This window comes from Rhopalosiphum maidis, chromosome 3 (genome assembly GCF_003676215.2).
Source record: "Rhopalosiphum maidis isolate BTI-1 chromosome 3, ASM367621v3, whole genome shotgun sequence".
Taxonomy (NCBI): Eukaryota; Metazoa; Arthropoda; class Insecta; order Hemiptera; family Aphididae; genus Rhopalosiphum; species Rhopalosiphum maidis.
In genome coordinates this window covers 14,384,173-14,528,351 of record NC_040879.1, presented here as the reverse complement: position 1 = coordinate 14,528,351, position 144,179 = coordinate 14,384,173, and the positions used below count along the sequence as shown (strand labels likewise).

The 144,179-nt window shown below is 27.6% G+C and overlaps 6 protein-coding genes and 1 long non-coding RNA gene across 13 annotated transcripts; 4 read left to right on the top strand and 3 right to left on the bottom strand.

Annotated features, from left to right (window-relative positions):
• The first annotated feature begins 50,291 nt into the window (after positions 1–50,291).
• On the top strand, positions 50,292–59,869 carry LOC113559862 (lon protease homolog, mitochondrial-like). 2 transcript variants are annotated; one of them, XM_026965639.1, is made up of 4 exons: positions 50,292–50,793; positions 51,441–51,634; positions 55,059–56,093; positions 58,704–59,869. In XM_026965639.1, exon 3 carries the CDS (start codon positions 55,071–55,073, stop codon positions 56,076–56,078), a length of 1,008 nt encoding a protein of 335 aa, XP_026821440.1. In that variant the 5' UTR covers positions 50,292–50,793; positions 51,441–51,634; positions 55,059–55,070; the 3' UTR covers positions 56,079–56,093; positions 58,704–59,869. The 2 variants fall into 2 exon arrangements, with proteins under 2 accessions (XP_026821440.1, XP_026821439.1); XM_026965638.1 differs by lacking the exon at positions 51,441–51,634 and having other exon boundaries at positions 50,294–50,793.
• Positions 59,870–70,203: 10,334 nt separating this feature from the next.
• LOC113559713 lies at positions 70,204–77,572 on the bottom strand. Its single transcript, XM_026965457.1, has 8 exons — positions 77,183–77,572; positions 74,300–75,630; positions 73,967–74,221; positions 72,964–73,089; positions 72,694–72,904; positions 72,369–72,586; positions 71,350–71,583; positions 70,204–70,865 (listed from the first exon to the last, which is right to left on the bottom strand). Exons 1-8 carry the CDS (start codon positions 77,259–77,261, stop codon positions 70,551–70,553), a joined length of 2,769 nt encoding a protein of 922 aa, XP_026821258.1. The 5' UTR covers positions 77,262–77,572; the 3' UTR covers positions 70,204–70,550.
• A 3,349-nt stretch (positions 77,573–80,921) lies between these two features.
• Positions 80,922–84,210, top strand: LOC113560245 (peroxiredoxin 1). The gene is made up of 4 exons (XM_026966012.1): positions 80,922–81,093; positions 83,233–83,367; positions 83,440–83,810; positions 83,873–84,210. Exons 2-4 carry the CDS (start codon positions 83,237–83,239, stop codon positions 83,950–83,952), a joined length of 582 nt encoding a protein of 193 aa, XP_026821813.1. The 5' UTR covers positions 80,922–81,093; positions 83,233–83,236; the 3' UTR covers positions 83,953–84,210.
• A 1,409-nt stretch (positions 84,211–85,619) lies between these two features.
• LOC113559804 (protein arginine N-methyltransferase 5-like) lies at positions 85,620–90,377 on the top strand. The gene is made up of 2 exons (XM_026965564.1): positions 85,620–85,890; positions 88,441–90,377. The coding sequence occupies exon 2, from the start codon at positions 88,485–88,487 to the stop codon at positions 90,267–90,269; it is 1,785 nt and encodes a 594-aa protein (XP_026821365.1). The 5' UTR covers positions 85,620–85,890; positions 88,441–88,484; the 3' UTR covers positions 90,270–90,377.
• Positions 90,378–91,632: 1,255 nt separating this feature from the next.
• On the bottom strand, positions 91,633–93,968 carry LOC113560117. Its single transcript, XR_003406081.1, has 3 exons — positions 93,725–93,968; positions 91,754–91,823; positions 91,633–91,686 (listed from the first exon to the last, which is right to left on the bottom strand). It is a non-coding gene; the product is annotated as an uncharacterized LOC113560117 (long non-coding RNA).
• A 6,830-nt stretch (positions 93,969–100,798) lies between these two features.
• On the top strand, positions 100,799–107,450 carry LOC113559893 (TATA box-binding protein-like protein 1). The gene is made up of 5 exons (XM_026965676.1): positions 100,799–101,007; positions 104,039–104,308; positions 104,403–104,656; positions 106,971–107,065; positions 107,158–107,450. The coding sequence occupies exons 2-5, from the start codon at positions 104,045–104,047 to the stop codon at positions 107,430–107,432; spliced, it is 888 nt and encodes a 295-aa protein (XP_026821477.1). The 5' UTR covers positions 100,799–101,007; positions 104,039–104,044; the 3' UTR covers positions 107,433–107,450.
• Positions 107,451–114,985: 7,535 nt separating this feature from the next.
• On the bottom strand, positions 114,986–141,514 carry LOC113559758 (one cut domain family member 2-like). Of its 6 annotated transcripts, none has more exons than XM_026965504.1 (6): positions 139,099–141,514; positions 134,908–134,943; positions 121,628–121,699; positions 119,422–119,445; positions 117,390–117,508; positions 114,986–116,998 (listed from the first exon to the last, which is right to left on the bottom strand). In XM_026965504.1, exons 1-6 carry the CDS (start codon positions 141,128–141,130, stop codon positions 116,771–116,773), a joined length of 2,511 nt encoding a protein of 836 aa, XP_026821305.1. In that variant the 5' UTR covers positions 141,131–141,514; the 3' UTR covers positions 114,986–116,770. The 6 variants fall into 6 exon arrangements, with proteins under 6 accessions (XP_026821305.1, XP_026821306.1, XP_026821309.1 ...); XM_026965505.1 differs by having other exon boundaries at positions 139,108–141,512; XM_026965508.1 differs by lacking the exon at positions 134,908–134,943 and having other exon boundaries at positions 139,108–141,514.
• Positions 141,515–144,179: the final 2,665 nt, after the last annotated feature.

Here is a 144,179-nt window from a genome sequence, read left to right as displayed (position 1 = left end):
TTTAGTTGGTCGTTTTTAAACACCTCGACTTGCGTTGTCTTTATAAAAAGTACCCAATATCAGAAAATTTTTACGATATCGCACAAATTTAGACAACTATTACTATCACACTTTCTATTTGTATCCTTAAACAAAAAAAGTAAAAAAAAATATATTTGTTTTTGCACATTGAGTGAAATGTTTGGTACCTTTTTTTAATAAATTGTAGGAAATTTCGTAAATATACAATTTCAAAATATTTCCTTTGGAATCTCGTTTTCTACAACTTTTAAGAACTTATTTTAATTCACCATCGCAAATTATTTCGTTTTTAATTTTAGTATACTTTGTTCATTAAGTACCTAACAAATCACATGATTTAAAAAACACACACACACACATCTCTTCATAGTGTTTAATCCACATGACTCACAAACACTGACTGACAAACTATAATTGCGAAGTAATAAAGTATAATACAATTTGTTATGAATAGTGTAACTGAATATTATATGCTTTAATAGATAACTATAATTTACAGATGGCATATTGTTGTACGAGTACCTATCAATTAATATATATGATAAGTATATTATTATATATATACAGTAGAAATCGTGTATTATGATATTCCAGGAAAAAAGGTCACAATAAACAAAATTAAAAAAAGAATTATCAGTAAACAACATTTTTATTACATTTTAATATTCATTAGATAAATATTGGAAAAACCATGTATTTTGATTTCTACTTTTTCAAAGTTTATTTTAGAATTTTTATTATTTAATGGCCATAATAGATGCGATTTGTCACTGGTTATTTATATTGAAAATTATTGTTTTCATTAACCGCCGTCCATAATAATGTGACCAGAGGTCATTATAAATATTGTCTAAATTCACGTAATTATATATCCGTATCCGAGTTATAAGAACGTCATTACAACCGATATAAAACAGGGTTTTGCCGGGACCTTTCATTTTGGGCCATTAAACCTGGTATATCACTTCAACCGATGTCATTATAAATTATTTCTACTGTACATACATACATATATATATAAATATATATATATATATATATTACTGTTTACCGTGTGATCGAATCCCGTTATATTTCCGACGATAAAACGCTGAAAACGGCGGCGGCAAGTAGCGCGCGGAGTTCGCGTCGGTGTTTTTGAGCTTGCGCGTGGTTCCGTACAACTTTAGTATATCACATGCTGTGTAATACACGCTGCAGACAGGCCTTTGAATACTACGGACTGGCTACGAAACTTTTACAAAAATTTGATTTCAACTCTTCCGTCGTCTTCGCAAGTCGTGGTCTTCCTGCGGTATTGATGTGTAATTTATTATAATTATAATATTTTCGTTTAATAATACAATTACTACAGCAGGTAACGACAACGGTTAACTTGAACGCCTCCGCCGGAGATCCGGACGGTGTGTGTGTGTGACGCGTGTGTGCGCTTGTCTCGCGTATATCGCACTAGCTATGATATTATAATAACTGTCTGCTGCGCCGCTGTCTATCCGAGTGCGGCTACGGTGCAGGCCGGCGACGGCGCGGGTCTAAAAATAAACCATCACATCTCATCTATACAGGGAGAGAGAGCAGACGGTGCCGCGCGTGTACTAACGGTGGTGATGACGGGTGAGGAGGGATAAAAAAAAAATGAAAAGAGAGAGAGAAAGAAGAAGAAGAGAGAGAGAGAGAGAGTGATAAAGAGACGGAAAGAGAGAGGCGCGAGTAGTGTTTTTTACCTACTTTATAGATAGAATAAATACGTGCACAGGGGACGACATTGTAATACGCGGTGAGTGTATTATTACTATTACATACGTTGTCGCGGACGAGAAGCCGCGATGGTCTGAGGCGGGGAGTCGGATCTCTGCTACAGCGTCGTCAGAAGCTGCTAGCTATATGTATATATATAACACGCGGTGGTGGTCCAGCCCGATATGCTTTAGCGCTCGTCGTCTACCGCGATTCTGGTATATCTCTTTAAACCGTATACGTATATTGTACAGATAGTAGATACCTATGTATCTATATATGCATAATAAATCTATTATATCGCGCGCACTATTTGACTCGACAATCACGGCAAAATAATATTTTAATTCGATATAATATATATATATATATATATATGTGTGTGTGTGTGTGTATTATAAACCAAGTAGGAAATTGGTCATTCTGAGAAATGCCCGGGCAATGCTCTAGATATGTGTGCCAAGTAAGAACATATTATCAGTATTTCCACATGGAGCATGTATATATTAGAGCACCATCTTTATATATATATATTATATTGAAAAATAATTTAAAACCATCATACACAAAAATAATAGTGTAATATTAAATTATTATTAAAATACATTTATTAATCGCAAATATAATTTATTTATAGATACGACTACTTAAATAATTAAATATTAAAAGTTAAACTAAACAACTGAACTAATACTTATTTATTTATTTATTACAATATATTTTTTAACATCATAAAACTGAGTTACATGATTATACATTTTTTATTACACTTAAACAGCGGGTGCCTGTTGTGCAAGAACATAATATTTTGTCTTAAATGTACAATTTGAAGTTGTACCCTTACCTGTTCTTGCTAAGCAATTTTAAAACATCGTCCGCATAAGTTTAGAAAGAAAAACAGAATACTGTAATCTTATTTCGAGTATACGAGTAGTATTGTGCTAATAATCAATATCCAATTTGATGTACCAATTTCATAATTATATTATCATCAAAATATGGCATACTTGCGATTACAGACTACAGTTATATGAAATAACAACAAACAGTAAAAACTAACAAACCATATCCAATGTCCATGAGACGTAGTAATCCGATCCGGAGAACCATCGAAGCACGTGTTATAGAACATTTAACAATATAAAAGGCTATTGCATTTTAGATAATTGTTTACAAACAAAACATTTCTACTATCAGATAGATACACATACACTTAATATTACTAATACACAGCTTATCCAATTTGCGTTAGAAATTGACAATTGTACATACTGCATAGGTAGCGATGTATATTGAGCAATTTTAATCGACTTTTTGTTCATGATGTGTGGTACAAACTACAAAGGTTAAAAAATGTATGCAGTATGAACATTGTACACATCACCTGTTCTATTAAAATAAACTAATAATACAATTCGTGAAGGTAAATGTCACTGTTAATGTACGTACAGTAAATTAGTATGTATAATTAAAAAATATATAAAAGTGTGGTTAGTCGAAAAGATCAAATCACACTTATGACTTACGACTTATGAGCAAATGTATTTTTGTTGAACAACTGCAGTAATTGCACGCAGTTTAATAATAAAAAAAGTTTATATTCGAAAATAGGAATTGCTCAAAAACCATTATCGTACATATTTTCATTTATAAAATGTAGAAGTTTAATATATTTATGTACGTATAATTAAGTCACATTCACTTTTAACGATTTGTAAATTATTTAACGACATAATATAACATAACATTATATAGTGATGGACGAAATGTTTTGAAATATTTTACATGTTCTAGTCTAAACAAGAAATAATACGTATTTTTATTTTTTATCATGATGCATCGTATGAAAAAATTATCGACAAATAGATATCGTCGTCGATAATCGTACCAAATACCTAATATTTTACGTTTATTTCTAAATTAGTTAAGTTGTTTATAAAACATAGCAGTAGTTTAATAAAACAGCATTTATCGTCACATATGTAACTGTGCACCAAAATGTTTAGAAGTTTTATGAAATGATTGAACCTAACTTAGACTCTTTGAATCTAAGTGTAATTTGAAGATTCCATTTTCTGAATTCGAATGTGATTTTAATACTTTGGTTTTAGGTAAGAAGTTCTGCTTTAAATAATGTGAATATAAGTTAATTTACTAATATATAATATTAAAGGTGGGTGACAATACATAATTGGATCTGGCGAACGCAAATTTGTCATAATGCACGCATGAATCAGCCAAAGAAGACGAACGGTACGCGGTGCGCTGACATCCTCGAGAGTAAAAATAATAAGTTTCATTTGTGTACAAATTAATGTCTTAATCGATAAGAACAACCACTAATATTCGTGAAAATATTCAGTTTGATAAAAATATAAATTTAACGTGTAAAAAAAAATAATGTTGACTTTAATATTTTACTTTTGATCTTTATACATAAAAAATAAAAATACAAGTACATATGGATACGATGCTATTTCTATATCTCGTCCGGGCTGTGTTCGATCTAAAATGGTACCCCGGCAAATCCGTCTAATCGACATGCAAATGACGACCAACGAAGGCAAATTCTAAAATTATTGATTATTCGCTGTCATCAAACAGATCGAAAATTTATTTTTCACATTGAATTGGTATATTGAGAACTTAAAATTTAGTCGTACAAATTCATACTAATATTACGTACTAAAATTTTTTTTAAACCAAAATTACTTTTTAGGGAAAAGGTTATATATATACAATACTGAAGAAGAAAGATAATTTTTTTTTAATTCAATGTGGTTTTGAAAAGAGAAAAATTTACATTATCATTTATCATTGATAAGTTTAAAATTTGTTTTCATCGTAACGATTTGACCTCGGATTTTACAAATCATCAGAAAAAATAGAGTAAATAAATTTCCTTTTTTAAATATTATATACCTAGCTATTATTAAGTTATATTATTGTAGTATTTCTAGCTATATGATGCCTATTATATTCTTTATGCTCTAGAACTTATCTATAGACTACAATTACAATCATGAGCCAAAAAAATTACCAGATTTAAATTATAAAAAAACGCAGGTAATATGCCAAGAAAGTAGAAAAAAAATAATTTTTTTCAATTTTTAATATTAATAGATTAGAAACCAGTTTTTCCGTGTTATACTAAAATATCTTTTCTAACCCTCAAGTCAAATAAAAAATAACTAATTATATGTAAATGCTAATTATAATGTAAAAATTAACTCGTTGACACTATTAGTAAAAATGTCTTGAAAATATATATTTTTAATTAAGATAACTATAATAATTGCATGAAAAAAAATAACTTGAAATTTAATACTGTTATTTTTTTTATAGTCCATTAATGGTCACTCATGAGTGACACACAAGTCATACGATAGTGTTCAGTTGAACAGGAACTATCATATGCGACTGTACTAAAGTTTAAAAATATCTCAGTCCTAAAATCGTAATAATAACATAAGCCATAAGCGAACGAAGAATATTAATCTTTGCCGGGTATACCTGTTATGAATGTGTACACCTCCGATAGGTATATTACGAGCATATAATAATGTAGGAACCAAATGCGTAGACCTTAATGTTAATCGACTATGTTTTAAACGCTAAAATAATGTATATTATGGGCATACACGATGCAAGAATACAAAACAGCGGCTTTTCGTATTATTATTATTATTATTATTATTAATATTATTGCGATGACGAGGCGACGATGATAAATGAAAATCGACGACGTTCGACCGATGACGGGCGCACGCGTATAAAATGACTGTCGTGTATATAGTAATATTACAATATTGTAATATTTAATTGTAAATCATTATTATAAATGAAAAGTCGAGGGACGTCAGTTCCGACCACGGCCGCTGGCGTTGTGTATATGTAATATACTATAATATAGTATTTACGCGTGTATTATAAACTAACTACTCAGCTCTGTGAAATTTTGTTATCCTTTTTTTAAGCATGCGCATTAAAATAATTTGTTTTTAATTATTATTTAAAAATTAAAAATTAAAAGACAATTTTACAGTGTTTCGTCGTTATTAGCGGGCAGGTATAATACATGTATCAGAATAAGTTTTACTTTAAAAAGTAACTCGAGTCAATTAAAACTAATTTTACCGGGTTGACTGAATAATAACATTTCATTTACTTGCAAAAATTATTATTATTTCATTATTTTAAACACGAAAACTGAAATATAAAACACTAACAATCAAGTATATTATAGTCTTAATTATTAAAACATTTAAAATTGTATCTACTACCTACCTATTTATATTTAATTTTAACTTATAACATTTTAAATTATTTTTAGTTTTTGGAAATAAAATATTACTTGTTTGCGTAAATTATGTTTAATTTTGTATGTATAAAATAGAAATACATTTTGTAATACATGGTTCACTTTTTATAATCTATCGAATTTTTATTACTTTGATTTGGTCATTGTGCACAATACAATATTATATCGTAGCGTATTGTCGGGCGTATCTAAATATAATATAATATGTCATTCATCATTGTCTGTTGAATGTAGACTGTATGAGATTATATCAATAGATTCCTTAAGACTCTGTAGATGTTTATAGCTTATTTTGTTAAGAGGACGTTATACCCGCATGTGTTGTCTCTGTCTTACTAATGTAAATCATAGCAAATTTGCGTTCATCAAAACACGTTTTGTGATGCTAGCTTTAATATTAGAGTTATGAGTTATGAATATTTTAAAGTTGTAATATTCTAAATAGGTAGTTATAATTATTTTAAAATGATAATATCAATAAAAACAGATGCCATTTTCTAGATAATATTCTAACCTTTAAATTTGATTATAGGTAAATTTACTCTAATATTAAAGCTGATATCACAAAATGTGTTCTGCTGAACGTAATTTATCATGATCTACATTAGTAAGACAGAGACAACACATGCGGGTATAACGTCTTCTTAACCCCTATAGATTGTTAACGGGTGGCTAATTCATGAATTTAGTTTTGGCTCACGAAGAATTTTTTTTGTTTATTTAATTGGTTGCACATTATAAATGTTATTAGAAATATGACATAATACAATTATTACAAATATTGAAATATATTTAAAAAATAATATATCTTAAAATTAAACAATTATAGACATTACATTTACAATGATTACATTTGTAATTTTAATTGTGTACATATTTTTTACACGTTGAGGTTGATGATATTCATTGAAACATTAGATTTATGTTAGAATTTGTATAAATCTGTCTCCAGTTTTTTGTGTTTACGTCAAAAATGTGTCCAGAATTAAGAAATAGAAAATCATAAAATAACCACTGTAATTATGGCTGTGTTATAAATTTAACTAAAGCAAAATGGAAAACAATAGAAAGATAGATTTATAACTCGAGCACAGTATAGCTAGTATTATGTATAAAATATTATATTAAGTACTGTTAATTATTTCTATTATTAAAATTAATACATTTTATACATTTTAGCCAACTCTCGGCGATGATAAACAATATCACAGTGCTGACGACGTGCTGCATCTCGTTATAATAGCATTTTATTAATAGTTAATACTATAATGGATGATTACTGTGTGTGTGTGTTCGTTAATTAATATGTACACACGTGTGCATTATCGTCGTAGTTGAATTAAAGTATTATAATCATTATTCATTACTATTATCTATATTGTAATACCGGTTGATGATGAAATGGAAAACACAACAATTTTTCAAAACAATCACCCGTCGTTTGATTATGTGAATATATAAATGAAAAAATTCACACGACACACACACATATAAAACTAGCGCAAACACGATTTCGCGCGAGACTGTGTATTATAAAAATATCCAGAGGACTTTAATATACATAATAGGACGGCGCTGGCATGGTGACTGCGGCATAGTATTGTAGTCATTACTGGCCTCCGGCGTGTTTGCGGATAGTGTGCGACGAGTGTATGGCCGTATGGATTATACGTATACCTACCCAAGATATTATAATATAAATTATAATGAAATAATGTAGCAACGACAACGTCGACAACAATGTAAAACGAAACAAGCATACAACTACGAAACGCCCGTATATAATGTATAATACAGTCTTACAAGTATTAGGTAGGTACATAGGATATGGATAATGGATGAAAAATTATTAATTGATACAATATTTTTGAACCTATATATTATACAGTATCCTAGTCACAATCGCGGATTTATATAGGCAGTGGCGTATTTACGGGGGGGGGGGTCGCTCCTCCAGGGATTGATGCTTTAGCAATTAATAAGAACAGAAAACTTGATTCATTTTATAATTTGACTATATTTATAAATGTATAGTTTATGCATATAATTATATAATTTAATCAACTTATTCCCCCCCCAAAAAAAAAAAATATTAAGTTGTAAATACGTATATAAAACATCCGAGTGACAAATTTCACAATAACGGCCCTCCCACCAATACTGCAATTATTGCAAATTACACTGTTTAATATAATATTATTACAGCGATACCCGATTGAGCGTGATCCATTTCTTTTAACAACCCGTTTGAGCACAGAAAAAGATAATCATTTCATGCAACGTTGTCAATATTTTGGCGGTTCAGTCATCACTCATCAGCCAAGTATAACAATAACGCGTCTAACGATGAAAACTCGATTGATTATACCATTAGTCATTAGATATTATAGGTACTCACAAATATAATTTGTTATCTACACGTACGAGTAAATTTTATTTTTGTGGATTTTGTTTAAAACTAATTATACACCGTACAATGTCAAATCGGATTGTCTCGTTGTTATCCTAGAGTGACTTAAACTCAACTACCAGTCGTTGCACTGTACTTATCAATTACTCAACGATTCTGACATTGTTATTCAAATGTAATATAGCAAATTGTATAAAATTTCAAAATCAGCAATTAAAAACTGTGGTCACATTATTTATTTTTCATACAGCGTAATAAACTATTAATAGATATTCTTAACATTATAATTTTAGTAGAAATATAAATAACAACATAGTACCTAAGCATAGAATAAATCAATAAAATAAACGCTTTCGATTTCCTAGCTTTAAAAGCTATGAAATAATATTAATGAGTAAGCCTATTATATTATTTAAAACGGATTTGTACAACAAAAGGAAAATCGAACGACCAGTGAATACCGAATAAAATCAGAATAATCTGGCACGAGAGAGATGCAAAACGTTTCACAAAATGGTCAAAATGTCATAAAAAAATTATTATTATTATTATTTATATAGTTGCCCATTATTTCTATACACCACCACTGCACAGTCATACTCACTACATACATATATCGTATTATATTATTATGGTTGTTTTAGTGATATTGTAGTAATTAGTACACGATACATACCTACGACCATTTTTATATGTATACTATAATATAATATATAATACAGTGCGTATAACGGTACGAGCAGTTCAAACATAATACCTACGTGCCTATATTTTGCTTGCGTAACGAAATAATGACCCATCGCACGCTTGAACGCAGGATGCGCCAGCCACACACCAACACACACGCGCGCACATACGGCACATCCACATACGCACACGAACACGCGCGCGAGTACATGACGAGGTACACGCCATTGGTATATACGCCGCAGCGGGTGCGTATGTACGACTAGAGTTCTCAGATTTTATTCATTATTCGCGCCAGGTCGGCTACGATAATATTGTATGCTCTCGTGTAAACATATACAATATATAATATAATAATATCATCGTTATAAATACACTATTAATGTGCAGTGGCCGGGATGGGCGTATACCGGCCGACGACAGAGCCGAGTCGCGCCAACCGGATATAATAATAATATACGATCCAAACCATAACGTAAATAGTATGTTATATAGGCACACATGTCATATATATATATAATGCGAATTTGCGTTGTGTGCAGCAGATATGTGCATCGGTATAAATTAATTCGTTGAAGTACACGCCACGTTTCTATAAACAAAGTTCACTACGAGAAAAAATGTTTGGCTCCGTATAATGAAAATTCTAAAAAAAAAATTTTAGCGAAAATTTAACTCTTTTCACTCTTTATAATTTATATAGGTACGATTTTATTGTTATACATACCACTTTAACAATTTTCCTAATATCTGGTATGTAATATAGTGATTATATGATTATCATTAATCATATTATAATAATATATGTTGTTATTAATTAAAAGATAGTTATGAACGTATAATTAATATTATAAATTCTATAGTATTTATAATCAATGGCATAACCTATATCACTATGCAATATATGACAATATCACACAATTAATGTATACATTAATACTTAATACTAATAAGAGGCGATTGGAATTATGAAATAACTTTGAAACTAATAAATAATAATCATTTAATTTATTTATTTGTTTCGTAATAATTAAATTTAGTTTTCTAAATATAATAATTTTTGTACACATCTATAATAATGTGTGCACGAAGGTACAGTATTTACACAAAATGAGAACTTAGAAAGAGAGTATACGCTGTAGGAATACATCGAAAGCATAAAGATTTTATAAGAATACACAAATATCTGTTGTAATCGAGAAAACTGCAATATAAGATAAAAATAAGGTACGCCTTATTTTTAATATGAACACTTGAACACTTTTAAGCCCTAATGACAAATACACATATACATATTTACTATATACAGTATATTAATATATGTATTGTACTTAATATGTCTATAATATAATAAATATTGGCGCAAATATAGGGGGAAAAGGTCTTGACATGTGGGGGATTTAGACTAGACCCTTTACGTTTTTGACAAGTCACCCCAGTTCAAAAGTTGGTAGTAAGTACTAATCAAATAGCATTTTTATAAATTAAATCCAATTACAAATATATTGAAAAAAATAATTATTTTTGTGATACGACATTAAATTTCTGATAAATAATATAAATATAGATAATAAAAAAGGATTATTGTGTTTTATCTCGTAATTGACAATTTGTTTAGAAAATCTGTTACAATTAAATGTTGAATGTCTTTTTCAAACCTGATAAATAATAGATTATAAACGGATAATGATTTAGACTTTCTCACACCCGTGAACTAGATATACCTACACATCTTAATTCATGCCCAAGCCTCTCGACGATCATTAATAACTGAATAATGCGTTAAAAAAAAGACGAATTTTATTAAAACAAAAATATTTATTTAAATTTAATAATTTATATTTTTATATCAATAACTAAAATCATGGAATAATGAGTATGGGGAATATGGCGCTATCTCCACAGATTTCTCGCTAATATAATGAACTTGAGTTCTTCCCAACAATTTGGGATATTTGCGCTCATGAATAGGTGTACAGTATTAAGTATATAATTTTAGTACAGTCATTTTAAATTTTCAACACTTCTCTTTAATATTCTCGTAAAATTATGTGCGGTGCAAAAGCAAAACTATAGATTATAAATAACAAATGACAAAATCTCGCTATACGTATCTGCAATAGCAAAAAAAAAAAATATCTTGTACAAATGACATATTTAATATATTTTCATCATTTTCGTTTAAAGCCGTAAAGACTTTATTTTAGCAGAGCTACCTCACCTAGATTATCACTGAAACAATATTTTCGTGGGGATATTCCCCTCTATAGTTACGACTATAACGGCGCAGTGGACAATGACGCCGAATGAAATTGAAACAGTTCAAATAATTTGATTGTCCCGCCCACTCTTTTCCAATTTACCACCTCATTAATACTAGTTTTTTCTAAGCATAATTATAAATAAATATACACTTATATACCATTTTAAGTATAAATAATTAATGACATTCTTGTGTTGAATACAATTATAGTTAAAATACTAAGTACTCTGCAATGCTCTAATATTTACCCACTCACCTATCCAATTTTTAAGACATTTTAATTGAACTACTTATAAAGTGCGTGTTCAACGCCACTGGTATTAGGTGAAAGTTCATAGACCGAACGACATTATAGAGATACCTAAATGTTTAAGTCTACAATATTTATTTTATACAAACTGTCATAATGTACCTTACAATCGAATTTCCGATATTCTCGTACATATTATAGTAAATTATAAAATGCTATTGATTATAGTAAATCAGAAAATTTCAAGGACATTCACAAAGATGACAGACGCTTTCGGTCATACTTATAGAACTTTTAGAAACATTGCATTTTTGATATAATCGTACGTATTTTTTTGTGTTGTCTGTTGTTGCGAATAACTAAAAACACAATTTATACCACGTAATGATAAGTGTACACCGATAATGTATAGTAATATATTATAGTAATACTGTATAGTAAAATATAGTAATTATTATATTATATATTATTTTCGATAACACTGCATATTATTATACAATACACAAAAGAATGTGTATTAATTTTAATAATTTTAACAGATAGCGGAAAAATGTTCATGAAACTATAACTGTTTACAATAACAGCTGTATCCAGCGTCTCAATAATTGTGTATAATATACGAAAACAAATAACAATTCACAGCTGCGTCGTCAAAACTCGTTTGTATTTCTTATCTGTAGGCGTGCTGATACAGGGTCAAAGACTCACCCAAGGTGGATCAATCCGCCTTGGACTCGCCAACCTTTTATCTATTTATCGTGAAATTATTCAAATTTAGGTTTTTTTTTAATGTATAAGTACGTATCGTCAAAATTGAAATTCAAACGAGTAGTATAGGAGTTATTATATTATATTTAAAAATAATAGTCCAGAAATCATAGCAAAATATATCTAGAAAATGTAGGAGGTTTATAGAATCTATGATATCAAAATTAAAATTTATAATTACTATTTTATAATTTGTAAAAATGATGATTAAGTTCATGAATGTAATTACTACATTGTAATATATAGGTAATATACATTAGGTACATTGCACATTTGTACAAACAATATATTCTACACCTTATATCATACCTATCATGGACTTTAATTCTTGATATATAGGTAGCTAATTTAGTTATCTCGGAAACTTTACTCGTTAAAATGTTGACTTTCTTATTTAAATTAGAATTTTCAAATAAATAATTTACTCAACAGTTCACTAGTTCACAGTAACAAAAAGTGGTTATGACTTCTCATTTAAAAATATAAAATTTGTATACACTTATTATTAGGTTTATAATCGACATTTGACAAAACATAATAATGTTATATATTATATTATTATAGTATAATAGTTATTATACTTTTATAATTACAATTATTGTTATTACCTATGCTCTATTTGGCCCTGTACGTCACTGTACATAATATGAACTATTTAGCACATTAGTACTTAATACCTATTTAATCTTAAATTAGGAAACGATAAAATCAGAAAAAAATATGCAATATCTCTACATTCATAATGGTCTAGATTAGAACACTATAGAAAACTAAAAAATATTTTCCAGCACATATTATTACTATTATATTCTATTTATTAAAAATCGTCACTTATATCAATTTAATCTGAGATGTCTAATTTAATCCACTACAGAACAGTTATTAATACCTAATATCTTCAAAAATAAATGTTTAAAACTGCGAATCTGAAGATTTTTTTATAAAAATACTCATATGAGGTAAACAAATTGTGTTTATAAATATAACAAAGGGATGTGTTTAGAAATTTTTATTGAGAGCAGCACTGCGATACTTTTTACTTATTTTAATAATATAATATATTTTAATTTGACTATTATTATTATAATTAATTATAACCCTAAATATTATAAAATATATATACCTAACATGATAAGTACTGATTACAAATGTCCGCAGCATTTTTTGTACTTGCAGATTTTTTTACCAGTGTCGTATTTTTCATAGACCATCGCAGTATAGTAACAATTCTGTAGATATACGTATATTATGTACCTACACAAAACATGATTTATATATTATATTATTAAACGTTCCCGATTGCGCACCTACAATTATAATTATATCAAATAAGTAACGGCTTTTGTCCAGTTTGGATTATGGGATCGTGTGCACCAGACTTGATTCTATCTTTGGTCGATAATAATTATTTTTGTTTATACACTAATACACTACACAATATATATCTGTTATATATTATAACCACGCGGCACGCAGCAAACTAGCAGTGGCGACAGTATAGAAGGCTTTATAATTAATTCTTGGTGACGGGCCCTAGTGCAGTACTGCAGTGCAAAATGGACGTATGCGAAACGTATCGTATAACATACACCACACGGAGTGTGAAAAACTTCAATTTCAGTTATTTCAGACATTACATAACATAATATAATGATGGTTTTATTTGATCTCTTTTTCCTGTTTCACAGGGGATGTTGCAGAAAACTGTATATACATACTTTAGAGCGGAATCGATTCAAAGACCCTAATATTAGTATACAACAATAATTGGAATGGTGCTGAGTCGGCGCTCGGACTGGGAGATTTTCATTGGCGCAAGGACGGCAGTTGCTGATTGAACAAATCGTAAAAATATAATCAAAAATATACGAAGTGTGGTCTAACGATCCTTCGTACAGGAGTCCCTATGGGGCTGTGAGACATGTGATATAATGGTACTGAAACATTTATTTGCCGTCCAATATTACGTAAGTGCGTGCAGGCAACTGTGTTTATTAAATTTGGCGATAGGGTGAGAAAAATAAAATTTAAATTCCAAATATGGAAAATATCTAGAGTGTATATTCTATATCAATACGTATATGTATATGTAGGCTGCGTGAACCATGTGTACCTATGATTTAATTTTATCTCCTCTACTCAGGATAAAAATCATGTTAGACATGCAATTTATCGAAAACCATTTTTTATTCTCGGACTTAGATGTCAATAATAAATAATAATAATAATAATAATAAATATGTTAATCAACATAATTTAAACCACATTATAAAATATATTCAGTAGCCATGGCAATACTGACTTCGATGTGTGACCCAGGAATATGTGAACTTATTCATTTATTACATAATTAATTAGGATCAAATTAAAATAGAATCTAAAAAATATTTGAATATTTATAGCAAGCTTTTACGGAACATAAAAATATAGAAATAATTAGGAATATAGCAATTAAAAATATAATTTTTCAAATTAAGGTGATTTTAATTTAATATAAAAAAATTACTCAGTTTTTTTTATTTATAAATAAAATCCAGTTGTTCTATTTTAACGGTTTTTATTTTTTTTTTTATCGTAAAATCTATTGCTAAATAAGCTCATTATAAAAAAGGATTTTTTTTTTAATTAAGAGAAGTTATGCAAGTTAGTCTCTTGAACTTAAGTAACCGGGTTGCTGCCATATATTTTTAGTATTTCCAAAGCTGAAAATGTTGATGGCTAATACAGTAGTTTATAATTTAGAACAGTGGCAACTGACCATATTAATATATTAATACGTGTTAATAAATCGATAATAAATAGAATGTTTTTGTTAATCTATATCCGGTAATAAGTTAATGTTTGCGCTTATTACTTATTTACTATAGTTATGTTAGTTGTGTAGTTATACATTAACATAACAATATATTTTGAACGGTTCGAGGTAGTGTACCTAACAACGAAAAATAATGCGTAATGTAATACAATACGAATGTACATTTCACCAAATAGAATAGGCATTGCCGCCGTAGCGAAACATCTTTACCGTCCCTTATAATACGGATGGGGTTTTATCTATAAAGTACCTATTACCTACATAATAAATATACACGCACAGATATATATATATATGCCGTGTAATGTATGTAATAAAATAAAATCGTTCTACGTGGTGCTGGTGTGGATACACTAATAAACAGTACAAACTATATAGACAGCACCTCAGGTACTTTTACGCAATAACATAATATTATATTATTCAAACGGAGTTGTATAACAGCAAGTACCTATAATGACTATCGGCAAATTTTTTTTTATGTATACTTAATATTATACGTATAGGATTATTGTATAAGTGCGTGCATGTGTGTGTGTGTGTGTGTGTGTTATTGATGTGTAGCCGCCGACGTGGAGCTACATATCGATGACGACTAACTGGACTGGTTTCGTCTCAAACGACCACGAAATTCGCTTTTACACGATGTTCTGATTTCTAGGACCTACCACACGTTTTTATAACCTTATTACTTTGCATATTATAATATGTGACGTATACCTATACTATGTAATATAAATACACTCACGCGAAGGCAAATCTAAACACGTTATAATCATATAGTCTGCCGAAAACCTGTTGTAGTGAAAATTCACTAGTTCCGTGATTTCTGTACGCATCATATACATACTACCTACTCTTATATATTATAAAAATAATATATAATAAGATAAAAGTGTCATGATCATCGCATAGTAAGAACATCTGCAGCGATAAATCGTATTTGATATTACTCACTTTAACGCTTATGTAATAAGTGCGTGTGATATGAACCTAAATAGATAAGGTCCAGCAAAAGCATCCGATGATAACTAAATTTTGAAAATAAATTCTGAATAAGATGATTATAAGATAACGACATCTTTTAAAAACAATGATAATCGTAATGTTCGAGGAACGTCCGAACGTTAGTGAGTAGAGCCTAGTTTACTCAAAACACTGTTAGTGAAGGACGCGTTTGAATCTTGATACATTGATTTACGATTATACATTTATTTTATTTGGAATATCTTGTACTTGCTATGCAATATACTATGATTCTTTTGAAAATTACATATTACATAAGTATTCAGAAAAATGAAACCATGAAGTAGGTGGGTACCACTTATCTACAGAGCTAAATATTATTTAATCCTAGAACACTTGCCATGTGTCAATTCGACGAACATTAATAGTTGTATTTTGATTGTTATTAGCATACTTACACTGCGCTCTTCTAACTCCCGTCTATCTCTCATAAATATCGTAAGGTATTCCTGATTCCTCGAGATTCAAGTCACCTATTCTATACGAAATTCGTCGATTTATCGAATGCAACAATGGTAAAGAATAAACGAATATAGCCAACAAAAATACTAATAACTATATTTAGTAATTTTATTATGTTAATATTCTATTATTATAGATGTATATTTTAGTTTATTTTAAGAAATATGGTTAAAACTCACTGGGAATAACATAGTTCATATTATTAATATATCCGTCGATTTGTCGAATGATAAGCAATACAGATATACGTTCTAGAGTTAATCCTCACGTTATGTTATTCTGTCGAGTTCACCGTTGTTAATCATAGAATGTTATAGCAACCTCCTAAATGTAGCGTCTGTAGACACTGTAATCGCACTCACATATAGATACGTATAGTGTATAAATTAAATCACTTACCCCTTATATTATATACCGGAGACGACGGTCAGGTATCGCGGCCGAATGCAACAGAGTTAATTACTTGCACCGCAGCGAACGTTTAGATCGAGCACGACACCGACATCACTAACGAACGTCCGAATGCGCGGATAGATATAAAATATTAGTGAAAAACAATAACGATTATATCATATTATTATACTACGGTCGTACATCATGAATCACAAGCCGTTCCGAACGATACGAATAAACCTGTACGACTGACGGCCGGCCGGCTCGCGTATAGGTAATGGTAGGTAAGTAAGTAGGTAGGTTGGTAGGTACCTATATTGTGTATATAATATATAAGTAGGTGGTACGACGTAATGATATTCGACTGGCTCGGCGGCGGTGGTATTATAGAATCATCTCGGCGGCTGACAATTATTATTATCATCATCACCATCGTCGTAATAATAATCGTATAATCATCATCATCGTCGTGATATCGCATTGACGGCTGCGGTGTCGAAATCGTCGGGTAGTATATTTGGGCAAAAAAAAAAATACCAAACAATAAAACAACAAATTATTTTCGGCTGAAACCGTTGCGGCTGGCGATCGGGACGCATCAACACATATAAGACACTATTATTGTAACACGACGGATTTTAGGTATTTTGTGCATCGTTATTCGCACATAGACGTATAGACGTATACAAATAACACGGTCGTGTAAAATTGTACATTTTCCGATTTTCTTGCACTCGTGTCGGTATGCACACACACACTTGGAGCTACAGACAAATGCGATCTCGTTGATAACCATCGTGCCGTTAATATAATATAAATTATAATCGTTATTATGCTATATTGTATGCGTCGTGTGTGTGTGTGCAAGTCTACTTGTGTATTTTAACAGATTTTTTTACGACGACATTCGAGTGCGTTGATAAAAAAAAGAAAAGAAAATGTTTGAATAGTAGTACCTAAGACACGACATAATATTATATTGTTGTTAGCACGTTCGCATAAACTCGAAAGCCAAAACAGACAAAATAATAATATTATAGTATATTGCTGTAAATACAATAAAGCATACAATGCGTATAGTCTTGCGTAGGTATATATTATTATTATTTATTATATAGGTACCGTGTCGTGTACTCACGAGGACCGCACCGCCACCTCTACTAACTGCCACAGCCACATCAACAACGATTGGCAGACGTCATCGTTATTTCGTTGATGATTATAAATTTGATTATACAACTATAATATAGACAAAATTGTATAAGTAATTCGTATATATTATATACAAGGTGATTCGTCAAGTATACTCACCCCTCACCCCTTCTTTTTCTCCAATAATGAAGTTATTCAAAATCTGATTCTCGGAATTTTGAAATAATATATAATTTATCCCTCACGACCATATTTTTAAATTTTTAAGATTTAGTTATACTACCTAAGAAATATCATATGATGATACAAATTTATATTTTTCAAATGATACTATATAAAAGAGTTTTTTAGTGGATATTTTTTTTTTAAATTTTGAAGTATCAAAATTGAAATCCCAACAAGTAGTTTTGAGTTACTTAACTTTATAAAGATATCTGTAGATCAGGGGTCTTCTACCTTTTTATATGCTGCGGGCCACATAATGTTTTCTAAAAGTTTCGCGGGCCGCTCCATATTAAAAACATTGTATTTTATACAAAAATTTAGTTTTTACTATTATAACATTTATGATTAAATTTATTTATACTTAAAAATGTGATCGCGGGCCGCAAATAAAGACAAGACGGGCCGCGGGTTGAAGACCCCTGCTGTAGATCTATAATGATGAATTTGAAAGATATGGGAGGTATGGTGATAAAAAAAAATTAAGTAATTAATATTAAAATCTATAAATTTGTAAAAATAGTCTAAGTATAATAAATACTAGATGCAATATTACGTAATATATTTTAATTACTATTCTATGTTTTTAAGAACTGTTATTATACTTATTATACTAACATTTTAACTACTGAGAAATTACTTGTTTGAAATATTAGATGTCTAAATTCAAATTAAGAAAAAAATTATCCAATTAAAGAGGGGAGGATTCTTATTTAAAAACAGAAGTTTGTTTGTCACAACTCACAGAACACTCCTGCCCCCCTCCCAATCAATGGAATAAAGAAAATTTTTATAGTCATTTTTTTATATTTATAGTATTTTTACAGATATCTATACATAGACATGATTTGAAAAACTAAATGAATACCTATACAATAGTCCGATAGTAGGTGTTGTAACTTAATTCATATAATATATCTTACCCATCCACTAATTTATAATTAATTTACTGAAAATATGAATAATGTACACCCCTTAAAAAATGTCTGGACCCGCCGCTGAATACGAGCATCTACGTCGTCAATGGTGTACTCTGTGCGCTTTATACAACATAGTATATTGATAATTATTGCAGACTATATTAACGGCAGGGCAGGGACTCGTTGGTAAAGTGTATTGTATAATAATACAGTGAAACTTCCATACAACGAAGTCGAATAAGCAACAAAAAATAATTTGTAATATGGAGGAATTCGTTGAATAGAATTACATATTCATTAACAATGAAGATCATAGTTCTTAAAAATATTTCTTTAAACAGAAAATTTCGTAAAATGGATGTTTGTTATATGGAAGTTTCACTGTATAGGATATTATTGTGTAGCATATTTTATACACAGACGGCTATGTTTATAACGTTGAGTTCGAGTAGAGCCGTAGAGGTACTATACTTGATGGAATAATGACAATATAATGTATTATAGTTAATATAGCTACAATACGTAGTAGATATATAATACATTATAATGTATAAATAAAGTGAATTTGGTCACTGCTACCGAGCAACAAAAACGGATATTGTTTTTTTTTTTTAAATGTAATTTTTAAAATATACAAAGCACCTTTCTTGTCTGAAACAATGAACAAAACATACCGTCCAATCACGGCGTATAAAGTCGGTTATAATAATATTATGTACATCGTATATGTACCTATATGATACACGGTGTACCGTGTACCTACAATCTACATATACCTATATTTCAACACTATAGGTTTATTATATTATTGATTTACATAACCAAATAAGAAAGATCGTCTATAATATAATAATTATTATTACAAAATATCTGCTCGCAGTGCATTCGCGATACTGTACGACGTGCTATTCATTAAATAATGTGATCTGAAGGTAATATTGGTGTTTACAAATCATTAACTATTGCAGTATACGAAATTCAAATATATTTCCCCTCCTTAGTTTTTTTCGCAAAACCAAAAAAAATTCTTCTAAATATTTGTCTTTTTAGACTTGACATCATAGTGTGAACTAAATTCACTCCGAATCTTGACTGTTTTTACTTTTTAGCGTGGGATTGGGGTAGAGCTGAGTTAAGACTATTAGGTCATACATTCGCTATTCGCACAAAATAACTGATAAAAATAAATTATATTAAATTTGAAAATTTGTAAAATGTTTATAGGTAACCATTACCTAAATTCATTAGTTGTATTTATTTTTGATTGGCTTAATCCTAAACCATTGTACATGAAAAACGCAATGTAAAAATATAGAATAGTTGATGCAACACTAATTTATTATATTATAGTAACAATAACTACATTAATATAAAGAAAAAAAAATTTAATTTAAAAATCTTATTGTATAAATTTAGTTTTAATTTTCGTGCCAAAATTGTCTTGGGATGTTTGCCTATTTTCCTAGTCTTTAATTTTGCCTTGGGTGTGAAAACTACAAACAGGTAAGGTTTAGGTTCTCGTCTTTTCTTTGGCAGAACAAACATTATCATGTGTTCACTCATCGCGAACAAAATAAACGGATTTCAAACCCAATTTCACAAAACTTTGATGGCAAGAATGACAGGATGCTGCTCATCGTACTGTTGATAGGCTGCTTGAAATGTTGGGAAATCTTTTTAAGTGGGTTTAGGTGCCTATACATATCTTATATATTTCGATTTACTGCTCGCAGACTGTCGGTGGTATGGATAGATACGCGCGACGGCGATGACTGTACATAAACTCGATCGCACGGATGGCATACGACCATTACGATTTACGACACACTATCTGCTTCATTTATTGCAACGCGCAACGTATATAATAGGTATATAACAAAGCATACAACAATATATAATGCATTATTGTAACACGAACGATGACAACAGTATATATTGTTATTGTTATTTTAATTTATTATGTCGCGTAAAATATACCGATAAACTGCTGCGTGTAGAACTATAGATAATAATTATTAATTAGAGTTCGGGGCTTCTTGAATTTGTATTTTTTTTTTGCGATAATCATAGATTATTCTATATGAAGTAGTTTTGTAAAATGGTGAAGTTGAGTAGGTACAACATTTAACTGTATAATATATTCGTTAAATTTAAAAAAAGTGCACATTTGAAAATTTGTTAGCATATTAGTGCATTTTTTAAATTTTATAATTTGTATAAATATTTAATATTATCAATCAATATTGTACTTAGATAAAATTTTGGAAAATATATGTCACACTTCTCTCTTCAATTGTTGGTATTTACCAACTGATAAATTAACTCTCATCGTATTGACTACACGATAATATTGTATAGTTTGACGAAATATTTATAAAGTCCGTAAAAGAATGGTGCTACCATTACCAAAAAATAAAAATAATGGAAGAATTATATAAAAGGACAAAAAGCTATAAGCAATTTGGATTTGAAAACTGATCTCAATGAACAATTTTTATCAATCAATGATTGAAACTGTCTTAATAATATTTTTACCTGATACAGATTTAAAAGTTATTTGCCAATCTGAGATTATATAGCTATATATAGGTACATAAATGGAACTTCTGAATATTGTCCCAAATTATTTACGGAATTGTTTTTTTTTGCATAGTTTACGCGATGATCAATATACAACACTTTTGTTTGCATTACTTCTAGACAAAAACTTCAACCTACGTCAATTTTTTTTCAAAATATCATAAAACTGTGTAATTCTTGTGAACTTTGTCTAAAACCAAATTTATTTATATCTGATTTTGAAAATTAAATTCATGTAGCATTGAAATAGTGTGGGGAGACACTAAAATATTCGGTTGTAGATTGTGTCGAACTCAATCATGGTATAGAAAAATTCAGGAATTTGGCCTATCCGCGAATATCAAAATAATAAAACAGAGAGAACAAGTGGCTAAACCACTAAACCATACGTTTGGCCGTTTGGGTTGCCATTTCTATCTTCAAATGAAGTTATAATGACTGTTTTATTGAAGATTTTATGTCATCAATTTCTATGACATAAAATTTCAAAAACATACAGATTATTTAATTGACACATCATAATATATAAATGAAGAGGCTAAATTTCCGTCAATAATTTGGGCGGAAAATATGGTATCATTAGATCTCACTACAAAATTAGTACAAATGCTTGCGAATCATATAATTATTATAATTCACTATTCAATTCTGAGTTCTATCGCCCACACCCTACTACTATTTACCACTTTTTGGACGTCCTGAAAGGATTTTTCAAATAGAAACATTGATTAAAATTAAAAGTATACATTTCAAAAACAGAAGTCTACTTTAAAAAAAAATTGGTTGGAAAATTTTCAATTAATATATGAAGGCTACAGACAAAAGAAAATTGATAGAAAAAGCTTACTTTTATCTTCAAGTTACAAATATAAAAAAAGGCGAGTAATTAGGTATTAAACCTATAAGTATTATAGGTATTTTTAAAAATTTATTTGTTTTAGATACGTACATAAAACATAGATATCATATGAAAAATAATTTATTGAACAATATACATAAGTACCTCAGTTGAAAATTGATACAACCAAACATATTCGTTAAACGTCACTGTCGATAAAATCGTATACGTATTTATGTATGTTGTATAAGATCTAAAAGTAATTTAAATAATATAATTGTTATTTGTTACGCAATATATAGGTATTAATAAAAAAGTATTATAAGTAAGTACCTACTATTTTTGTGCGTCACTTAAAATATGATGCTATGTATAATATCTACAAACAGATTAAGCTCATAAAAAGTATACAACTTCAATAACAAATAACAATTCCTAGTCTATGAATAATGTTTATTATGACTAATGATTAATGAGGTTAGATTATCACTTAACAGTATATACAATGTAACAAATAATATATAAATATATAGGTATGTTATATATTATATACCTATGCGAAATCGCAACCGTTCAATTATATAGTGACGCTCGTCAGATTTGGTTTTTGGACTTTACGGCACTTTATACTATTTTGAAATTATATCATTAAAGTTTTCAACATATTATTATAATTATTAGTTCATTTTTTCAAGCATCCAAATGAAATAATATTAAAATGCATATGCTATGAGCCTATAATAATATACAAAATATTGTTAACCACGAGTTTATTATAAAATGATTTATAGATAATTATTTATTATTACAAACCTGAATTAAAAATTTTTTTTATATTATTATTATTATTATTTACATTACTTTTAACCATTACCTATCAAATAAATCTGGAACTTATTATATATTATAAATTATAATAATACTTATAGTAACTTATCTATCTATGTTTGTATTTTTTAAATTTTATTTACCTATCAACACTGTTTTTCGTTTCTTTCTACATGTCTAATTATCGCAATACTTAGATCTAGTTTTACTATAATTATAAATATTATTATTACTATATAATTTGCAATAGTCATTAATGGTGATGTGTTTTTTGTGAAATAATAATGTACAATATATTAAACTATAATATTTATAATAATATGCATAATATGCGTAATTATATAGCCATGAGCTTTAACGGTTGTTAATAATTTGATTTTAATTTAGATACCTATACGAGCTACGTTTGTATACTGAAGAACTATAAATGTATTTTTGCGTGGAGGTACTGTTTTAATAAAGCAATTAATTACTTGCCCAACCTAATACTTCTCGTTGTTTAGACATTATAATTACAAATCGTAAAAACCAATCTCCCACATGGCACATATACACATTATAAACACGAAGAGCAACCCTACAATAATCAACGCGATGAATCCCTCACAATTTAAACACAAACACGGCCTGGTTATTTACCACCGCAAAAAAATTCTTAACAATTTGTCAAAACGAAAGAAGCACATCCAGAGGAATAACATTTTCAAAACCCTCGGAATAAAATTTAAAAAAAATAAGATGAAATACTATGTAAATAACAAATAAAAATAAATAGTATGTCTACCACAAACCGGCCTACATAGTAATAATATTACATAGCTAAGAATTAGAAAATTATCTTTAGTGAGTGTCAATTTAAATGTTTTTTTTGGCTAACGACCGATTTTTTAAAGCCTTTATTCATAATAATAATAAAAAATAAACTGTACAAGATATTCTAATTTTTTCATAGTTTTAGATCCAAAATATTTTCTATGTTTACGAAATGTCAATATGCCTAATAGATATAATAAATATTAAATTATATTATTAATTTGAGTAGAAATATTCAAAAATGTAACTATTACTTTTATACAACTTTCACAAATAGCTTTTACTTTGTTTAAATCAATTATGATTAAAACACATAATTAATAATTTCAAAAAAACATTTAATTATTATTTTTTTAATGGCCAAAAAGTACTTTGATTGTGGTTATTATAATTATTCATTAATATTTATTTGGCCATCTCGCCCATCTCTATTTGAAAGTGAAACCAAATAATATGCGAATAGTGAATAGTAAATACCACACACTCCCGTAGTTAACGTCAATAGTTTATGTATTGTATCACACAATCAAAATCATTTATATAATAATTAATAATTAGTACGAAGTTATGAGTAATGAATGTTCTGTTATACCTACGGTATATTTCCCTTTGGACAGTTATTCATATATATACACATATTTATATGGTCTATGATATGCCGATATTTTCTGTAGCACTTTAAAAATCAGCAAACAGATAAATTAACGGAGACATTTTTTTTAAATTAACTAGTAAATTAAATTGGTTTAATAAATGGTTTAATGTGTTAAGAATTTAAGATACAAAATTTTACTAACAAAAAATGTTAGTCGACACAAATTTCATTGTAGAGTGAAGACATTCAAACTCTAATAATATTATGATTACGATACAAATATATTAATATAGATTTTACTTTATAACGATTAGGTAGATATCGTTAATCGATGCCACCAACGCATAATTATTCTTTGTAATTAAACATTGAACTATTGGTAACAAGGACGAAGCTTAAAAACGTGGTAAACAACTCAATTTACATAGGAATTTTTAATAGCAAAAACACTAACACCAACATTTAACTGGTACATTGACTGGCTGCTATTGAGGATGAGAATATATTATATTATATGAGTTATGTTGTTGTAATAAAAAAAATGATTCTATTGATATTACAAAACTGTTTATATCATCTTTGGCTCTTTATTAACTGAGAAGGTATAATATAATGATATTTTATGTTGATATTTTCTTTTTTAATAACATCTTTATTGCCAATATTATTTAGTTATTATTTATTTTTTTTTGATAATCTTTTGTATTGGTTTTTAGAAACCTGTATTATTTAATGTTTTGAATGACAGACGTTGATTTTTCAATTTTATGTACTTGGTTTATATAACCCGTGTAATGTATATAATGTGTATTCTTAGACTGAATCATCTTGCATGATTATTTCTGATCTCGAGTTGGTATTCGTTTTTATAAAAGTGTTTCTATATAAAATAGAAATGCTAATAAAATACATTATACATAGATAATAAACTTCTATATTAACTAAACATTTTTTTTAAAATACAAAATATTTTAGAAAATTTTTAGCTTTATATCTTAAAATAAATAACAATTATTTTTTCGAAAATTGTTTCCACTCCAAATGTAATTATTTTGGTATAACACTTCACGGATGTATAACACCGTTACAACTATAAACATAAATAGTTAACAATGAATGCTTACTAATCATAAATTACATTCATGAGTTATGTCAAGTTTAATAATTGTGGTTCTACTGCAGCAACTCGCACACTAAAAACTCCGAATAACTATAATACCGTAAAATTTTGTAAAAGAATTTATATAATATAATTAGGATTTTGTAGTAATGTTTTGAATATTTAGTTAAGATTGTGTAATAATAAAATAAATCAGCTATAACTTATTATTTGAACTATCTTTTGTAAAGCTCCCTATAGTTAAATTATAATTCAAAGGGTTCTGAAAACCCTCACTTAAATTACTCATGTATTGATGTATTACAGGTTCCTAAAGTCCGTTCCACTGGATTCCCTTTCCCGTTACATTTATTATATATATATTAATAAATAATAAAAATGTGGCCTGTAGAAGTAACAAGAAACTAGTTAAACCTGTGGGCTAGATTTAGAGATATAAGGGACTCAACTCATAAATCAATCATGCCCTCTGAAAGGTCATCTTATTAATGAAGATTGGGAATTATTAGCTTCCTTAAAAATGATAAAATTTGTCATGTCCTATAGTTAAACAATCTGACAAATAATAATACCATTTACCATTTTTCGAGTATACGTATCAAAACCTTAACAAATTTGAGGCTTTTTATAAATAATTGTAAGATAAAATTGAAATTAATTATCTGGTTAAAATTAAAAATAAACATCAATCAATAAATTAGGTACTTATTTTCATTTTATTCAGTCATAACTTTGAGAAAACATCAAGTGATGTTCAATGTACAGGATTTTTTAAGTTACAAGAATGAAATTCGAGATATCAATGTTTTAAGTTCTCTAGACTTGACTGTAATTATTTATTGGTACAAATTCAAAGCCGTAGGTACTAGCGTTTTCTTTACTATAATTATTAATTTATTTGGTAATCGGTAACTGTTACTACTTATTATATTATGCTTAATTACTGCATGCGTGCAATAAATTCTCAGGCTATATTATATAGTGTCTGCGTGTGTATAATATGCCAACTATATTATTGTAAAACATAAAAAAAAGTTTATTGTAGATTTATTTATACGGGTGTACGCTGTATGCTTGTCTATATTTATACAATTATTACCTCCCGAGGTTATACAAAATGATAGATCATATTATATGAATATTGTATAGTTAAATATGTACAAACAGAGTTACCTCCCGTGTACAATTGTAAATACGATGAGTCAATAGTCTCGTGAAACAATAAGGCAGGGGTTCGTAAAAATGTATTTTTATTAAATATTATATAATATATATGTATATTGTATATACTATATACTTACATAAAAAATGAGGTTTTAAATAAATAATTTGAAATCTAATATTAATTAAAAAGCTAATTTTTGTACATTATACAATTATACGGTAGAATTAAAAAAAATAACAATAACGATTTTTGATCATAATAATTAAACAAATTTTTATTTAAGTCAGAAATAAAAAAAACAAAATAACATAAGATTTTAAACTAAACTTATATTTTAATATGCTATCCAAAAATTGACAGGTGATGACCATATAATTTATTTATGATTATATTTTAAATAATAATTAATGGTATCATACAAAGTACAGATTACATATATTAATTTATTAATCAATAATATTACCATACAATAATATTATAATTATATAATTATCTTGATAATAAGTGACTAAGTAATAAGTATAATGTAAACATAGAAGTTCATCTAAAGGCTACAAATGTAGTGGTATTATTACGTATATCATATTATATGCGTTGGTCAGTACAAACTTTTATTTTTCGCATTTTTCGTGTATGTTGTTGTTGAAATTTTTACTATTTACTAGTTACCATCCACTTTTTAAATATAACTACAAATAGGGTGTATATGTTACAAGTATATTGTATATATAACATATATTATCAATATTATCATACTATGTATTGTATATATTTATTTATGTTCCTTACTAATATAACGTTACTTGTTAGATATAATATATAAACTGTAATTGGAATTTATTCCGAAAATAAAGAAATTATCATTATTATCAATGTGAATTGTGTAGTTTTGGCTAACTATTTGAACTCTAACTATAGTGGCTCAATATAATAATATATTGTCAATGGATACAAGCAAATGTTTTAAAAATTGTTTTAAATACTAAATAAATTAGTACTTACCATTATTATTAAATACGTACAAGTTATTTAGATTTTTTTTTTTTATTTAAAAAATAAATAAAAGTGAAAATAGTTTTTACGACTTAAATGTCAATACGGGCTGGCGATAAAAAACACATATTTTTTTCTATTAAACTTAAAATTATAAAATGTGTTGAATTACATTTTTTTGAAATATTTAGTTAAAATAAAAAATATAGATTAAATAATAGGTTCTGGGCCCTAATAACTAACTTAATTTTTAACTTTATTTAAAATAAATAATATTATTTTCTCATATTAATCTCTAAATTATTTATAATTATTATTATTATTTATACTTATAGGCTATAAGTATGATGAAGAATGAATTATAATTTATATGCAAATTGATAGCTTGCAAATTGGATTTACGTTACATTCATTTTTACCCGATACAAGCAAACAGCACAGAATCATTGTATTACTTTAATAGATAAATTTACATTTTATTTTTAAGTTACTTAATCCCCTTAATTATCAATTTGTAATTGTAAAAATAATACGTGAGCCGTGCAACGAAATGACTGTGCAACTCAAAATGCTAGGTAGTGATAATAGTAGTTTGAGTTGTGTGTTGTTATAGTTTGTAACTATAGGTACAATGGAATGCATTTATTTATTAAATAATTAATTTGTATTTTTGTATGCAGTTTAGATGTGTACATAATTATAATAACTTATATTGCAAAAATTGTATTTTAATTTAATTTTCATGCGGATCATTCTTGTTATTGTTTGTCGTTTGTCTATATTATATTAATTCTCAAATTAACAATATGTTATATTTTATGGTAACGGTTATAAAATAAGTTCGTAATTTAAAATATTATTAGGTATTATACAAGATGATTCTTTTATCAAACAACACTCATTATTTCAAAAAGTATTAATGTTTTTAAAAATAATTTTTTACATAGTTTCAAATGGTTATTATATTTTTAAATATTTTTTATCCTTATAATTTTTTAAGTTTTTTACTTTTTTGAATTACCACATAGATTTTTAATTTCATATTCAAAGCAGAATAATTTTTTGAGTATTTTGATACAAAAAAATCGAATTTAGGGTGAGTAGTTTATGAGTTATACTTATTTGAAGTTTAGACAAGCGGAGTAGTGTACAAACATTTTGCGGAGTAACCTCGTACCACTCCACTCCGCGCAACTAAACTTTAAATACGTATAACTCATAAACTACTCGCCCTAAATTCGATTTTAATGTATAAAAATACTCAAAAAATTATTCTGCTTTGTAATATGAAATTAAAAATCTATGTGGTCATTCAAAAAAGTAAAAAACTTAAAAAATTATAAGGATAAAAAATATTTAAAAATATAATTTTTTAATAAAAACGTTGTTTTTTTTAACAATTTGAAACTATGTAAAAAATATTTTCAAAAACATTAATACTTTTTGAAATAATGAATGTTGTTTGATAGATGAATCACTCTGTATATATATTTGAAATCTAGATAAATAACTGGTTAGGTACTTAAGATCATTAACTTATAAGTTAAACTTACCTAGTAGTCTTCATAAATCGTCGCAAAAAAGACTTTATAATACCCAAATTGGCCAAATTACATAATTTACAATAGATATTTAACATAAATTAAGCACAAATACACAATATTCCAATTAAAAAATTTAGATATGAGATAACTTAACTTATACATAATACATAATACTATAAATATCCTCATAAAAAATTATACGATATAATATTATAATAATATGTATTTTGTTAGAGTATAGGCCCGGTTGAAAAATCCGGTCTATGTAAAAAATATCAATATGTACATAATAATTCTTATATTTATATATAACTAGACAAATAATAGTAGCACTCTACACCTACCTAGACACCTAGTACCTACATATATATTGTTAAAATATATTTGAGTATACGACATTTAGGTGTTAATTACCTATATGATCTATGTGATACTAATCGATTAGTTATTTTCATATTATGAATTGTAGCTTTCGTCAGTTAGTTTATCAATCTGGAATTCTATAGGTTTGTCAATATTTTCAATAATCAATAGATACAACAATACAATACATAACATTTATTAACGGATGATAACTCAATAACTGTAATCTGTAATAATAAAGAAATTATAATTTTTGAGCTCATAAGTTTAAACTAAGCTACTAATGTTTTATGACTATTTGTCAAAAGCAATAGTGAAGTATCAGTGAGTTAACTAAGGAGTTAGGGTGTTAAATATAGTTTTACGTTATTTTTTTTAATTTATATTTCTTGCCTAAAATATTTACTTAATATTTTTTAATATTAAGTACCTTAAGGATTTTTTTTTTGATTTTTTTTCGTTTATACGCCGATTATTGCACAAAATTATTTATAGGTATATCATTACATAACAGATAAAACAACCAAATTCTATAAAAACCTAAAATTGTATTATTGTTTTGGATTTTTAAAGAAGTAATAAATTATCACATTTATACTTATACTTATAACATTATTAAGTGGAACTCGATTTATCTACAAAGTGCAAGTAGAATTTTATCATTATACATTACAAGTACCTACTTCACAAGTCTACCATTAATCATTATACATGATTATTTAATGAAGATTATTAATATTATAAAATAAACGACAAAAGTATTATAAGAGCACCTATTATTAAATTAAATATGGCGCCGAATTTCGATGCATTTTTGTCTTTTATTCAGAACCCATTTGCTTTTTTAGATCTATATTTTATCTATAAATTTATCATTCATTTGTTGACATAATAATTACCAAGTATCAAATAAATTATTATTATTACGAGTATATTACTTATTTACTTATAATAAAATAGCTAATGCATATTGCAAAAACAATTGTTTGACGAGAGAACTAAACCAACTTTGAGTGATTGAGTATTACGCCGAAGGTTATAAAGAATAAATCATTTTTAAAACACGTCTCCAATTCTCCATAGATGGAAATTTGATTAAATTTTAGGGTGGGTTTAAATCTATCTTTACAAAATAAGCCACGTGCAACTATGCAATCATCAGCTTCGCGGTGGTATCAATAAGTTGAATATGCACATTGCATAACTCATATAAAATAGGCTTCTGGTGCATTTTGACGAGGTTATAATATGCAGTAGCCTGCACAGATATTATAAAATATTGTGCGAGTACGATGCGAACCGCATCAAACGTAGACTCATCATAGATGGATCTAAGAATACAAATAGAGGAAAAGGTACTTAAACTATTAAGTATTGAAGCCTGCGAGAGTAAATACTGTTATTAAAAACTAAAGAATTGCGCATTTTTTTTTATTAATCAACTATAATAAATACTAAAATCAGAAATGTATCTTTGAAATAGTAAAATAGTATCCGAGAAACAGACTTTAGTAAGTAACCCTCTTATTGTATCCACCATCGGAGCCGAAACGACAAAAAAATCATCGGACTGTGAAACTAAAACGTGCAATCACATTAAACTTATACACCTATACATCATAATATAATATGGATCGACACGATAATATGCACTATGCACATTTCCGATTTCGAAAAAATATATGATTACCGCCATGTCATCCAAGACAATACAATACGAGTACTATAATATATGGGTGCGGTAGGTATTATATTCGTGTCTCGTATAATATTATAATAATATTATAATGTGCATACATGTGATGTACCTATAACCCCGTCAACCTAGCCCGGCTGCACCATTAGAAATATTACCGATATTTTCTCGTATATCCGGTGCGTGCAATTTATTATTATAATATTATGTGAATCTGAATAGCACGGCACATAATATAATAGGAATAGATTCGTGTTGACCGTATTTTCTGTAATAGCCTTCTCTGGTGCAGCTATAGGTAAATGACTATTACTATATATAATATTAAACGATATATTTTATAGTAAAACTTGCAATTTAACCCAGGTTAAAATTAATCTATTTGTCTATCGTTTCCCGTTTTGCTTCAGTTAAATTGTATTATAATATGTTATAGGTACATACCACTAGTCATTACTTCTTAATTCCGGAAATATTTTTTATACAAACAAAAACAAACTGGAAACAGATTCAACGGATGCTTAAAATTCAACATAAATCCAATATCTTTAAGATCGGTGTTTGTCTTCATATGTTTACGTAAAAAATACGTCCAGAATTCAAAAAGCAAATTATAAGATTAATCATTGTATTTCTGTTAATAATTATTTTATTTTAATAGGATTTGTTTTTTTGAAATAAATTTGTAACAAAATGTATCTACATGCCATATTTCTACCAATTATAATAGTAATAGTAATCTATAACCAATGCAATTTTAGTGAGCTAAAACTAAATTCATGTTTGAGCAGATACCCTAAAGTAACGTATACAGAGGTTGAAAAATAAACTATATAAACGCGCTCTTCATTTCAAGGAACCTATATAGATTTTATTGAAAATTGTCCAGTGATTTTTGAATCTGTTATAAAGAAGACAAACACAGATGCGTTCATATATTATATAATAACAAACAATATTACATAATATGTATTTAGTATTTCATAAAGTATAAGTAACGTTAATTATAATACATATACCCAGATATCCTGATATCCTTTACAAGACATAGATAATGAATCACGGGTGTCTACTAAGTGAGCTCGGGATAGGCACAAATATGGTGTGGAGTGTATTTTATTTATATTGATTTAAGTTTTATACAATTGTACAATTATTATTTGGATTAATATTGGCGTAGCCGGTAAAAAATTTACTTAAATATAGTTCACAACTACTAAATCTCTCGTTAAATTAATTTTTTATTTACATACATCTAATGAAAACGTTTAATAGCGTTTTAGTTTTTTAAATGTATATGTATAATCAATTAGGTATGTATATATAACTACATCTATGCAACTATATAAATTATAGGGTTCTAGTTCACTTTGTGCGGTCGAGCATCAAAAGTGCGAAACACGGACATTTTGTATGGTCGGGTAAAAAGGTACATGCAGAACGCGGACACTTTGTATACAATTATATACAAAAAATTTATACATATATATATATATATATTATATACAATTTTATTCAAATTGTTATTAAGTTTAAATATTATTTGGTAAAATCTAAGTATTTTATACATTCTTCGAGTTTTTGGACATTTTTGCGGGCAATACAATTAGACGAATGTGGCAATAAGCTACATAAAAAGCAAAAATCTAATTCTGATGAAAATAATAAGCTATTAACTTTAGTCTTTATGTAACCAGCACCAACACAAAGAATTAATTTTGAATTTTTAAATTCCATATATTATGTATTTCGGTTTTGACATAATTTCTCGTTTTTGACATATAAATATTTTGTACACATTTTTAATTGATTTAAACTGATTATTTTGACTTATAGAAATATACTATATTTTAAAACGTTTTTAATAAATTTACTTTTTTTTACATTTTAATAATTTACATTATACACACATAACACTTAGCCACGTATATTAGTATATTACTATGTACATTAATATGTACTTTATGTATAAAATAATACAAAGTGTCCGCGTTATGCAGTTTAAACAATAGACAGTACAAAGTGACCGCTTATCAGATTATAGATATACCAATATAATATAACTGGAACCCAAAGCAAATAATATAATATAGGTACGTACTTTGAACCGATAATTGACTAACGCTGAACTATCTCATATATCTGAAATTTGTTGTGACGTATAAACACTAAATAATAATATGCTCATATTATTTATGTATCGTTTACAATAGCAATTGGAGTGTTACGATTTTTCTGTTCCCGTCAATAACGTGTATCCGGCCGAAATCGTAAAATAATTAACACACTACGACTATAATACGTATATAATATATTAGACATTAGTGCTGCACAACTATACTTAATCGATTATAATATTATTATATACTATGTAGACATTCCATAACGTAATAATGCTCATCGTGTGTATATTACATAGGTAAATGGGTACCTGTAGATATAGGCTGTTGTTAAAATATTGTCGGATTTGGTTCGAAAAACATCGAAACACAAACAATGTGGAGGTTGGTTTGATAATCACGTTCGTTTCAAGTTTCAAATATTATAATGGTATATCGTTATACATACAACATACAGACAGCATATCCGCATTACGCCATTACACATTATACGCGGTGAAAAATGCTCGAATTTAATTGTGTGTGCCGACCTCCATCGAAACTCTATTACTCATTAGTTATTACATATTAAATGGTTATATTAACGACTCAAACATAATCGCTGCCAATACGTATACGGCGCACTGTGTATTAAAATATTTTATCACACGTATTAACGCGTATATATAATAAATACTGATGATCTGATCCATGAAAATTCTCACAACACAAAGGTTATCCTATTGACTGCGGTCAAATGCTATGTATGGTTTTTATAAAATATATTGATAATCATAATATAACACATTGTAACGTACAATTCCTGAAAAATTATTATAAATGTATTATTCAAATAATAGTGCGTGTGCTCAAAGTACTAAACGGAAGTAGATATAAGTGTATATGCATATGTATGATGTTGAAGACATCGATTAATAAATAATAATTAATAATTATCAATAGTGATTTATCATATATATATTTATATTTCTAAATAAATAAATGTTTCACCACACCCTAATAAATACAACAATATAAATAATATTAATACTAATAAATCATAAATATAATTACAAACATATTAATCGAAAAAAATTGAACTTCTACTTTGGCTTATGTGGCTGTTACCAATATAAATAAAACTATAAATAAATAGTATACCTACACATCAGTTAACACATTAATATTGAAAAGTAACTTAAAATAATAGAAAACATACAATAATTATTTACAGATAGATATTTACCTCTTCTTTATTATTATTTTTAATAATTATATATTTGTAATATATAATTATGTAAAATAATTTACAATCAATTTGTAATTTATACACTATAGTCACTAGGAAAATGTGTTGTAAAAAAATAACAAGACGTGGTTGTATAAAAGGGAGCATTTAGTGTGCAATTTAATGGATACTTCAAAGCCACGTACTCAAGGTATGTTTTTAAATAAATACAAACTGCTTACATATTAATATAAATCATCAATTGAGATTAAATAAAATATTTTTCAATTTATTATTTGATAATGAATAATATTTTATACTTAGGCATGGATCCAGGGGAGGGGCTAAGAGGCTTTAGTTCCTACTCTGGAAATTGCTTATAATATAAGCAGCTCTACGCCTTAAAATCTATGAATTTAAAATATAAATCAAAATATTAATATTATAATCAAATCTTATCTATAATGTACTAAAATTATATAATTGTACTTTTTTTTGAAAAAATGTAGTTCACTTTCCAGTATTTCAGAATTCTAAAACCACGCCAGAATATATTTGAGAGCAAATGCGATTGGTTAAAATAATGTGAACTGTAGTTCCATCATATTTACAGTCACTGTCTTTGATATTCTTTGAGACATCCACAGCTGTATGTTTATAAAATATAATAAATTGACTAGAAAATTTATATATTACATAAAACAAATTTATTCGACTGATTAAGTTAATTTTGACGATGAAACATCATCACTATAGGTTCATATATAAAGCGTACGAAACGTATTCGGAGGTTCAATTTTTAGATACTTTTTCTGACCTTAAAAACAATTTACTTTGTTAACATTTCCTTATGTTAATTATACCCATTCAATTAAAATAATTATTTTATATCCAAAACTGAAGATTAATATGTAAGAATAAATTAAAAATGATTACTTTTTGTGAATATAATAATCGAAAATATTTAAGAAAAAATGCTTACGATTTACAAATTATATTTACTATATTATACTCGTATTTTTTTATTTTTTAAATCAATTTAAAATTTATATTATTATTTTGTGAATAATTTACTTTGAATATTTGTGAAAATATCTAATAGCGTTGTTAAAAACCAACTATATATTAGGTGTATTATAAAAGTCTACTACTACTATTATACAGCTATTATTTTAATAAATATTTTAAAACACTGTAATTAATAATATTAAGTATGATTTTTAGTGGTTTGTATATTCAATGAAAAATACCTAAATAATACATACCTAATAAAATATCAATTTAATACATTATACATTATCCATTATTAATATCAAAACAATTAAAAAGTAGTATTGAGGATACGATTTATTTTACATTATTAAATTTACCTACATTATTTTAATGGCTATTAATTATTATACATTATTAATGGCCACTTATTTTTATTATTTTTATTTATTGAATGATCATTGTTATGTGTAAGTGCCATAATGTATGAAATATGTAATTACTTTTAAGTCATAATAACTATACCTAATAAGGTTAAATATAATAACTAGGTATTACTTTTGAATTTTGAATAGCAATCGTATGGCTTTTATGATTTAATATAATATGTAGGAACCCAATATTATATTGCTATGTGCTTGTATTTATAATGTTTTAAATAACTATGTAACTCATGAATATTGTAAATTTTTAAACATTAAATTGAAAATTATATTATAGCGCGTAAATTGCAACCTAACGATACTTTAACCATAGGCGCAACTAAACCTCTAAAACGTGGGGTGCTATAACTGTTGGTAATTTATCAATTGATGGTATTTCACTAAAACAATTATAGTTGGGTATAAAAAACAGGGAGTACTAAATTTGAAGTCGGGGGGGGATCTAAAGACTTTTTTGCGCCCCCCTAACTGTGCCACTAATTTTAGCCACTACACGAATTTTGTCCAACTTAAAAACACTTTTTTCCCATTTTATATGGATTATTTTTTTTTTTCTTAACTATTTTAAAATGTTTATCTTGGTTAGTTCATTCATCTTCTTTTAATAAAAAAATATGTTAATTGCGTAAATTATTTGGCAGTTTAGGAGTGGTAGATGACCCGGTGAATATTATTACGGATAAGGTTAAATCATAAGTTGTCATTGTTGAAATGTCTTTTGATAAAACGGTTACGCAAACAATACGACTAACTACAATATAATCTGTTATTAAGTTTCGATATTGAATTGGAATTGGTAAATAACCAAAGTATTATTTATAAAAATATAATTTACTGTACGAACGCAATGAATTTGTGTACCAGTGTACCAGCTTATCAGGTTTTTATTTTGGGACGCAATAAGTATTACGCAAACAAAAAAAATGTCGTTGTGAAAAAACATAGCAAACAGATACCTTTATTCGACTCAGTACGTAACTCGTGTGAATATTTTGGTTTTATGTGTTATACTGTTATGTCAATATACGAAAAATCGATTAATTTTACATGTTTTACAATAGATACCTGTATAAATATATTTGTTGATACATATAGGTAGTAAGTACGACGCACGAGTTTTCATTGGATTATATTCTATTTCAATATTAATAATACTTGATAAGTTGTAATACGATATCATGCATACCAGTTGAATACTTAATAAGTACAATTTATTTTGAACGTTCACAAACAATAAAATATGTTATTATCCAGTTGCGTACCAAATGTACCAATATACGTAAATAATATAATATCGTTATGGTCACCGTGAACGCTATTTTTATCGTTTATCTTTTGTCGAAATCTTTATCATTGTTACCTAATAATTTATTATTTTTACGTTTGTTCATTATTTATTAGTTAATCTCAGATATATACATATATTAAATAGGTACCTGGTTATCATAGTTAATTTAAACGTTTTTTGAGCTAATGACAACGCGTACTGCCGAATGCCGACCCTCATGCACCTAAAATAGGGTAGTTTGTAGACATAATACTATGTACTAAACACGATTCCTTATCAAATATAGTTAGATGAAAAATCAATAATGTCTGACTTAGTTAATAGCTAATAGCCATATTTAAACTTGAATTAGTTTTCAAATATGTCGCCATAATAATATATAAATACTTACCTATATATAGGCTTAGTAATAAATGCAACTAACGAGATTCGTTCATCGCGATGGTGAATATGCGATATATTATTATGTGATGTGAACTTATTTTTGCAAAATCGATATAGTAATATTTACATTCGATTATGTTCCTTCGAACTTAAAAGTATTCACTATGCACGTATTTCTTAAACCATTGCAGGAACGGTAACCCTTGAAATATTAAGCACAAAACTCCAAAATAGCTAAATTGTATGCTAAGTAGTGAGTACTGAATTATCAACACAATTCAATTACATCAGTAGTCATAATTTTAGAATAAAAGCCTTGATTTATAGTCTCCGTGCTCCGTCTGACCGTCTATCAACTCTATCACATACACACATAATGTAGGAATTTTAGTGTACCATTTTCAGTGTATTGATCGATAAGGATTCTAAAAAGTGATTTATATTTTTTTCTCAATTATTATTTAGAAGTTTACTGGATATTTTTACTAATGACACCATAAAGTAATAACTAGATTCACTTTCCATCAAGAAATTATAAATTAAAGATTCAAGTATTTTTACTGCTTCAAAAGGTGACAGACACAAAAATAAATAAATCTAAAAAATAAGATTTATAATTGTAAGATCAATACATTTCATTACATTTAAAATTTTAAATTGGCTTTATAAAATGTTTTTATCAGATTTTTTGGAATACAGGAGGTAAAAATAAATAAAAAAACATTGGCTATCTCAATCAGACTACGAAAATTTCGAAATTATTTTCATAATCCTTATCACATACTCACATCATTCATAGATTGGTATACGTTGAAATCAAAATACTTCTATTTTTTTTATACTGTGCGTGCTATAATTAGCTTTATGATTTAGTTCAATGGAATAATAATGAATTTTTTTTATTTATCTTTCCTTTTAAATACAGCATAATCAAAAATTGAAAACCAGTGTCAAAATCTATCAGTTACATTCGAAATAGTCTTATTATTATTGTTGCTTCAGGTTTTTCATCATTAATCACAAAGATATATAACTTTGAAATTTGGACGGTTTTAAAATGTAATCCTGCTCTCCAGTCGTCGACTGGATCCGGCTACAATAATAGGGACGTATCATACATATCTACAACTATAAATACCACCTATATAATGAAAAAAACCCGTGTGAAAGCCTATAATATTATTTGTAAGCCTCGCTTAACCACCAGAAAAATAAAATTATTTCAGATTTAGTAAGTAGGTAGGTATAACGTGGAAATGAGTCATTATTAATAAGCCTTTGTTCATTTTAAATAGTTTTTTGTTCGTATATACATTAGTTTCAAGTTTAAAATACATTATTAATCCATTTATTACTCGTCTCGTAAAATCGCGTTTAACAACTATTATAATCAACGCAGTCGTATATACAATATAGGTACCTACGTATAATATTAAATTTCTTCTTAACTTGTTACGCACATTACGCTCAAAACTGCAATTATAATTATTCATTATCGTACAATACGTACGATAATGTTGATAGCATGTTTCCAATTATACCGAATAACTGGAAACATAGTAATATCTATTCAACTATTCAAGTTCTAAACCAATTTGAATTATGGTGAATTATTTACGGTGTGAAAATGACAATAAAATGCATCTTATCACTGTAAATTATGTGTTTATAATGGAAGCACAAATTTTTGAATTTTTTTATTACTGTAATGTTGAAGAAACTTTCGATTTATTAATTTATTTGTTGTTTAGTCAATTTTTCTTGAAGCTCCTTGCAATGTAATTTAAATACCATACATAATACACCAATAGTTATTTGTTTGTATAGTCTCGTAGTATTTTCATTTATACCAATAGTTTTTTTATTGCATGTAAATTTACCTGTATTACAAGAATTCTATAACTATGAAATTCAATTTCAAACAAATGTTTCTGCATACCAAGTATACAGGTGGTTATTGTTTGGGTTTATATTGTTGAAAATTATTGCTGTTTGGAAGTTGGAACAATTTAATAAACAAAAATATATAAGTTACTTGTGGACGAAAAAAAATAGAAATAATAATCTAAAATCTGAATAAATTATTAACAAAATATATTGAAGTTTAGAGTTAATTTGATAACTAAGTACAAAAAAATAATTACCTGCAAACGAAATTAGTACCTAGTTACTACTTTACTATTTCGTAATAATTACATTAAAAACACGGGTATACGGTAGTAAATAATAATGTACATACTATAAATTATAAATCTGAGATATTAATGAAAATTACAAAAGAGAAGAGTTATATAAATAGATGTATATTTATGATATATTTTTTAAATAATTTATAAAAACATTTTTTTTTTTTTATTAGTTAATTTATTGGTAGATTAAACCAATATAAAAATATAAAATATATATATATATATAATATAAAAATTCAGATTTATCGATTAAGAATTTTTTAATAGTTAATAAAATAATAATTATTAAATAATGATTTTAGGATACTCTAACCAAATAAAGTACGTAATCAACCAAGTAGAAGGTGTAGAATTACCATTTTTTAACAGCTGTAGCCTATAATAGAGTATGATTGCAACATGTCATATATTTAAATTATATTATTTACATATTCAAAAATTACAACCATATCTGCCTATAAGTTATAACTCTGTTTACTCATTATACCCGTATTAATGTATCGTGTTTATCGTTTATAACTAGAAGATGAGACAAAGTAAAATAACTTTATGTTTACACACATTTTCATCAAATTAATATTATTAAATTCTAAGACCCTAGCCCGAAAAACATATTTAATTTATTAATGGGTCAAAAACTAAACTTATCAATAATAATTTAGGTACCTATTACCTATACATTATACATATATTTTACATCCATAGTTGTACAGTAAGTAAACATTTTATTAATTATTAGCCACTATTACCTACTCGGGCTACTCGTATACTTGAATACTTGATACTCGGTAATATATTATAATTTATATTTATTGAAAATATGAGTTTTTCCACCAATAAAGTATTAAAGCCATTCACACAATTGTATTATCAAAAAAAAAAAAAATGGTTTTATATTTTATATTTTGTCAAAAGAATAGGTATTATATAATAACTACTAACTAGGTATATTAATTAAATACAATTTCAATTGTAATATATTATAAATATAAAATGAGTGTGGTCAATTATTTTTAAACATTTAGAATTGAATATAAACTTTAAAATCATAATATTTCACAATACATATCTATTAATATATACTAGATACTTCCATTTTCAATTAGTAATAAGTCAAAATGTACCATCTTTTGTACATACAATATTATCATCACATGCCAATCACCATTCTTAAAATTAATTGCCTTTGACAATTTACTTAACCAGGTTAATTACCTATTATATTAATATTATCGATTACCATGATGTACGATGGTTATCGATTCGGAAATCTTTTGAAAATACACTTCGAGTTTTTAAACATTTAAACTATTATTTTTTAAATAGATAGATAGTACTATCTTAATTCATGCTCTTAGTCATACACTCATGACTCATACCAAAAAGATCAAAATCTGTAAAATTATTTGATAAGTACTATAATAAATTTAACTTTTTGTTTCAAGTCATATTGATTGATTTTTCTCCACAGTTCACAGTTAGTTGTGTATTGTGTTTTGTACATACAAAATGAAAAACAACTGTATTTAAAATACATAGTACTTATTACAACAACTATATTATGATGGAAGAAATACCTATTCAATTTTAATTTTAATAATTTAATATAAGTTTTTCTTCTTTCTTCTCAATTTTTTAGGTGGGGCACGTGCTCGTGTGCCCTTTAGCACGAGCCGCCATTGTAATATACTGTATAGTAATCTTAAATGATTATTAACCGTCACCGTAGTTTGTTAACTGAAGTCGATCACTGTTGTTTTTGAAACATAAAAATACTATACATTTAAGCAATATTTATATATTTTTGTGCTTTTATCCCACTATTGAATTATAAAAGCGCAAACAGTGACCGCAATTTAGTAAGTAACCTTTTAATTGGTTGACCGCAACTAGTACGTAATTTTTGATTTTAACCGCAACTAGTAACACCGATATAGATACACATTCACACATTTTGGAACTTGTACTTTGTACTTTAATAATGTTTGTATAGTAGACGATTTAAATCTTTATATTTTTATATACAAAACAAATATAGAATTTTTTTGTAACACACACGCCAAATCAATAATAAAGTAAAATGTCAATGTTTTGTTTTTTTTTATACTGCAGGCTGCTAATATTTAATTTACATCCACATCATAATATTATCATTGATATGAAATTTAACAACACTTAATAATATGTAAATATATTAGGTATATATCTTCTAAGCTTCATAGGTAAATTTATAATTATCGGTGAATAATAAAAATTAATAATAATCTACACAAACACTTTTTTGAGGGGATATGTTTTTCAATAGTTTTCATAAGCGTACAAAAAAATACAATGAAAAGTAGAACAGTCAAAAATATTAAGATAATTTATTAATAATATCAGTATTGACAATACCTAATCTCAAACTTAAGCATTGACTAATTTTCCTAATTTTTATATTCCGCTTCTAATGAAATTAAAACCTAAACACTGTATAATTAAATTTGAGTTCATAATCGCTCTAAAAACTTTTTTCATTTATTATTTTATCTCAACTTTATTTTTCAAAATATTTTTATTGATTTTACTATCCCTTCAACACTAAAGAACGTATGATGTCTCTGTAAAATTTTTAGTAATGTAATTACTAATTTGTTGAACGATCAATTTAAAGTACTACTACTACAAGAAAAAATGGTAGCTGAAAAAAGACAATACCTAGAACGAATAGAACCAAACGAGCCAATATTCAGATAATATAGTCTTACTTAGGTACCGCAATACCGCTTTACAGTGTATAATAAATGTCATTTATTATTTTAACATTGGTTGAACTTTTCAAGTATGGTAACATACTGAAGTCTGAAATACCAAAATTTTATAAATATTGATTGCTATTATTAAAACCGAATGTATACAATCTTGTAATTTTCTATTGTTGGCGGGAAAAGATACAAATCTTAGTAATTAGGCTTTTACGTTTACTCGCTGTATGACATATTATATTATTATACTACGAAGTGCCTACCTAAAACCTACCTACATACTATTACACCTAAAGTGGTTTATTAATGGCTCTACTTATATATTAACACTAGTACCTACATGACCATGTACATTTCTGCAGTAATTAAAATCGTTTAAATAATTAATTTATATTAAATGGTAATAGAATATAAGGTACCTATATTATTCAACTATTATTTATTCGTAAATCGATGTATTTTAGTATTTAAAATATATTTTATATCCCTTAACATTATCGTTTTGGTATAATTATATTGTAACTTCTTTTCTAACAATATATTTTAATAATTTCAACCTATAGATTTTAATTTGTAAGCTCATAATATAATATGTAATTTTATGTATAATAGTACAATTGATTAATTTTTTTTAACTAAACTATTCTATAACGATTAATATTAATATAATAAATATATAGGCGTCTTATTCGTATATATTAATTAATACACGTACGTTTACCAATAATCACTGTATGTCCGTGTCCATCATAATTGTTAATATATTGCTATATAGAGACCTATAGTTATCTTAAATTTATAGTATTATTGGATACTTCGGGTAATGTTTTTTTAACAACTATACTTAAATGACTAAATATTGAAAAATTGTAATTCATTACGTAGCTACCATTTTTTTTTTTTGATAGATACAGTGCTTGGTAAATGGCTCAATGGCTGTATGTGAAATATGGACTTGTTGTTCAGCTCTATTATTGTTGAGAAATGAGAATATTGCTGTTCCATGGAATACATATGTAATTTGTAACTTTATAAGTATACTTAACATAACATAAACGCAATTTATAGGTTTAAATTGTTTAAAACCATATCATTTTCGATTATGTCTGAGTAAAAAATTTGTTAAAAATGTATAATACTTATTATTTACAGACTACAGAAATAATGTATCATATATTAATTAAAATTATGTACGAGACATTCATATAGTAGGTATCATCAAAAGTTCGTTTAATTCACAAATAAAAAATATTTAAAATAAATTGAAGTTTTAATATAATTGGTACTAATTTAATATAGACTCGTAGATATTTTTTTTAATAAAAATTAATCCAGATCACAAAATAAAAATATACTTGAACACAAGAAACAATATTTTGAAAAAAAAAAGAAAAAGAAAACAGATTTATAGACAAAGTTTGGTGTTTGTGACATACGACTTTTGGTGCCTTAGTCATCGCTGTATATTATATACATTATATACTGTAGAGTGTAGGCGATGCCCCTGCTGTGTTTACACATTGTCTATACAGAAACATAGAAGATATATGTATATCTAGAATTGGCGAATAAGTCTCCCTTTTTGGATTTTTATAATATTGACCCTTCGATGCATCATAGTGTATTATATTAAATTTAGGTAGGTACTGTATGTAATATAACGCCGTAAACGTGTGTTCGTATATATACTATATGCGCACGTGGCCATTTCCCGGCTGAATGTACCTTTTGTGTATATATTGTATGTTTAATATGTGTTCAAATATATGAAATATATTACAATTTAATACTATATTTTAATTATTAATTATTAGCGTGGTTAAATATTTGAAAAACGCCACGATTATATTATATTATTTTTATTTAGATTTAAGCAATATTGCTCATGATTATTTAATGACTTAATGTAAACTAATAACCATTATAATTTATCAATCCAGTATTTTTTTTTCTTAGTGAATATAATAGTATAACTCATAAGTTGTTCATTTTTTTTCTCAATATTTATTATCATTATATTTACGAAATAAATAATCATTTTTAATTTCCGATAACATTTTAATCTTTATAAAATAATTTATTATGTTAATGGAACTACTATAATATATAATATAATAGTATATACTATAAGACATTAGTCTATATTCTATAACTACTAATTACTATAGGCATATGAATATATGATGTATAAACTGCAGAAAATTGCTTCAAGAGACTAAAGTAAAAAAAAGTAGACATCTAAAAATTAAATCTTGTTATTGCGTTTTATACGAATCTGTATTTTATTGAGAAATAAAACTGATTCAATCAATTAGTTTATGAGAAAGGATAGAGTTTAAGTACCTACCAATATTATAGAATACCTAGCTATAAAAGGAATATCACACTATTCACACTATTCACACTATTTATAGATAGCAATCAATAGCGTGGTGAGGTCTATATAATATAGACAGTGTAATAAACATTGCTTACAATTTCAGTTGTAAAACGTTATGGGTATATTTTTAAATGGCATTATCAAGTTCTAATAATGTAAAATTATATAATATTATTACATTTTGTTGATGGTATTAATGTATTATACTATTATTTTTATATATTATTGACTATTGTTAATTGTTATTTGTAAGTTGTAAGTAAACTAAAAATAACATCCTTAGTTTCAGACTCTTTGCCTGTCAGAAAATAATAAGCCGAGAATACTCGGTAAAATTTCATCCGAACCTCGAGTAAACGTTCATGTCAACAATGAATTTTTTATAAATATGAGAAATATGATGTGTGTGTAAGCTATTCCAATACCTTTTCATTTTTTGTATGTTAGTCAGTGGTGTAGCCAGGTTTCTTCTTTGAGAGGGGGGCTGATCAATTTTTGTAAATAGACTTTGAGATATTTGTTGCGATTTTCATAGACCATTAAAAATTAAAATAATATGATACAACTGTTATTGGTCAGTGGTCACCCTCACTCATTGACTTCCAAGTTCAAACTGTTATTAATCAATAGTTGATATTCTTTATTCAATGATCATAATTAATTATTCAAATAATTGTGTATAATATTTGTATTTTTTTTATGATGAATGATGTTCGTGATAAAGGTGTTAATTTTACCATTTGTGAATGTAGCAAACAAGAAAGAACAATATTATAAATGGCTTTTACACACAAATGCATAATGTTGTGCCACAGAGGTAGGTATAATTTTTATTATAGTGATTACGTCACTGAATACTGATAGCAATAATATATTTATGTGGAATGATATAAAGTGTAGGGTACTTAAGAAATATTACTGTTAAAATAAAATAATATTGAACTGTAAAAATTTTTTAAATGCATTTATTTAAAAAAGGAAAACATTGGTATTTATTTTTTATGATTAGGCTTTTTTTGTTGAAAGACCGTACTACACTACTACAGTACTACATAAGCATTTTTAACGAATTATCATCACTATGTGTATTTAAAAATATTAATCGTTTAAAGACTTGTATTCACATATAAACAATTGAGACTTACATTTGGGTAACCTCTTTCTAAAGGCTAAGAAACTATTAATTGATCAACATACCATATGGACATGTCAGTAATCTGGTTGTTTAACTACCCAAAAATGTATCTAAAAAAAATCACGACTTTATCTCATATTATAATATTATTATATTGTGACATTGTGGTACAAATGTATTGGTTCGAACCGTAGTTATCTGTTAATATCAATATAAATCAAATTCAACAGTAATATTATTATAATTTATATAAGTATATTCGTTTATAGAAACAGCTGTAAGTAATATTATGTTAATACTTAATATAATATTTATATGTATACCACCATGTAGGTACACCACTACCACCAGTACTTTATATAATATATACTCGTAAATTTTTAAGAAAATTAGAAATTTTATAAATTACAGACAATGTTGCTAACAGTTAATATTGTATTAGAAACATTTCAATAAGTTTCTTGTTTAATTACCTTTATTTTCACTTATATAAGTGTAACTTAAGTTCAAATTATACGGCCAAACCAGAAAATTTACTTCAACAAAAACCACAAAATAATCTAATCAATAAAGTTTTAGTACTTTACGTCTATATAGTAGGTTTATACTACTTTTTATAGATCACGGACACTAATTTTGTTTCTACAAAAACATCGTAAATTCTAAGCACGTAAAAGCTCTCATAAACGTATTTAATTTGAATTGAAAATAAAATATTGGTGAAAAAGGTAGAAGGCTGCAATTTTTAAAGTTTAATAAAATGGAAAGACACGGAATTTTATAGTTTGTTACCAAAAATATAATAAATTAAGAATTAAGTTTAAGACCAATAGGAATATTGTGCACGCGTGAAGAATATCTTAAGACATTATTATTTTATTTTAATTGATACCCGATGACCAAAAATATGCATTAATTTTATATTATAGTTTACTATGAAATAAACAGCATATAAAAAAGTCTAGGTTGGAATGACAAAAAAATATTATAATGCTCGTAATAGTAAACGTATCCACACGTAGATACATTTTTCGTTATGAATCTTATAATAGTTTTTCTTTATTATTATACTAAAAACAAGATAACACATTTTATCATTATAAATTCCCGATAACTTTTCTTGTAAAATCGGTATTTCACAGTACTGTTCTTTTTGGCGGATAAAATAATTTGATTTCATTATAGGTATTTATAACTATTATTTTTCCAGTGCAAAACTGTTTATCTATATTATTTCACAAGTATACGCAATGATCATTAATCAATAATGTACGTTGGTACTGAAATAGTTTGGAGGACCACTTGTACATTTGTAGTCTAGTTACCTACTTTGAATTTTTATATAATTATTTATTATTTAAATTTTTCTTAAATATCTGTAGTGAAAAACTCAAGCAAAAAGTGCTTTTAGTTGTAATTATTAAAATATTTATAACTTATAAGTATACAGTTCATTCAAAATTGACCCAATCTCATTATTTCACTACCTACAAGGAAAAAAACATAATATATTCAAATATACTTAGTTCAATACATGATGATAGAATAATAGGTCATAGGTTGTTCCACGAGTTACTTAAAATATTTTTGTCGTTATTCAATTCACGGTTCACGGGTAAAAAGAAATAAGTCAATTTTGGTTATTTTTTTTCTTTGCCATGTAATTTTTAGAAAATAATCTTTTACATAGTTTTATTACCAAAACATAAACGATAGATTATATTAATTATTTTCTTCCTAAATCAGCTATGAACTGTAAAAAATCAAAAATCTATTATGTCAAATCTCAATACATAAATGAGACGCCTTTTTAGTTTCCTGAAATGTAGTGATTTTTACGCGCCTACTTACTTTACACTCGCACAGTGAACAATTATTTAAATAATTTATATTATATATATGATATTATAATTTATAACATAAAAAAAATTAATATTATTTAATACATTTCCTACAAGTATTAAGCAATACCAAATTAGAATTACAAAAACAATAGATCGAGAGATTTTTGGCTTGCCGTATGATGTTGATTGTAGGTACCTACTATCTAGGCAATAATATATGAATATACATTTATACCAACTAACGGGGGCAGCTAGCTATGGAGGTATATCGGAATTCGGAAAAGGTAAAATATTCCCAATACAAAATTGTTTAATATTTAATAATTTATAATTATACCCAATGTTCATGAAATTACATTTTTATCTCAGAGTTGTCTGTATAATGCAATAATTTAAAATGCGACAGGACGTTAGTTGTACCTATAATACGTACGTAATATGTATAAGGCATAAAATGTTTAAGTTGGAAATATAAAATATTGTATTGTATGCTAGAAAAATATTTTTACAGAAAAACGGAGTAAACATTATTATAAAAATAAAATAATTTATTATAGTTGGGGTGTTCTTAAAATAAAATAAAAATAGTACTCTGTTTCGTGCACTGTTACCATAAGTAAAAGTAATTTCAGAAACTCAAGTCGCACTACGAGCACGGCGTGAACTTAATAAACAGAAGGCGCTCTTGACTTTTAGTTTTGTGTCTCGAATCGTCGTAACTCGTGTTACAACAGGTTTGGAGTTTCTGACAAGTCATAAATTATAATAATATTCATTGTGCGAACAGCAGTTGATAAAGGTAAATAGGGCATAGGTACTCGGCATTCGACTTATAAGTCATAATATAGTTTATAGTATCTATTACCGGCGATACTTGGCGTGGTGGTTATGATGAATTAAACCCAATTAGGTAGGTACACTCACCGTGAAAATCGTAACATAAAAATGACAATCGTACGACCGTGTGCACGTTATAATAGTCATTATAAACGATACGATTACATTTACTGCAACAACTATCAGCTACAACAAATTACGGTATACGGTGCAATGTCCAAAATATATAATAATGCACAATCGCACAAGCAATAAACATGGCTGATATTGATTAGAAAGTACAAAACACGCGTATCTACGTGATATAATTATTATACATATATATGTTTAATCTTGATTCTTGAGTACAAGTCCAAAGTCGATAGTCGGACACGAACGAAAAAAAGACTCGGCTAGAGAATATCAGATAAGGTGGAGGAAAAGTTTCCGCGGGAAAGTTGGATGCACTGAGCGAGCCGGCCGGCCGGCCTGGTCACCGACGCCAAACAGACGCGCAGGCGGCGGCGTTGTAGAAAACCGTAGAAAATAAAACCGTCGCCGTCGAGTCGGAGAACCGTTCGGTGCGTGTACACTTCACCCCGTCGCCCCACCCGGGTACCGTCTGACTGGTGCGTGTGCGTGCGTGCTAGACCGCGTTAATGGTTGCGCGCGCGTGTGCCTGCTCGTGTATGGCGCGTACGTCGTACGCGTGCGCGACCGCGTTCGAGAGCGGCGCGCGCACTCTTGTATGTGCGTGCGTGTGTGTGTGTGACTGCGTGAGCCGTGTGCGTTCTGTTCAGTGTTTTACTATCAATCCCAAGCGGTTCTTCGCACCATTCGTACAAGCTTCGGTCGGTAGTGTTTGTAGCAGCAGTCCATTTAGTGTTAATCGCTAGTCGACTAGTTCAATCGTCTTTTCGGCGATCGTCAACCGCATTGCCATTTATTTTGCCCTCCAGTCATCGCCGTTTGAACGTTTAGCCATCGTCGCTTGCTATTCGCCGGGCTCGCAATATCAACCGTATCGCACGTGTTGTACGCGACCAAATCGTCGTCGTCCTTCCCCCCCCACTGTGCAGCAATAGTAGTAGTAGGAAGTAACCGTAGTAGTAGCGTTGTCACAGCTAAGCGGACACGATTACCGCCGAAACGGTCAACCGCGGACGAGAAAGAGTCCCGCCGACAAGTTGTATTTGTACACATACACATCCAGAATTCACCGCCGACGCAGTCGTTATTCATAAAAATAATATCGTCTACTGACTTACTGCGTAAGTATGTTTTTAGATTATTTCTAAACGATTTTCATACGTAGAAATTCTTTGGGTACGGTCTTACTGTGATCATAACCGGACGGTGCGGGGGGTGACGCCGCCGCCGCCGCAGTAGTAGTAGTCGTTGTCGTACAAACGGCGTCGTCCAGTCGAAAATCGATTCAGCGGACGCCGCGTCCGGTACAATGGTAATATGGCATTTCTTCTCGCTTCCCAGTAGGTGATGGCCTGAAACATGTTGTATACGTAATGTTGTTATTATTTTTGTTGTTGTTTGCGTGCGAAGAGGGGTGGAGTGGTGGTGCGCGCGCATTGTTGTACTCGTACGACTCGTGTCTCTGTTGACAGGTGGTGGCGAGGTGAGTGGTTTTCGAAAAATGGTTTGACTCTGTGATTGTGTAGTGCCCACGCATATGGCCATAGACATGGGTACTAGTTTCTGTTAAAAACTTAAAAAATTATGATTGTTGCATAAACGATCATCATAACTCTATGATTTTATGTTTTGCCGCTTTTGTTGGTAGATTATTATTTTATTGTTTACCATTATATTTGCATAAGTATTTAGTAAATAATTTGAGTTATTTTGTACTCTCATATTTGATATATTGAATGAAAACTGTTTTTTTTTTGTGAAATTTAAGTTGGGTTTACAGCTACATCGTCGGTCGTGCTGTTTCGAAAAGTTAAGATCTGCTCAACTGGAAATATCCTGGTAAATCATGGTTAGTCACTTTTACCACAATTGCAATGGTCTATCAGAATAAAAAGCACACGACATGACAGAAGACGTACCTATAAACCCGGCTAACTCCTATACTTACTGTTCATTATCTAGGTATATATGGTTTTTTAGTTTTAAGAACGCTGTTTTGTATTTGTATCAACCGTTACTTATTTCAATTTTTTTTTTATCATTTTACTTAAACAATTTTAGTTAAGTTATTTATTTCTGAAAATGTCTTCAGTTTGCCAGAAATAATATACAATATATTTATCATTTAAGTTGAATATTATTTTTATTAATTTAAATCATCTATTTAGTATTTCAAAATTTGAACCTTCTACAGTATTATCAATTACTTATTTAATAAAATATCTTTGATACTTATTTTAATAGATTTTAGAAACTTGATTGCTTTTAGTATTTTAATTCACCTAGTTAAAAGTATGTATGTATGTCAGGTGATAATAAAAACAATTGACTTACTGTGATAGGTTATGTAAGATTTAACCTAATTATACCAAACAATATTAATATTTGTACTCGAGCTTTTACTACAATTATTTATGAACTAGGTAGGTATTTAGAAAATACTTATTTAAAATATTTAAAAAATTATTTTACTCTTAAAACACTTTTTAAAAGTTATTTCAATAGATAATACCAATATTAAATTGTTTGTATTATAATTTATTAAAAATAACTAGGTATAATCTTAAAACTAAATTTTATACAAATAAATATGCATTAATATTATTCTGGTAAAAATCTATTAATACTAAAAAGATTAAATTAGTGAAATCAATAACTCAGCTGAACAGATAAGTTAAGCCAGGTGTTTTAATGTTATGCTTGGTTTTTTTTTTTATTATTATTAATCCGTGGCAACAAAGGCCATTGGATGGTTTTTTTATTTATTTGTAGGTTGGAGAAACGGTAGGTTGAAACACGTTTAATGCTTGGTTTTAACACGTTTTAACCTGTTTTTATCATTTCAGAAAATGCATCAAATGATAAATTGTTTTAAATCTGTGTTAATTTAAAGCTGAGTATGTCCACCATTTATTAGAATAAATTGTATTACCTTATACAACTAAAATTAATATAATTAGTTGTAAGGATTCTAAAGCAATCTGTTTTTTCTTTAAAAGATATCTCTTCAAAATGCTATCATTAATTGACAATTACATTTAATTTATTAACAGTTTCAAGCCAAAAGGATGTAAGCAACAGTTTTTTCAAGATAAATATTTTTTATATTATTTTGTAAGCACCATTCTGGTGAATTGATTTAAGATTAATCGTGTCAAAAATATTAACTGTTTGATCTTATATCAATTTTAAAAGTTAGTGACATAGACAACATCAATTAGCAAGTATGCATTTTATATGAGATTTTTAAGCGTCATTATTTTTTTTATGTGATTGGATTGCTGTTTATATTGTTTTATATTTATTGCACTTTTTTTTTTTTTGCTGGTTACAATAAAATTGTTGATAATAAAATATATGTATTAACCTATTACAATTTTTCACATTAAATATTAACATCCTAGTTCCTATAGTTTCTGATCAATGCTCATACATATTTGCACAACAAGCAAACCTAACCCTGATTATCCATCGTTCTCTCATCTTTCAACTTCTATTATACGCCACCCACTGTCATAAAGATATCGTAAATTATAAATAGAATATTGCACACCCTTATTATGGGTACACATCTACTTATAAAAAAATAAAAAACTTATTTATGAAAAAAAGCTTGGGATTCATATAAATAAATACATTTTTTCAAATTATTTTAATCTATTATATAATACACTAATATGTATAATATTAAAATTAATATGGTTATAATAATTATAAATATAAAAATTAATTTTTCTCTTATTTGTCACTCTCTTGGTCCCATTTAAGATGTTTAATCAAGGTTTTACTGTACTTAATGAATATTAAGTTTTAGTCGCCTAGATTACATTTTCGTACTATATTATATTATGTTGTTTAAGCTTACTATTACAAATATATATTCATTTTATAGCAGTTTCCTCGTATAATTATCTTATATTTAAACAAAATTACAAGTAAGTTTTGTTTAATTGCATAAGTGACCAATATTGTTTTTCTTTAATTGGTTATCATTATTCTTATATATATGATTTATTTTGGTAAGTAAAGTTTAAAAGCCATATTACATTTTATTTACTGAATGTGAATTAATAAAATAACAATTTAATATTGATAATCATTGAATTACATTTTTTTCTCAAGAACTTCGTTTTTGGTTTTAACATTAGCGTTTTGGTTTTGATCTATTTATATAATTACTTGAACTAAGCTAAGATCTTGGCTAAGATTTATGTAGCTTATAATAGGTATTAAGAAATTCTAGTTCATGAAAAGAGTTAATTCCCGGATAGTAAGAAGTATTAGTCTTATATATAACAATAATTGGGATCTAGGTAATTTCTTGATTTAATCATTACTTTCTTTGAGTGTATGAAAAAACTATAAATTAAAATAGTAATATTGGCATGTAATCATTTTTATTAAATTTATTATAATTGGGTATTTTTTTTGTAATATGTAAAAAAAAATCTGAAATTTGAAATGTTTAGGTTAGGTACTTATTCATTATTCAAGTAAGTAGTACTATATTTAATTAATAAAGATATTATTTTCCTACATGAATTACACTTTAAGTAACAGAAATTTGAATTTATTATAATAAATAATGATAAAATTAATTTTTATTGAAACATTTTTATAATTTATCTACTAGGAATTATTATTAATATTGTCTAATATTGTTGTATCTACCTAATATTACATGGGTTAGTAAGTAATAAATAAGGTGTTTAGGACACAGCATTCATAATAAGTAAACTACAATACATACAATGTTTATTTTTATTTTTGCCTAAAAATAGTGTAGTTGATCAATGATATATTTTTTAATTAGGTATAGTAAATGCTTTGTTACGTTTATTTCTTCATTGTTATTCAATTTCATTAAGTGTTTTTTTTATAAATACTTTAATGGAGTTAATTAATTGAGTGTTTCCCAACCTTTTTGTAATGGAAACCCTGCAAATTAACTGTTTTTATGGGTATGCAACCCCTAGTAATGCCTAGGTTTGTTTCACATATTACTATTAAAATAGCTGCATTAGCTTACAAACACTGCGAGTCTCGACCCATCAGAAATATCTCGCGACCATATGTAGGGAAACACTGAATTAATCTATGTTAATTATTATTTTTAATTATGCTACTTAGATATTAATACTGTAATAATGGATTATCAATAGATATATTTAGACAAAATTCCAACAATAAAAATAATATTAATAATTATTTGTTTGGAAATTATTTTATTTGTTGAGTTATACAAAATATACTATGTATGAACTATTCAATATACATTTTTTACTATATATAAAATATTCACATACTTAATTTATGTATCTGTTTAAAAATAATTTGATATTTTATGGTCACCTAATTTTTTTTAATTATTCATATATTTTTATAGATACCATACAAAATGGATCAAGAAGGCAATAATGGTAGAAGAAGAAGCTCAAGGTTGGCTGCAAGAGGCATAATGACTACACCAAAAACAGAAATTACTGTAAAAAAGACTTTAAAGAGTTCTGAAAAACCTAAACGATCAAAACGTAAAACTACTGAAGAAACAATTGAATTGCCTGAAGCTAAAAAAACTAAAACTGAAGATAAGATATCTTCTGATAAGGTTGATAATCCAGGAGAAAATGAAACTAACAATGTTGATAATGTCGAAAATGATATTTCTGGTATTTCACCAATGGATGTTGAAAATAATGTCTCTGGTATTTCACCAATGGATGCTGATATTGTTGAAACCAATATGATACCATCATCTGATGAGAAAAAAGATTTACCAACAATTGAGGAGAAGACTGATGTATCGCTTGAAGATTCTAAAGATCAAAAAGTTGTTGAAAAACTTCCAGTTACTAACGATGAAAAAGAAAAGGATAAAACGTCAGTGGAAATTGAAGATAAAAAATCTGAAATTACAGAAGAAGTTATTAAAATAAAAGATCCTGAAATAACTGAAAAACCGGAGAATGATGTATCTCAAGATGAGCCTAAACAAGAACCAGTAGCTTTGGAAAATAGCAATGGTAAAAACAATGAAAAAAAAACAGTTGAGTCGGTGGAAGACATTGTAAATAACGATATTGGACTTTGTGTAGCAACTAAAGATATTGTAACACCAAATGGTGATACTGATGAACAAGTCAAGTCTACAAATGGTGATCAATCAATCACAGAAAAAGAGGCCTTAGAACCTATCAAAGTTCTCCTTGATGATACTAACCATGTTGAAACAGATTTAAAAGCTGTAACTACTACAACTGCCATCACCACCAACAATGATGTACCAATTGTTGAACAAGTTGAAAAGGAGCTAGATAAAGCTGCCGACAATGTAGTTGATAATATAAGTGTATCAGCTGATGACAATGCACCAAATGTGGACCAGTTATCAACAGTTGTGTCCTAATTTTTGCCATTATTTGTAAGTATTGATTAAAAAATAATGATCTCCGACATAATTAATTCTTATAGGTACCTATATTATTATTTATCATTTGTTATTGTATACAAATGAAAGAAATAAAAGATATATATTACTATCTCAAAAAAAAAAAAAAAAAATTTGTATCATTGATTTATATTAATCAGATAAGCAATGCTATAGTAATTAAAGTTGACTGAATAGGTACTATTAGTTGATTTTTCTATCATTGGTATGTGTGATATTATGAACGTCCGCATTGGTAAATGGTGAATGTCTTAGTATACCTTATAAATTGGTAAATGTTAAAAATTAAAATAATATAAACATTTACTAGTGGGTGTTGACATTCACAACATGGTTTTGGTAAAAGTATGTATTAGCACATATTATTATGGCACTATAGTTGAATATATAATATAAAATAGAAATAACATATGTTAAATTAAATTAACAAACTATTATTATTATTTAAATTATGATTATTTTACTAAACAAAAAATTATTTTTAAGGAAGCATAACATGGAAGTGATCCAGATATAATAAGAGTAGTTGGGTAAGGTAGTTAAACATTTTATCAAAATTGACAACTTGTACAATACCTTATACTGCATAGGTACTAGTTAGTATAAGGTACTGTGTTATTATTGTAACTTTTGTAACTTCCGTTATCCCCAAATTAGATTAAATAATAGATATCAGCATTACCAACATTCACCATTATCTTTTTATTAATGTCGACATTCACTAGTGAATATTTACTAACAGTAAAAATTTAATCAATATACCAACATTCACAATAACTTATGTACATAGATATAAAAAAGCAAGTAAAACTTCTTTTATATTGACATTGGCCATTTGTTGTCGTAATACAAAAAATGTTTTGTTAAAATTTTATAATTTTGTTTTCAAATTTTTTAGTGTTGTAAGGAAAATAGGGTTGTAAAGTAGTGAGTACCATTCTGCTGTATAGCTAGGTGTTGTATGGGTTATTAGATATGTTAATTAATTAAATTTGAATTATTTATTACTGTTTTAGTAATTTATTTTAATATTGGTATAACGGTAGATTAATAAAATTGTTATGTCATTATGTATTGCAAAAATTCAAAATATATGTGTAAGTTTTTATTATCGTGAATAATGTTTTTAAATTATAACAACAACATAATTAACATCATCAAAATATGTAATTTGGTCAACATTTTACCTTCAAATGTCCATTAAAAATTATCAAGTTTATATATTTTATTTTAATTTTTTCTTCTTATTATTAAAAGTATATAGAACATTTTTACTTTTAACCATCTAAAGTTTAAAGTATCAAGTAGATTTACTTTCCTGTCGGAAAATATATCGAAGTTGAAAATTTAAGCTTTGTTACTGCTTCTTAAGGTTACAACACACACACACACATATACAGTAATAAATACCTTTTAAAATAAAAAAAGAAAGTAGATAAATGCTCTGCTATACAGTATATATTAAGCAATCCTTACTATTGACTATTAAGAAATAAGTCACTGTAATATATTTTATTAATTTGAAGTTTAAATCTAAGCATTTTTACTACCTCAAAAAGTGATAACAAACAGAAAAAATCTTATATGAGTGTGTTTACAAAATTGAAAATAATTATAAAAATTATCACTTAAACACTTTTTACATGACCCAGTACTACCATGTTATTTTTGTACATCACTTATTATTATTTAAAATTCCTTAATTATATACTAGTTTTTCTAAACAAAACAAATTGCAAGATATGTCATTTTACACTGTTATTTGTTGTCAGTCTATTATATATCATTCATATACTGTAATGTTTTCACTAATTATAAATTTATAATAGTAATAAAACTATTTTGTAAATAAAACTTCAATTTTCTATTTATAATATTATATCATTAATCACGTTATATAAAATAAAATTGTATTTTTATAAAAATAATTTGTTCATATTAATGATCATGTCCCTTGACAATCCCAATATTCCTTCACCGTTGCTTATCTGTTAAATATATAATCAATCAATCATAAAGAGTACCTATCTATCAAGTTTTTATTTTATGTTGTACTCTATAACAAGTTCATGATATTTTAAATATGTATTTTGATTTGGCATCATAATATAATAGTATAATACATACTAGAAGTGTATTTCTTGGTTTAACTGTACTTTTCATCATCATTTTTTTGAAAATGTTATTGTATCAACTTGCTTATCATTTAATTTGCAAGATAATTTGTTTAAAAAAATAGTTTTAATAAATAAATAGTAATAATAAATTTTAAATCACTTATTCTGCAATTGTATTTAATTTTAATCTTGTATATTTGTTTCTTTACGTATTCTTTACAAAAGTTATAAACGTTTTTGCTTAGTCGAAACTAAAATTAGTTTGAAAAATTAAATATTTTTTCTTTATTACTGTATATAAAATAAAAGATAACTGAAATATTTTGAAGCCAAAGGTTTACTTTTATTTGTGATGAAATTAACAATAATGAGTTAAATTTTATATTAACATATTTTTTGTAGAACATTTATTGATAATTTTTTTTTTTAATATTTTATTAATTATTTTATTTTTATTTTCTTACAGGTTTTATAATGAAGAACATTTAGACTTGCATTGACTTTCTACTGATAATATTTTATAACCGTGCTCAGTAGTTAACATATTCTTATTTTGTTTCTTTCCTTAACTTTATATACAATTTTATAAATAAGGATTGTAGTAAATATTTGGAAATATATATGTTAATTGTACTTTGCCAAATGGCCATCACGAAAACTCATCATTTTTTTATGTAGAATTTATACAAAATTTATGTTGAAAGATTACTTATAATTTATAGTATTAAAAAAAATTAAATTGTATTTATATAACTAAAAAATTGGATAAAATAATTTTGGTACTTATATTTTAAGCATATTTTTGGTTTGTATGTGTAATATTGTCATTGTTTATTTTTTTATTTGATGAAAAACTTGAACTTAATTTAATGTCCATTTAATGGCATTTTCAATTGTAAAATGAATACTGTTGTCAGTGTTCATAATTTGCTAATTACATCATGGTTTTTTTTATTGAAAAATGTTAATAAAATTGTTAAAAAGTTATCATTAATATTAAAATAAACAAAATAAGTGTACTGCTGATAAATTTCTTTTAATTTTATAAGCAATCATTTTATAATTTATCATACAAGATGTGTAAATAATTAAAATTGTATAAGTAAGTGACATTTAAAATTTTTTTTTAGGAATTATTAGTGAAGTATCTTATATTAGAAGTGTTTTTCTTTTTAAATTATTAAATAAATTATCATAATATTCCGTGTTTTTTTTTTCTGTACAAAAAGTTAAAATTTTATTTAATATTGGATGTGTTTGTACTTTTTGTTTGAAATATTATTTATAAAACATTTTTGTTGTGATCTTGAACACATGAGTGTTAATGTTTTATTTTAAAATCTATATATTTTTACCTCTTTCTATATTATTGTTTTACCAATTTAATACTGCTGTGGGACCTAAGGAAGGTACCTTACATATTGTATTCCTATATATTGAAATATATTTGATGTAAAGTGGTAGACTTTACAAATTTATTCTTAAGATGTATAAAGTTCAAGCAAATTTTGCAAGTTTATTTTAAATGAATTTTTGATTATGCTCATAAGTATATGTACTAAAATTCTGTAGATTTTTATTCTGTAATATGTATAATGGTAATTCTATAAAAACATATTAATTTACAAACAATTGATATTTCATTAAGCTAATCATTTATTTATAATTGAATTAGTTTTTATTTAAAATACGTTATTTGCAGATACCTATACTTGATTTAAATTTAAATAGCATGTATTCAAAAACAAAATTAGTATCAATAATTATTGATTAACTACTATTAATTCTCTACTACGTGTAGTACAATAATGTAATACAAATACCTTCTGTGGTTGTCTACATGTATGAGGGCTATAGAACTGATAGTATTGTTAAATATAATTGATTGAATTGATTTTACTTGACAATATTATGTCTTTAATCAATGTTAAAATTACTTTATTTATGTTTATGAATTACATTTTTTAAATTTAATCTATAACTTGCATAGTAAAAATCTTAAAATGTAACTTTGTGTACACGGTTATATCTATACTATTGTATAATTTAATACATTGTACAAGACTGTATCCAGTACCTGCCTACTTTAATAGGACTGATGAAATATTATCAAGATAGATAAACAATATTGTTTCTCAATTTTGATGTAAATTATTTTTATGTTTATTATCAATATTAGTTCAATATTTTGTTAATTCGTTAATAAAATTGTCTATCATTTTTATTTAATTTTTATTCATTTAAATAAAAACAAATTTTGTTCAAGATCAAATAAAAAATTACATTTATATGATTTTAATACATGTATTATCTTTAACAAAGTGGTGAACTTCATCATTTCTAAAAATAATATTTTCTAAAATAAAATGATTTCAACTATTTCTCTAATAATTGTATTAAGTGCTAATAATTTTTAATTAGACATTTAGATTGAAACTTTTAAATATATTTTTATTATCACTTAATATAGAATAATATGTACTATAAAGTACCTAGTCTGAATGGGTTAAATGTTTATGAACTGATAATAGAATACAAGATATGGTCCTTTAAAATCTCATGATTGAAGCATTCCAATGACCAGTACTCAAAAAGTATACCAAAATAAGTAAACAAAAAAATGTAATTCCACGGGTATTAAAACCTCGGTTGTCTTATAAAAATTTACCTAATCATGCTGCAGCCTGCAGAAACCAAATTTTTAAATTATAATTAAATAATTATTCCCCCATACATTTCAAATCATATTCTTTACATACATCTCTATATTCCTACATTCACTGAAACAGCCAAGCTACTCTTTATCTCTATCCCTAATCCCCGAGGTTGCTCAAGTGACAATGATGCTGAGACCTTATATATTAAATTTAAAATATAAATCCTAAGACCTTATTAACTAATATTCATACCTATGAATGGTTTTTTTTCCTTCACATCTTCAAGCTACTGTTTATAATTGTTCTATTTTTTTATGCTTATTTGTACTATATAAACTGTATATGAACAGATTTCATAGGTACCTAGTTTATAATTATCTAAATGAAAAAATATTAATAATGTAATCTCTTACCTATAAAACGCACATGTCAGGTACTTAAAGTTGTATTCCAAAAAGCATATTTCGCTCACCGGATATCTGTTTTTGCACTGTTTAAAATTGCAGATTTCTTGCATTTAAAATTGTACTAAATTTAAGGCGCCTTCACAGCTTATCATGAAACGTGATTTCTTGAAAAATATTTTAGTCCAGTGATTGGTTGAATCGCTTTCTTTACCAGTGGTTACCAATCATTTTCGTTCTGAATACTTTACATACCTATACCGTTTATATTGTAAATTTGAGCTGAAATGTACCACGGTCTTAGAATAATAGGTTTGGCAAGGTAACGCTTGAATGATGTTTTTATCACGGTAAAAATCCGAATCTAGCATAGTGCTGCGCTCTAGAAGTTTATTGTACACACGCTAATGTATTGATTGTATATAGAACATATGCTTACCATAGGTTAATGATAATAATTAAAGTTTAAAATTTGACGATTATTTATTACATCTATATTTATTATTATTAATTATTGTATATATATATATGTATGTATTTGTGAGTATGTGTTTATAACACTGTTAATAATTTTTTTAACATTAAATACAAACAGTATATTTTCAATGATTGATAATCATTGAATATAAATTTATAAATAACCAGTAAAGAATAATGTTACAAACATGATATATGTAACATGATATACATGTTACAAATTTTATTATTATACAACACTTATTAAGTACAAGATTACGTAACGCAAAAATAGTTTTATAAATAATTATAATATTACATTTTGGTTTATTTATGGTTAATACAAAATGTCTCGGTTTTAATGTAATAAACAGACAGTCTGACATCCGTAGTATGTCGTGCGGTAGACGCTTCGAATGATATGCAAAATCCCAAGATATTAATGGATTTTACGGTCCCACGACCATTTGACACACAATTACTGATGTTCATCAAAAATATCTTGTAAAAAATATTATAACTATTATTCAAGGTTTCGTGATACCCTTTCCGCACCAGAATAAATGAGATAGTAGGCCCAATGTGATCACTGATCTCTGTGTCACACCTTATAACTAGGGCTCGGATTTATATGTAAATACATATTTTTACTGTGACTTGATAAATTAATTTAGGTAAGTGATAAGTTCGTTTCGAGAAATTTTCAATGAAATTAACTATATTTTATTTTACATGTTTTTAGTGTTTTTACATATTTTGCCATAAGTACATGTTTATACATATTTCTCAAAATAATAATTTATATAAATTTTCCTAGATATTTCGACAATTTGTTCACTAAGTGATCTATTTAACGTATTTAGCACGCGCATTTCATCGAATAGCAGAAACCACTCGATCAAAATTTACAAAAATAGATAAATTAATACCTACCGTTAAAAAGATATTTTTAAAAGCTCCTAGCCGTATCGAAATATTTAAAAATATGTACCCAGATTTAAGCTTCCTCCACAAAAATTGTAAACTTGGTTAAATGTCGCTAATTATTATGTTCTTTTGAGTTTGAAAATTTAAAAATACATGTCATCATAATTTGTAATCAAGATAATTAATATTTTTATTTTTTAGCTTTTTTTTATTTATATTTTATAATTTTTAATACGTTTTTTAAAAAAAATTTACTAATCATATTAGTATTATGAGTTTTTTAGCACATATTTATGTACATATTTTGGTTTCATAAATACATATAAATTCGAGCCCTACTTATAATGTATAATCGTCGGTAGGTATAAAGCCATAATATCGAATATAATACGTACAATACAACAATTGGCGTAGACCAAAATGGATTTTATTTTAAAATAAATAATAATTTTACATATTTTTATTATTTATGTAATACTTAGGTGATGTAATACTTCCACAATAAACATAAATATTAATTAATAACAATTACCAATTAATCAATTTTTATAACAATACCTAACATTTTTACATGTACCTACCTATCAGCTATCGCTTATTATGGTATATTTGTATTTTTGTGAATATTTTAGTTTTACAATGATATGCGTTGGTTTTTTTTAAGTTTCTGACGTCAATTTTAAGAGCTATAAAATGTAAAGATACTCCAATTTTTAATTTTGAGAGGTAGTTTTTGTTGAAAATCTAATATACCTATTACCTATAATACACAATAAAAGTTTACGATAATTTCAAACATTTTGTAATTCATTTGCTATTATTTGATGTATAATTTTTATAATTTAAATACCTACCTATAGTTTTCTTAGAGTTCTTGTTATTTGTTAAAGTGGAACTTTCAGAAAAATTCACCTCTTCTTGCTCGAACTTATTATAATTAATTGTCTAAAATATGATACGCAATTTTCAGAGTTTACATGTTTTATTTTTTTTAAATGATTTTGTGTTGAGAAGAGTAAAAAAATTGACTTATTAATATCTCTTTTAAAACTAAAGATCTCAAACTATTACGTATAATCGTACAACTATAATTTGTCAACTTATCAGTATTCATCATAATTTTTCGGTTGAATTTTCTTATTTTGAGTAAAATTTGTTTTTATTAAATGAAATTATTATTATTATTATTATTATTATTTACAAATTGTGTCCAAGTATTGATCTTTTTTAATAATAGAGACAAAACTAACATAGCGTAAGAAAATCGATCTACCAAAATGAGAAAATGTTCGTCTAGTTTGGGGTAGAAAAAATATATATGATATATTTTCTTAGCAAATTCTGAAAATAAAATATTGACTTATAATAAATTAACTACAAAATTATGCTAGTATATTATGAAAATTTCATATCAAATTGTAGTACCTAAATAAATTACAAAATCGTTGTAAAAACTCAAGTCTCGAGTGGTGGGCTATTGCAAACTTTAAAAGTTTGCTAATTTTGCAAACTGCGTGGAATATTGAAATATAGTAGTAAATAAAATACAAATGTTTTCAAAACGTTCTTATAGTCTATATTCTATGATACTATAATCTATAGTTAATGGCTAATGCCCTAATTATTTAATGATACATTTTTAAAAATGTAATAAAAGATTTTTCATACATTAGTATAATAGTAAAATAACATTCCAAATTGGTAAAATATTTTTAGTGATTTGAAGTTTTAATTTCGATTAAATTGGATTTTTAAATGAAAATTATTATTTTTCCTTGAATAATTTTAATTATTATTATGTTGTAATTTAAAAAGTTTTAATTTGTTACAGAAATTTGAAAAATCAAAAAATTACTTACCTATATATTATTTAATTAATTAATAATATGAATAGCAAAAATATGTTTTATAAATATTTATTATCATCAGGCTCTGATTAATACAATTGTAGGCCCTATGCAAAGCCGTAACTGAACGAGAGTTCAGGGGTCCGGACCCCAAGCATTTTTTTAAAATAGAAACATTTTATAGTGGTGAATAAAGTTAATTGACTATACATTTTCAGTATTTATATTAAAAAAAATGTTGGTCATAATATGTACTTATATACGAGCAGGGCCGGACTGGAAAGGTTTCGGCCCATTATTCTCTGTATGCAATCGGCCCAATTTCCCACATTTAACGGCCAACTTAAACTAACAAAATATTAAATTGTTCTCAATAGTATTTCTACCTTCACTAACATTTTATAAGAATTAGGATTTAGGAACTTTTTCTGTGTTGATTACAAAGAAAATGTAAAATATATCAATACATAGGTATAAAACAGTAACACCGAGTAGCAGTATGAAAAATTAAATCTTATAATTATATATTTATGTAATTATGTGTACGATAATAATTTAGATAATGTATTGGATGAGTTTTTAATAATGTCCAAAACTCCAAAATATCTTCAAACTTTAAATCATCTAATATTTCTTTTTCTACAGATATTAATAAAAAAGCATTCAATCGATCATTAGATAATGAAGCACGTAGACAAGTTTTGATAATTTTTAATTTGTTAAATACATACTTGTTTACAATTAACCTGAGTGGCTGAGTCACAATATTTCCACAAGCACGGCACTAGAATTTTTTCCAGGGAAGGCAGAGTGGGGCAAATATTTTTTTTACACGGGCTAAGGTTTTTTCAGCAATCTGAATGAGGTTATTTAAATAAAATATACATATTTTCGTATCATATAACATAACATAATATAGCTATTAGCTATATAGTACAAACTTTTGAATAATTAAAAATGTTTTAAGAATAATTATATCAAATATTTTTTATGTACCTTATGTAAGAAGATTTTTAATCACAGACCTTCAAAAACTATAAATTAATAATGATGTGCACAAAAATGACAATTTTTTTATTACTTTAATATTACATACCTTTGTGAATGAATGATTATGTTTTTTTTACTTACATTTCATAAATATAAATTAAAGTAATTGTGTTTAGTAGTGAACAGATGAATTTGTTTAACTCAACTATAATGCAACGATTTGTGATACATTAGTTTGTTTATTTTCATCTAGTAATTAGTACTCAATAAAGGTAACAATAAAAAAATAAAAGATTTTTTACAAATTTCAAAACATATTTTATTGAAATTGCTGTAAATTTGTTCCTTATTAGACAATACTAGTAAATAGTTAATCCATGATAGAAAAACCTAAGATGTTATTTGTTCAAACTTAATTAATTCAATTATTATAATTTATAATGTTTTATGACTTTATTATATCGTACATATTTTTCAGTGGGGAGGGGGGTAGAGCAATACCTCGCCGCCTCTTGGCGCCGTGCCTGTATTTCCACAATTCCACTGTGTTTTTGTGATAATCCTGCCAACTGCCGAACGCTCCGTAAACTTGTATTGATTCGTATTATTGGCATAAAATATAAGCCCTTGCATAATTAGATTGACTAATATTTATACATTTATTTTAAATAACCGTAGTACGCGGCTCACTGGGCTGTAGAATAGTAATAATACAAGTAACTATGTCATAACTCATATAAGTAAAACAATATTTATTTAAATATAATATGTTTGTATTGTAAGAAACTTGCCGAATAATGATGATCTATAAAACAAACAACACAATCTAACAAATGACAAATATTTATTCATACCAATTACCAATGACCTTATACAAGATTTAAATAACACTTTGACCACAGGAACATATAATATAAGGGCAATGATGTTATACTTTCCAAATTAAACAATACGTCCCTAGAATTCCTGTTGAAATTAAAATGTATAATATGGCATATGCATAATATATATAATACAGAATACAGAATACACTATTACATTTATATACATTTTACCAGTTGATGATCTACAACGTCACATTGTCACAGTATCTACTCAATAGTATCACAATACATCATGCATAATAATATAATGATAATAATTAGTCATTCATAATGCCTCAATATAGTCGGGTGAGTTAGAATTTCCAGTCGGTGTGTTGGTTGTTGATACTCGATACTATAGCAAGCTCGGATTAAGACCTCCGGGGACCCAGGAGCCAATACATAGGTAGTTGTAGGCCCTCGTCAATGAAAACAATTCTTTAAAATTATATAAATGTATATAATAAGAACTTTATTAGATCTTCAATAATTACAGTATTATTAACATTTCACGTAATCTAAATGTTGATATGCAAATATGCCCAAGTATACAATGAATATTATACAATATTTAATAATAATTTTTAAATTATTTTTGTATTAAGTTACATGCTGTCAAAAGTTCCGGACACAATCGAAATTTTCGCCAAATATTTAAAATTTTCAAAATATCTTAAAACTTTTTAAGCTATTTATAGAAATGTTGAATTTTTAATATTTTTTACATGAATGTTAATAAAAAAAATATTTAAAGGGTCAAATTTTTAAAAATTAATATAAATATTAACTATTTTGATATCTGGTTAATTTTTTTAAAAATTCAGTAAAAATTTTTTACATATACATTTAATAAAAGTATACATTTTGTATATATTTGTCAAAACCACAAAAATTACTAACTACAGTATTTTTATATAAAATCTTTAATTTTTATAGTAAAGATTTGAAAATTGTATATAATACTGCTTATATGTATTTCATACTAAAACTAACAAATTGTTTTTAAAATTCAAATTTTAAGATTTTGTAATTGTCAAAATTTTATAACATATATCACTGAAATTATTTTAATATGTAAGAAAATTTACTTGTTTTTTTTTTTTATTAAAAGTTAAGAATTATTTTTCACCAATAGACAGCTCTGTTAAAATTTATCATTAATGTATTTTGATGACTAACGTATTATAAGTAAACCTTTTTATTTAACAAGTAATCACCAGATACCTACAAATAATACAAACATACAAATAATTACTATTACATAATTTCTATCAATGACTTCTTTCTGAATTATTTTATTTTATTAAATTTCATGAAATTTGACATTTATGTTTTTAAATAAGATAATATATCTATAAAGGGTAATCTATAATAGGTGCTCTTAAATTATAGTGATTTTAAAATAATAACACATATTTTCAAAACAATCATATACATTTACAATTTTACAATTTTTTTAATGATTGATAAAAAATATTTTAATAATGTATAACACATTTTATTATTATTATAAAATTCTTGTTATATTAGGGGTTAAAATAATAATTATCATATTTAAATAATATTATAGAAAGGATGAAATCTAACTGAAGTGAAACTTCTTTACAGAGGGTACAAAAAAAAAGACGATGGTCTTTTATTAATATTATTATTATTTTATTAGTTAAAAATAAATAATAAAAAATTACTTATTATAATAAATTATAAAATTAAAAAAATTAAAAAAATACAGTTCTATTGAAAATAAAATTGTTAAGTGTGTTCTTTTTATTTTATTCCAATACACACCTAATATCAGTTGCATGACTGAAAGAAGTTTCACTTCATCCGCGCGTACTTGTTACACGTACAGTTTTTTGTTTCAACTTTATAAATTATATTAATATTTATAATACTTGTACATTATTATAACTAAGGGCAACACTTATATGCATTCACATATTTTTATTGATTGGTAAAAAATAGCTAGTTTATACCAACATTTATTTCATAACCTAATGATGCTGTATATAAAATTTTATTTTGCATATTTATGATTTTAAGACTTGAAAAATCAAGAATCACTAATTATTTATTTCACTCATAAAAGTTATGGATAATAATTGAACTTATTGATAAAAATAGGTAAGATAACTAATTTTAATCGATAACCGGAAATGTCCAATTGGTATTGCATAACAATATCACATAAATACGTAATATTATACTTTATCGTACCTTTCGTACTCATCAATCCTGGTTCATACTCATGTGGTACATTATTAAATTGATAAATTGAATAAATAATTTAAAAATTACAAAAGTTAAAACTTCTAACACTTTTTTAAAGCATATTTTAGTAATTTTCAGGGCATAACTGCATACATATTTTATAGGTTTTTAGGATATATAATTGTTGGCTCTAATTATAATAATAATAAAATAGTAATAAAAAAATAAAAAAATAAAATAATAATCAGTAAATGATAAAATATATTTATTTAATTTGATGGTAAACAAGAAGTTTTAAAAACAAATTAATAATTAATACACTAGTAAATACTTTTAAATATGGATAAGACTGTTTAATGTCAATATAGAAAACTATTTCGTTAATTTAAAACTTAACCCCAGCTTATGCATCACAATAATTTAAGAATTGATACAAAAAAATAATTGTTATTTATAATACACATTATTTATATTTATCTTATATATAATTATATATACTATTTTTAGGGAAAATGTTATAATAATCTAGTTATTAATGTTTTATTTGTAATACTATTGCTCAAATGAAAAGTTTAAGAATTACCAAAGTAAAACACATAAAATTATAAATAAATATTCATGTTTAGTCGTATTAAACCATAATTTAGTTAAAGTAAATCTATTTTTTGCTTTATAATACAAAATAATAATCAATTATAAAATTATGATGAAAATAAATTATACTCCAATTGTCATCTGTGGTCTTTTAAGCATTATAATAAGAAGTAATATAACTAACAATATTTTATATATTAAAAAATGATGATACAATAATGCAGTTTTACAAGTTTAAAATTGATTTTTTTCCCAGTAGGCATGTTTTAGTACTAATAAATATTTTTGCCATTTACCTTTTATATTGAAACTATAATTAAATCATTAATTATAAACTTAAGATACTAAATAAAAATAATAATTAACAAAAATAGAACCACAAAAAAATGTTAATAGTATGTCATTACAATGTCTTATCAGCAATAGATTAGATTAAAAATAATTTTCGAAGTTAGTTAATTTTGTTATCTACTATGGCCACTATTATTAATCAGCATCATTTGATACAATAATAGGTTATGTAACAAAAATAAAGTATGGATTAAAATTAATATTGATAATATTTTATAGTTTACACAAGAAAATCAAGTTATTTATAAATTTTCAAAGTTCACTAATTGTACACATAATATAAGCAATATAAGAATACCAGTGCAACTGTAAATTTTATAGTTTAAGAAGTCATTTTTAATATATAATATTTGATTTATTAAATTTAAACTGCTGATATTAATTTAGGAACTTTAAACAAGCAATTTATAACATAATAAAAGAAATGCTGAATAATTCAATAATATATAAAAACATAAAAATATGACAAATATTATATCAAAAAAGTAATAGTATAAACGACAATAATCAGTTAAAGCACATTAAAACATAATATATTTTTCAATATATATTTATACATAAGGATTAACAAAATTCTTAAATATTTAATGGAATGATTACTTAAATATAATTTCATACATATTTAAAAATGATGATTATTTACAAGTTATAACCCAATATTTTTAATTATATATGTAGCTAAGTATAAAAGACAAATATTTTAAGGTTTTATTATTTAGACATATTCAACTTAATATGTAATTAATTTAAGTGTTGTGACTTTTTATTAATTGTTATTATATTTATAACAACCTCGCTCATTGTCAACCCTTATTAGTTATCTTATCAATGAGATCTAATTAGGAAAACAAATTATTAAATAAAAATAATAATAATTAACTATAAACATGTGAAACAACAAATGTATGTAATAATAATTGAAAAATATCATTTAATATTAAAATACTAAAACTTTTTTACTCATTCATAATGTATGTTTATATTTAAAAGAGTACCAAAAAATTAAATATTGTTTATTTGCACATATTATCTTTACCAACATTAAGTTGTTTTTTGTGTAAAAGTTTATCCATTAATCCTTGCATAATAGCTTTCAATGAATCTTTATAGTCTTGAGCTTTTATAGAAGCTAACAGAGACAAAATTTTTGAAATTTCTTCAACAGTCATTCGTGATTGTGTTACTTCAATTAAGCGACATAACATAGCCGTTAAAGACGACATTTCTCTATCAGCAACCTGTTTTATTACCATTATAATCTTAGTCATAGTGTTGATTGCCAAGCTAACATTAACATCTTCATCATATATGCAACACATTTTTGACGCCTAAAGATAAAATATTTTATTAGTTTAATAAGAGTAATATAAACTAAAAAATGTATCACATTATACAAATATATAACTGCATAATATTAGTATTTTATTAAATGTATTACTTTGTTAAGAAAAATAATTTTTAACTATACGAAAAAGTAATAGTATTAAATTACTAGTATATTTATTTACTCACAAAATTCCATAAATAACTAAATGGGGTAATGCTATGCTATTCAATGTATCAAATATCAAGATATTGTTATTTTATCAAGATGTTGTAATATTACACATTGATATTATTACTCTTTTCTTATATTTTATTTAAGATAAAAAAACAAATTTATAAAACTTTTAATAAGAATAAATATTCATAACAATTTTGTTAGTTCAGTAATTATCATTTATATAAAATAATATTATTCAAAATGTATGAGGTGAGGTAATGAATTACATTATATACGTTCTATACATTAAATAAATAAATTATACTTACATTTACAGCAGCAAAAAAGTCCACAATAGCACGATGTACATAGTTCCATTCGCATCTGTTATCGGAAGATTCATTTTGTGTAGCAGTTTTCAAGTAAACGATAATTCTCATCACAGAATTCATCATACAATCCAATAAGAAATATGATGCATCAACTAGGTTTGGAGGTTTAGCTGAACTTAAATAATTTGCTATGAAACTTTTCATTTCATACGATGTGAACTTTGGCATAAACTATAGTAACAAAAATTAATTTTTTATAAAAATAAACATAATTAATAATAAATATAAAATCAAATGATTTCACAGTAAGTTATTAAAAAGATATAAAGAAATTTTATAAAAGTGATTTGTCAGGGCTAGGATTTATATGCAATGTAAAGTATTAAAATACGTATTTTATTTTGTTGGAATATACTAAAATACAAAATAAACAATTTATCAATAATTTCTAAATTAAGTGAAGAGAAACATCTTGAATTGTTTAATAGATTGAATTAAATTACATTATATGTAAGCTAAATATTTTTTATTAGTTTTGCATTTAAATAAATACTTATTATATTCAATACGTTTTAACAAAGTTTTGTCAATGATTTTATGAAATTGAAATTAAGAGCTTGTATAATTAAAATAAACAACAATTTACATAAAAAAGATCATACTATGTATTGCTATAAAGTGATTTATTAAGTAATCAAATCTGTAAAAGGGAGTTGTAAAAAAAAGACATACTAATGCATATAAATCCTTGTCTTAATAATTACAATTCATATTTAATTAGTTTTAAATTGTGTACTATAATATGTTAATCTTGATAATTTTATAAAATATAAAATTATGAAAACCACTAGAAATGTACATCATATATTTAAATTTCAGCATTGTTAAAGTAAAAATCATATTGGTTTTTTTAAACAAAGAATTAAATGATTGATTTTTTATATTTCAGTTATTATATTCAATAATATTTCAATAACCAATAACTAATATAATATATTTTTTAATAAGAAAATTACTGTTGCAATGCTAAAAATAAATTCTTCTTGGGCTCTTTGAGTTGATGATTTATTCAAATTTGAATATGAAATATGACTCTGTGAATGTACGGTCATAATCAATTGTTCATCCATTCCATCAATTGTAATATATTCAGATGTCCACAAACGTAAAAAATGAGAACGAGTCATTAAGTGTAACCCTGATAATCTTTGTTTGACATTTTGTACTGTCCTCCCTATAAATGTAATATACACAATAATTTTTATTATATAAAGTAATGTCAATAATTGAATCTTTAAATTAATATCTTCGATAATATAATCTAAAATATATATAATTTACCTAAAAGACCTAAATCGATTGATCTTGAACGTATATTATGGTGCAGAAGAGGCTGTATAGTGGAAATGATCGATTCACATATTTCAACTCTAATAGGTGAATAGTTGTGAATGTCCCAACGTACATGATCCAATAATGTAGCCAATTGTATAACTATTTTATCCCAACTATGTAAGTGGCTAACTATAATTTGACAGTCTTCCACAAGATACTACACCAAAATGACATTTTAAATAATTATTTTTAATTAAAAAAAAAAAAAATACTCACTTTAGTTAAATATGTCAAATATTTCAAAAGGCAATAATCTGGTGAAGGGTTTAAGATAGGTATTATGATATGTGTAAGAAATGTTTCTGTTTTCATGAAATGTAGTCTTTTGGTAACTCCTAAAATCTGTATAAACAATGTTAACAATATATATATATATATATTGTTATTGTACTTTTAAATATATTATGTGCTATATTTTATTCAAGATAAGAGTGAACACTTTTGTTGATGTGCACTGACTTGCAGGACATCATCAACTTTCTAGGCAAAAGCTAAGATCTATGGTATTTTTGTTTGTATAGCATGCAGTCTACAATATATTTCTACATGTCACTGTCATAAGCAGTCTACTATACGTTTCTATACGTCATAATATGAGGTCTATTGCAATTTTTTTATACTTACTTAAAATGTGAATAAATATATAAATGCAGAATTATAGTATATTTAATAATACACATCACAATCTAATCCCAAGTCAAAATACACGTATTACAATATAATATGCCAGTATTTATTTAAAGTTAAAAAATACTATTATTATTATTTATATTAGGTATATTATAATTTAATGTCTCTAAAAAAACATTCAAATGTTTAATAGTACGAACTAAACTGATTACCTCTTATGTTTACAGCTACGGTCATCATGATTACTACTAGACCTAGGTTTTATTATAGTGTTATATTGTTAATATAGAAGTTACACAAAAGGATAAAGCTCAAATCCTCATTGACATTAAATTGTTGGAAAAAACTAAAAATGCATGGTAGAAAACCGATGTGTAAATGACATATGACAAATAGAAACATAGATAATAGATAACAAGATGACCAGTTTTATGTTATTATCAGTTTATTACATTCATCTAGCATACCTTTAAAGTGTGATGTATCTATGGGTAAAGATATACCGTTATAACTAGTTTTAGACAGCTAAGTGGTTCACTTTTATCCTGAATAGAATATATTTTAACCAGCTAATATAGAAAAAGCATACCCACTGATGAAGTTGCCCTTGTTCAAAATCTGATAAACTTGAATAGATAGAAAACCAATTCTTGTATTCTTGATAAATATAACTAGAATCCATGTATAAATGAATACTAACCATCCCTTGGTGTAAACATGATCTCTTAGAATCAAAACCTTTAGGACGTAATCCACATATACCGGTTATATATTGCGCTATTAATAAATTCAATATTTTTTTTGGTTGTTGCATCATTAGCCAAATTAAAATGGATAATAATTCCTGTAAATAAGAAAAATGAGTTTTGAATTTTAAATAAAAATATTTATACTTTTTTTTCAATTATTTTGAATGACTTACTTGTTGATCAATATTCTCATTATACTCATTGTGGGCAACATAATGGAATTGTTTATCAAATTCATTTGATATATAAAATGTACAATCAGCATAGTGGACAAGAAATTGTTTTAGAACAGTCATTTTATCTTCTACATCCAAGCGTTTGATTCCTTTAAATATTAAATTTCCCGTGGCTTCGGACACTACACCTCCATTTTTATAAAAAGCCATAACACTATCAAGGATGGCCTTGAAGCAATTGTAATCAATACAGTCTATATGATGGCTAATTACTGGAATAGCATTGTTATGAACAAACACATCTGGGTTTTGTATCATTTTTTTAATCCAACTGTTGATATGAAATCTGGAAGAATTCTCTACACCTTTAATCATTTCATCAATGTTAGTTGTATCAACATTGCTAAAATCAATCTTTTCTATGGCTATATTACGTAGAATTGGCTGGAATTCTCTTAATACCGGTTCATTAATAGTTCCATTATCTATCAAACTACATAATTCATAACACAGATGGCCAATGGTAGCTTGTAGATTAGTGTCTTCTTCAACAACTTCCACTTCATACCAAGCAAGCCAAGTATCAATGCTGAAATTGCACATATTCATACACTTGTACATAATTACATCCAAAAATTTTTTAAACATAATATGTCCAGTATCTGTTGACGGAACTGAAGAGCGTAATGATTTTAATTTATACATCGGATATAGTCTGTAAGTATCAGGAATACTTTTGAATTTAATAATTTCTATTAAGATGTTAAAAATGCTTTTCACTCGAAATCCATTATACTTTGTTATTTCTTTTTGTTCGTCTTCAAAATCAAGTCTTCTTATATCATGAGGTAAATTATCCTTACCAAATACTAGCATGGCTTGATTGAAATGATTCGTTACAGAACTTTCTGAATTAGATTTTACTGGTGCACGTCTAATAGATTTCATCAAGGCAACAATTAACTTTTCAGTAGCAACTAATTGTGAGAGTCCATCCATAGCTTTTATTTTATTTGAATAAATTTCAATTAAATCACTACAAAAACTGTAAGGAGTACACATTATAGTTTCGAATATAAATGGTTTTAAATTCAATACATCAACAACTTTATAGTAAATTGTATTAGACAGGGGTTTGCCGTGTACATATCGTTTGAGGTTTAGCGATGTATCTTCTTTAACCCATTCACAATTACTCAACTCAGTGTTCAAGTATAGAATAAAATGTACTACCCTTTGGCCATGGTTTGAGAATTTATAATTTTTTGATTTTAAATTATTATCAACTATAATTCTAATTTCTGTTATATTAAGGTAGCTTTGTGCATCTGAAAAAAAAAACAAAAGGGAATTTATCAATAAATTTTGAATCCTACCAAATATGCAAGAATATATTATTTATATTTTTTGTTTTCTAAAAAATTACATAACATTATTTTAATTTTTTTTTATAGAATTTATTAAATATACAGTATATTCTATGCCAGAGGAGAACACCACATATGATGGTGGATCGAAAAACTCATTTATTCTCGTGCAACTCCAGTACAAAACATGGTAAATCAGGTTTTGTTGATCCATTTTAGTTTTTGAAGACAGCTGTATACCAGCTTCCTCTTAGTGGTTGTGGAGGGGAAGTTTTTAACAGAGTTATCTAGAAGCAAGAGCTGTATGCATTCTTTTGTGATATTGAGTATTTTTTTTTTTTTTTTTGAAATTAATTTTAATTTTTAAATGTGTATACTTAATAAATGGTAATACTTAAATACCAACTAAATGTAACTTACAAATAGTTCTATATTATTATTGTTGTTGGTTGTTATATACATAAGAAATGATATAAGCAATTAATTGATACAGATACAGATTGGCTATTACTGGTTTTACATAATGAAATTGAAAAGCTAAAATACTAATTATTATAAACGATTTTCAGTGGTATAAATGGGCAGCTCAATTATTCTAGGTTCATATTTATTCTAATATACACATATACAGCCCTAATTATACATAAAATAATATTATTGAAATATTATTTTAATTTTTCTTTATTGATAGGACAAAAAGGAGTAATAGATTACCGCAATTACCTAATTTTATTGATTATTTTTTATTTTTAGTTCTACCATCTTAAAATTTAATATTTTTTTCAAAATGTTCGCACATTCAATGCATCATCTTAATTTTCAATATTTTGGGTCGTTTTTCAAATAAGCGGTTCATTTATGGGCTGATGGTCGTTGTTTTGTTAATGGAATACGACTCCAAGGGACATTGAATTTAATAATGTGTTATTAATGGACATAATGCGAACGTAATCTGTTTTGAAAATAATTACAGTTAGATTCTGTAGATTAGGTGATCATGTTAAGAGGACGTAGAACCCGCATGTGTTATCTTTATCTTACATACGGACGACAATTTTCAGTTTCAATAGTGTGCTGTTAATTTTGATATTATAAAATTAAAAGTTATTATCTAGGGGCCCCATCATAAAGCCTTTTATTGATATTTTTATATTTAAGTAAGTAATGATAATTTTAAAATGTACAGTTTCAAAAAAATCATAACTTACTTAAAAATTATATCAATAAAAGGCTACATTGGGCTCTGGATAATAATCTTAACTTAAAATTTTATAATGGGTCAGTTCACTCTACTATTAGAACTAACAGCACAATATTGAAACTGCTGAATAAAAATTTGCTATGTTGTATGTGTGTAAGACGGAAACAACACATGCGGATACTACGTCTTCTTAAAATCGAAATGGCACGATCGAAGAGGGCGACAGATCAAAGTTGGCGTCGCTCATAAGATTTAACTCACGTACCTACCTACTAAGTATACACATAATAATAATAACAATAATATATGTACCAGTAGATTTTGCTTCGATGTTCTCGTTAATATTGTCCAGTAAGCCGAAGACGAAACGGATATTATCACTGGTTTCCATAGCGCTCGATGCCGGTATAATATCGTTGTCCTATGGCCTCCGCAATTGGTACAATCACGTAAAATCAGAATGGGTCGAGGAAAAAATTGAAAAGGAACAAAAAAATAATAATTGGATATACTAGTCGCCGACAGAGGTAATTCACGAAGAACGGAAAAAAACACAATCGTCAATATGGCATTATGGCGCGTTCGGACGTTGGGTTATAGTATTATTATTATCATCATTATCATCATCACTTACACTAGCAATGATGGCGCCACGGAGGTAGTAGATCATTATTTCGAGAAAACGCAGCGAAATCGAGGTGTCATTACTGCAATAGTGCGCATGCCTGGCTAAGTTTTAAGACACAATAAGACGTAATTTTTGGTATAATGTGTGATAAAACCATAGAGTATTATTGTAATGCCCTCTCTATATTACTCTATGAATAAAACCATTGAATTCTATATGATAACATATATATGTATTATGTATATATGAAATGGATAAAACCACTTATTTTTTTTTTTATATACGACGTTTGAGGTTTGAGTCACAGAAGACAGAAGTACAGAATAGATTTAAGTGATCGAGCTCGAGCAATTGCTGCCGAAAAATCATAGAAGTATTATCATATCATCACAGTTCACAGACTAACGTTTATGATTTATGAACAATATGAAAATTATGATTTATGAACTATAAGTATGGTGACCAGATATAAAAATTTAAAAAAAAGTACATTTTAAAACTTAGCTCCTTCTATGTCGTAATTGTCCAATTCGTATACTATTCTACCCGTTTTACCCATATAAGTCCATCTATAAACATTTTTTTTTTCATCTGATTACTCTAATAAGGTATTTTATTATTATTATCAATTATAAAAACCAATTATTTGAAATTATAATGTCAACTCATTTAGTGTGTGTCTTTATGATGAAAATACTTTGATATTGAAGAATTTAAAGTAAAGTATAGATTATTTTTTAAAGGTAAAAATACCAAGTGTAAAATTTAAATATACACGATTTAGTACATCTTAAACCGTGCTACCAATCAATAAGAATACCTTATGTCGAACCATAAAATATAAATTAATAATCAAATTATAAAAACAGTAAAAATACATAAAGACGTATAATTCGCCCGTAATAATTTTTAAAAAAGAGTACAATATCATGTACTTAACACTATTGTTAAGGACACTAGGACACACGTCAAAAAAGAGTACTGTCCTACGAAAAATAATACGTCTGGTCACTTATAGTTATAAGTGTATCACTATAATTCACTATGGTTATGATAGACTACTATCGTAACACTGTTATCAGTCTTTGAATGTATTACCTACAATATTTAATACTTTAATAGGTATCTATTGGCTTATATATTTGTTTGCACCGACCTAGGAACAGAGAAGTGAGAAATGGGTGTTATAGGCAAATTGCATAGGAATAACTAATATGCACATAGGTATACATAATAATATACATATATGCATTAAGCAAACTAAATTAGGATAAGTATAATTATTATAGTAGTAAATAAATTTTACTGTAATTTTAAGTTGTATAGATTTATTTAAATGCAGGAAAATAATCACAAGGTTAGTCGATGAATGTGTCTGTGGATTAATTTATTTTTATTAATTTATCTTGGTTATTACAGTTTTATTATATTTTTTTCGTTAGTTGTTTGTTCGTACTTTCGTAGTTCGTTAGCAATTATTATTACAAAACCCATTCTGTAAGTAATGCAAAAAAAAAATAAAGATTTTTTTTTATCTTTATGAAATCAATTAAATTAAATAGGTAACTATTTAAGAGGCCTCATTAATCAAGATCCCGAATCATTATTGTTATTCTGTTCTCTGTTAAAAACTCTAAACACTCATTCTAATCTTAACAGTATAATCTATAAGAATTTTTAAAACAATTTTATATTTTAAATTCATAACTTACATTTCACGATATGTGTTATGTGTATATAGGTAACTTTATGTAGTATGTAGCAGAGTTTTATTTTATTTTATTTAGATAATATTTTATTCTAATGAATATTTCACAATTATTCAAATAATTCAAAAACAATATTATTCGAATAAAAAAATATTTGAATAAACAATAATTCTAATAATTTTCAAACATAGTTATTCGAATAATTTTCAGTAATTTTATTTTAGTTAACATATTATGGTTGGTATTTTGGTAATTAAAACATTTACGTATTAAAAAACAATAGTTAGCATTGTATTTTAACTATTTCATGATTGTTATTTGTTAATTTTCTTTTATTTGAAATAAATAGAAAAATAATATAAATGAAATAAATATAGAACTATTTATAGAAGAAACTAGAGAGTAAAGATTTCGAATATTTTAATTGTATTTTGTTTAACTATTATATTTGAAAATTATTCAATTACATTTTTATTCGAATAATAAATTATTTGTTACTAAAAATAATTTCCGAATTCCAGTAATTCCACACAAAATTGTCCAGTAGTCAACTACATAATAAATTATGGTTATTGCCAGTGGGAAAAAATCGCCAATATAAAAAATTAAGGAAATAATACGACACGGGCAAGTTAAATTTATTTCAATAAAAACATCTATAAGAATAATTCTATAATATTGATAATTTTATAAACTATATAATAATAAAAAAATAATATAACTTAAATTTAATAAAAAAAAATGAAATGAATTGTATAAAAAATAAAATAAAAATATTTAAGAAATTGTATACGTATAAGTAAGGCAATGTAATGCGATGGAAACATTAAATTGAATTAATATTATGTGTGCCTACGTTCGGTATTTTTTTTATAATATTATTATTGGTTTAGTGAAGTTAAAAAAATGTTAAAAATGTCAAGTACTTAATATTCGTGGCTTGCGTGCGTATCAAAAAACTATGAGTTATTCTTTTAGGGCATTGTTGATAATTTTGAAGAAATTTAAATCCGAGCTCAAATTATCATTAATCATTATAAATATTGACTTAGCGATTTTTTCCTCAATTCTTAATTTAATTTATTATTTAGTGTTCATTCACCACAAAATAGTAGTAATAGTACCTACACAGAGGTTCAGAAGTATTATATTATTACAATATTGTTTATAACTGTATATAATCACAATGGTTTAACGATATTATATACATAACGATACGCAATTTTATTACACGAACGTAAACAATAATTGTATAATTATAATTATTATCGTAGACAGCAGTGGGTCGTATGAACCGTAAATTACTATGCTATGACATATTATGTAGATAATACATATGTATAATATTTTCTACAACGATTACAACGGAAATCGGAGACCGTGGTATTCGCCTGCCGAATTATTCCGATAATAATAATGCCAAGTCGCCAAGGAGATATCCGTACGTTCGATCGGTACGAATTAATACATTTACACAACCGCGGTAATCGCCTAAGTTCAGCGGTCACGACAATTCAATAATTATTAACCGACACCCGTACCCCGCGTCCACGTCCTGACAACGAGTCGCGGAAACAACTTCAAACCGGTTGAACGTACCTTCGGTATTCCGTGTCCAACATACTACGCAGCTTGGGCGGCGGTGCTGCAGGCCGGCGCGGGTGCGCGACTTACGCACGAACAGGCACTTACTACCACGGACGACACCAGCGCCCGTAATATTTTAATCGGCCGTACACAATCCGCATTCCAGTGGTTTCGATCGTTTTCGCGTTCAATCATTCGTTTCGCCGGTGTCTGTACTGTACACACACATCGCTCGCCACACGCAGACAACAGTTTTTTCTTGTCGATTTTCACGAGTTTCGTCGCAACAAAAACCGCAGGTAAATATTACGATCCTATAACATTGTGGACTTTTATTAGGTCTCGCGATGTTTTTCGGTGCTTTCCCCGGGTTCCCGACCTCTGTGTCGTACGCCGCATGTCGCATGTTTTCCCATCATCGGTTTCGACCGATTGCGTAACAACGACGCCGACATGTTGTTGGCTGTGCACGTTTTATCGCCGCAGTCTCTGTCGCGATAATTGTCATTATAATAATATTATAATGTATCTCTGTTCGGGCGCGACTCGGCTACGGCATTATCGCGTGATTCGTAAATAATATCTGCGATCAGCTTATTTTACTTAATTTATTAGGTACCGCCGCCGAAAAATGTGCAATTGATCGATTGACTTGTTTGCTTATGCAAATAAACTTATTGTGCATATGTACTCATATTGTGCAATAATTATTATGTATTTATGCGTCACTAATGTGTTATATCATAGTCTATTTGGTTTTTAAATATTTTTTGTTTTAAGCTTGACATTTTAATCATGTACGTTAATAATTATTGTTACTATATGTCTCTGCTTATTTTTGTCGACACTGGTTACTATTATTAAATAAATAAATAACTGTACTGATGTCGATATGACGTTGGTATTATATGATCTCAAGTGAACCATACTTCACTTAAATGAGATAATGTTTTTGAGTATTGATTAATAAATAACATATTATGATTTAAGCATTTTAAAATATTAAGTAAAGGGTTATATGGTGGATATTAAAGAGCAAAATCAATATGTATCATTTTATGTTTGTTTAAAGAATTAATTACTTTTACTATCAAAATGCAAATAGGGTCTTTTAAAACAAATAATTGTTATTTGAATAATATATTGTGTGAAGTACAAAATGTACATATTAATTATATCTACTATACTTGATTTAAAAAAAGATAAATTTTTTTGTTAACATTTTATTTTGCTGTGACATTTAATTTTTATGTTGATCATATAAATTGTTAATTTTAAACTTAGTATCTATTTCAATGTGGAAATTCCTATCTACTAAGTGGTGTAATAGGTTGATTTTATTTTTATTCATAGTAAATTAGGTTAAAAATAACAAAGGTATTATTTTAAATAATTCTAATCATATTTTGTAATCGGTGCTGCTTGTAATTTCATTTTGAAGAATTAGAATTAAAATATAGCTTAATGACTTCATAATCTACAGTTTTAATATAATCAAAAAATAACATTATTATTTAATTGTGATTATCTAGTGTAGTAAAATTATAAAATAATTGACTAGACTGAAAAATGTAATCAAAATAATTTATTATTCAAATATTTTTCCTTCTATTTTGTAATATTTTATTATTTTATCTTTTTAAAGATCTTTTTTATTAATATTCTTTATAAAAAATTTTTTGCATGTATGTTAAACAGTATATTAACTTACAATATTAAATTGTATTTTCATAAAACTATATGCATGTATTGTCTACATATTTGCTTTATGTTATATTGCAGCTATAAACATGCGTATTATTTAGGAAAAGCTATTAGTAAATGGTCTGTAATTTATCTGATATTTGATTATGGTCACTATTATACGATTATAATTTAACCCGTCAGTAGGCGCGTTAGTATTTGTAACATGATTAGTTGCGTATGAGCGCGACGCTCACTTCTCCCATTTTTATTATTAATAGCGGTTATTTGAAGTGTAAGTGAAAATTCCGGTATGAATAATTAATTAGGATCACTGAGATGATTTATTATTAAAAAAATCCAATACATAGGCACAGATCAGTTACAATTATTTATTCTGAATCTGATTTTGCTTCTGAACCCGATTAACAGGATTTACATTATAGTACATATAGCGTGGTACTCACTTTTGTTGGGACTGGTCATTTCAATCCATTGTCATTTTAACGCAAGACTTTGGATTGGGTTATATTATTTATACAAAATTCCCAGGTATGATAACATAAGATATAAATAAATATCAACAATATTAGAATTAAATTAAAGCCAGTAGTGGCGAAAATAGAAATCGAGTGAGCGTGACGCTCATATGTGACTACTGGCGAGTTAAAAAAAAATTATTTAATTTTACAAGAGACTCTTTACTTAAATTTTGAATACAATTGATTCTTATATATTTATAATTTTTTTTCTAGAAAAATGGTGTTGGTACTTGAACAACCTGCCCCAAAATTCAAGGGTACTGCTGTTGTCAATGGAGAGTTTAAAGACATTTCATTAGAATCATTCAAAGGAAAATATGTTGTTTTATTTTTCTATCCATTGGACTTGTAATATATATTTTATTTTATGTTTCTTTTTATTGTATATTTATTGTATAATAATAAACGTTTTATTTTTAGTACTTTCGTGTGCCCAACTGAAATAATTGCATTCTCTGATCGTGCTAATGAATTTGCTGCTATCAATTGTCAGTTAATCGCAGCCTCTTGCGATAGCCACTTCAGTCATTTGGCTTGGGTAAACACTCCTCGTAATGAAGGTGGTTTAGGTAAAATGCAAATTCCTTTGTTGGCTGATAAGTCTGCTGCTATTGCCAAGGACTATCAAGTTTATAATGAAGCTACTGGAATACCATACCGTGGCTTGTTTATCATCGATGATAAAGGAAACTTGAGACAAATTACTATCAATGATTTGCCTGTTGGACGATCTGTCGATGAAACTTTGCGTCTTGTTCAAGCATTCCAATATACTGATGAACATGGAGAAGGTATGCCTATTAACAAATTTTAGATTTTCTAGAATTATAAATTAATTTTATTTGTATTTTAGTTTGTCCAGCCAACTGGAAACCAGGTAGCAAGACCATTAACCCATCAAAATCCAAGGACTACTTCAAAACTGTCGAATAAATGTATCACATAATAAAAGATAACACTATGTTTCTTTTTACTAATGAATTATTTTTTTAATTATCTTATTGAAATTAATTTGTTTATAAGACAAAAGTTAAATTAGTGGGAATAAGGTATTAAACTTTTTTTTTTAAATTAAGTAGCAGTTCCACAATTAACTAAGTGATAAATTTTTGTATCCAGATTTTTATTTATTGCCATTTACTTAAAATTTAATTTAAAAAAAACCTTGATTAAATAAAAGATTTTCCGTTATATTTTGTCTGTACTTTATTTAGAATTAATATACATTTTTTATTTCTATTATAGTATAGTAGAAATATTATTTGAGAGAAGTACCCATAATAGGTGTGTTGCTTGTATGTATCACACTAGGGTTGTTCAATGTTTATTAACATCATCTGGATTATTAAAAATGCGTCATTTATAAAAATAATATACAAAATGCAGTGGGCGAAAAAAAGTAACATTTAGTGAAATGTGTTTATAGATGCGTTAAGATGGTAATAATATTATGTTGTAAAGTTGATTTAAGGCATTTTAAGGTTATTTACATTTATACTTTGTACATCAATTACTTAATATTTTGAACAATTTGGCTAAGAAATTAAAAACGTGAACACTGACGAGTGGCATTGAGCATGAGAAAGGTAGAGAATATCAATTTTATGTAATGCTCGCATAGTATTATCTCATTTTTTTCACCATACCTAATCAATCATTAACCATTAGTCAGTAGTCAGCAGCTCCTGTCAAGATTATAATAAATAATATAATTATAATGATGTTAGGCGTCGGCGACGTTCACACGAAGTCTAATCACGCGCCGCACGTAAACAAGATATTTAAGCCGATTATCATATTATTAATCTATACAGCGTATACCTTGCTACTCGACAAGCGTGAACGCAGATTTTCTAAACTCTAATTCTTTATGACAGACTTTTCGTGTAATCACTATAATCATCGGGGCAACCACAGGCCAAGAAATAAAAAAAAACATGTTCAAGGCCAAGACGCAGTTATCGGTTGCCGTCACGGAACGTGTAAATATTATTTAATCATAAATATTCAGAACATCTATCCTGTGGAAGCCGCCAGTTGGGTTGTCGTTGGACAAGATCTTTATCTTCTCTATAGATCTTTATAATCGTGGTGGACCGACTGCAGCTTCCTTAGAATAATGGAATTACTCGTTAACACGGATATATAAATCATGTAGTTATCTGCGGTTGTTAGTGGTCCTTTTTGTAGTTGTACTCTGGGTTACACGTCCTGTCCTAACAAAGTCATTCGACAAAAAGCCACCCGACACAAGACCACCATCCAGTCTTGCCAATATTGCACAACATTAAAAAATATTTTACAACGACAAAAAGCCATCAAATTAATTAAATGTTGTATTATTAGTTATATTTTCCGTTTATCCTAATTAATACACTATGTTGGTATACACTATATAATATGCACCATGATGGCTTTGTGTCGAATGACTTTTTGACGAATTTAGATTTAGAAAACGACATATAAAATCATACGACAAATAACCGGCGTGGCGTTATGTCGAATCGCTTTTTGTCGTTGTTCGCGCTTTACTGTAGAATGTAGATAGTACACCGTTGTTGTTGTTGACCGATTTATATTTTGTTCTCCGTGACCTGCATCCGTTCACGGGCTGGGCTAGGTTGTCGTGGTTGCGCCATTTTATCTATTCTCCGGTTGCACATACTTGTTACTGTTATCATAGCGCGTGATTAACATTTATATTTCTCTTTTTTATCATTCTAAACGAGGTTTTGAAATTTGAATAAAAGCTGGTGAATTTTATTTACAAGTGGATTACGTATAGTACTTAGACTTTCGCAGAATCCATTCTTATTGGAATCGAAGAAAGTTGAACAAACGGTTCGCCGGAGGATTCGATATCGCCGTACGGTAATAACCCAATTTATAATAATTATTATTCGAATTAGGTTTGCTCTTATGGTTTTTTAATGGATGTTTATGTAGTAGGCATAGGTAGGCATATTATAGATTAATAATTTCATAAACACAACCCTTTTACAAGTGTCTTTGTCACGTCCCGTTTTCATCCAAGCTGTATTTGCTACTTTCCTTTTGTGTTTGTAATTTTGGTGCTCTGAACGTGTAGAAAATAATGATCACTGATCAGTACACTCCAAACATGCACTTGTGGATTATATTAATATCGGACTAACATTTAATAATGATATTGTTTGTTTGAGTATTTGAGTTGTCAATCGAACAATCGTAAAATAAAATGATTGGGAACATTAAATGTTACAAGTTATAATTTATAACACTTGTTGAATATAAACATTCATATGTATTTAAATAATACAATTTTGACAGAATAATTGAGTGTCAAGTATAATATGAAATACCTACTTTGGACTGAAAAATAATGTCTGAATATATTCTTGATTTAGTCTTTCCTTAAATGTGTCCCGTGTGACATGCGTATAATCAGAATATATTTATAGAAGGGGGAAGGGACAAGGCACAAAAATGGACACGGCTAAAACGTTATTGGAAAGATGATGAATTTTATTGGGTGCCAAAAACAGATATCCTAGAAATTTAATCAAAGTCTATCGGGGTGTGGGGGTCCATTGTCCCATGAATCCCTGTTTGACGTGTGAGAATTAGGATTAATATATGCTAGATAATAAGGTAAAGTTAGTTTAACTAGTTAATCATAGAATTAGTCAATCGTTCTCAGTACGAACCGGAAAGTTTTATTCAAGTTTTTACTAAAATAGTTGTGTACAACCTAGGTTGTATAAGTCATGAATTCATGACAGTTAAAGTTGATTGATCTATGTAAGTAAACTAATATGATTTTTACTTAAAATTAAAAACTTATTTATATATTAAGTTAAATTATGCATTTTGTTTTTGTTTAAACATTTTAATTATATAAAAATAAAATAAATAAATACATTTTATTAAAACAAATTACTGAAATTTAAAACTAATTGATTTTTTTCTTGCTCAAGAAAGTTAAGATCCTTTATAATTGTTACATTCCTATCTGATGTTGCGTTCTTTTATTGTTATATTGTTGTATATTATATTATGTGTGATTTCTGAGTCTAATCAGTGGTGTCTGATACACACGTATACACATGTTTAAATATGAATTTGGTAATTACATCTCTACCAAAACTTGGTTTTTAATTATAAAATATTGGTACAAACTCATATTATTTTTCAGTTATGGTTCAATTAACTTAACTGATATCATTTATACATTTTAGGTTATATATAACATTTATAATTAAAGCTTTTATGAATAAAATCAACCTTTTAAGCTTTAGCCTTTTACTAAATATGATCAGTAAATTCTAACATTAATTAGTGAAATTTTTTGATTAGGCTTTATTGTTATTATATTAAAAAATTAAATTGTTTAGATAATCAGTGACAGATAGAGTAAGTACTTTCTTTCACACGGTATTTAAACCAGCAATCGCCAATCAGTGTTCTGCGGGAAAATTGTAGTGATCCGAAGGTATATGTTGTTTCTCGGCAAAGAATTTTGAACAATATTTGCAATCTTATTTTATATCAACTTAATAACGGGCATGTGTTGTACAATAAATACAAACAAAATTATAGTATATAATTCCATGTAGGTTCATAATAGGTAAATGTCAATTATTGTTATATTATTCAAAATGAACATCATGTTAAAATTGACAATGTTTAATACTTTACTCATATTCATTAAGTTTAAAATTTTGTAATAATTAAACTTAAAAATTTGTTTTATTAATCAAATAAATCCTCATTATTAATTTATGTACACATATGTACATTTATAAATAAATAATAGTCTTATAGTATAAAACTTATTAACTATATACTTAATATATACAGTTTTTTTTTATTTAGTTGTATAGTTTTTATAGTATAATATTAAAGTGGTCTGTAAAATTTAAAGTTATGAACTTTGTGGTTTGTGAGTTTCAAAACGTTTGCGACCGCTATTTTAAACCATTTACTAGCCCCTAAACCTGTTGGAATAGGTTAGTACAATAATTAAGTTTAATACTTTATCTACCAAAATATAGTCTGTTCCATTAGATTTTATACACTAATTTTCTAGTTCTATCCAAGCGACCAAGCCTGATTAATATTCACATATATTTATCTTCGATATTGGATATATATAATTATTACAAATTCTTAATTTGGTTTAATATTGCAATTTATTAGAGTATAAACCAAGGATGTTAAGCTTAATTATTTTTTCTTATTATAACATCTTAGTCTTATAATATACTAATAAAATTTTTTATTTCCAAAAAATCAATGTATTCAATCAAAAGTATTACCTACTATCAGCGTATAATTGTTTTTTTATTCTAATCTTAATAACTGATAATAATTTGTTTGAATTAAAGAAGTATTTTACCAAATACTCTAAATAATAATAATAATCTAATAATTATTTTGCAGGTCTTGAAACGTTCAATACAGAAATTGCAATCAACTAATACACTATGTCAATTAAGGATGTTCGTTTTGGTTTCAATTTTTTAACAGACACAGATATCAAGTCATGTATGGATTCTGTTAGAGACTTGGAACTGACTTTTGCTTGTTTACCGTTGTCGAGTCTTAGGTTAAAATCTAATTCTAAAGTATTGGATCCATCAAATACTGTTATGAATCCTGAGTTTTGTCAAAAGTGGTGTCATTGTGTTGTCGCAAAAATTTCTCAACCTAATGTTGATTTGGAAATTGAAAGTACTAGACTAGAAAATCAAAAATCTTTTACTCAAGATATTTCATGGGCAACATTTTTAAACGTATATTCCATAATGTTTGAGTTACCACTACACGGAGATGTTGTAAATTTAGTTAGATTGCTAGATAATCAAATTGATATTTATTTAAATTCTGCTGTATTAATACAGTTTTGGGCATTAGTACCAATAGTCAACTTAAAAACAGATCCATGGAAAAAATGGACTAAATTCATATCATCTATAAGAAATGTAAATAGAATAAAATTAGCATTGGAAATTGGGACTGAGTTACCTAACGACGAAGAACTTGACCGTTGGTTAGGAGAACCAGTTGCTGCTTTAATAATACAATCGAAAACATTTTTGACAAATAAAAAAGGTTATCCAGTATTACCTAAGCCTCATCAAGTATTTATCAAAAAAATGTTTAATATAGGTTGTCAAATTGTAATATCTGGAGAGTTAGGTATTAAACAACAATTCAATTATTTAGGTCATCTATACCAAAATACTACATCATTAACCCCTTACAGTTCTGATTTTATTAGTGGTTTTGAAGATTATCTTCAGACACCATTACAACCATTGAAACATAATTTACAGTCATATGTTTATGAAACATTTGAGCAAGATCCTATCAAGTATTATGAGTATCAAAGAGCAATATCGAAAGCTTTAGTTGATAAGTATGAAGATGAAGTAATTGTTGTTTATGTTGTTGGCGCGGGTCGTGGGCCATTAGTAGATGCTACATTCGAAGCAGCGAAGGAATCAAATATTAAAGTTAAAATAAGTGCCATTGAAAAAAATGAAAATGCGTTACCATCTCTGTTTTTAAAAAATAAAGAAAAATGGGAAAATCGTGTTACTATTATTAATGTGGATATGCGGTCATGGAATCCGTCAGAAAAATGTGATATTCTAGTGTCGGAACTATTGGGATCTTTTGGAGATAATGAATTATCTCCAGAATGTTTAGATGGGGCTCAAAGTTATTTAAAAAAAGATGGTATCAGTATACCTTCAAGTTATACTTCTTATCTTGGCCCAATACAATCACGTAAATTGCATGCAGAAATATCGTCGATTAGGAATAATAAAGATAATTGTAACTTTCAAAAACCCTATGTAGTACAATTAAACAATGTTTATTCTATAGCTCCACCAAAAGCTCTTTTTACGTTTGTTCACCCAAAAAAAAATGTAGAAGAGAGCAATGACAGAAGTGGGTTTTTGAAGTTTAATATTTCTCAAGATTGTGTATTGCATGGATTTGCTGGTTATTTTGAAACTATACTTTATAAAGACATATGTCTTAGTATTGTTCCAGAATCATTTAGTGAAGGCATGTTTAGTTGGTTTCCTGCTTACTTTCCTCTAGTAAAACCAATATTTCTTAATAAAGGAGAAGAACTTCAAATCAATTTTTGGCGGTCCAGTAGCAAGTACAAAGTGTGGTATGAATGGTGTGTGACAAAACCATATCAGAGCATTATACACAATATAAAAGGAGAAATGTATTTTATGTCACTTTAACTCATTTTGCTAGTCATCAATAATTATTGTCAATGTGTTTATTTTGTAATAATTGAAATATATGTTTTATTTTTTTATAATATTATTAAATTACAGTTATAAAATGTTTTTTCGTGATTAACATATATTTGAATATTTTTTATTTATCATATATTAATCTGCAAATAATTGATAATAATAAAAATCACCTCAACTTTAAATAATATATTTTCGGATAATTAAATTAAATTTTGATATTGTATACAATTTTTTTTATATACTTATACTAATCTGTGTCATATTGTTTCTCATGCTTGAAAAATTTATTTTCTTTAATGTTTTTGTAACCTACAAATGGTGTAAAGTAGTCTTAATTATGTAGAAGATTGACTATTATATTTTAATATTATTGTATTTTACAAATTTTCTTTATAAAAAATATTTAAAATAAATGCATATAACTTTTATTTTTAATGTATTAAATTTAAATTATTTATTCATCCATTAAATACATGTATATGGAACGTGTATTAATTTAGTATATTGTTACTGTTATGTGTGACTCCCAATGACCAACCTTAAAAAAAAAATACCCAAGTATATAAATTACTTTTGTGTCAGTTACAATTGATTAAATTTTTAAATACTTATTTCATGCAAATATGTATTATCAATGGTTATATTTTGTTTTAACTCATTAATAAAATATAAATTTAAAAATTATTTTTGGATATTTTACATTGATATGCATGTTTATATTTAATTGTATAAGTAGATAAATATTACAAAAAAATAGTTTCATTGAATTATTTTATATAGTTTAAAAATAAAATATTGTAAAAAATATGATTTAGTATTAAATATTAATATATAATAATTACTAATAATTATTATTAATATAAAAAAGACAATTGAATGTATACATTAATACTATTATAATATTTTTAGATTTAAAAAAAACTTAAGTTAGAAAAATAAATAGAACATAGTAAATCAGTGATTTATATTTATAGAAATGTCAATACATAAATTTTTAATTTTGAAAACATAATAATTTGAAAATAATGTACATTATAATTACTTACATATTAAAAGAATTTTTTAACGTAACATAAAAAGCCTTTATGGTATCTATTCCATATTGTATAACTATAAATTCAAATTCTAAAGATCTTTTAGATCATTACAAATATCTTGCAAAAACATAGTTAACCCTTGAAGTTCAATAATTTGTTGTTTTCTTCTTTTTTCAATTCTCTCATAATATTTGTTATTGTATTTTATCTGCAATAAAGATGAGATGATTAATATACATTTAAGGAAAGCATAATATAGATACTTATAATTTAAATAACCTTACCATTTTTTCTAATAAATTGATTAAATAAAATATTGATTGAAAATCGGTTTCAATATTATGATGATACTGTTTTAGAATCTGAAAAAATGATTTAAAAATTTTATTTTGTAATTTAATATTTATTATGAAACATTAAGAGTCTTACGTTATTTTGGGTTTTACTATTTCAAAGCTCTTATTTCTTTATTGGTAGTGCCGTTACTATTGGAATTTGACTGTAATACAAGGTATTAACAAGTAGATATATTTTTAAGCACATTTAAAACTAATCATACAAATGTCAAGGAATGAGGATTATTTATTCAATTAATGTAAGTTCTACCTAATTCATTTTTTTATTTGATTTCCGATAAATTATATATTGAGATAACTATAGGGATGAAATAACAGAACATTTTGTTTTTATTAAAATTGAAATAATTAATAATACATTTTAATTAATGAGCAATAAATACGTGAGAAGTGATTGGTTTATTATAAATAGGGCACGGTTGTTGTACTTGCAACTTTTTTAATTAATTACTAAGTAAATTTAAAATGAGTGTCATATAAGTACGAACTAAAATCTAAAAGTTTTAAATGCAATTTTTGATTAGGTTTTGTAGAATTTTTTAATTTTAAAGATGTTAACATTTTTTTAAAGTTTTTTTTACATAATTTCACGTCTTTAATAGGTACATTTTAAACGGTTTTATACAAATGTCATGAAATAAAATTGTCAAATTGCTTTAATCCTGATTCCTGAAGTACATAATGAAATATGTATTGATGTAAATTGCAGTTTAAAAGACTTATTGACTGTTGTGTATTGATTTTATTGTATATTTGTATATGTATAGTCGAAACGATAGTTTGATTAATTTTAGAATGGTATCGGTTTCGTTATACTGCGATTTTCGTATTTGTAATGCGTACAGATAATATTATACATTTAACACAAAAATAATTTACGGTTTAATGCAACAATATTTTTTAAGTATATATATATTATTTATAATTTTTTTACTAATGAGTCCAGTGATATATAAAATATACAATAAGTTAATGAATTAATGATAAATAGTGATAAATAGATAAATGCAACTTTTGGTATATTTTAGTGCAATACTGCGATCAATTTTACTATTTTTTTAGTACTACAACATCCGTGCCCTAAATTTATAAATAAAAATAATTTAAGTAATAATTTACAATAAAATAATAAAAATACTAAGTACTAATAAGAATTAAGAACATTTACTAAAAGTTGGTATACATTTTTATAAATATACTTATACTCACATTGACCGTACAAATTTAAATTTTAAATATGAGATAACAAATTAAGTAGGTAGTTACAGTTTAAAATGTTCGAATACTTCTAGCAATATATTTTTTGAATTATTCACCCAACCATCTCTTATTCAATAACATCTTCTATACCTAATTCATACTCATTTTTAATAAATTTATCTATCGATGGTTAAAAGGGCATTTGTCGTTATCTGCAGAAACATAGTTTTACAAGATATACAATTAAAATAGGGTACCTATCAATTTACTAGTTACACTAACCGATTAACATAATCGATTTTAATAAGTTATTATTTATTTTAAATAAGCATTATTTATTACGTGATACCTTCATGAATCATTAATATTAAGAATTGTTGGAAATTATTAATAAGTAATAATATAATCAAAATCTATAATCTTTATTTAAGACCGATTTGAGGATTACACTATTTGACGAAATAGGTACATTAATAATAAATATGCGTTACCTATCTACAGGTCTATAGTGATGGAATATACATACATAATCGTTTGATAAGAAATAATTTTTGTACAAGTAAAAATCCAATTTTGCCAAAATTTAAGTAAAAACTGTAGAAACTTATGAAAATTATTTTTGGAATTGCATTAAACTTTTTCTATAATTTATTCTTGCGAGAAAAATGTATAATTATAATTTAAAAAGGTAGCAAAATGAAGATTTTTTAAAATAAATTATAGGTAGGTATTTATTTAATGGTTTTACTTTAAAAAGATGATATTTTTTTTACAATTTGAACTACGTTATAAACACAAAAATATTTGTAAATAAATAATTAATATTATGAATTTAGTACTATACCTCGAGCATTATCCATTTGTATTCTGGAATGTATTCTGCGTTGAATATCACCATTTTAGCATCCCCTTTTGTCGAACCTATTTATTATGTAAAAACAATAGTAGCCAGGTCGGGTTAGATACAACAATATTATTGATTAATTTTATCAAGCGTATCGGCGTAGGTATCTACTTCACTACAGCGTTTGTGTCATTTGGTTTTTGATATTATGCTCTCAAAGACACGAGTAAACGAACTGTAGACGGTGTAGAACGGTTTTAAAATAACTATATATTATATACTATTTGGTGAGAAATAGAGATCTATAATTAAACCTCCATGAAGCCCAACCCTTCTTACATTGCAACTTTATTTCTCCAGTTGGCTTCTAAACTATAGGAAAAATTATTACAAACACCGTTCACCGTGTTTAAAAATATACTTAGCAACACCTACACATAACATCTCGTTTTGTTTGTGTATAATATTATTACATAAAACTATCATCTCTGTTATTAGTTATTTCAATTAACTGTTCGGTACACTATATACATCCGGGAACTCAAAAATAAATATCCCGAAATATGATGACTGTAATGCCATTAGCCATTAGCCATTATAATATCATAATTCAATTTAAAAGGTACATAAAAAATAATTTCAAAAACCTGTTTGTCCTTTTATAATTGTAAATTCACAGTTATATATATATAATTGTGTTAGGATCGATTATTTAAAAATAAAAGTGCCTTATCGCTATACAGTGTCTATACAAATACCTATAAATTACAATAGAATTATAATATTGATGTACGACGATTCAATTTTTTTTTTATATTTTTCGATTATAGTTTAACAATTATTTCAGTATAAGCAGTTAACAATTCCAGCGTTTAACTCAACTACAATTAAATAGTACCAAATCTTAATTCAACAAATATTATTTAATTTGATCCAGAAAATAAACTTTTAGATGCTTGTAGTATTGTAACACATTTTTGTGTTAAATTAGAATTCAATGGTATAGATATACGAAAACGATCTTGACTTCTGAGCGAAGACGCTCTTCTCCTTTACCAGGTAGCCATCAACCTATTTTACTAAATACTAATGTTATAATACTGAATGTTTCATGTTATGTTTTAGTTTCTTATTGAAGATAAGAAGTGTGATGAATGTATACATTTTACGATGATGTGTGGTTTTTTTGTGTATGTATAAACGATAATTTGTTGGATAAATACTTAGATTTTCAATTTTGAGGGTGATTTTTGGATAGAAAATTGGATATAGTTCGTACTTCGAAGAGGTTAAAAATAAAAATTCCCATTATTTTTTCTATATAATTGGCAAACACTAACTAAAAATTAATGTAAAACAAAAATGTTTATGCAAAACCAGCTTTTAATAAAATAGATTTTCACGATTAGGCGTAACTCAAAAACTAATTATTGTAAATAAATAACATTTGACCAAATATTTATTTCAGCCTTTGTTAATCATAGTATACCTAATTAATTTTTAAATATTTTGAAGCTATTTCTAAATATTTCATGTACAATGTACAATTTCTAATTTTTTTTTATAAATTCTGATGAAAAATTATTCGCTGGGTAAAAATGTTTGACAATTTTATTTAAGGTTCTTCATAAATTGTGCTTTACTTATTAAAATTATCGAATATTTAGTCACAAATTTTTTTTTATAAATTTTTAAATTTTAAATTTTAATAAAATTTGTGTAATATTGAAAATCTTCAAATTATTATAGGAATTCATAAAAAATGTTCTTTTTATATTTTAGAACTGAAAATGTAATATAAAGTTCTTTAAAAAATGTTAAACTTGTTGAAAAAATTTCTGGAATTTCAAATTAATTTTTATGACGATTTGAATTTTTATGACAATGCATATTTATCTGTAAAATATCTATTTTTCATTAAACATTTTCCGATATTTTGTTGTAATTCAAAAATGAATAACCATCGATATTTGAGATTTTTACCATTAAAGTATTGAATGATTGTAATGTTTGTATGATCATTTTGTATAGGTACATGAATACATGATAAAGTTTTAAAAAGGTAGGCAATTGGATATCGCTCTGCTGGACATTAGATTTCGAGTAGGTCACTGTTGTTGGTGTTTTAAATTGTAATTCAATAATACAGCATTATAATTATTATAATATGTACAAAAAACAATTTTAGCGGAGATGGTCTGTTAGCATTAATTATTAAACTCCACGATACCTCATATATAGACATTTATTTTATTTTTAGTGTTATGATAAAATGATTTAACTTTTCTGAAAATATTTTAGGTATTTATTATATTATTAGTACTTAATTATTATTGATATACCATATTATATCATTGTTGTTAACTTTTGAGCTAATAATACATTATAGTACCTTACAGGCTTACGGCTTACTGTAAATACCCTAAAACTGTATGAATAATGAATATAGAGGTTTAGTATAAATAGAAAATATTTTAAAATTAATTAATATATTTTGAAAATTTCATTGTGTATAGTAAAATTCATAATAATAAATAATGTTATTGAATTAAAAATATAATTAATATTTTTATTAATAAAAAATACATTTTCATCATTAGCATACGTGATTTCGTCTATTTAATAACTAACAATATAATATGTAAAGAATAAATCTATTTGGATATTTTTTAGATTTTTTTTTAGGTCCAGTACGAACTATACTTTTGAAGAAAATTACTTTGTAAAAAACAATACTTTCAATTTTATATTTTCCATTAGGCACTGTATCGTTGATTGTATTGACCGTGGAATCCCAATTGACAATCACTGGCATAGACTGCCGAAGCCTCAATGGCACTATCTATATTATTATGTATTAATATTATTTTTTCAACGACTAATAAAGGTACTTACCACTAATCAGTGTCAAGTGGAGTATTATATATTTATATTATATAAGGGGAATTGTGAAACCAAGGAGGGCATCTGGCTACGGTGCGGTGGTATAATATGACCCATATTGAAATGTTAGATTCAATTTAAATTTTCACTTGCACAATAATAATCGTTAATACTATGTTAAAGTAATATTATTAACTGTTAGTACTAATATTTAACAAGTTTTTTGTTTTATTTTGTTATACCTATGTATTATGGAGTTGTTTAAATGTATTTATATTTGATCAGATTTTATCATAATCAATAATTAAAAAAAATTAAATAATATTTTGTAAATATTTTATTAATAACACATTGTATATTGATAGTTTAAGTTAAACGATAGTTACTTAAGTATTTAAAGTATTATACTTATAGATACATATATCATGAGTATTATGGGTAAAATATTTTTTAGTTTCTCGCTTGTTTCTCTTGGATCACGAATGGCTGATTCTAAACACAGACTTTCCATAGCATTAATTTTTTTAAAGTTATCATTATTTTTTTTTTAAAAGATTTAACAAAATAGTTAAGAATTTTTTTTAATATTGGAAAAATATTATAATTTTAATGTATGTAAAATAATTTAATATGTATAAGTATAATAATAATAATTATTATAATTTTGTTTACAACGTATTTACAAATGAGTGAGCATTAATATAACATTTTATTATAGAGTATAGACCGTAGTAATTTTCCAGTTATGATTAATCGGGAAATTGAATACTTTTCAGAACAAAAATGAAACGCATACCTGTAGAGGTATTTAAAAATGCGAACTATGAGTTCTGAACAAGGTACTTGCATCAGTTGGTGATACAAATTACAAACACGCAACATCAACTGCTTCAAAATATGTATGAAGCATAAGCAACTAAGTATAAGGTAATTTAGTTTTGATCTGTACAGGCAGTAACATGATGTGTCTATGTTTGTATTTTTGTAAGTCAATATTAAGCGGCCAAAAGTGTTATTTTGAAAAATTGAAGTTTTTTTTATCAATAATTTATCTTTACAATATTCTGAAGCTAAATATAGATTTACTAATTAATTGATTAATATTGTGATCTTATAGAGCTCTCAGAATGAAACATTTATTATTTAATTAATTTTTTTGAAACTTTCATAAATTTTTATAATATTTAATTTTCTCACAAAAACGATAAAAATTATGTTTTTAACTTTATTTTGTAATTACTAATTATATTGTTTTAAATTTAATCATGAAACATTATTTTTTTTTTACAATTATTATTTTTTTAGTAGGTATAGAAAATTAAGGCTTCAAGAAAATGATTTAAAATAAATAAAAATTATAATATTTAAAAAAAATAGATTCGAATGACTTTCTAAAAATTTACTTCATCAGTTTTTGGTCGACCATTACTGCAATTATTCCATTTATATCGTGTTCTAAAAGAAAACAGAAACAAAAGATTAAAATGTTAGTATCAAATTCCAGTATGACCAGAAAATAATTCAGAAATTCTACGCACTGCAAAAAATAAAACTGTTTTTGTCTAGGCCAAAAAATTACTTTTCAATTATTTTAGGAAATTCAAGTATCTCCAAATAGAGCTAAAAAAAAATAGATAAAAATGTGTTATAATTATCTAACTATTTAATTATTTATATACAGCAGATAAAGTTCTGGTATTTACATGGGCGTATAGGTCATTTTTGGCTAATCGGGAAATTTAAAAAATGAGCCTCCACGTGAAAAAAAAGTCTAAAAAGGGCCCCATTACCGAAGTACGAAGGGGGGGGGCCCACCGGGAAATGCCCGGTTTCCCGGTAGGCCTATCCGCCTATGGCCATTTATTATTAATAATGAGCTTATTAAATAACAATAAATATATAAGTATTTGGCTAGGTTCCGAAAAAAAAGAATTTTAGTATTTTATATCCATTGTATGAAATTATATATAATTTTATTATTACTATTATATAATGGCGAAAAAAATTGCTATCCTAATAACACGGATATTAGAGAATCAAGTTTTCAAAGACCACTACAACATTTTTTAGATCACACAACTTTTAAATAATACTAAAAGTATGTAAAGTTAATACAAGTTTGATATAAGTAGATATTTTATATAAAAGGGTTATGATGGCAGTAGTGGTCATATAGTATACCTAAATGAAAACTTAATGAAGATTCTTCAACAGCTGATCAAATAATGTTTATGTTTTTAATTGTGCCATTAGAACTTTGATCTCGTTCTGGAGTTAATATTAATGAGAATAAATATATTGTTATTTGGACATGTTTAAAAAAGAAACTATCGAAAGCACTAAAAAAAGAAGTTAACTATTAATAAGAAATACTAAAATTTTTAAACCCATCGAAATCGAAAGTATAAAGAACATAGACACAGACTGGAAAACATAAGGCAACAAAGGCAGCCAAACAAAGTGTCAGGGTTCTAAAAATAGTAAAAATAGTTGATATAATGAGCATTGCAGAAGAGCTAAAAAGAGAATAATAGATGATTGTCACAGATATATTAACGATTATTTAAACCTATAGATACTAAAAACGAACACGGAAAATCTAAATTATTTAAGAAGATTAGAACAGTTATAGTACTATACAGCTGTATAGTAGAACTTTTTCTAACGTTCATTTTACTGCTGATTTTGTTAACGAAAACTCGTGAAAATGAGTTACTGAAACCTAATACGACATATGAAAGTCAAAATGTGTGTTACAAATGTGCTGATTATTGTTATACATAAAATGGTTTTGTTACAAAAAATGTATTATGTTTACCAATAAATAATATTATAGTATATTATATTATATTTATAGTATAGTATACTATAGACCACTTAATTTAATTTTATTTATTTTAGATTATAATAATGTCCCCACCGTGCAAACACAAATAGATATAGATTTATCATCTAATCAGCAAACCCTGGTATTGTGAAAATTAAAAATTTGAAATCAAAAACAAAACAAAATAATGGGTACTTACAAGCGATAGCGGTACAATGGAAATTGATGTTAACAAAACGATATTAGTAAGTTGTTGCTTAAATAAAAATGTGTGTTAACTACATTACCAGTTTTATCTGCAACGCCTCACAGAGTCATAGAACTTTTCAACGTTGAAACTGGTGAAAACATTTTTGCGAAACACTATTGGAGAAAACCGCTTAAATGGCCTAGCATTAATATGTGTTCATAGAGTCATAGACGTATTAAATTGTGGACGATATCCTAAATAAATTTGGTCTTTAAAAAGATAGAGCAGTAAAACAGTTGTATATTGTGTACTTGTATAAATTATTAATTGTATTGTAAATGTACTATTATAGATTGACGATTTATGTTTTTTATTTAACAAGAATGAAAAGGTGGTTTTTACATTTTTATCGTAAAAATTACGAGATTTCCGGTATCTATATTTAAAAAAAATATTACCCCCTCCCCGAAATTTGTTTTCAGTTGCGGCCTTGAATACAATAATAAAAATAATAATAATAACACAACGGATATGTACAATGGCGGTGAACGTTTGTGTTATAATATACATAATTTTTATTAATTTTTAGCAAACACATACACACACACATACACACATGGACCGCGTAATAATATTATTATTATGATATTAGGTATACGATGATGGTATACCTACGCATTTCCGATGACTGCGCGCGTAACGTCGAAGGCGCGACACCGTCCTGCAGTCAGACACGGAGAGTTTGGTCGCATCCTCCTCTATGCACGCTCGTCGCCGTAATTCGTTTATAGCATATTATAATAATAATAATATAATATAATATAATGTCGTATCGTTCCGTTGCTAGCGGGCAGTGCGCCGCTGTAAGTTATTATAATACACATCGCAGTCCCAGCGGCATTGTATCATTGCGATTTGTCTCGACGTTTTGTTATTTAATTTTGTTTTCCCCGTACCCTCTTTCCTACGGCCTTTTTTTTATTTCATTTTATTTATCCGTCGCGGTCTCCCCGGTCTACACTATCTACTACGACCGTATGTCGTACAGTACTTACTATTATTTTTGAGCATACACGATCACTCCCGTTTAATAGCTATCCGCATAACGATATTATTATATTATCGCAGTCAATGTAATATATATATATATATAATACCGTACGCCCCCCCGTCTTATTTTCTCGTTTGTTTTTCATAAAACGCACAATCGGTCACTTCGCAATCGCGTCGCCGCACGCGTTTCATCGCGCCGTCAGTCGCATAGAACATTGTAAAATAATAATATCATATTATTGCGAGATCGATATACACACAATAATATCGTAGTATATACGCCGATACGCCGTTTGCACAGTACCCCGCCGTGTTGTCCAGATACGTAGCGTATGTATACATGTATATATATAAATTTATTTTTTATCGCACTAACTTAACTCTATACCTACTGACTCAAATATAATATGTTATTATACATACACACACACACACACATAACATTGTAATATTTCGTTGCCTTTTTTCGCGTGCGTATATAAATTATAAATTACGATCTTAAAATAATTATATAGCGTGTAAGTCGTGTTTGTCTATTTTTTACGTCTTCAGCGTCGTTTCGAGAAAATTGTATTTGGGTATAATAATGATATATAGGTACGCGGGTATCATCATCGATTATATTATATAAATAAAATAACCAAAGGTGTTATGTACCCGCAAGTCTAGGGCTTGGATTTCCAAAATATTTAGTGATATAGATAAGACATTATATGATCATCGTAAGATATTTTATGTCATTAACAATTAATACGCTATTTAGTTTTAGCGCGTTTAACGTTGTGATGTATGGCTTTTGCGACATTTTTATACTTGTCGTTTTATAATAAATTGTTACATTCGTAATTTAATTTAAACATTACATATAGTAGAACTCTCTGCCGTGCCTCGATTTCATTTAAAACTACTAGGTACACGTGCAAAAACATTCATCTCTAAATCTACAAAGATCGATGGTACAATAGTGTATTATAGGTAGGTACACTGTTCTAACGTAGAACAGGTATCGTGATTACTGATTACACAGTACATTTTGACTTAGAAAAACGTGGAAACGTTTACCTATCTGTATTAATAAATAAACTTTATGTTGTTCGTAGAATGTAGGTATTAATAATAAATTCTTATCTGATATAACTGCAGCTAAATTTCGTACTAAACATCTAAATATGCTATATGCATCCATACCAACTAGGTATTAGGTACTTACTACTCTTTTAAAATTATATATCAGTTTTGTCGTATCGGTTGTGTCACGCTGACGCTGTCGTGGTTTTGTTGTTTACGTCTCTACTCTCTTGTAGTGTTTAAAAGTAAAAAGTTTTTTTTTTTATTTTCCATTTTAATTACACCTAAAATGTCAATCATTTATGCTTAATAAAAATTTAAAAATTACTTTTTTGTGTCTTGCGGCCATAATATACATAACAATTATTGTTAACTGTCATAATTATTAAATAGGACATTGATTTCGTAGCAAAGAAAATCTTGAAATAAGTGCTTATAATAGGTCCTTCAAAAAGTATTTATTGAATTTGAGCTGAGAAATAAAAAAAAGATACTGCAAAAATAAAAAAGATTAAAATAATGTACCATTCAAGATTATAAATGATTTTTATTAGCAACTAGTATAATATATTGAAGTAGATTGAGTTCATTAAAATTCAGGTTAGGTGTTAATAGTATATTATAATAGCATTATGCGTTTAAAATCATATTTCTTCTTCAAATAATGTTATAGAAGCATATCTGCATATTTCATATAAATTAAATAATTTTAACTATATTGTTTAATTGCATTAATGTTTGATATCATGTGCTAGGTATTATGAATGTTATTTTTATTTTTTACGACTGAATATCACATAATAATAATGAAATAATCGTTTTGTCAGTCATTAATTATATTTCGATGATTTTACTTATTAGTTGTTACTTTTTCATTTCTGGTAATAACACATAAGTAGATTAAGTTAAAACAATTTTAGAAATAGGTGACATTTTTTTTTTTTGAGGATCTTCATTGTAATTTGAATGATTCAAAACGGATTTATCTAATACAAGATGAGATACCTTTCTATCATACTCCCTACTAAAAAGCGTTTGCTATAAAAACTGAGCCCTAGTAAAAATAATTAAAATAAATTCGCGATTGTCCTTGATCACTTTTTATAACTTAAGTGACATCCTTTTGCTCTACAATTGTTTTTAATATCCTAAAATTTAATATCAAGCACTTAGATGTTTAGAAAACAAATTGCAATAACTATTGGTTTTGCCTTAAAAAAAAAAATACTTTTCATGAGAAATAGTGTTGTAGTATTTAGAATATAAAAATAATTACAGAGAATATCATGAATTCAATATTTCTATTATTTTTTTTCAAAACCAAACTTAAGATATGATTACGATAATTTAAAATAACTATTTTATAGTCATGAAATACAATATCTCTTTGAAATTAACACACCTATTTAATACAACATTTAAGAATTCGATGTTTACAAATATATTAAATACCTTTCTGATAAGAATGCATTTAAATGAGAAGAATGTTTACGTTGTTAATAATAAATTAATTTTAAATTTAACGAGTACTTCATTTTTAAATATACATTAAAATAAGTTATACTTATTAACAGAATATTTTGTTTGTATGGATACATTTATTAGGTGATAAAGTATATTAAAATATTTAAGTCCCAATTTTCAAATGCACATTTTTTTCAAGAGCTAATTTGAGTTTGGTGTTTGATGTTTTGATTCTGTTGTATAAAAACCAGAAAATGTAGTACATATTATATTATGTAGGCTAGTGGCGCACATAAAAATTATTTTCATCATGGATCAATTATATTTTTAAGGGATCGGGGGGGTTATAATAATTATAAAATATATTTTAATCGAACCTGAAGTTAAATTTTGGGATATGGCCCAGGTGCCATCTCCATATACGCTCCTCTGGACTGGAATGAATTCTGGCGTAAATTAGCTTAACAAAGTTTATGTTTTAGGAGAGGCTAATAGTTTATTAAACCTAAGAGCCAGATTATTAATTAATTATGGATAATTAAATCCACGAAGAAATAAATATTGTTGACTCTAATCGCTATACTTCCTTAGGCCTTACTAGAGTTATATTTTTAGCAATAGTTATTCAATAATATCTCTTTTAGAACAATCTTTAGATACTGCAGTGTAAGAAAGTTAAAAATTTACAATTGTTCTTAAATACATTAATACCTACTTACAATTTAGAGTAAAACATTTAATTAACAGTATTTATATTTTGTTATACTTTAAGTTCAACAACAGAATTATTAATATATATATATATATATATATATTTATTGTTTTGCAGATCAATATGACACCTGTTATTAAACTAAAAAACAAAAATAATTTAAATGTATCTCCATTAAATCTAAATGCAAACATGATTTATTTTAATAATAATCTTCGTGGTCAAGAAGAAAAGCCTTTAAAACCTATACAAGATTGTTTAAATGTCGACGATCAACTATGGATCAATATAAATAACGTATCAGCTAGTTTTAATGTGAAATTACATTTAAATCTCAGGCATTTAGCATTGCATGGTCATAATGTGGAGTATAAACGTGAAAAAGCGGTAATATTATATTATTCATAATTTCTTTTATTTTAGTACTTCTGAATTTAAATACGTTAATATTATGTTTTTTTTTTTATTATTATTATATTAGAAACTTATAATGAAGTTACGTAAGCCAAGTACTACAGCAAATATATGGTCGAGTGGGAAAATAGTTTGTATAGGTTCAGCATCTGAATATGATTCGAAAATAGCTTCAAAACGTATTGCTAGGATTATTCAAAGATTGGGATATGCTGAAGCAAAATTTAGTGGTTTCAAAATTATCAATGTTCTCGGCACATGTAGCTTTCCATTTTATATCAGAATTATACAATTTTCCGAAAAATACAAATCAAATTCTCAGTAAGTACTTACTTAAAAATCATTCAGTATACCTACTAAATATAAATTATAATGTAACTCGTTGTAAATATTATAGATTCAATATTATTTATATACACACATATATATAAAAAAAAAAATAGTACCTAATTTGGATATTTTAAATGGTTCATATACTATTTTAGGTGTATTATAAATTCTATTACCATATTACATAATTTATTGGACATATAAGTGAATAGTAATATAAATGGTAATTTGAAAATAAAATAAAATAATTGTCTTCATTGTTTTATATGACATACTGACATATTAATAATTAGCGTTAATGAAAGAAATTAATTTTGTAATAGTACTAGGTACTCAGCACTCAGTCTACTGAAAATAAAGGAATTGATACGAGTAGAATAACCGCCAGTAAATAAGAAATTAATAAAAAATAACTTAAATCTAATAACTTAACTTGTAGTTACTTAATATTTATTTTATTAACTATTGATCCACAATTGCTATTATACTGATGGCAGATAACATACGGTCGTCCATTATATTTCACAAAAATCGTCGACATAGTTAATATCATAGATATATATTAATATTTAGTTAGTATGATTAAATAAAAATACATTTTTTTTATTTTGTACGTATGTATAAAGATAATATACCTAATATATAATAAGTGTATTCAAAAGTTAAACAATTTTTTTTTTAATCATTAAAAATATAACTTTGTGAATTTATAATATATAGTTAACTCTAATAACTGTTTATTATTATTTATTTACTAATATTGTTATTAAGTTCAATTTTATAAAATTATCAATTAAATTAAATTAAATTATGATAGACAAATATTATCTTCACAACTTAATTGTCTTCATTATTGTATTTGTGTAGTGTCAAATGTGTTATGCGCAAATAAATTTCATCTTCTGAAACATATAAACATCATGGTTAAGTTCCATTGTTGTGTCATTTTTAAATTACAGAAAATAAAATAAATCCATTTAATTTTTTTGGTAATTATTGGTGTAATATTTAACTAACCTGTACGTTACAATTTATAACAACAATTACAAATATCAGGACCCATAACTAAAGATAAAAACACATAGATTTGAATTTAAAAATATTTTTTGTTTTTGTATTTTTAGTACAATTTCTAATTTCTAATTAAACATAGTTATTTGCGATCGAAAAATTTGATCGGAATACTAATCAATAAAAAATCATAAAAATTTAGATTTAAGAGAGTTTCAACTAAAAAACATCGTATTATGTGTTTTTAAAATACAATTTTAATTGCTTGTTATGATAGGCGTATATTAATATATATCTATACTTTGTTAATATAAATAATTTAACCTAATCTAATAATTATGTTAATATGTCATTACTGGAGTATTGGACTATAATATGGATATAAAATGAACAGTTGTGACTTGTGGTCTCAAGACAAGTCAAACATATTTTGTATCGGTAATAGTGTAGGCATAACATTAAAAAAATATTGTTCATTTTATTATTAATTTTAAATCTCTTGTTTCTTGTTTGTTCTATTATTTAAAATTATGAAAATGTAATTATCAAAAATAATAATAATAATAATTAGCGATATTAAGTCATTAGAACTATATTCTATAGTTTAACAATTTTGATAGTTCGTAATTAATAATTATATAGGTATGTTTAAAATTACATTAGATAAAATATTTATATTTATGAGCTGAGTATAACTTATAAATTTATAAAAAGCTAATAATTCACTTAAGCAGAAAAAAATATAGTTAATAAAATATTGAACTAAAGATTATTGGCTTACTAATATTTACTGATTTAGATTTATTACTAAATGTTGTTACTTTTGCATAATAATTTATTTTAAATTTAGTTTTATATATCTAATGGATAATATAACATAATAAACATTTTAGGAAAAGCCAAAGCATTTCTTTCTGAACACTCAAATAAAATTCCACCAATGAGAATATGTTGATAAATATTTATTTTATTTTTGTTGAATGTACAGATAAAAATATTGGCATTAAATATCTGATATGCATACTGCATATTATTTTGAATTTTAAATGCATATATTATAAATCCAAATCATAATATTATTACATTCATATTTAAATATGAACTATAATTACTAAACTTTTTTTATTGTAATTATATTTTTATTTTATTTTGAATATATTTTTTTCAACTGAAAAAGAATAGTAATTTTCAAAAAAAAAAAAAACCAATGAGTTTTTATTCAGTAAGTGGTTGCAATGTCTGATAAAAACTTCTTTATGGTTTTTTTTTTTAAACTTAAGTATTTTATTAAAAGGTATGAACCTGAATTACACCCCGGCGTCACTTACAGAATTAAAGAATTTAAAGCTACATTAAAAATATACTCTACTGGTAGCATAACTGTAAATGGTAAGAAAATTATCAAAAAAATAAGAAAAAAAAAAGGTTTGTTATCATATCATATCGTAACATTTATTCGTTGAATTATATTTTGTCCACAGCTCCGAGTGAAGCAATAGTGAAACTTGCCATTGAACACATATATCCTTTAGTATTACCATTTGGGCGAAATAAGATATTAGACGATAAGTGTCTTGTAAAAGTGACCGAAGAAAACAAATACCGCGAACAAAATACTAGAGTATTGGAATCTACTGGTCATTTGCCAATATTATATCATAGCCCCGTTGGAGAATTAATTAAAAATTGGCAACTAAACAGTTTGGTACCTAAAGTAGACAAAAATAATGATATTTTATTAAATTATACTGCGTAAACTTACACATTTTTTCTTCTGCGGTTATAATGTACCTATGTTATTAATTGTTGATTCTATAAAAAGAAAATTTAATTTAAAATTATATTTTGTTTCTCAATCAATTTATATTTGTTATACTCGTATTATAAATAGGTAATTAAAATTTCAATTTTTTTAAAAATGTATTGTTGATAAAATTTGTTTTGTACAATAAAAACACCATGAAAATTTTAAATATATAAATATATACTCAGGGGCGCCGGAACGATTTTTTTGCTGTAGGGGCAAAATATTTTAAGCTTCTTTCTAGAGGGAATAGGAGCAAAAATAGAGGTGTTTATTTTTTTTGGTGCTTCATTTCCACTTCCTCCCCAATTTTTACAGCACCTATGTCGAAGAAATGTGTACATAGGTTTAATTACATTTTTTTCTTACAAATATTTATTAAACAAATTCAAATCATATAGGTATAAAAATTGTAGGCAAAACAAAATTTATTTTTCTGGAATGAGAAATAATAAATAATTATTAAAGTTCATATTATGTATTTTTCTGCCAATTAATGCGATATTCAGTATTTTAAATTACTTACAGATATAATACATTACTTGCTGAACAAAACTATAGAATACTGTTTAGGTACTGTGGGCTAAATGTACATATAAATAGGCCATGAAGTCGTGGGGGCTCTGCCCCTACAGTATTTACTTTGTGAGGGCAATTGTCTCCATTGTTCCGGCGCCCCTGTGTATACTATTAAAATAATTAAATATTAATTATTTAATAAATGTAATGTTTTCGGCAAAAATAATTTAACTTGCCGCAATACTAATAGTAAAATTATTTTTTTAGAAATATAAGAAAAAACACATCATGAAATGTATATACTTAGTGGTATAATAGGCTGACAGTCGATAGACTGTCTTTGTTTAAAATCGTTTTTCGTATACAACTGAATTAAAATATAACACATCTATTACGGTGATCTACTCGATGTTTACAAGTTACGGTATAGGCGTACAGCAGAGCGGTACCTATTTGCCTATCTTTTTTCTTCGGCCGAATGTATAATTTTTTAAGAAATATCTAGTTTAAAATATATTTTAACCTACATAAGCTTTCTAAAGACCATTTGAAATGGTTATTTGCACGCATACACAACGTTATAGAGCAAATAACCCGAATAGGATACCAATTCAAAAACTATTATTTAAAAAATTTTATTGAACAATTATATTAAATACCTATCAAAATCAAATAGTAACTGCAACACTTTTGATGATGGCGTTTTTGGTTCTTTAATAAAGTTTAAATGGAATAAAAATAAAAAGATTAATAAAGAGGAACATTTTGGTAAAATGTTTTATTGTAATATATTAAACTATTATTAAACTGTCATAAATTGATATTTACCACTCAATAAGTTTTATAAAATAAAATAGGTTGTATTATTTTATTTGTTTTTATTATTTTATATAAACTAGTATTATTTTAGTTGTACTATTTTATTTTTACTATAAATATTATACAGTTTTTTTGTAGTACTTACAATACTTACCTACGAGTAGTAAGCATTTTTTTTTTTTATGAACCATTATTATATGTTTTATTAATCATATACTGTTGTATTGTAATTTACTTTTTGTTATATTTGGTAAAAATACAATACATAATTTAATATAGTTGTGACTAAAATTATAATCTTTGTTAATTATTAATTATTATATTTACGTAAGAAATTATTAAAATAAATTTTAAAATTAACAGTAATAATATTATCATTCTGCATCATGATTATAAATTAAATTTAAATTATTTGTAATGTGTGATAAGGATATAAACAAACCAAGCCTACACTGCAAACAGTGACCATTTTCAATTTAATTCATTGGTTGTATAAAGACGTCAATAATTTAGTAGTATTATATTATATCTATGGTAATAATGCACTGTTAATAAAATATAAAAAATGTGTTTGATTTGATTTATTTTACTAATAAGTAATATGTTAATAAATATTCACAAATATCACGCATGACGAGATCTTCATTGTATACTATTTATGTTATACTTTTTATTTCAGTTAATTAACTACCTATATTCTTATAGCTTTATCAATGGCAAAAGTGCAATTGCTTTATAATATTGAATTGTTTATAATAATATTTATTAAGTATAATATCATTGATAAATTTGTAATTTTCTAGAAATTAGTAAGTAAAAATTAGATAGTAAGTATCTACCATTAGATATAAGTATGAATTGTTAATTTTTATTCAATAATACAATTTTTTAATTTGAAATTGTTATCTTTATTAAATAATCCGTAGATATACTAGGTGGTACTAAAATGTATTATACACGACATCACAACTACGTTTAGTAGAAAAAAAATTATTAGGGTACAACAATCAATCTCAAGAAAAAAAGACTAACATAATCGTTGACTCCAAAAAATAAATATATAAAATATAGTTTTACTTTTAATTTATTGATAAATTATGTTTTATTTATTACAATTTAAATTGAGTTGTCAAAATAAGTTCTCTTCAAATTTTTTTTATTTATAAATAAAATCAATTCTTCTGTAATATAAAATATTATTCTCGTAACACTAAACAGTATGAAATAGTAAAACAAACCAATAAGGTACCTTCCAATATATATATTTTTTTTCTCGTCGAATCATTACATTAAATAAATACTTTATTAGTATTAATAAAATGAATATGAAGTTGTTTAACTAAACATAGGTAGTTTGTAATACGCGTTTAAAATTATTTTGTATATTCAATATCATTATAAATGATTTGTGATTATTTAAAGTTACATTGTATGTTTAGTTGCATTTCGATACATTCCAGGCGTCTAATTATATATTGCAACGTACTACACGAGATAGCGTCATATAATCCATCCATAGTACACTTTAGTAAATGAAGGTTGTTGGGACGTGGTAAGCAAGTTTAATAAATAAAAAAAAAACGTATTTATTTGTATATATGTGGAATGTATTCCAAGTTGAATGTTTATGAATAATAATTAATAATTTAAAGAGTAATTTATAAACAGCACGGAGGACGCGTTGCGCACTTCGTTGTGTGCTTTCCGTGTTTGTTCAATCGACTGACGACGACTACGTAGATCGTCGCGGCAATATAATTGATAATAAAATAAATTTATCGGAAGTCACACAGTACTCGGTACGCAACAAAGATTATGAATAAAATTAATCTATATTATCTATTTTAATTTTTAATATTGATAGTTGCTATAAACACACAATTATACCAACGTATATTATACAAAAATAGTATTTAAATTTAGTCGAATAATGTTTTACATAAATCGCTCGTTTTTTATGATCAATTAATATACGTAGTACTGTATTAGTTGTATATTTTGTTTGTAGAAATAATAAGTTGGGCACATTCTATAATATAGAATCTATATTTTACTTTTATATATTTGAAATGGTGTTACGTCGTTAATTATCAGCCAAACGTATTATTATACCTTACATGAATAATATATCGTAAATATTCAACGAAGTTGGGGATCCTTATTAATTTTTCAAAAGTCAATTTTACTATAGGCTACTATTTTACCACTCTTACCGTTAAAGTGTAAAATTATGTGACCATTCGGCTATTTGCCGAAATACGACAGTCGAGTTTCCGTGGTGGCCTGTCGTTTTTGTTCACGGTCACCAACCACCACCACCACCATACGAGTCCCCAAAGACTGGTACGTCGTGAATTTTAAAAAAGTTCACGTTTTTGAACATTTAGGTAAGAACAGAAAATAAAGGAGGAACTCGGAAAAAAAAATAATGCGTAGAACAAAATTATGTATATTGAAAAAATAATTAATGTAGTGCCGAGGAAGTCAAACGAGCATAAGACTCAGACAGAAAAAACACGTACACAGAGATAACAATAATATAAATAAATAACGAGGACGGCGGGACAAAAGACCGTTCCGTGACTTTAGTTTCATTGTATTATTATCAATAATAATGTATAACAGACTACTTGTTTTATATATTATGTAAGGCGTATATAATATGGTGGCTCCGATGGACGGTTACCGGCGTATAACAATACATTAATATTTTTTAATATATAATGATACGTACTGGTCAGATAATTAAACGAGGAAAATAATAATCACAATACGTACCTATATATAATAATATGATATGAATAACAAGGGATCGCAGGCACCGGCCCCAGTCGTCGACGGTCGCCCGGGAAACGTTCTAGCCCACGGACATTGTTTGGGAGGATTACTGTCCGCAGTAGTCACTCCGTGTTGAAGAAAATTCAGTAATATAAAAATATATAGAACGACAATAATATACAGGTGTTTTTCCTTGGACGGTCGAAAGGAGAGTACAAACGGGCTGGTGCGAACCGATCGTCGTCAGCTGCAAAATGGTAAGCGGTCACTTTGTACGGCCCATTGCTTAAACTGCATAACGCGAACACTTTGTGCTATTATATTCATAAAGTATATATTAATGTATTTAGTTATATACCTAAGTGTTATGTGTATATAATGTAAATTATTAAAATGTAAAAATTAAATATAAAAAAAGTAAATTTATTAAAAACGTTATCAAATATAGTATATTAGTGTTAGTCAAAATAATCAATTTAAATCAATTGAAAATGTGTACAATATAAATATATGTCAAAAACGAGAAATAACGTTAAAACCGACGTATATAATATATGGAATTTAAAAATTCAAAGTTATTTCTTTGTTTTGGTGTTGGTTACATAAAGTTATAATATCTTATTATTTTCACCAGAATTAGATTTTTGCTTCTTATTAGCCTATTGCCACGTTCGTCCAATTGTATTGTCCGCAAAACTGTCCAAAAACTCGGAGAATGTTTAAGATTTACCAAATAATATTTAAAATTTTATACTTAGTATCAATTTTAATAAAATTGTGTATAATAGTACAAAGTGTGTCCACGTTTTGCAATGTTCCTTTTTATAGCCGACCGTACAAGCGTCCGCGTTGCAAAGTGACCTAGAACCCCGCAAAATTGGCGGTATAGGTAATCCGGTATAATAGTTAATCGTTGAAAGAAGTGTTGTTATTGTGCAATATTGTGGGCAGATCCGGTTGGTGTTCGATACGCGTAGTACGAGATCATTGTTATTATTAAATATGACAACAAAATAATAAAATATTCAAAAAGATAAGTGCAGTGTTACGTCGAGTGTCACGAGTAATCAAAAAATAAAATAAAAATTAACTCATAGTTGGAAAATTGAAGCGCGTTGTGCGACATGGGGACACAGATGTTGCTCTATATACATTAGAACGCATAACGCAAATACTCGTTTTTTGTAATTATTAGTCTATACATTTACACAAAACGATTTGATCAATAGTGTTTTCCTACTGCAATCAATTATAGTTACTACTCGTTAGTCCGTTACTAGTAAAATAAGTGATTTTCATATTAATACATGTACATTTCTGTTATACAAACAGCAAAACAAAAAAAAAAATAATATCGTTTCTTGTATTTTGGATTAACCACAATCCACATATTATCATTTATCTTTTATTATAGATTGGAAAATAAACTATATATATTTTGGTTAGTATACAGTGTATACCTGGTGTTCAATAAGTTTGGAGACTCTACTTACTGTATGCATATTTTAATACTTACACGAAAAAATTACAGATAACACTGCTGCTGTACATTTATAATATAAAATATTTTATTATTTTATTAATTATGTCATGATATTATCGTTTATTAGTCCCAATTAGTCTAATGAACATCTCTAAATACACTCTATGTATGTCTAAGAAAGAGAGTCGTGGGGATTTCCTTAGCTAAAACCGATTGTTTTTGATTTCACCGATCCTACATTAAATGAGTGTAGTGTGTTTATACGTACAAGTATGGACTATGAAAATTGTAGGTCGACCAAACAAGGTTAACTATAATGTCTATTTTAATTTGAAAACTTTTTTTTTTAATTTTAATTTGATTACCTTATTAAATTTATTAAATTTCCATGAACTTAATCATCCAGTAAATCAATTAACATTTTAAAGTTTAAACATAATTTATTTAAAATCAAATTAAATTTTATTGTATTATAATTGTTCTAACAAAATGTATTTGATTATCTTCCACTGATCATATTTAGATACATTTATTTTAATATATAAACCATTTTCTTAAACAAGTGGCAGAGTGTAATAAATACAATATAATAAACAAATAAAATTACATTGTTAACTGTAAACTTAAATGCTGAATCCACTCTAAACACTAGACCATCTAAAACAAATTTCAGTAACTTATTTATTTTTAGGCACGTTTGTATAGTAAGTTGTATCGTACTTTGATATAATTTAGAAAAATTAAACTTCATACGTCATATAAAGTAACGAAAAAATAGGTTATTCATGATAGTGGTGTGGCTAAAAAGCTTATCCAAGACGCCGTGGGGTCATAATTTTAATATTCACATATTACCTATATTATTGATTTTGTCGATAAGACATACGTGTATGGCGTATAACGTTACAAACGTATTGGACAATATATTATTTTATATTTAACGTGTTTGTACTACATAGTACAACATTGACATGAAAGAAATAAACGTAAATATATATAAATGATATATATGTAATGATCAATACACTGCACTGTAAAAAAAACGCGTAGGTAGGTACCTTAAATCGTTTGTTATAAGATAATTTTGAGTTTTACTTTTCATGCACGCCAAAGTTAGTACATTAAATTAAACAAAAATAATTTTTCCGTTGAATTTACAGTAATGCTTTATTATTAAAGTACTGATAAAATGTTAAATAACTTTCAGAAACATCTAATACACTATTCTTTTAGACATTTCTTTGGATAATAAAAAGAAATTTTCACATTTTTATTTTTATAACCATGAAATAAAACATTTCAATAGTAAATTATTTCTTCACGTTTCACAGTTATTTAACTAAATAATATTTATGGTCTATTGGTCTATTAAAAATTTGGTTTGTGAAAATTGTTAACAATTTATTAATACATGATATAATATATAATATCACTAGAAAATGAAATTAAGTATAAAACATACAATGTTTTTTACATGACTAGATTAGTATTTAGTATTAATACTTTGGTAGCATTCCAAGACTAGAAACGGTTTTTTAAAAAATACATTTTAGTATACAATATTTTCTTATAAATTGTTTACAAACTAAAAAAAAAAAAATGACTAGGTATATAAATTATAGTAGGTAACACATAAATTTGTTTAATAATAATAATAATGATAATAATAATAATAATAATAATACTAAACAACTAAAAATACAATTTGAAATAACAGTTAATTAAATTGCCAAGTATTAAAAAAAGACGTGTTCGAATCTAAATAGATACTTATATATTCGCACAGAAAATTGCCCAAAAAATACAATCATATTAAAATATAACCTTAAGGTTATAAAATATAAATATAATATATACAATATTTTACAACTAATCATATTTGATTGTAATGATTTTTTAACGTGTCAATGTGCATGTGTATTAATTATTTTGTTACAAATAAATCGGATGCATAATAGAAAAATCTATGATACAAATTATATATAATAATAATATATTCTCGTTTTATTAAAAATAATTTACTGGCTAGGCAACCACACATACGCACTAAACTTACATTAAATTATACTACACACTATTGGGCTCTTATAATGTACACATGAAAAATAAAATATTTAACAGACGAAGAATCTGTGCAAGAAATCTGAATTTTAATCTGATGTTTGGAATTCTTTGTATGGGAATAAAATAATCAATTAGTAAAAAATACTTAATCATAATTGGCTGGAATAGTGGAATACTATAGGACGCAGGTAAAAAGATAATATTATGAATGAATGTCGTTTTTATTAATACATTTTAAAGATTTCAAAAGTTGAGAAGAAAAAAACGAATTAAAAAAAAATTTTGACAAAAACAAAAATTGCATGTGATTCAGGTAATTGATTTTTCCATAAGAGATTTTAAGTTAAGACCAATATATTAACAATCTCTGAGCAACCAAATTACCCTTAGTTTAATCATTGTTATTTTGTTTGATACTTTCTTTTACTTCAAACACCATAAAAAAAATTAAACCATTGTATTGTTTTCAGAAAAACCACAAAACAAAAAACTCGGGTCGAAAACAAAAATAAATAAATTAATAACTAAAATAAAATAAAATAATATAAAAATCACTAATTATTAAATTTGACATTAAGTCGATTGCACTATTTTGACTAGAAATGATAATAACTATGGAATGTTTAAGGAATCACTAAAATTTAATTTCTATTAGAAACTCGGACGCGAACAATGCGATTTCGTTAGGAATTTCTACTTGGTAATCAGTTTCATGAAAAAATATTAATATTCAATTAAAAATATTTAAGCTCGTTATAAATTATTTTGTTTTAATGAATTATTTATTAAGACCATATTTTACTTTGTTCTTTTATTACTGTTGTTTTTATGTTAGGTATTACAAAATATTATGACGGAATACATTTTGGTAAAATTTGTGAAAGCACAAAGTTGCGATAAAAATATATACTTCAAAAGAATTGTTTATAAATATGTTTTTTCAATTTTTATGTAAATTGAGCGGTTTTTGACTAGATAATTTTATTCGATTGAACAATCATTAAAGGTTGTAGTTGGGCCTTAATAATATTATATACTTCAAATGACTACATATGCGAAGAGATCATTAGGTAAATATTGTATTAACATCAGTGAAGTGGTTTTCAACAAAAGCAGTACAATATGTTTTAATTTAATAATATTTAAAGCGTAATTATATTATACTGTTGTTATATAAAACAAAATATGTAATCATTGATATAAACTATTTTACAATAACGTAGCATTGGTATTATAGATATCCACGAAAATAAATAAATACATTTATTGGTATAATCAAATAATGAATATACACAGAAGTCAATCGATTTTCGATTTTTACATGATTTGTTTATTTTCAATTATTATGATTTTGTGATGGCGAGTGGGAACATGCGGTTATGGTGAAGTGTTTCGATTAAATCAAATAGGGATAAAATTATAGGAAAATATGTTATGTTGCCTTACCATAATATATATATATATATATATATATATATATCTCGAGATAATATTTTTATGTAAAAACAGAAAAAAATATATACCTATTAACTTTTATAGTATAACTGACCAGAAAATAAATCACATTTCGATATTGTACTCTAACATTTTGGAATAAATATCTATATTCATCCTAATTAATTATTGGTCACAACACTTCAGACTGGTGGTTACCCATATGTGTCCCTGTTTGCATGCTAACTACAATGTCGTCTTGATGGTGGTTCGATGCCGCCATTACTTTTGGATCTTCATCCTTCCACTTATCCATCGATCGTCTCCTGGCATTCATGAAGAAATTGCCGACTGTAGTTGGTTCCAGACCTAATTGCCTAGCTATGGTCACTTGCATTTCTTTTGACGGCCTTTTCGTTTCCTACGGAATTAACATATAAAAAGTTAGTTTTTTACGTGTATAAACTAGAATTATAAATATTTTTAATTTTTAAGTTTTCGATTTTGATTATGTATAATTTGTTTATTTTAGATGCAATAACGGCGGTCACACGTTTTTAATTTTAACCTTATTTCAAATGATTAAGTTTACGTTTTTGTTATATAAGTTGAACGTTTTCCAATTTTTTTCTCACTTTTGACGTAAGTTGAAACTTTATCATTTTATATTACAATGTGAATTACATGTATAACATTTAGTAACATTTTTTAAATAGATACTTATCAGTAGTACATTTTTAAAGTGTTATTTTAAACGTTTCTTAATACTGTTGAAAAATAAATCTATGATATTATTATAGTTATGTAAGTACCTTAAAAATAGCTTGTAGTGTTCGTCGTTGAAGATCGGTAAAGACCAAACGTGGTTTTTTGGGTGCAGTTGAATGATCAGGAACAATAGGTTGGGATTCTTCTTTTCGTTTGCAAGGAGCTAAAAAAACAAAGACACAATAATTAAAAATATTAGTACTAAGATACAATTGTAAACTTAGGTGCATATTATACAAATACATTGATAAACTATTCGTTTATCAATAATTTTACATATTTTTTTCACGAATTATATTAGTATATAGGGATCCAAAGTATTACAAGAATTGTATTATAATATACGAGTGAACAAAATTAAACATAGTCAAAAACTGCCGTAATAAAATTGAATTATTAAGAAAAATAAACTTGATAGGAGATTTTTCAATTTGTACAATTATTCAATTGTTAATTTTGTGAGTAGTTGATTCTTATCATATAGAATAATTGTAAAATATGTTTTAAAATGATAATTGTTCTTAAAAAAGCAGTACGAGTTATAAGCTTTTTGTTTCGGGAAATACAATTTTAAAATCAAATCGTAGTTTTTAGTTTTGTAGTATATATAAAAAAAATATGAAACGATACATTTTTCTGCTTTTAGTTTTAAATCTAATTGAATATTAATATGATCTGTAGATAATTAATGCAAAAAAAGCCACATTAGTGAAAAATGTATAGTACTTAATGCGTTCTAGAAATTTATATAGGTAATAATATATAGTATTATATATTTAAATTTGGTATTTTTTAGAAATTACTAATTTTTTTAATGACCTTATGACGTTTTAAGATAATATGTACTTAAAACAAAACATTTCGTACCTATGTCATATTTTATATTTAAAAATATTAAAACCAGTATGATTATATACATGAAAAGAGTATAGGGTAGAATAGTTACGATTTTAAAATGTCCGGAATTATAAAATTAAATATTTCTATGTTTTATGTAGAATGATTGAGCTAACTTAATGTTGTCAAGCATATCGTATATTCCTGCTTTTTAGTTCTTGACGTGTGTTATACGTAAATGTCCACTTAAGTCTACAAAACATATTATAAACTCGTTTGTAAGTTTTTCCTTGATTTACTTAATTTAATTAACTCATTATTGAGTATAACAGAATACATTTTGACATAGGTAACGTCATGATGTTGTAAAGTATATAATTATATTACTTTACACAATTTATAATTATCACAGTGAGTTTACTGTACATGATATGTAGATATTTTTAATTAATTATTAATTAAGTTGAATTAAAAATATAAATACATATCGTATATAATATATATATATTATATTATATTTACCTATATAATTAGTTTTTTTTATAAATTGTATAATTTGTATATTATATTACATTTAGACGACAAAATATTAAACTCAGAAAAATGTATTAAGCTAATGGTTATCTACATTCTATGGTATACCTATATTCGATTATTATTATTTTTAAACATATCAAATTTACAAGGCATTAATAAAAATAGAATAAATTACTTTCAACAATGTTATATCAAAAATAAACATGATTAAACCAACAATAAGAAATACTGACATTTTTAGTAAAATGTTGTAATAAAAATCTTATTTATCATAGCATTATATTATAATTATTTTTATATTTTTTTTATTAAAGCTCAACTCGACTGTTTTAATTAAAGTTCGTGGATTAAAAACTGAAACAGGGGTAAAATAAGAAAGGTAGTTGTTTAAATTCCTTAATACTTAGGTGATATTTGAGATAGTTACATAAAAAAAAAACATGTACATGGGAAATGCACACATTTTAACAAAAATCTTAAATGTTATTAAGTAAACTGAGCTCTTCCACTTAGAAACCTTTATTCGGAAATAGTCCATCATGGATTTAAATTTAATATACTTGCCCCAGTAGAGACTAGTTTTTAAGAACATTTTCATTGTATTTATAGCCTCTAATTTCTAATAGATACATGAATCTTTACATATATTTTTAGCACAAAGGTGATTTATAATTGTACTGGTTATTTTAAATGATAACTTACGGGTTTGCTGTGGAATTTGAGCTACTGTGAAAAAAAAAAACATAAAAGTTATACGTATGTATTTTTGGTGATAAAACAAACAAATATATACATTTTTTATCAAACTTTTCATTTTAACTATATCTAGATTTTATTTTCATTGTACAATCTCGAGACAATAAAGGAGAACAGTTATAATATGTGTGTTCATATGAGTTTATTGTTTCAATACAATAAAATTATGTAAGTATAAATTAACTATCTACCTACATAATTACGAAGAATAACGTTAATTGGAATTAAGTTTATGTGTTAAATCATAGAAAACCAGAATAGGGACAAAACCGATGAACACGAGTAAACATTTGGATTGAATCGAAATACACCAGCCAATGCTTACAATAAATATAATATATAGACGACCCGAGTGATTTGATTATGACGGTTAATGTAATTTGTAAGGATACAAAAACATCCTTTCGATTTATATAGGTAAGCATAGTTCTCCAAGATGGATGACAATTGACATTCATTTTATTGTGTTATGGATATCAATAAAAATAACTTTGTGTTAGACCAATATACCATATTAAAGACTATATCGTTTAACATCGGAATAAAATATTGATTTTGGCATTAAAGTAGAGTCGCAGAGAAAGTTATTATTTGTGGTTTTCAGAGAAACATTTTTAAAACGTGTAAAGGAATAAGTTGAAACTTACATCCACGAACATTATATTAGTAAAGAAATGAATTTTTGACCCACGTGTTCGTTCAGTTTTATTTGTTTTTTTCACATTTAATATTCTATTATAATGATATGCTTTATTTTTTTATCCTGAACAGGGTAAAATAAATATTGTTTTCCTAATATTTAATTCTCACGAAAAGATAAACAAACTTTAAAGACTAAAAATACTGTTAGAAAATTTATAATTTTACTCTGTAAAAAACGTGCTTATTAAAAATATTTATAATAAAATGTCTTGAATACAGTTAATCGTTTTTTTTGTACCTAACTCATAATAATGTTAGAATAAAATTATTAATTTGTTTTTAATTATAGCCAATAATCTAAATTAATGGTGATTAATGTACATGACACACATGATATTTATTATTATGGTATTATTATTATTATTATGCAGTAAGTTCAAAAACGTGAATTATAGTTTAAATTTTAATATAATTGTATTGTATATAATTAATATATTTTAGGTTTTAAATTATGAAATGTTATTAATTTTTTTTTTAATTTAGTTCTCTAACTATTTTATAAAATTAAAGTTAATTTTATTTCAGTTTTGATTGATGATTATTGTTTAGATTTGTAAATAAATTAGACTAAAAAAGTTAATAATAAAATAATATATTGTATATTATTGGGATTAAAGTACGAACAATTAAACTTATTAACCAAATTATATCAGAATAATAATTAATCGATAATAAATTATAAATATTGAGTAAAAATAAATAACTCTAATCATTTTAATATTAATATACATTTTCAATTGTGTACTCACAAAGAAAAATATTATTATATGTGATACCTCTATTTATGTTTTATGAAAAGCAAATAATTGTGGTTTTAAGTACGACAAATAAAACTAATTTATAATTTACATTTAGAATGTAGGTAAATCAATATCATATGGTATCTTTTCAAAAATTAGTATCTAATAGTTCCCGAATGAATACGAGTTATTATAGAGGGTAAGAAAAAAAACCAAATATCATTTTCATATTATTTTGGGTGTATTTATATTACTGAATAGATTTTGATTTATTTAAAAAAAAAATTAAAAATAATATTTTTAACAAGTATTTTATTTGCATACCTACTTCTTTTAATACACAATTTATTCAATATTGTTACTTTTGTAGTAGTGGAACCAAAAGAAAAGTGTACATTATTAACGAATTAAAAACAAAATATTCGAATAAGATCAATCGCTGAAACAACTCTCAATTTTTAAAAATGCCATTCCATGCTTATAATTCGCGATTTTATTATTTTTGGGAACTATTTTACATTTTTCTATGATTTAATTCTGCTTTTAATTATATTTTTCTTTTTTTATATTAGTCGCTAAATAAAAGTACAAAGAGTGAAACGTATATTATAATGTAAAAAAAAAAGTTATTGTAAAATGTTTTAAGATTTAAGACACTATTGTGTATACTAAATACTTATGTACCTAAATATAATAATTTTAGTACTAACCCATGTTGTTGATGTAATTTCCGACATTTGGTGTTGTAACATTTTGCAGTCCGTTTTCTGCCAATAACATACCTGAAAAATAAATAAAACGTCATCTAGTTTACAAAATTGACAACTTTCTCTTCCTTTGTTAATACTAACGAGGTACCATCGTTACGCCGTAAAAATACAAAACAAAAATCAATGACTGTTAATATTAATCATGATGAGAATAAACCTTTAAAACAGTACACAGTGTATCATTACGAGAATTACATCAGATTATTAGAACCAATCGTTGTCCTGGTAGAAAATTTCTTTTAAATAAAAATTACGTTGCAGGCGTCAGCGAGAGATAAAATTCTGACTGTACAGATACCGTCGATTGTCAAAACACACAACATCCAACCTTTGGTGTTTGCAGATAGTTGTGTAACTATGCGTTCGTGTTATTTTCAGATAACTCTGTATGTATAGTTATTTATATTATTGTTTATTACTATTGTTCGTGTAAAATAATAATAATAGTTATGAATACGAAGAAAATTCAGTAATATAAATATTTTGCTTCGTACCTAGCTAATAGGTAATAATTATTATTAACGCTATTATTATGGCATTTAAAAAAAAAAATATGATATTCCAAAAAATTACCAAAATATAAAAACAATGCCCATTGGAAAAAAAAAAACACTAAATAAAAGAGCCGATATGATTTGACAATACAAATTAATGTTGTCATATTTTTTTGACTAGGGACTTTTATCACATATCAAAAGGGTAAATTTTTAATCACCTCATTCAATGGTTTGAAATGTATTTGACTGTTAACACGGTGACCACGTTAATGCAACAATGACGATTTCGTATGAACACAAAAATCCTTGTAAACAATTTTTTCCGCAGTAATTTTTCAACGTACTTACTAGAATTTTATTCTATTACTCTTAGTGCAGGTCGTTGAATGGGAGAAAAAACGGTTCCAAACCTATTAATGTTTTCGATTGTAGACTTTCTATTTATATTTAATTTATACATGTCAGATACAGAGAAAATCATTGAAATATTATAGTTATTAGAACCATCAGATTTACACATCTTATAACGACGATGTTATGATAATTATTGTTCCTAGCCGACGAATCGTTTCCATTTCAATGCCGTTTTCCCGGGCAGAATTGATAAAATATCGTTTATCAAAACATTCTAAAAACAGTTAAAAAACTTTCTAATGACGACAATATTTTAAAAATAATTCGAAAAGATTATCGTTTTTTTTTTTTTTTTCAAAACGGTATCTGTTATTAATCTTTTGCGTACCGTCTCGTGCGCTTCATTAATATTAATAGGCAGCACTAGACAATTTCGTACGAAACTTTCCAGTGCGAAAGCCTTCAGTGTGTTGTGTTGGATTTCGATAATTTAAAATATAAAAAAAAAGTTGCGTTCACCACTACAAGTCTACAACGCTACAATACGGTATAACATCGCTGACGCGACGATAAACATTGCGCTCGTATTGGTCCTATACACACACGATATTGCTGCTCAAGCAGAGTCTGTGATGATTATTCTGCCCGCACCGCCGCGATCTTCTTGCTATACCAATTTGAATGTTCGCCATACTCGTTTATGGATATTGTAATAACGTTAAGTTGGGTTCAGGCGCCGGATTATATGCGTAGAATCGTATAATACACAATTACCTAGTTCAGTGTTAGGACAGCGTAAGTATAGTAATGTCTTTTGATATACTTTTGTTCGTTGCAATACGTTATAAATGTAAACAAATTAACAAATACCTAATTTTATTTCAAACGATTGCGGGCAAAAAAATATAACGCTGTGCTATTGCATTTAATTAAACGAATACAAGTCAAAATATCTTTGTCTACCATTATACTACTCATCTTCATATAACTTTTTAGATGGCCATGTAAAATTAATAATCAAAATATAAACTTTGAAGTATTTATGACTTTTAAGTCTACTATCCATAACAGTGCTAGAACTAGAAGCAACAAAAATAATGATTATGAAAATTTAACGAGCTTTTATAATAGCAAGAACCAAGATGGTCACAATTTTAAATAAAATAAAAATATGTCAGAAAAATGTTCTCATTCATGAATAATGTTTAATAATTATAAGATATAATGGTATAGTCTATAAATATAAAGTATATATATATCTACCTACTAACTATTCTGAGCTACGAAGTTATTATTTAGAATTTACGACCCTAATGCAATGTAAATAATTACAACGCAGAGGTGTTTTAAAAAATATTAACTCGTTAAAACTTTCAGTTTTTCACTGTTTTGTTCAATTACCCGCTAATTTGCGAGAACTGGGCTTCATTTATTTTTTCAGATTTATACTCGGAGCCGAGTGGTATAACAGACTGTTTGTCACACTATGACGTGTTGATGGTCTCCTTTTTTTCTTTTTTTTTTTTTAACCAATCACCAATCAGCATCATACTGCTCGTTCTGCGTTTGCAGCTTATCAATACTTGTTTTTTTTTTTTTTACAATTTAATACAATAGTTTTAATAATAAAATGGTTGACATATTGAATGATTTAGGTTTTATCTGCTCTAACACACTAACGCAGTAAATAAAAATATATTGGTTTTTAGGCCATACGTTTTTTTCACGTATTCGGTTGTTTGAAAATGTCATTATCTCAACATACATGTCAATACCTTGACGTTTTATTTCTAACGCAGTATATTTAAATATACAGCCACGCGCGGATCTAGTCAAATTAAATAGGAAAGGTAAGGGATGTGATCTATGCAGATAGACAAATCTAAACCTACATTTTAGGAGTTACCGTAACCGTGAATATTGGATAACATTAATCGTTTTGTGCTGCATCTATTTTTATCCTTGCTTTAGAGTTTGGATACGTAATTGATATTTATTAACGTTATACTGAGACATGTGATATATTTTAAAATTTTATTTCAATTCAAACTCTTTTTCATTTTGTATCTAAAGCATTTTTATAATCATTTTTTTATATTCAAACGTTGCATACGTAAATATCTATATCTATTTATATATATATATATATATATATATATATATATATATAGATTATAGATAAACACACAAAATGTAATATAGTACGTACTTAATGAACACTTAATGACTTATAATCCGTTTAACATCAAAGGGACTACCATTCATAACGGTAGCGAATATAATATATAATATGTGATATTGTGGTGTACATGTAACGAATATGATGTACCCTAACATGTATGTTCATACATTAACAATAGAAAATGGTTCAAAACGCGTAATTACATAGTAAATTTCTCATAAATTGATTTTAGCTCAGTTAACTAAATATCAGTAGTATCCATTTTCCATGTTTTATTTGGGTTAAAACTTGAAAGTCTTGATTTTTTTTTAATTGAAAAATCTATAAATGATAATGAGTACATTATTATTTTTTATTCAACTCGAAACTGATCAACATTTAGAGAACTGTTTAATATAAATATATTATTAAAATAAATAGATGGTAAAAATAGCATTGATTATTATTTTTTCAATGGACTTAGTTAAAATCGACTGTTCTAAATTGTATAGTATTCAAGTTTATACTTTTATAGTAGTTTTCGTTGATTTAAGATGTTTATTTTAAAATTTACTAAAAGATAGCATACTTTATTAAATAAAGAATATTTAAAATATAAATTTGTTTCTTCAAATTGAATTACTTTACATCATAAATATTAAATAAAGATAATACATTTATTAAATAGTTAGATTTAATTGAAAGAAAAATAGTATTTATTTGTAAAGACAAAAAGTTTTATTTAATAATATAATAGTAGCCTATTAATTATTATTTTTTCAATTTGTATATTTAATATTATGGTTTTCAATTAATATAATAATTTACACAGCGTGTCGATCATATAGATAGACTAAGGGTTGATTTCTTTAGTTAATGAATTATATTAAATTGTTATTGGAATAATAAAACCGTTAACGATGAAATTTCTCCCATAAATACATAAAATTTACATTTTTTTCTCTTGTATAAATATTTGTTGGATGTTGTTACTTTACACATTATATCGAATTGTATGTATGAAAAAATGTAAATTATAAATGCATTTGTATACTTAAAACTATTTTAACTATTTAAAGCCTTATATAGCTGACGTCCTTTTAACATTAAAAAATGAAATTATTGTATTTATTACTATATCTATATATATTTATTTATACCAATAACGAAAATACAATTTAAATTATAGTAAAACTTGTAGGATTTTTTTTAATGAGAATATATTATTTATTTACTTATATTATCGTCGTATATTACGTTATTAGTGCTTACAATTTAATTATGTTTTAAATTAAAACCGAGGTAAGTGCTATTTTCCCTGAAGTAGAAGTTTTCTTGATCGAAATTAATAGGATCTAGGAACACTTTTAAAATAAATTTTTAATAAATTGCTGCGTAGGAAGATATTGAAAAGAGTTGAGTTTGATACTTTTGTTTAAACATTGCGTATAAATACTATTTTCTTATTTTAATTTTAAAACTAAGACTAGTAAAAAAAAATTAAATATTTTGTTTTAATGTATTAAATAAATAGAAATATTTCAATTACTCGACGTTATTTAAAATTTTAAAATACTATACGTTATGTGTATCAACGTTTAAAAAACAAATATTTATGTATTATTTGCATAATTATAGAAGTTACTATTTTTAACAACAAGCAACAGATGTAATAGTATATATTAAATATTTCACCCGAATTTTAAATATGTAAATGTGTATACAAAATCGAGCTTAAGCTTAAAGCAATTATAGATAACAAAAACGTTAAATAAATGTATATAATTTTAGGTTCATTTTTGAACTATGTATTAGGTATATGCTTATAAAATAATTTTTCAAGTTTTAAATATTTTTCGACAAACAGTTTTGTAAATTCAAAAATAATATAATGAAAGATTATTTTCTGTATACAAAATACGCAATTTGCATTTACTTTGTAAAACGTTTAAATAAAATAATATTATTAAACGTATTTGATTCTATTTTGAAAGAAGAAAAATATTCAATGTTAAAATTATTTATGTGTTTTTTGTTTTAAAATACATTTTTACTAAACATTCATTAACATTTTAGTATTTCACGTTTTAAATAATTGTAATAAATTGAGCCGTTTAAAATATTTGTAAACAGTGTATAATATAGATAATAGCATTATCATCTTGAAACATTTAATAATTCCATTGTTATTATTTAAGTATAAAATGTTTATTGTGAATATTTCTTGGAATATTTACTTTGTTAATAGTTATACAACTCAATGTCAATAATTTTTAATCTAATATAATGCTACTCGGAAATATTTTAGCATATTAACTTTTGAAAATAGATTTTCTATCTCATAACTTCCACTGTTTACTGTATACGCCGTAACATACAAATATTAAATAAGCAATTAGTAATTACACCATTACTTGGACAATTTTCTAGAAAACTACCGACGACTTGTAAACGACAAATGTTTTAATTTTAATTTACAATTTATATTCAGATTTAAATCTCCAAGGTTATCATTAAATACAATTATTGAAAAATTTCAAATCTTATTAGAAATCCAATTAAGTTTTCATAGTGGGTTTTCATCTAAACACAAAATATATTGGCTCATTGATAAAATAATGACAGCTCTCGAAAGTGAAGAACATGTACTGATTGTACTGTCAGCTTTCTAGAAATTTCGCAAATATTCCATCACATTCGGCTTCACGGTCTCTTTTAAAAATAAAATCTACTTAACATAACTTAAGTTCTTTGTTCTTTCCAATTATGAATAAATCCTATCTTACTGGTGACATTTTTACAATTCGTGTTGAATCGAATCTTTCGCAAATAGCTGGTGTTCGTTGAGTAGCAATCAGTGTTTTCTTTTCTATATTTTCTACTCATCTAATCAACCGACGTTTAATCACACTTTTTCGTCGTCCACCATACAGTCGCCATTATTAACCTACAGGCACATTTAAATAACTTGGCCGATTAGTGGTAATCGATGGTAACAAAACCAAATCTGTAGCCTTTAATTTTTAATTATTCATGAAGTCAAAAAAGTATAAAACAATTAAGTTTCCGTATAGATTGAATAATTAATTTAGTTTGTGATTATTTTGAACCAACTGAGAAAATAATTTTGTTTGCAGCCAGCGACAAAATTGGACGTGACGTGTTTTCGTCTAAACTTTAACATGAAAACGAGAAATCACTACGCCCCACCATGACCACATGTATTGTAATACATGTACTATGACTGTTGTATCAAATTGATAAGTTGTAATTAATTATGATTTGAGGGGTCTCACACGTGCCTAACTCTGAGTATTCGTAACCCATAATGAAAGTGCGGCAAACATACGCGAGAAGCCTTATCGATGCTTGAGCGTGTATATAGAAGGGTAAATAAGCGGCTGCAGTGCGTTTTGAAGTTTCTTTCGAATAAGCCATATAATGGTTAGTCGTTGTTTTCGTTATTTGAAATTTCATTACCGTGAACAATACACCTTGCGCGAAGAATCGCGAAACGTTCATATAGGAATTTAAGTAGAATAATAATAGTAGGTAATCAGCACTACACTGTTAGTAGTGATGTAATTAAAGAAAAAAACTGGAGGGAGAAACAAATAAAAGCTACGTACTCGTGTTCAACAACCTCCCCCAACCGAATAAAAGTGTATTTTATCTCTAACAGGCTTTATTGACTTAAACATTAAACGTACATTGTCTGTGTACCTCTATTTGTAATATTTAAAATGCAAATGTCTAAGACAAAAGATTGGAACAAATTTTAAACAAACTTTATAAACAAAACTATATGTTCCTACTTATCAAAAGTTTATAATAAGAATTAAGAAATTGTAATCTAAACTAATCTAAAATCACCCGTACCTATCTATACGACGATACACTGTATGTAATGCTGCAGGGAAATTAAAAATAATATTTTTTCGTATAAATAGAATAGGATATAGCGTAAAAAATTCTAAAAAAACGTATAATTTAACACAATATATCCGACTATAAGGTTTTATGTGCCAGTATAGATGATGTCAAACAGAAATTCAAATAAATAAATATTACTTTAGAATTAAAATTAAAATATGTTTAATCGTGTAATATTACGAGTATCATTAATATTATGCCGCTATATTACAATATATCTATATAGTACCCGCGTAAAAGTCGCGTTCATATTATAACCGTTGTGACGCTTAGCTGTTTTATTGACCGAGAATCCCGAATTATTAGTTGGCTAATTGTTTTAGACGCACAGCATAATTAATATTCATCACGTGGAAACATTTGAACAGGTTTTATATGCAAGCCGGATAGATGTACGATAATATACTATATGTACATAACGACTAGGTACACAGTATACAGAGCGATTCACTAAGCATGTTTAATCACATTTTTTTTCTTTAGTAATTAATTTATACTTAAATTCTGATAAATTTCAAATATACTTAAGGGCTATATATTTCTAAATATTTAGATTTTTTATATTGCTTAAGAGTATGTTTACAGAGTACCTATCTGCAACTCCTTTTTTTCAAATGAAAATAATTGTTTTATCATATAAATTGTCATGATCAGATGAGGAGTATTTTGAAAATTTTCATGTATTTAAACCATAATTCGAACAATATTAGTTCTCGAGTTATTTGAATTTGTACTGGTACTGAGAATAGTAAGTCATACTCCATGGTAATGGATTTTTAAAGATATGGAATTTAGATAATGGTTCAAAAACTTTTTATTAAAATTTTAAATAAAAATATCTAAATAATTAAAACTATGGTTAAGTCAATTTTAAATCTAGTAAACTTAGAAATTCTAATAACATGTCTGGTGAATATTATATACTATTGTATTTGCTGTGTATCAATATGTGAATTGTAGGTATAGTTATCCGTCTAAGTGTGGATCCGGGGTTGTTAATTGGGAGAAATATCAAATATATGAAAATCTATTCGAAAAAACAAAAGTGACCAGATTTTTTTGTTTTAAAAAAGGTAGTGAATACAAAATGTACACAGCTATTGGCACTCAAAGTCGCAAAAACCATCGTGTTATTGCCATTTATTTTTAATTATGAAACAAAGAAAATTATTACCTAACATTAATTGTTTTATACCAAATATACAATAAAAAGTCATTTTTAAATTAAAACGTAGTTTTATTTTATTGTTCGCATAGCTAGTATATTTATTATTATATTTTTCTCTTGTGCGTGTGTGTTTATCGATGCTTAAATTACCTTAAGATATGTAATAACACCAATGATCTAATACGTAGGTATAATACAGTTTTTGAGAGGGTTTGAGAATGTGAATATTGCTGCCGTGCGTCTTCTTTTGCGTACATACACCGATCCGCTTACACACCGATCGAGGATTAATTTAAAACATATTATTTTTGTTTTTCAACTAATGTGAAATACAATACATATTGTACTCGGTCCTTTGTAAAACACGCCGTATACAGACACGGCACCGTGAGTATAATAATATGAATATATTATATCACTTCCGGACACATATATTATATAGTGAACCGCGCGAGGGATGTAACCCGCAAATCCGGTAGAGCTGTGGACCTTCCTATTCGCCGAGAGCGTTGCCCAGTGTTTTTGGGAGACGGACAGAGGACGTCTAACATTGATTTATCGATTTGTCGTCTCTGTCCGTCATGGACGCGGCCTCGGAATCAGTCTCTGGGTCAATATCAGCGTCAATATCGACCACCGAACCATAAGGACGTCGGACGACGATAATAATATTAATTATTATTATATTGCGACGGAGGTAACGGGTATCGTACTATATTAGTGTATCAAGTGGTTTTTCGATGACCTACGCCTGTATTTTTATTTTAAATGTGTGTGTGTGTGTCTCGTTGAAATCGAAACACTGAAAAACAACGCTACGCGTCACGCTGTCGCCCGTAGATGGTAGCATCGTCGGATCTTTCAATATTTATATCGACTCAATATTGACAATAGGGCCCAAAGTACAGTAAGTCGATCTTACGAATAGTCGATTTTGCCACAATGGGCATATTTTATGATAATATAAGCAGAAATAACAAAACTGTATGCATAAGACGTTCTCTTAAGATGTGGCAATGTAGCGTATTGTAAAGGAAAGTTTCCTTGTGTAAACATATGAAGTCGGTCGTTATCGTTGTGTTAGCCTTAAGTAAACGTATTTTGTGTGAGTTACTGCTACACTGTACGACGCTCTATTAGTTTTATGTAATGTACAAAGTGGATTTAAATTTTTTTTTACCAGATCAATATTATGCGAACGGACATCGCAACAAAACAAAAAAATTGTCTCTATTATAAGAAGCATAATTAAACTCCCGAGTAGTTTAAAAACAAGTTTTCAATTATTTTTTCACATTTTTATAAATTTTATAAAATAATTATACAGTTTTATATGTGAATATTCAAAATTAATATACTAATATTGTTTTGAAATAAGAAATCAGAAGTCAAAGATGTTTCTATAATGCACTTTAGATATTTTATTTCTATTTTTACATACCCACATTATTTTTATAAGTTTATTGACTTAAGTGACCGTATTAGAATTTAAAAGGCAATAAGGTATGGTAAATAAATAAATTTACGAATTATAACGTAATTTTGTGCAAATATTAAAAATGTATGGGGTCGTAAATTGATCATATATTTAAATTATATTGTCTAAAAACATTGTAAAGATACTCTGATAACTCTGTACGAGGAATTTTGATGGCTTGAAACACTCTAGTGAAATATTTTATAAGATGCAATACATAATAAATTATGTAACGGTGTTCAGGATGTTGATACATTTTGAAAATATAGTACCTTCGCCAACTATTATAAAACTCATTATTTTCAAAACATTCTGTAGAAAATAATAAGAAAAAAACGAAACAAATGAGTTTTTAGGACGTATAGAAATTATACAACAATTGAAACACTCATAACTTTATACATTGTACAATAAACATGGATTAAAATGTTTTTGACAGATAATACAATTATGTCAGGTACAGAAACATTTCCACCTGAAATTTCAAGAAAATGTATATTAGGTAATGGTAGACGAAACAGCCAGCGAGTTGTGTTAAAATAGAGCAAAGTAATTCAGTTTAGTAGGACAAGGTACCTAACCACTATCTATATCAACTTTATAACAATTTTTTTTAAATATTTTAATAACGACTTTTAAAAATTGACTTATCGAAAAAGTTTTTAAAATTAAAAATTTAACTTTTTTTATAACTACTGGACAGCATAAACGTATTAAAATCGATATTTGTTGGAGGTTTTTGAATTCTTTAGTACCCATTTGTGATCAACTTACAATGAATATAACATTTTATATTTTACTCTGGAAAAGCATTGTAAATAGCATTTACACGGAACTCTAATTTAAACAGAAGTCAAAAAGTTATTATTTCACGCAATAGCAGTCTGTAATGAAATAACGTTGAAAACTTCATTCCATTCAAATGAATAATAATTACAGAATGAGAGGTTTCCATATTATATTAATATCTACGCCAAATAAAACGATTTTGCTTTATCATCGAAAACAAATGCAAACTTTGAAAGTCAATAATTTAGATATGTATTAATATTATCATAAGGTTCACTAATTATAGAAATAATATTTATAATTAATAATTAGAAAACTTATTTAATTTAAAACTAAAATAATATTATGATTTTGTTTAAACAAAAAGTATTTCAATAATAGCATTGTCAAAACCACAATTGAAATAATACGTAGAAAACAAAACGAGAAACAAATATTAAGTTAGGTAATAAAATAATTAAATGTACAATTGTATTTATGCTTTAAATTTAAAAAGTTATTTATTGGAAGTTTTGTTACTTGTTTACATATCATAAGGCGTTCGAAATATGTAACATAATGGATTGAAAACTATGTCTTAAAATATATCATGTTTGACTTTAGGCGAAGATATATTATTGCTGCATAGTGGGCTTATTGAAAGCTCATATAATGTATATAAAACATAATCTATAAAAAAAATAATCTAATAGCATTAGGTAATTATAATTATCAAACGGTATGTACGAGAATTGTCGACGTATTAACGTAATACCTATCATAGTATACATGGAATTAAATACTGAATCACATTTTAAATCAATAAGAATATGATTATGACATAATGGCAATATAATTATTATAAAACAGATTTTCGTACTTTTTAAATTATCCACATAATCAAAATTTAAGGCAATTAAATTATTTATAACATTTATTTAACTCTATATAAGTTTAACACAAATATTTATTATTATTTATCATAATACCTATTACACATTGAATCATTTCTACGTTTGACGAAAAAAAAAAAACAAAGAACGACGTAAAAGTATCTAATATCAGCCCCGAAATAGAACATTGAATTAATACTAAAAGCATAGTATAGTAAGTCGAGACATTGAACAGAAAGAAGTTAACTATACAATATTTTGGATTTTAGATTAACGACATATTATTATTATCTTATAAACTTATTGATTTATAACTTTTACATTATTATTTGGTTGAATGCACAAGCTCGGCTTGAACTGTGAGGAATAATTGAACATAAAATAAGAAAATAAAATAAATAGGAGTATATATAAAAATATTATACGGCGGAAAAACCACGGTACAAATGTCAAATTTCAGTTGACATTTTATTTCTTCGATTCAATTCTATACAGATATTCAGAAACGTCGTGTTATTGTATATAATACGGCATTAAGAAGTTTCATTTTATTGGTTTTTTTTTTTTTATAGATAATAGAATACATAAAGTGATAAGTTCCGTGTAAATATTTCTGTCAGTTTTTTTTTTTGTTTTTTTTTAATTAAGTATATTGCATTTGAAAATCACAAGTATTAACGTTATTAGAATTTTAAAATGAATAAAATAAAAAAAACCTTTTCGATAGCTTTACGTTCAATGTACGTAGTGTTCCCCTACACGTATTTGGTCGTTTTGGTATCATCATTCACTTCACTCCCTTCTAAAAAGCGATGACGTCATTTTTAACAGTCCCTTTTCATAACTACGGGGGTGATGCTCTTGATGTTCGAGCGTTTGTGGTGTTGCCAACGGCGACTTTGATAATACTGACGCAGGTCACTGTCCCCGTTCGTTTTTCTCTTCGCGGTGTTTAGGCTCACTCACTATACGTTTCTAATGTACATTTTTTATACTTCTTATTTTAATAAAATGTATGCAAAACGATCCGGACATAAGCGTTACCGCGGGGAAATTTAATGGAATATTTATAGTGTAATAGTATAATGAACAGCTCTAAAGAATATATTCTTATCGACGAGCAACTATGCGTTTGCGCGGTTCGAGAACATAAAATATGTCTTTATCACTATTTAATTGATTTTCAAAATATCTATATGTGAAATAACTCTATTCTTTAAGAATTGAGTATAAATCGATAGTGTCAATCGCTCAAGCACGAATTTTAATTATTATTCAAACACGCTTTTAAAATGTATATGAGTATATATATATTATCTTAAATAGTTAGATAATACATCCAAATGTATATGTACAGAGAGAGATATACGTATATATTTAATATATATAGATAATATGTGTTAAGAATAATTATTCAACTTAGCCACAACCTAAATAATTATTTAAATAGGTTCTTCGAAATTTCAGGCGATACAAATGGTTGGGAGTGTAAGGATTATGTTTGTTCTTACGCAATTCTCACTATTTTTATCACACCTAATTTGGAAGAATGATATTTATTTACATGTTTCATATGACTTGTATATAATTATTGAAAACCTTTGAGAGTTATGAAATTATGGAAAGTATTAAAAACATGAGTTAAATCCGTATACGCGTCTTAATCAAATAACTTTCAGTCAGGCGTAATTAGAAATTGTATTGAGATTATTTTAAATTCCTACTTCATAATTATTTGTATCAAACAAAACCGAGTAAAATTCATATCAAATCAAATTGAATCATTTTAGAATATTTTTTATTGGTCTTAATAATATGTAATGTTTAACGTAAAATTTTTGCATTTTAACTATTTATTTTTTTCTGCATTCATTGATTTTTATTAAGACGTAGGTATTAAAGAATACTTGGATGTATAATTAAATAATATGTCTACAAACTAATAATGATAAAACAAAACGTAACTTACCTTCTAAGTCTTGACCAAGGTTAGAAGAAGAATCATCTGAAATTTTAAAACTATAAGCTATTTTCTTTTCATTTAAACAAATCATGTTAATAAATATATGAATATAATACTATTTAAGCGATAGTGTAAGACATTTTAAAAGCAAGTAAAAACAATGAATGTTATAATACAAGTACAAAATAAGAAAGCCAAAACAGATAAAGCAATGAATTGAATAAAAATAGGTTCTAGATTAAAATGTTGAGAATTAAATTAAAGGTAATTTGTACATTTTCTGATCGGTGAAAAAAAAATGATAATTGTGGTTTTTGTTAATTGGCTTATAGTTATTTAAAAACGTATTTTTTTTGTTTTAAATTAAGTTACGTCTTATGATATTTTGTTTATAGATTTGAAATTTATGTAATATCAGGTAGCTGGTACAAAAAAATTGAATAGGTAATATTATATTATAACAAGATATTAAGCCCATTATATAAAACGAATCTATTTGTTCATAATTTAGTTTATTTATATAGTAGTTATTATAGGTATGGTGTAAAAAAATGTATAATTTTACGTTAGTCTTTTAATTTTTTTTATAAAGTATACGAATTCGCATCAAAATTGATGATAATTATAGTAAATATGGTGTCACGTCGATGATTATCTTTTTTAGTGATTTTAAATTACAAGAATAAATGTTTAACAGCATATGTTTTTGTAGTTGGTTTTAATATTGACAAGTACCTATAATCAGACGTGATATCTATAAGAAACTGAAACAATTTTCATAGTTTGTGTAACTATATTTCATTTGCAGTTGTCAATATTTTTTTAACGTGATATATTATTGTGCTGTTTTTTTTTCTTCTTAATTTTCGAGTTTAAAAATGAAACTATGAATTACTTTTTACTATATTTACGTATAAATAATATAAGTGAACTTTGTACATGTCTTGGACATAATTATTGTATTTACTGTTCAATATTCATAAATAGCATGTAAAATGCACTTATATAACGATGTTAAATTAAAAAGCATGAAATATTTTAAGGAGAACCATTGTTTTACAAATCTGGATTAACATACATTGCTAATAATAAAAACGCTAATAGTAATAACAAATAATAATAATAATAATAATAATAATAATGGCTTAAGTGAATTATGAAATTAAATAAATCATCGGATCGGACTATGATTCAATTTCCATAATCCGAGCAAGTTTATATTCAATTGGTATTAAACTATTATATTGTGTATATAGGTATATAGGTAAATGAATCGTAATAAACATAATATAATACAAGCATTAAATTTAACATTTGTACTATGAGATAAACAAATCAATCACGTTTTAGGCATGCTAATGATTTCCAATCATTATAATTATTACACATTACAAGTTTGCTTATAGAAATGTACAAATACATTCCTACATAGTACATATAGAATAAGACGATTATTCGCGGATAATTTATACCGAAATGATAAATACATTTATAGGGTGAAACGTTATTAATACCTACATCGCGTGATCGATATCAATAATAAATAATAATCGGAATCGTAATGATTTTAATCGACGGCGGGTAAAACAAATCTAAAATATTATAAAATTATAAAATACAAGTAAATATGACGTAGGATCAACTGTATGCCTACTGAGTTATCTATATTTTGTGTCTGTACATTATTGGTAAAAAATATTCGTATTATCCGATGTATCTAACTTTTTAAAACGATTTTCTATAGTCTTACAAATCAATAATAATAATAAAATCAGTCGTTATAAGATTTAATTTTCGTAAACGATTGCAGTCCAGTGTTTATAATGCATAGTCCCCGACTTGTTTGCCGTGAAACAGCTACCTACATTGTACATTGATGCGACGCCCAAACGGTTTGAGCGTTTTCACACTTATATGGTGCGCGTTTAATAAAATAAAAATTGTACTCCGCGTGATCGTTAGTCACACGGAAAATGCACGTTCGAAAATTAGAAATTCCGAAAACCAGACGACGAAAACGACGACGACGACCGTCTTCGATAACGGCGATATAACAATAATTTTATAACGACGTGTCGCTCGTGTTAGTACTTCATTTGTTCGGCGTGAAATGTGACCCGTCTGTGCACAATATCGTATTATTATTATTATTATTATTATTATTATTATTATTATTATGACGACACGACGCGGGCGCGCAGCACATTGCTCGGCGCACGGTGTACACGGTGAAATTATTATTATGATATTATTATTAATATCCTTTACAGAGCACCTGTCTTAACGGATAGAGCACGAAACGCGAGCAAGTACAATGGTGTTGCCTATACATTGTCGGTGTACGAGAAACAGCGTGAGAGTGCGCGCGAGAGAGGGAATGGGATAGAGCGAGAGGCGCCCCGGCGTGTAACGGATATACGGGAACCGCGACGGCCACGGTGATATTATATTTATAGGTATATCGTTCCGTTTAAATATCTTCCGGTCACGTATTGTCGTACATCCGTACATCATTATAGTATCGATGTACAATATTTTAGCGTCACCCGTAAGAGTTCTCCGGACGTCGTCCGCGGCATCGTCGTCGCCGTAATAGTACATATGTACTACTACCATATACAGTGTGTCGCGTATTTTATTTTCGGGTTTCATTGACGACGGTTCCGCCCCGAAATATTATATGCGTTTTCCGAGCGACCGAAGGCACTTCAATACGCCATATGGTCACGCGGATATGGCCATATGGGTATCCGCGCCGGGAACGCGCGCAAGAGGAAAACAGAGAGGGGAATTTCTGAGGCCCGAGCTCCGCGAAAAAATAATTGAATCGTCCTCGAAAAACGAATTGAAAAAACGTACAAATCAAAATAGGCACTGGGTACACCGATAATTAGTTTAAAAAAAGCAAATTAAATGAAACGGTACGCAGCAAAAATTTCGAATCGGCCGTATGGGGAATGGATGTGAGTACAGTCGGTAATATTATAATATAACGGTCGCAGTTTTCAATTCATAAGTGTACGCACACGGTAATGCGAGTTATCGTAGGCGGATATATCTAGAAACGAAACGCAGACCCAACTCGGCATTACGGGTTGATTTTTTCCCCCGTAACAATGTATAACACCTTTTATTAATTATCATTGTTGTTATAATTTTCATTTTTATTACCAACCTTTATGGCGTGCAAGTTTTTCGAATTGTTTTTACGAAAAATAAAAAATGCAACAAGGCTTGATCTATAAAGACCTTTTACGGTCATAGGCGGACATCGGGGACTAAGCTCCTCAGAAGTTTAAAGTACAGGTATTATCATTATATAGGTGTAATGAGCATATATTGCTCGACCCCCCCCCCCCCTTCAGTAGTTTCACCAAATTTCTGCTTATGCTTACGGTATTATTATGTGTATATATAGGTATTGTCCGGGACGGGAAACGTGACGTTATACGAGCGTATACACACTACTATACACTGCGTAACGCCGTAACCCATTCGCGATCGGCGGTAAGTCGTCGCACCAACCGGCGGTGGCCAAATTCGAACTTCGGTAGTCAACCTTCGGCCGAAGCGGCAGCTGGTGCCCGCCTGTCTTCGAGCCAACGCGGAAAGCAATCGTCAAGCACTCTCACGGTGCACTGCCAGATGGTGCCGGCGGCAAAAGTGGTCGGGAAGGTTAATGGTGCGGAGAGGGGGGCATGGTGATAAAAAGAGAAGGGGGTACAGAGAGCGTACCTATTTGGCGTGCAAAGCGATAGTATATAGTTAGATGATATTTGTATTATTACTATATTATGCGAATAGGTCGCTAAACCCCCGACGCGACGACAATAATTATCATTATGGAAATATCAAAAATAATATAATATATTTGGGATCGTCGAGCGGGTGGAATCGGACCGAAATGAAAATAATAGTAATGGCAATATTCGTGAAAAAAGCGTTTTCAAACGCTACACACACTCACACACTCACACACACACACACACACAAAAACACGCGCGTGGTGGCAGAAGAATAATAATAAATCGATAACCACGTGTTGTGTGCGTGCGGCAACGGCGTGCGTATATATATTATACATTTAATAACAATGTCAATTATGCGTGTTCGATCGGCAGTGAATATTATTTCAACACGACCATTACGGACTATGATATTAACAATTAGATAATATTGATATTGTAGTGTATGTACCGTGCGTACCTGCCAAGCGGAGCGCCGACATCCTCTGGAATTCGGGTTCCTGGAGCCACTTCCACATGCGGCGGAACGTCTCCCGGCCGGATTTCAGCTTGGACCAGGGCTTGGGGTTGCGGAGCAGGTCGGACAGCGTGCCCTGCGACCGGCACAGCACTCGTTGCGCGAATATCGCCTGCGGTATGCTGTACCGTTTCAGCTCGGCGCTGATCCGCTGCGCCAGCTCTTTAGTGTTGATCTCCTCCATGTCGGAACCGCTGCCGTTCGACCCGGACGCCGACGACGCGTTCTGCACCAGAACCGTAGTGGTGGTGGTGATCGATTGAGTCTTGATCAGCGTGGTCTGCTGCTGTTGCAGTTGCTGTTGCTGCTGCTGTTGCTGTTGCTGCTGCTGGTGCATCATCTGCATCCTCTGCGAGTGGTCGGGCGGCGAGGGCGAGGACGTGGTGACCACTACCTCCTGGGGCTGTATGATCGGGTGTATGACCAGCGACGGCGAGTGCCTGGGAGACACCACGACGCCACCACCGCCTCGGCCGGGATGCGGCGTGATGGTGGTCAGCCCGTTCACGTTGGACAGCGTGGTGGTGCCGCCGTAACTGGACATCGGCGGCGAGTGCAGCGATCCCGAGTTTTGGCTGAGGTCGGGACTGTGCATCGCGTTACCCGTGCCCGACCGGCCGCCGGGGCCGATCTGCGTGTACGGCGAGTCGTAGCAGCTGTTCGGCGACGACATGCTCTTCTGCGGCGAGTTTAGGCCGCCGCCACCGCCGCCGCCGTTTTGACTGTACGACGCGCTCTGCGGCGATATCGGCGAGCCCTGTTGCGGCGGCATGTGGTGCATGTGCGTGGGCGAATAGTGGTTGGGCGAGTGCATGCCCATCTTGTCGTACGTGTACGGGCTGTTGACCACCATGCCCAGGCCGCCAATGTTGTTCTGCATGACCGTGAACGAACCGGACACGTTGTTGGAGTGACCGTACACGAACTTGTCGGACATGGTCGATATGGGCGGCAACGGTTGGAGCGGCGTGAGCGTGGCGTACGACGAGTTGGGGCTGTAGCCGGGCGGCGACATCCTGCCGTTGACCGACGTGAGCGTCTGGTAAGTTGGCTCGGGCTGTTGCTGTTGCTGTTGCTGCTGCTGTTGCTGTTGCTGCTGCTGCTGCTGCTGCTGCTGCTGCTGCTGTTGCTGTTGCTGCTGGTGGTGCAGCTGGAGAACGCTGTTGTTGCCGGTCCCGGAGCGGTGGTAGTCTTGCGACTCGATCATTCCGGCCACGCTGACGGAATGTCTGGGGTTGAGTCTGGCCGATCGGTTCGCCCGGTCGTCGTCCGGGTGGTGAACGATCACGGTGATGGTGCTCTCGGGCGGTTTGACGTCTTCGACGATGACACCGCCGCCTCCGCCGCTGACGACACCGCCGCTACCGGCGCTCCCTCCACCGCCACCGCAGCCACCTCTGACCACGACCGTACCGCCTACGCCGCGGCGACTGCCACCACCGTTACTCTCGACCGGCGACCGTTCGTTGTTTTGGTGATGGTGTTGCTGCTGCTGCTGCTGCTGCTGCTGCTGTTGGTGCGGATGGTGTTGGTTCTGGTGGTGTTGTTGGTGATGGTGGGCTTGGTGGTGCTGGTTCTGGTGGTGCTGCTGGTGTTGGTGGCCTCGGTTGTTTTGTTGGTGGTGGTGGTGCTGCTGCTGCTGCTGCTGGTGGTGGTGGTTATTGTGGTCGTTGTGGTCGTCGTCGTTTTCTTCGTCCAGGTCGTCGTCGTCCATCAGGTCGTCGTCCGAGTCGTCGTCTTGCTGGACGGGCCGCGAACAACGTGCATGGCACACGATCCTGCTGGCGGGCTGCGATCGCGGCACTCGCGTGATGCACAGTTCGCGTGTCGGTGGCGGCTCGGCGACGGGGCACGCGGACTGCCGACCGGCGTCGACGTGCGCCCGCACGTCTTGCGGCGAATCGATTGTCTCGACCACTACTTCGTTGAGCGGCGACTCTGGCGCCATGTTGTGAACGTTTTCCATCCGGCGAAGAACGTTCGCCGGGTCCGCGTGTCTCGTACTGTCGTCACGCGCCGCGCGAGGGCACACTCACAGGCTGTAGATAAGGTTAATACACACGCGGTCCGTCTGTATAAGTGTAATGTAATGTAACTCGCCACGTGTACGCAGCGAAAAAAAAAATTACGATTAACAGCCGTCGGTGTCGACCGGTTGTCGCGGTATGTGCGGGCGCACACGCACTATTCGGCGGTCCGCCGGTGCCGGAGGAACAACAACGACATTGGTGCGGCGGTGTCCGAAAACATTTCGCGCGCGCTGCCTCCTACGCGGCGTGTGACGGTGATTCCGCGCGCGTCAGATGCGCTGTCGTCGGCAGCGTCGTCGGTGGCGGCGACGGTGGCGTCGTCGTCGTCGTCGTCGTCGGTGGCGTGCGCGCGCGCCTTACCGGCGTCGTGTGGGTTGCGCGCGAAATCGGCGGCGACCACTGCCGCGTACCGCTACTACTGGAAATCCATTGGCGAAATTCATTAAGACCGATCGATGGGCGCGAAAACACGATTCCGACTGGATCCGATAACAATTAACGATTCCGCAGCGGTATTGACGGCACGGGACGGGCGCCGCGACTGCCCGGCAACGGCGACGGGTGCATGTCTCGTCACCCCGCGCGTCCGCCTACCCGGTGCCGGCCGATCGTCGTCCGCGTACGAATCGCCGGCGTGCCGGTAACGCGCGCGGCGTAGGTGCGCGACGGCGGCGACGACGAACGCCGTCCGGCACACGAGTCGCGCGCGGGTACGCGAGATATCCGGCGCGATATTATCCGGAAAAACTTCCGGAGAGAGTTACCTTGCCGCCGAGGAGACGTACACCGACGAGAATATTATCGCGACGACGACGGCGCCGTGCCGTACAATATACAGCCCGTGATATATCGGCGGCGGCCGTGACAATCGTGTGTGTATCGAGCGCGGTTCGACCGTGACACACTGCAGCAGCGGACGTGTGCGCTGTCGCCGACCGCTTCGATCGGCCGATGGATCGCTATTGAAGCGCGTAATATCGGATTTAGCGGCGATATCGTATTATTCGCGTTGGATTTTACGCGCGCGTATACTGCTGCAGTGCGTGCGGCGTAGGCGACACGCGGACAACGCAGCGTTCAGTATTACAATAATACGCGTCGCGTTGTTATTATAATAATAATAATTTTTTTTTTTCATTACATTTCCTGGGGCTTATTACTATTTTTTCCCCCTTCCCCGTACCGTTTTGCCACCCTCCCACCGACGTCGGTCGTACGTCCCCTATGGTAATATGTCGCTGCTCTTGGCGCGGCTGAAGCGCGCCGGGCGGCTTGGGCCGGAGTTACGGCGGCGGCACGACACGCCGAACAATATATTGATCCGTTTCGGTGGGTAATTGAGCGCCGACGAAAAACCGAGTCGGCGGATAGTCGCCGCGGATCGTGGGCGGGTTGCCGGAATCGCGGAGAGGGGTGGCGAAACACACCCCCTCACCCCGCGCCACCGCGGGCAACACCGACAATGGCGCGTGCGCGCGCGCGCCCAAGTGCGCCGTGAATGTGGGTATACACTTGATAGGGTGGTGGCGAGGGGAACACGCGCGCGCTCACCCTATCGTCGTGTGTGCAGCTGGACACGCGGGGCGACCGTCACACACACACACACACACACACGCGCAATATTATAATACTCGAGGAGGGTTGCGCCTGTCCGTATAATGTTATACACACGAATATTATCATGCTGTGCGCGTTCGTGCGTGCGCGCCTGTGCGTGTGCTGGTGCAGCGGCGAGTCTAGTTGTCCCTAGTCGCACGCACGCGCACGCGATATACATAAAATAATAATAGTAATAATATTACGTGCGGCGGCGGCGAAAAACCGTATACGCTTACGGCGGGCCCGCCGCGATAATGTATTATATGAAATCGAAGTTTGTCAGCCGATATAACGTGGCCGCACCGCCGCCGCCGCCGTTACCCGAAGCGTGTAACGCGTGCGGGCGGCGCGCGCGTGCGCCCGTCCTGGAGAGGGTGGCGGTTTTTGTGTGCGATCGATTTTTCGATTTTACGAACTCGCCGACCGCCGTTATAACGACCGTAATAATATCGCGCGCGCCCGTAATAATATGCACGGCGGTTCGCGTTATCGGTGTGCGGATGTTGCACCTATGATTGCATCGTCGTCATCATCATCATCATCATCATCATCATCATCATCGCCGTCATCATCACCGTCCCCGTCATCACGTTTATTAAAAAATGATAATACCGTACGAACAACAGTAATAATAATAGTAATGATATCCATCAGAAAAACGAAAACGTGTCCGCCGTGAACGGGGGAGAGATCTAAGGGAGAAAAACGATAAATCAATCCGATCGATCGACGTGATAAATCATAATCGACGATAACAATAATGATAAATAATAATAAAATATATACGAAATCGTTTCGGTGTCGTAGTAATATTATCAGCGTCCGGCGAAACGGATTGCCGATACAATAATAATATATGATACACCGGCTGCGATTTTCTTGTACCGTCGCGGCCGCTGCACTTGACCCGACCCGCGCAGATCTTTTATACTATATACTTATCTGTCTGTGCCCGTATAGTGGTCTAAAAACGAACAAACCGTTGTAAATGTAGTGACGCAGCAAAAAAAAAATATGTATTCCTTTAATACTATGGACTTTTTTGACAATCTCAAAAAAAAAACAACACGATTTTATGATTATTTGTATTTCCCTAAGACTGCATATACCTAATTTATATGCATAAAGATACACCAAGCATTGTCATCACTATTTTTCATTTAATAACGATTCGTTATTCGTTTATATTTATTAACGAATTTATTGAATTTTTAAATTTTCTAAATTTTTAAACAGGTACATCGTCCGGTACCATCCTATTTTTAAGTTCTTACGATGTTTTGTACTACTCGTACTTTATGAGTGTTTTTTAATGTTATACAATTCTGATTTTCAAATTAGAAGCTCGTGCATACTGTAAAATAATTGGTGAATAATTTGTTTGAA

Coding starts and splice junctions, on each gene's coding strand:
- LOC113559862 (XM_026965639.1), top strand. CDS start 55,071: ATGGATCAAGAAGGCAATAATGGTAGAAGAAGAAGCTCAAGGTTGGCT.
- LOC113560245 (XM_026966012.1), top strand. CDS start 83,237: ATGGTGTTGGTACTTGAACAACCTGCCCCAAAATTCAAGGGTACTGCT. Junction 83,368..83,439: donor TTTTTCTATCCATTGGACTT/GTAATATATATT, acceptor TTTTATTTTTAG/TACTTTCGTGTGCCCAACTG. Junction 83,811..83,872: donor TACTGATGAACATGGAGAAG/GTATGCCTATTA, acceptor TTTGTATTTTAG/TTTGTCCAGCCAACTGGAAA.
- LOC113559713 (XM_026965457.1), bottom strand. CDS start 77,261: ATGGAAACCAGTGATAATATCCGTTTCGTCTTCGGCTTACTGGACAAT. Junction 74,222..74,299: donor ATGAGAATATTGATCAACAA/GTAAGTCATTCA, acceptor TCTTATTTACAG/GAATTATTATCCATTTTAAT. Junction 73,090..73,966: donor AAGGGCAACTTCATCAGTGG/GTATGCTTTTTC, acceptor TTGTTTATACAG/ATTTTAGGAGTTACCAAAAG.
- LOC113559804 (XM_026965564.1), top strand. CDS start 88,485: ATGTCAATTAAGGATGTTCGTTTTGGTTTCAATTTTTTAACAGACACA.
- LOC113559758 (XM_026965504.1), bottom strand. CDS start 141,130: ATGGAAAACGTTCACAACATGGCGCCAGAGTCGCCGCTCAACGAAGTA. Junction 121,700..134,907: donor CCTTGGTCAAGACTTAGAAG/GTAAGTTACGTT, acceptor TTTATTTTTCAG/GTATGTTATTGGCAGAAAAC. Junction 116,999..117,389: donor CACTACAAGCTATTTTTAAG/GTACTTACATAA, acceptor TTAATTCCGTAG/GAAACGAAAAGGCCGTCAAA.
- LOC113559893 (XM_026965676.1), top strand. CDS start 104,045: ATGACACCTGTTATTAAACTAAAAAACAAAAATAATTTAAATGTATCT. Junction 104,309..104,402: donor AGTATAAACGTGAAAAAGCG/GTAATATTATAT, acceptor TTATTATATTAG/AAACTTATAATGAAGTTACG. Junction 104,657..106,970: donor AAATACAAATCAAATTCTCA/GTAAGTACTTAC, acceptor TTTTATTAAAAG/GTATGAACCTGAATTACACC.